Below are 112,419 nucleotides of genomic sequence, written 5' to 3'. Positions count from 1 at the left end.
AGATTTAATGCAATTCCTATCAAAACATCAATAGCATCTTTTACAAAACTAGAACAAAAATTCTAAAATTTGTATGGAACCACAAAAGACCCCGAATAGCCAAAGCAATCTTGAAAAAGAAAAACAAAACTGGAAGTATCACAATTCCAGACTTCAAGTTATATTACAAACCTCAAGTAATCCAAAGTGTATGGTACCGGCATACAAATAGACACATAGACCAATGGAACAGAATAGAAAACACAGAAATAAACCCACCATTGTATGGTCAATTAATCTTTGACAAAGGAGGAATGAATATACAATGGGAAAAAGACAATCTCTTCAACAAATGGTATTGGAAAAACTGGATGGCGACATGGAAAAGAATGAAATTGGACCACTTTCTTTCACCATACACAAAAATAAACTCAAAATGGATTAAGGACCTAAATGTGAGACTGAACCTGTAAAAATCCTCGAAGAGAGAACAATAATTTTTCTGACATTGGCCACAGCAACATTTTTCAAGATAGGTCTCCTGAGGCAAGGGAAATAAAAGCAAAAATAAACTATTGGGACTACATCGAAATAAAAAGTGTCTGCACTGCAAAGGAAACAATCAACAAAACCAACAGGCAACCTACTGAATGGGAGAAGGTATTTGCAAATGACATATCCAATAAAGGGTTAGTGTCCAAAATATATAAAGAACTGATACAGCTCAACACCCAAAAAACAAATAACCCAATTAAAAAATGGACAGAAGAGGGGCGTCTGGATGGCTCAGTTGGTTAAGCGTCTGGTTCTTGACTTCGGCTCAGGTCGTGATCTCATGGTTCATGGTTCAAGCCCCGCATTGGGCTCTGTGCTGGCAGTGTAGAGCCTGTTTGGGATTCTCTCTTTGCCCCTTCCTCGCTTGTGTGCTCTGTCTCTCTCTCTCTAAATAAATAAGTGAACCTAAAAAAAAATACTTTAAAAAAAATGGACAGAAGACATGAACAGACATTTCTCCAAAGAAAACATGCAGATGGCCAACAAGACACAGGAAAAGATGCTCAACATCACTCATTATTGGGGAAATGCAAATGAAAACTACAATGAGATATCACCTCACACTTGTTAGAATGGCTAAAATAAAAAAACACAATGGGAATGCGAGCTGGTGTAGCCACTCTGGAAAACAGTATGGAGGTTCCTCAAAAAACTAAAAATAGAACTACCCTACGACCCAGCAATTGCACTACTAGGCATTTATCCATGGGATACAGGTGTGCTGTTTCAAAGGGACACATGCATCCCAATGTTTACAGCAGCACTATCAACAATAGCCAAAGTATGGAAAGAGCCTAAATGTCCATCGATGGATGAATGGTTAAAGAAGATATGGTATATATATACAACGGAGTATTACTTGGCAGTCAAAAAGAATGAAATCTTGCCATTTGCAACTATGTGGATGGAACTGGAGGGTATTATGCTAAGTGAAATGAGTCAGAGAAAGACAAATGTCCTATGGCTTCACTCATATGAAGACTTTAAGAGACAAAACAGATGAACATAAGGTAAGGGAAACAAAAATAATCTAAAAACAGGGAGGGGGACAAAACAGCAGAGACTCATAAATGTGGAGAAGAAACAGAGGGTTGCTGGAGGGGTTGTGGGAGGGGGGATGGGCTAAATGGGTCAGGGGCACTAAGGAATCTACTCCTGAACTCATTGTTGCACTATAGGCTCACTAACTTGGATGTAACTTAAAAAATAAAAACAAAAATAAATATTAACAATTAACAATTCTAATTTAAGAGTTCTAATTTCTCCACATCCTCATCACAACTTGTCATAGCTGTCGTGTTGATTGTAGCCATCCTCATGGATGTGAAATGGTATCTTGTTATGGTTTTGATTTGCAATTTTCTGATCGCTAATGATGTTGAGCATCTTTTCATATTGGCTATTTGTATATCTTCTTTGGAGAAATGTCTTTTCAGATCCTTTCTTTGCACATTAAAAAAATTGTTTTAGGGGTACCTGGGTGACTCAGTCGGTGGCGTGTCCGACTTCGGCTCAAGTCACAGTCTTGCAGTTCGTGAGTTCAAGCCCCACATTAGGTTCTGTGCTGACAGCTTGGAGCCTGGAGACTGTTTTAGACTCTGTGTCTCCCTCTCTCTCTGCCCCTTCACCCCCCCAAAAAATATTTTATTTATTTATTTTTTAAAGAAGCCTTTATTTTTTTCTTCAATTTTTTTTAATGTTTATTTATTTTTGAGACAGAGAGACAGAGCATGAGCAGGGGAGGGTCAGAGAGAGAGGGAGACACAGAATCCGAAACAGGTTCGGGCTCCGAGCTGTCAGCACAGAGCCCGACGCGGGGCTCAAACTCACAGACCTCGAGATCATGACCTGAGCTGAAGTTGGACGTTCAACCGACTGAGCCACCCAGGCGCCCCCCCCCAAAAAAATATTTAAAACATTTTTTAAAACTTGTTTGCCTTTTTATTACCGAGCTGTAAGAGTTCTTTACATATTTTAGATGTAAGTCCTTTATGAAATATATGATTTGCAAATATTATCTCCTGTGATGGTCTTTTCACTTTCTCAGTAGTGTCCTCTGAAAAGTTTCTAATTTTGATAAGGTCCAATTAATCTGTTTTTTCTTTCCTGGCACCTTTTGGTGTCCTATCTAAGAAGGCTTTGCCTAATCCAAGGTTACAAAGATTCACTGTTGTACTTTCTTCTAAGAGTTTCATAGTTTTAGCTCCTTCATGGAAGTCTGAGATCCATTTTTAGTTTTGTATGTAGTGGAAGGTAGGGGTCCACCTTCATTTTTTCACATGTGGAGGTCTAGTTGTCCCATTTGTTGAAGAGGCTATTCTTTTTCCCATTCTATTATCTTGGCACTCTTGTTGAAAATTAATTGACCATAAATGTGAGGGTTTATTTCTGAACAGCATGAACTCTTTTTTTTTTAAATTTATTTTTTTATGTTTATTTCTTTTTAAGAGGGAGAAAGAGTGTGAGCAGGGGAGGGGCAGAGAGAGAGAGGGAGACACAGAATCCAAAGCAGGCTCCAGACTCTGAGCTGTCAGCACAGAGCCTGACGCGCGGCTGGAACTCATAGAATGTGAGATCATGACCTGAGCCGAAGTCGGGTGCTTAACTGACTGAGCCACCCAGGCGCCCCTCACACCATATTTCCATCCTTAAGTTGCTCCCTATGACATCACCCTGTTTATTTCTTCTATAAAGTCTGTGCTTTTTGTGTTTATTTATTCATGTGTGTTATTGTCTGTCACCTCCACTAGAATGTGCTGTCCATGAGGCAGGAACCTGATCCATCCAGTTAGACTTTGAATCCCTCTGTCTTAAATGATACTTTTGCACACAGTAGGTGCTCAAAACATGTTGAATGAGTGTATGGGTAACTTAAGCTATCTTCTAACAATTAATGAGCAGAATCTGCAAGTTGGGGAGTTTCAGAACTGTTTAGTGGTGTGTGTACCCTGGATTTGCAGATGTTGGCTTGCAATGGGACTATGTATTTATTTATTTATTTATTTTACGTTAGGACTTTTTATTTTTTATTTTTTTATGAGAGAGCGCAAGCAGGGAAGGGGCGGGGGGGGGGGGGTGGACAGAGGATCCGAAGCAGGCTCTGTGCTGACAGGCTGACAGCAGCAAGCCCGATGTGGGGCTCGAACTCACGAACTGCAAGATCACGAACTGAGCCAAAGTTGGACGCTCAACTGGCTTAGCCACCCAGGTGCCCCTTACGTTAGGACTTTTTAGACTGCAAGTTTGGGACACCAAAATTCAAAATGGTTCAAGAAAAAAAAAATGTATCTATTCAAATGCCCATCAGCCACAAAATAGATGAATTGTGGTATATTCACACAACAAAACATTATACAGCAATGGGGATATACAAGCTATAATTACATGCAGTGATATGAACAAGACACTTGCTGTTGAGTGAAAGAAGGCAGACACAAGACTCATGAGTCTGTGCTGTTAGAAGTCAGGGAAGTGGTCACACTTGCAGTGGGGGGCAGGGTTAGTGACTGGAAGTGATGAAGTTTTGGGGTGATGGGGGGCTTGTGGGGGTCTGGAGCCCATGGCCAAGAAACAATTCTTGAAGACGTCTTCGGTGCAAAAAGGTGATTTTATTAAAGCATAGAGACAGGACCCATGGGCAGGAAGTGCTGCCCCGGGGACCATGAGAAACTTGTTATATACTTGGGAGTTGGGAGAGGTAAAGTCAAGGGGAACTTTTCAAAGAGATTTTCATATGCTAAAGAAGAGTCACAGGATACTGGAGGCTGAGTTATTGTCAAGCTAAGGTTGTTTAACCCTCCAGCAAAGCATTAACATTAAGACAGTAGGGAGCTCAAGTATTTGTTAATGGGCTGCAGGTTATAGGGAAATTTCATTTTTATCTGCCATTTCCTTCTTTGTTTCCCATATCACCCCACACTGAGCTCTGCACTGGGTGTGAGGCCTGCTTGAGATTCTCTCTCTCCCTCTCTCTCTACCCAAATCTTGCCCTCTCTCTAAAAAAGATAAAATAACATAAAAATACATGGAAGGACATACACCCCATCTCCTCACAGGAGGAATGTTGTGGACACATCGTAGGAAGAACGTATAAGGTGTATACGTATAAGATGTTGCCTTGGCCATCTTTGGAAAATAAACTCTGTCACCATGGGCACCTGAGCACCACTAGAAAAATCATGTAACAGAAAAATTCATCAATTCATGATTCCAACGTCAGCTGCATCCTTGACACCACCTGGCAATTCTGCGTGACTTCTCTGTTCAACTTGCTTCAATTTGCAACGGTTATTTCAAATCTTCTCTGCCGTAGCAGGCACTATATGCAGGTTTCACCCAACACCCGTTGCCAAAACCTTTTTCTCCTGCCCATGTCCTTTAAAGAGGTGAGGAAAACTAAACACTCACTTTCCTAGCCTTGGGGGCGTCTGCGTGGCACAGTTCTGGCCAGCGAGATGTAATCAGAAACCCGCCGCAGGACTTCTGGGCAAGCTCTTGCCTCGAACAAGAAAACGAGGCATGGCGTGGAGGCGGCCAGCCATGTTGTGACTCTCAGGGAAAGGCCAAAAGATTTACAGAAATACAGGCCCCGGGATCACTGAGTCACTGAACAGATGCGGCTGTCTACCTCCAGGCTTCCTATCCTGGGAGAAAAATAGACCTTTCTTTGCTTACGTCGCTGACAGCCAGGTTTTGTGTAGCCCATACACCCACTCTTCTCAACCCCCTGCTCCTCCAGAGATGACCTTCCCTCCCCCAGAGAGAAAAGTCTCCAGCCGGTCATTGACTTTCTCGCCAGCCAACCTACCTACTTACCTGCCTCCGCAGCCATCCTGCTTCCTCCTTCCCTCCTGTTATAATAGAAGAGGGCTCCCTACTCCATGGATAGGGAAGAGGCGGGTGGTAAGCAGGGAGGTGCCGCTCATGCACCCGTTTTGGTTTTCTGGAAGCCTCATGTTCTGGGCCTCTATCCACTCATCAGCTAGGTGGCCCGAAACAGGCCATGACAGGAGAAAATACTTCGTGGGGTGGAGTCTAAGCCGTGCCCGATATTGTCAGGTGTAGGAAGGAGACAGACCAAGTAGAGGGAACGCTTTACAAGGCAGAGGAATGGAGCCTTGGAGGAACTGAAAATCCCAACGTGGCTGGGAGGGCAGAGCGCAGGAAGGGGTCAGGGGTCAGGGGTCAGAGTAAGCCCGGTTCTATAGACTAGGCAGGGTTATGATTTTGGTTTTAACCCTCAATCATTAGCACAAGAAGTGGGTTAAGCTCTCTGGGCCTCAATATCTGCTTCGTAGAACACATTTTAGAACTCTCTGCTTAGTTGTCAGTCGCCTATACCGAGCTGAGAGTTCTTATGGGCCAAGAAAGACCTATCTTTTTACGCATTTTTTGTATCCACCTGGAGGGCGCTTCACAAATGCCTGCCGGATGAATGAGATTGTGGAGTCCGCCACAGACTTCAGCTATTAACTCCCTCAGTTGGTGCATTTTTGATTCTCCTCGCTCCTTTCCTTCTCTCTCCTTTTCTCGCCCTGCCTCCTCCCTCCCTCTCCCCCAGCCCTTCCAATCCTCTCCCAGCTGCCCGCCTCCCTCTTCCCGGCCCGCCCCTTCGCCGCGTCGCGACGGCCGAGAGGGCCAGGCGGGCTTTACGGCAGCCGCGTTGCGGCGGGGCGGGGCGCCGGGCGGCTGGCGCGCTTGGCGGCAGCGGTGGGAGGCAGGCCGGCAGGCAGGCAGACGGAGTCGCAGGCGGGTGGCGGCGGCCGTGCTTGGTAGTGAGGGCGGGAGGGAGTGAGTCACTGAGCGTGTGTGAGGGAGGGAAGGAGCAAGCGGGCGAGCGAGCAGCCCGCGCCGTCCGCCCGCAGCACCAGCCAGGCCCCGCCGCCGCCCCGCAGCCCAGCGCCGAGGCCGGGCCGAGCCGAGCTGGGTCGGGCCCGGGCCATGCTGCTCACCGTGTACTGTGTGCGGAGGGACCTCTCCGAGGTGACCTTTTCCCTCCAGGTCGACGCCGACTTCGAGCTGCACAACTTCCGCGCGCTGTGCGAGCTCGAGTCCGGCATCCCCGCAGCCGAGAGCCAGGTACGCCGGGCAGCGAGCGGGGTCTCTCTCCAGGGCTGACCCTCCTGCCTTGGGGTCTCACGCCCTCCCTTTGCTGCTGGTGGGGAATTGGGGGTGGGGGAGCAGGATGGCCTCTCCCAGCTCGCCCCCGCGTCCGGGAGGGAGCTGGGATCGGTAGCTGCCCCCACACACTCCGAGCGTGGGGTGGGGTGCCATGGGAGGGAGCGGAGAACCTGACCGCAGACGCACCCACTGCAGCCCGAGGGGCGCGTGGACTGTTGGGCGGCCCTTCCCACCTTCTGGCTCTTTGGCCCCTTCTCCCCTAATAATCCCGAGTTGGGGGTGTTGTGGACCTAAGAAGCAGCTCCAGGTCTGCAAGAGTTCATACATTCTACTTCCCCAACCAGAAATACCAGTTTGGATCGCTGGGGTAGGTTGGTGTTCGTCTGGTGTTCTGGACAGAGCTCCTGCTTAAGCAGCCGTAATTTACCTTTAAATGTAGAGATCTGCACTCCTAGTGAAGGAAAAAGTTTGAGACTTGCATTACCTTGTTTTGAGGCATTTGGAAATGCCGTGTACCTTTTTCCCTACCGCATGGCATTTCTGATTAAATTCTCTAAAAAAAAAAAAAAAAAAAGGTAGTTATTCGTTCATTTCAAGCTGTTTGTTTCTCTGGTTTCTTCGCTGGTAGTAGGCCAGAATCCTTCTTTATTTCAGGCCACAATTGAGAGTTTGGGTGGGTTCAAAGTTCAGAGCTTTATGAGGATATTTTCGTAAAAATGGCCTGGTATCTTCTCAGTGTGATTTGCTTGCTTGTTTCATTTCCCTACCATGCTGGAAGGAAATTCAGCTGCTCTTACATTTATTTGAAACGAGCAACATAATTTATTCTCAGAATGCCCTGAGCTGCCACCAAACAGAATCGGTGACGATAACTCTGGCCTTTACAGGAAAACATTTAAATCTCAACTTGATAAGTGGACCGTGGAGGACATGGTCTAAACGTTGAGAAAATTATAGAAGTCCTCCAGGGCCCCAGAATGTAAACCCTGATTTTCTACTGCAGTTATGAAATACTTCCAAAAACTATTGCCCAACTGCAGCGTGTTCTGCCCTTTATTGTGATAAACAGATGCATCAATATTTTGTTCAGAAGTGAGTATGATTCCTTTACACGATGTGAACTTGAGAACCTTGGCATAAAGCTGAATATCAAGAAAGAATAGGTTTCAGGATGCAAAGTGTCACATACGCAGACTGAAGCTGCAGAAGGTACAAAGAAATCGGTAAAAGGAATTTTTTGCAAATGTTTTCTAAAAACTGAGGAGCCAGTTCCTGCCCATGAATCCCTCACGTGAAAAACTAGGGAAGGACAGTTTAAGTAGGGAAGTAAACACAATTCTGAAATTTTTGAAGGTGGCATTTTCAGTTGCTCGCTACCCTCCGGTTCTGTTACCCTGGTTATAATCACCAGCTGGCGGGGGGAATACAAAATGAAAATGTAAGTTGGTCTCATCGTTATTTGGGCTTGGGAGAAGATGAAAAGTGGCATTGCCTCTCTTCCTGCCCTTTTTGAGACGGGCTGTAACAAATTTAAAGGAAGAGACCGATGGAAAAGACCGTTCGTTGTATGGTCCAGGCAGGCACAGTCCTCTGTTTGCTCAGGATGTTAGGAGTACCTCGCTAATTGGACAGTTAGGCTAACTCCACAAATTCTTTCTTATTCATTAGGTCACCATTTGGGCATTTACTTCCTCCCAAGCCAAATTAGCATATGGAAGCCTGGGCTCCAACTTCTGTGAAGCCTGCATTACCCAGCTGTAAACAGCTCCCCTGTTTCAAGTTTGTTCCGTTGGCTCCATTGTAACCTAACACAGTATCTATTTTAAGATGTCTGGTGGTCGGTTGTCTTTTCAGTTGCTTGCCTTGCCCATGAGGCAGGAACAGGATCCACCCTAGACACACACTTGAGTCATTTCCGTTTGCCAGATCATAACGGTAAACATCATTATAGTTTTACCTACAAATACATCGCTTACTTGAGGCCCCCAGTCCCAGGGCTTCACCGCCCAGGTTCTCCCGTGTTACTCCTCTTCCCCTTCTAGTCCTCCTGCTTGCTCTGCTCATTCTTGTTTACCTTCTCTGTCCTCGTTCCTTCACCTCCATTTCTAAAGGGAGTTTCTTCTTTTTCTTTTCTTCTTTCCTTTTTCTTTCTTTCTTTCTTTCTTTCTTTCTTTCTTTTTTTTTTTTTTTTTAAAGGTTCCTGGCTGTTCCTTCCTGTCACGGTGTGTCCAAACCACGGATCTCCAAACTTTTTCAGTCAGGTTTCCCTTTGCGTACAGTGTTTTGGAACATACATCTTTGCGATACATATAATAAATTATAAACATGAACTAATGTTATATGCATCGTATATATGCGCACATATGTATAGAATAACCGTAAACATCAATGAGTGAAGTAATAACCTTATGTCCATTATAAACAACCATAGGATAGCGTTTAAGGAAGGATGAACTAAAATAAATGGAAATGAAAATTCTAATATTTTTCTGTTCCCACATCTTTAAAGAACTGTTTCGCATGCCTGCCCCACATTGGGGATCACTGGTTTAGAATTCACACTTTCACATCAGCATCAGTCGTGCATAAGTATGCACTTGGAAAAGACGTTACTTTTTAACAGCTCTAGTCTGATTATAGTAGCTATAATGTGATGATAACAAATTTAGAATAGAAACTATCTCTACTTGTACATGTGATTAAAGCTGGGCATGTTCCATCTCTTAATACAAGTGTGGGCTTGGAAGCCGGTCATGGCTCTGTTTGATGCTTTGATGCAGAACTTGGCTGGGCAGACTTCAAAGAATTATCAGAACTTAGCTTCACTTTAAATTAATGTCTTTGTATTTTTGAAACATCATTATAATTTACCCCTGTAGGTGGCATGTGGTAAAAACGTGTGCAGAATGTGTAAGGACTCTCAAAAAGCGTGTGTAAATGCCAAGTAATAGCAGTAACTGTATGATCCTGGGAAAGCAGCTCTGTACACAGCGTGATTTGTCGTTTGTAAAACACTATTTTAAAGCAGTGGAAACTGAAATTTTCTATTGTAGCTGGTTTTGACATACTTATTTTTGCAGGTAATTTTCGTGAATTTTTTTTCTGTTAAATACTGCATATTCATTTTAGAGAATTTGTACCTTATAGGAAAAGGTAGAGAGAAAAAGTTATTATCATATCACCCCGGAAACAACTGCAGTTTACTTCTTAGTGTATCTTTTTTCCTAAGCTTTCTTCCTTTTCTTTGGTTACAATGTAACTTTTAAACCTGATGCCCTGAACTGTACCAACAGTTTCAACTTTCTTTGTTCAGTCAAAGCTACATTGTCAGCATTTTTCCCTGACATTTCAAGTTCTTCAAATTTATAATTTTAATGGGCATGTAATACAGATGTACCGCAGTTTATTTAAAAATTTGCCTATTGCTGGGCATTTGAATTGGGGGAATCGGAAGCAGTTATTAGTAACATTTCCATGGATATCTGTATTTAAGGCTTCGTCCTCATTTCTGATTGTTTTCTCAGGATGTATTCTTAGCTATGGAATTGCCAGGTCTTTTGAAAGGCTTTTAGTAACTGTTGCCATATTGTTTTCCAGAAGGGTTGGAAAAGTCAAGCTGTGGCATGAGATGTATATGTAGATCACTTGGCACATAGTAGGTTTTCAATTAATGATAGATAGTATTAGGGAGTCATTCAGATGTGAGTCCAAATATTCTGTGGCCAGTTGATGGTCCTTACTGCTAGAAACGTATTGTTATGATTTCTGTTGATTGAAGACTAGAAGGCATTTGACCTCATGCTTAGTGATGGAGTTGTTGGTCTTGGAGTTGTTTTAGTCTATTGTTAAATGTCAATTAAGCTTAGAATTTGGTCTCTAGGGTGCTGCCTCTGGAGTAAGTGCTAGCAGTGTGCCAGTTTCGCAGCTTGAGACTTGTAGATGTGTAAATTGTCCTGTTGTGTGTCCTCATAACTGGCAAAACCAGAATTTTTAGCTTTGTGGCCTTTGAGTTGGATATTATGGTGGAAAGCATCACCAATGCCTTACCGAAACTCTTTGTTTTGACTGGTGGAAATGTGAAACCATTGGTCTGATGGTACACTCTTGTTGAGCTGGAAACTCATTCAGATTTCTTATAGGACTTTAGCTATACAATAATCGTCTTTCTTAGACTCTTAAGCCTGTTTTAACAAAAAGAAGTCGGTTCTTTGTGGCAGTTATAATTTCAGCTAAGCTTTTGTTTATTTCATTTGCGTCCTTGGACTAAAATGGAATACGCCTGCTTCTTTGTCAGAGTGAAGAATGTTTTGCTCCTCACCCACATTCTTCAGTCTAGTATTTTTAGGAAATGGGACAAGATAGCAGTGTTCCACATGCCATGTATGTGTTTGGTGGTAGTTATTACCAGGATCTTAAACTTTTATTGTTAGATCAGGCTGTCTTTATTTTAAAAAGTTTTTTTTTTTTAATGTTTATTTATTTTGGGGGGAGAGAGAGAGAGAGACAGAACACGAGCAGAGGAGGGGCAGAGAGAGAGAGAGAAACAGAATCCGAAGCAGGCTCCAGTCTGGGCGGTCAGCACAGAGCCTGACGTGGGGGCTCGAACTTACCAACCCCGAGATCATGACCGGAGCCGAAGTTGGACACTTAACTGACTGAGCCACTCAGGAGCCCCCAGGCTGTCTTTATTTAAAGAAAAAAAAAAAAAATTTACAGCGTCTGCTGAGGAAAGACTATGTCCACTGAACATCGTGGAGTTTTTACGTGGAAGTCCTGAGTGAGGAGCCGCCAGTGGTCCTTCCTCCTGTTCAGGGCACATTGATACGCTGAGTGGTGCACAGGGTTTTGGTTCCCCTGGTGAGCATAGGCCCTCAGTGGTGACAGATGGCTTAATAGCTCTTGTTCAGGTCACCAGCTAATTGAGCTGGCCGCATTGGACTTCGGTTTGGGGAAGTTGTATGTGGTCCTTAGGGAAGATCTCCCGCTCTTGGAGTCAGGCAGGTGTTCCAATCCTAGTTCTATTCTTTTTCCTTTTTTTATTTTCTTATTTTTTTTCTTTCTTTATTTTTTGGTACAAAATAGGTGGTTTTATCAAAGCACAGGGCTCGGACCTGGGGGCAGAAAGAGCTGCCCTAGTTCTCTTCTTAAAAGCTGTGTAGTCTCAGGTCACCGCACTCTGTTTCCCTGTCTGCAACATGGGACGAATAATGCCCACCTAGAAATGAGAGGGCGTAGGATGAGGCGGGAGACCGTGGGAACCCGTTCCGATACAAGTGCAAAAGCCGTGGTTGTGTCTGCTGTGTCTTCATATGGCCCCTCCAGGTAGCATTGCCAGCTTGAAGACAAGTCTGCTGCCGGATAGGAGCATTTTGATGCTCTGCGTTTGATTCCCTGTTGTAGATAAATGTGCTTCTGTAAGTACAGTTAAAATGTGTCAACCGATTGTATCTCTGCACGTACTGATGGTTGAGTTTCTGAACCTGGAAAATTAAGGAGCGGGCCGTGGACCACCCAGTACCTTTGTTGTAAGGCGGCTGCGCTGTGTTGAGGCCACCTTGTGAGAGCCGCCTGCGTGGCATTTCTGTTGCCATGCCTCCTCTTGCTGGGTGCACACCTCAGCTGGGACACTTGTCCCTTCAGATTTATGGTAGTTTTCGCAACAATTCCACAAGTTACCATACGGCTCGCGGGTTGTATTGCAAACAGTCTGTGTTGATTCTGTTGTACTTTCGCCACGCGATATGTGGTTACATGAGGGAGAATAGCAGAGTGTGAGTGGATTGATGCAGTGACAGTCCAGTGGAGTGCTGGAACATGTTTTAACTTTGCAGGTTGAGGGTAAGAACCAACGATACGTTTTCTAATACTGTATAGAACTTAGGAAGTGTAATCGGCCCTATGAGCTCTGAGTCCATTTTTTTGTGCACCCCCAGAAGTATTTGGCTTTGGAAATTCGGTTTCCTGTTGGTTCTATTTCTCATGTCAGTGGAGATTCTGAGAGCAGATATGACAGATCATTTTTCCCAGCAGAAATCTGTATTTTTCAGGTTGCGTGTCAGGCAGTCTTCCTGCAAGAGCTGTGAGGACATGTGAGGAAGCACTGTAAAATGGTAGTGTAGCAGACCGACGTGGAAGGGACAGCTGTAGCGATTATCTAGCCCCAACTGCTTGCTTGACAAACGGAAATGTGAAGCCAGGACCAGCGGAGGGACGCGGCCACTGTCAGAGCCAGGACGGGACTCAGGTTCCTCAGCTTGCACGTGGCCTGGTGCACAGCAAATCTTTTGAAAGAAAACCTTTCAAAGCCTGAGTTTATTCTGAATACCCCTCTGCAGTATGTAATGGTGCAGGATAGGTTTTATGTTCCCTTGTGGTTAAACTATAGTATGCCCTTTCTCCGTTTTTTTCCTACAGCACAGTGTTTCACCTGCTCTTATGCTCTCAGATTTTTTCAGTGTTTGATTGCACATCAAAAAATGTTTTTATTAGTAGTACATCCCTGATCCAGTAGAAGAGAAGGAAGAATGCAGAACAGGCAGTATTTGGAAAACTTTTAGACTTGCCAGCGTGCAAGATCATTGAAAAATGGATACATTGGGATGTCATATACAGCTTGGTGTCTGTAATTGACAAGACTGTATCCCATACTGGAAAGTTGCTAAGAGAGTAAATGTTAAAAGTTCTTGTCACAAGAAAAAAAAAAGACATTTGAGCTACGCAAACAAAACAAATTCCTGTCCTCAGGTAGCTTCCATTTTAGTGGAACAGAAAGACAATAAAGAAACAGATATTTAAGGAGCTCCTGGGTGGCTCAGTCGGTTAAGCGTCCAACTTTGGCTCAGGTCATGATCTCATGGCTTGTGAGTTCAAGCCCCGTGTGGGGCTGTGTGCTGACAGCTCAGAGCCTGGAGCCTGCTTCAAATTCTGTGTCTCTGTCTCCCTCCCTCCCTTCCTCCCTCCCTCCCTCCCTCCCTTCCCCTGTCTCTCTCTTTCTCTCTTTCTCCCTCCCCCCCCCCCTTGCTCTGTTTCTCAAAAATAAACAGTAAAAAGAAATAGATACTTAATATGAGAGGGTTTTTAAATAGGGTGATTAGTGAAGGGCTCTGGAAAGGTTATATTTGATCAGAGACCTTAATAAAGAGTGGCTGGGAGGACGTCTGGCTGGCTCAGTTGGTAGAGCACGTAATTCTTGATCCTGAGTTCAGGCCCCATGTTAGGCATAGAGCTTACTTAAAAAAGAAATAGCTGGCGAAAGAACATTCTTCAGGTAGAGAGAAGAGCAAGTGAAACAGTCCCAAGGGGGAAATTGATCCCATTATTTAGGGAGCAGCAATTACGGTATGAAATGAAGTCAGAGGGGGAGCCAGGGACCAAATTGTTGGACCTAGCAGGTAACGGGAAGGATTTAGGCTTTTATTCCAGGTGTGATGGGAAACCATTGGAGGGTTTTGAGCAGGCTGGGACTGACATCTGGTGAAAAGGGACACTGTACGTAGTCTTCCTGCTTTGTTCCATGTTATTTCTCAGTGCTTCATATGGTGAACTCTTTTCTGGTTGTAGATCGTCTATGCTGAAAGACCCCTCACAGACAACCACAGATCGCTGGCTTCCTACGGCTTGAAAGATGGGGATGTCGTGATTTTACGACAGAAGGAGAATGCAGACCCTCGACCTCCAGTGCAGTTCCCAAGTAAGACATCCCTGACACAGGCATCAGGAGACAGCATAATGCAGTGGGTCAGAGCTGTGGACTAGCTTCGGGTTCAGACTCCGGGGTACAGACTCTGCCCCTTGGTTGCTCTGTATCCTTGGCTGGGTTGACTTCCCTATGGCCGTTTTCTTAGCTGTGAGAATAGCGCAGCCTTCAGCATGCCCTCGATAAATGTTCGCTTCTGTTGTGATCGATGAGAACTGTATCCTGGGGAAGGACTTAAGAGGCCATCTATGCCTGTGATTCCTGACTGACTTTTGCTGCTTCGTGTCTGGCCCTCAGCTAGCAGGCCTGTGTGGAACATTTTACAGTCAGCCAGGCACTTGCATGCACATTGCACAGGATCACGGTTGTAGGGGAGGAGATTCCTCTTTATAATGTGTTATCCTTATTAGACAAAGCTCCAGTTTTAAGTAACGTCTTCAGTGTTACATAGCTAATAAGTGAAGGCATGGGAACTAAAACGTGGTACTTTTCCCATTGTACTGAGCTTTATGAACATTAAGCAGCCGGACCACCAGATTCTGCTCCTTGCCCACCAGCTGTGTTAATCATGTGAAAGGAAGCTTACCTGTCTCGGTGTTCTATCAGGAATAGGGGTTTATAGTCTGGAATCTGTGCTTTGGGATCTAGAACGTTTCTGTGTCCCTGAAATAAATACTCACAGTTGCATGGCTGAGAGCATGTGTGCATTTGATAGGGAGAGGGTTAGTAGCTTTCTTTGGATACTCAGAGGGGTTCACGATCTACAAAAAGTGGCCAGGGTTCTGATGTGGAACCCTTAAATGAAATGTAATAGTGTTTTCCATTCCCTGCTGTCTTCAGGTAGATTTCTTAAATACTGTTTAGTCTCTAGGTCAGTGGGTTTAAAGTTTGTGGTTCCAGCTGATGAGTGTCTGGGTGATGATGACACATGCCAGCTTAGAACACAGTGCATCCATTCAGCCCGAAACTGGGGCTGTAAGAGACCATCAAGCACTGTTCCTCCCAGATAGGGATTACATTAGTCCCTTGGGTCTACTGTTAAACTTTAGAAAGAGTTGTGACTTGAACATGTCAGTCAAAAAAAAACCAAAACAAATCTTCCTTTGGTTAATTTGGTGAAATTGTTAGTTCTGGAGAATTGCTGGTTGTTTTTTTTTTTTTTTTTTTCCTGTACTGTCGCATGTGGACAAGAGAGCCAGTCTGTGGGGGAAGGGAGCAGATCTAGTCGTTCAGGTAAACAAGTTTTTCAGAATTACTCTGAAGCGAATGGACTCTCAAGATAAGTGTTACCATGGTTAAAGATAAAAATTACTTACCCTGCAGAGAAGGTCCACCCATATATGTGTTGCTGGTTGGTATGGATTAACTCCCTCATGCGCATGTGTGTATACACACACACACACACACACAAGCTGCCAGCTGAGGTTTGTTGGAAGGAAGTGGCTAGTTGAACCCATGCTAAAGAGGCAGAATGATACTTGAGTTTAAGGATTCCCTTCTTCTAGGGGCGCCTGGGTGGCTCAGTCGGTTAAGCAACCGGCTTCAGCTCAGGTCATGATCTCACAGGTCATGGGTTCGAGCCCTGCATCGGGCTCTGTGCTGATAGCTCAGAGCCTGGCACCTGCTTCAGATTCTGTGTCTCCCTCTCTGCCCCTCTCCCGCTTGTGCACGCGCTCTCTCTCTCTCTTTCTCTCTCTCTCTCTCTCTCTCTTTCTCAAAAGTAAATAAGCATTAAGGAAAAAAAAAAAGGATTCCCTTCTAGTTGATTTCCCAACAGCTTCAGGATAGCCTCAACTTGAAACAGGAGTGACCATCAGGCACATTTTTGGGATTGAGGAGATACACATTTGCTCAGTTCTAGCCCCTAATTCTGTCTCTGCTCTACCTTTTTTTTTTTTTAAGGTAAAGCTCCTTTTCTAAGTAACCATTTTGTTGAGATATCATTCGTATACCATACAATTCACTCATGTAAGGGGTGCAGTTCATTTTTAGTCTGTTCCCAGTTGTGCAGCCATCACTACAATCAATCGTAGCACATTTTTATCACCTTCTAAAGAAACTGGACCTATTAGCAGTCATTCCCCATCTGCCTCCAAGCCTTCTAGCCCTAGGCAACCGTCAGTCTACTTTCTGTGTCTGTATTTTCCTATTCTGGACATTTCATAGAAATGGAATCCTATAATACGTGGGTCCTTTGTGTAAGGCTCCCTTTTATTTTCCTTTCATTTTAATAAGGTCAGCTCAGCCTGGATTATAGAACCCAGGAGTTGTAGCCTCTAAATCTGTTCTATCTTTTGGTGACCTCAGCACCGAAAACCTGAGCAAGTTCCTTTTCTTCTGTTGGTCTCTCCTGTGAAACGATTACACCTGCTAGCTCCCCGGGGGTGTGAGAGGCGTTAGCCGTGGTGCCAGATGAAAGTGTAAGTTCCAAGAACGAGTATGTTTAGCAGAGACTTGTAGAATTTTACATCTAAAATTTATGCAGTTCACTTGGTTTGTATAGTATTCTTTACCCCAGGTGTCTGGGCCCTTTGAGAAATGTCAAAACAAACTAGGATTTTTCTCAAGAATCACATCCAGATTTATGTGGTTATGTTTATTAAGACTAGCTTTAATTTTTTTTTTTTAATTTTTTTTTCAGCGTTTATTTATTTTTGGGACAGAGAGAGACAGAGCATGAACGGGGGAGGGGCAGAGAGAGAGGGAGACACAGAATCGGAAACAGGCTCCAGGCTCCGAGCCATCAGCCCAGAGCCCGACGTGGGGCTCGAACTCATGGACCGCGAGATCGTGACCTGAGCCGAAGTCGGACGCTTCACTGACTGCGCCACCCAGGCGCCCCTAAATTTTAAAAAATACAAATAAGTAGGGGCTCCTGGGTGGCTCAGTCGGTGAAGCGTTCGACTTCAGCCCAGGTCATGGTCTCGCAGTTCGTGGGTTCGAGCCCCGCGTTGGGCTCGGCTGACGGCCCGGAGCCTGGAGCCTGCTTCGGATTCTGTGTCTCCCTCTCTGCCCCTCCTCCGCTCACGCTCTGTCTCTCTCTCTCAAAAATAAATACACGTTAAAACAAATACAAGTAAGTAAAAGCTTGTTATGTCTTCTGGGATATTGTAGAAGCCAAAAATCCAGGGTCATTACCATTGACTGCACCCCTTTTCTGTTCTTGGTTGTGGGTTCACTCAGACGGCAGTGTTTGTATTCAGTCAGCGTGAGAGAGCGCGGAGGAACGGTCAGCCGTCTGCAATTACCATTTACCGTATACCGTTCAGCAGCAAGTGTTCCGCTGTGCCCTTCTTGTGTGTCACTGGAAGTAAACTCTGAACCGATTTTCCCCGACAGACCTGCCCCGCATAGACTTCCGTAGCATAGCCGTGCCTGGCACGTCAGGCTCCCGGCAGCGCCGGCCACCAGGAGCACAGCAGTCCCACTCATCTCCCGGAGACACAGCTTCATCTCCTCAGGGCTTGGACAATCCAGCCTTGCTCCGAGACATGTTGCTGGCCAACCCGCACGAGCTGTCCTTGCTGAAGGAGCGCAATCCACCCCTGGCGGACGCTCTGCTCAGTGGAGACCTTGGTAAGCTTATCGACGCGGAAGACTGGCGAGCGGACGTGAGGGGAAGTAGCGGTGTCGCGGCAGATTTGGAGAAACTCCAGCAACGGGGGTGTTCAGCCCGCCAGGTCACGTGATCTCTCGAGCAGCCCAGTTGCTCTCCGAGAGGTAAAGTGATGCTGATGCCAGAGGCGGAGTTGAGTGGCGGTCGGGATCCAATTTTGCAACAGCGCAGAGTTCTGAAATCCAGCTTGAGCAGCCTCCTCCACTGACGGTTTTTTGTTCCCCCAAATTACTCTCACGGCGCATAACCTAGGGACTGGTATTCTAACCTGTTCGGTGGGAGCCTCAGTTGAAGAGAGCACCAGTAAGCCAGCTGAGGCCGGGTGAAATGCTCTTAGGGACAGAAAACCTGTCCGGTGCCATCAGCCCGTATGGCAAAACGGAGCCCTCTGACTCTCACCCACCCCAAGATTAACGATAGTCGGTTGTCGCCAATAGCTTGTTGCTGTGTTTGAGCCATTCTTGAGTTAAACAGAATGTTTGTTTTTAGTCAGCTCGATGAATCAAGTTTTTCTCTGTAAATTTCTCCAGTTTTACTCCTGGGTTTATGCAACTGTGCTGATTACATTTTAAAGCGTAACAGATGCTCAATAGCTCATTGTTCAGCTGACCCTTTTTTAAACTGAGGTAATGATTACCTAACAGAAATGCGCAGGTTTTAAGTATACAGTTCATTGAGTTTTGGCAAAGTCCTGGAGCCGCCACCCTAGTCAAGATGATAGAATATTTTTCTCGCTCCCGAATTCCAGTATGTCCTCTGCTGGTCAGTTTCCGCCCCTTATGGGCTACTGCCGTTCTGATAACCGTGTTTTCAGTCTCCGGGTTAATGGAATCACACAGTATGTCCCTTCTCATGTCGGGCTTCTTTTGTCAGCTTAATGTGGTTTAGATTCCTTCATGTTGTGTGTATTGATAGCTCATACGACCGTTATCTTGGTGTCTTTAATTTCTTCCGCAATATATCTAATCGCCAAAGACCGTGATGGTGGCACGTAGAACTTGATACATTTAAATACACCCTCATTTAAGAAACAGCGAGACTAAGGTGGTTCTTGTGACCTACATTTTATAGCAAGCGGTATTTTCTCTTTGCTCATTTTCCTGCCTGTTACTCACGAGGTCCTGTAGGTGGACTGACGGTAGTTTGCATGTAACGTCCCTGGTCTAAGGCAGGGGGTATTCTCAAGGGAGTGGCAGGAAAAGCGGGGCTGTAGTGCCCTGTGGGTCTTGTCGTCTCTCATCGAAGCGTAGCTGACACGCGGTGTTGGCGGTAGAGTCGCGGGGGCACAACACGGTGATTCGTCATGCCCACGCCTTGTGCTGTGCCGCTGCAGGTGTGGCTGCCCTCTGTCCCCACGCAGGGCTGCGACGGCACCACCGACTCCATGCCCTGTGGTCGCGCTCTGTTTTAGTTCTGCGTAATAGGTTAATGGGGGCAGCGGGGAGGAGAGGAGTGGGGTCACTCATCTGCCACACAGATGGCTGTTTCTGCTGATTTAAATTGAAATGCTGTTACCTCTGAGTAGAAACAGTGTGACGGATAATTTCTTACCGGAATAGATGACTTTTGAAAATACTTTATTTCTTGACACTGAATTTAGGGGACGTAGTCTTGCCTCAGAAATAGCAAGTAAGTGTAATTGCCCATTTAAAATATTTCTTAGGCATCCTTTCTGCATCTTTTATAGTTGTATTTTGAGAAACGATTTGATCTGGGAAAGTACTAACAGAGAATGGAAATAGCGTGGTACTCAAGATGTCCCCCTTGTTGTTTTTGTAGAGAAATTTTCTAGGGTCCTGGAGGGACAGCAACAGGACCGAGCCCGGAGAGAGCAAGAAAGGATTCGTCTCTTTTCTGCCGACCCTTTTGATCTTGAAGCTCAGGCAAAAATAGAGGAAGATATAAGGTAATGACCCTTTACCTAAAGAGCAAGCTTTAGAGAATCCAGATTTCCCAAATGTGACAGGTGACCTGGTATCAGTCGGGCATCTACTTTGAGGCAGCGTCCTTGTTTTGTATGTGAGATCGTAATTTCAGCCTTTTAGGTCACTCTCCTCTTCCGTTCTCATGTGTGCATTTAACATTACAAAGTACGGGTACCTACCTTGGGGACTTTAATGAAGACTCCCGGACTAGCCTGCGGTGCATCATTAGAGCAAGCCCATCAACCTGGGGTCGATGACCCCAGGACTGCGCACAAGCTCCAGTTCGGTGAGACTGTTAGGCTGTCTGTACAGGCTGATTGGAATCTCAGTCCTTACACATAATACACGAGCCCTAATTAAACCCAGGCTTGAGCATGATTGGATTAGAGAGCCCTGTACGGATGGGCCCTTGTAGTCCTGGGTCTGTTTTCCTTCTGCAGTTCTTGAGCTGGCCTCCGTGGATAAACAGACTGCCAGACACATTTCCAGCTCCAGTTTCCCTAATGCTGTGGCTCGCCCCTGGGGCTAACGTAGCATCACATAGGAAGCTTTAAAAATGCAGATGGCTTGTGCTCTGTTCCCCAGTCAGCCAGATGGATCAGCATCATAAGAGGCGGGGCCAGAGCAGGTATAATGATGCTAATGCCAGCCTCAGTCACATCGTGAGTCACAAGAACGATGCTGGTCAGTGGTCAGTCCGTTAGAATGAAAGCACAGCTGCCCCCCACCCCCATGTCGTGTTTGTTGCGAACGGTGAAGGCTTTGGCACAGTAGTCCCTCACCTTACCCGTGGTTAATTGCAGTCCAGGAGCAGGTACATCAGAAGGTCAGTAGTAGCCCAACAGTGTCACAAGGCCTGTGTCATTCGCCTCAGCTCATCTTACTACGTGGGCATTTTAGCATCTCCCATCATCACAAGAAGGGTGAGTACAGTACAGTAAGGTATTTTGAGAGAGACCACGTTCACATAACATTTGCCACAGAGTATTGTTCTGTTTTATTACTGTTGCTTATCTCTTACTGGGCCTCACTGATAAATTAAGCTTTATCATAGGTGTGTATATATAGAAGAAAACATAGTATGTATAGGGTTCAGTACTGTCTGTGTTTTCAGGCATCTGCTGGGGGTCATGGAATGTATCCCTTGCAGATAAGGGGGAACCACTGCATAGCTAAGAAGAACTGTGTTCTTTGTCATAATCTTTGGTTACTTGAATGAAGCCTGACTTGGTCATTACATTATACTGTCAGCTTAGAAGTCAGATAATGGTTATTTTATCTTTTATTTCTCTGACTACATTTGAAATCAGGGACATTTAAATTGTATGCCGGAATCAGTTGCTAGCCCTTAGCCATTCACTTGTGTTCTTGTTGATTAAGTGTCCCCATTAATTGCGTCAGTATATTAGTATATGAATATTTTGGGGGGGAAAAAAAAAACCCAAAAACATCTCACTAAGTAAATCTACCCAGAGAAATAGGAAGAAATTTGTGTTCTCTGAACTTGACCACATTGCAGTTGTAAGGGAACCTGACATAATTCTCAAGAATAGATGTGTTCAGGGGCTCACTCAGTTGAATGTCCGACTCTTGATTTCAGCTCAGGTCATGATCCCAGGGTCATGGGATTGAGCCCTGTGTCAGTCTCCATGCTGAGCACAGAGCCTGCTTGGGACAGTCTGTGTCTCTCTCTCTCTCTCTCTCTCTCTCTCTTTCTCTCTTTCTCTCTTTCTTCTCTCCTTCATCTCTCCTTCTTCTCTCCTTCTCCCACCCTCCCTCTCTCCCTGCCCCTACTTTGCCCTCCCCCCTGTGGCCACACTTTCTCTGTCTCTCTCTTTCTCAAGTGAAGGATTATGGACCAGAAATGTCTCAAGTAAGAGATGTAAAGTCTCTCCCGTAGAGTGATGAGAGAGAAGTGAGAATCCACACGTGGTGCGTGTGGTCTTGCGTGCTCGCTCGCTCTCTAAAAAAAAAAAACCAAAATAGATGTGTTCCATCCAGAAGCAGGAGTGGTGGGTGGGAGGGAGGGTATCGTAGCCGAACTCTGACCCTGCACTGTTGGCAGAGTAGCCATGAGATGAGGCATATTTGTGTAGCTCGAGGGGAGCCCGGGGAGGTTAAGGAAATGGGATAACGCGTACAGTCTTTTCAAGAAGACCTTGTGCCTCTGAAGAGACTCTACATACGTACGGAGCCCAGAATAGCCAAAACGACTGGTATTATCTCAGAAGATTTTTTGCTGAAATTTATCTTGGTTGGAGTCAACGCAAGGTCAGGAATACACAACTAATTTTAGTTCATCTCTAAATTTAATAATGTGACAAAAGAGAAACGCTGTGTAGTTCTGTCAAGTGCCTTTTGAAGTTTTATTTGGTATGTTGCACCGGCGATTCCTCAGCGTATGTATACGTTGGAGTATAATAGCTCGCATGTTTCCCCAACTAAATTAAATGAGGGTGCCTTGGACTTTCTGAGAAGTTTCATGCATTTTACAGAATGACTCCTAAAGCCAGCAGTTCATTTGAGGTGGAGTATTACCGCGAAAAGGACAGGCACTGCAGTTTAGAACAGGGCTCCGCCAACTTCGTCCACAGAGAGCCGGACCGTGAAGATCGTAGGGTTTGCAGGCCGTGCTGTCTCTGCCACCAGCACTCCCGTCCGCCAGCGCCGTATCAGAGCGACCATAGATGACCCCACAGGATGGAACTGAGTGGTGTGGCTGCACTCCCGTAGAAGTTCGCAGGTGGCGGCCTGTAATGTGCTAGCCCCTCGCCTGCGGTTATAATTTCTCCCCAATCTTGGGCCCTGTTCTGTTAGTATCTCAGTCTTCGGGTACGTTGCCCAGCGCCTGCCCTCGTTTCCATTAATGTTGGTAGTGTTTGGTGATGTTTTTAAAAGGAGGTTGGGAACGGAGACAGGACATGTAGAAGTAAGCTGGAACTCCCTTTTACATCCCTTTCTCGTTTAAGAATTAGAATCTGTCTAATGTTTGAAGAAATGGTTTGCTGGACCAAGTGAACTGTGGGGTGGGTGGGTGTGTGTGTGTGTGTGTGTGTGTGTGTGTGTGTGTGGTTTTCCAAGTGATAGACAGGTAGCTAAAGAGGTGTGTGCATTTTCCCAGCATCTGCTCTTTTGTTAACATTGTGTCGTAGATGCCGTATCCCTCTTAGCAGTCCTGGAGTAGGAGTCCACCCCCTCGTTTACAGGTAGAAAACCCAGTCTTGGAGGTGAAGCAGTGTTTGCAGCAGGACAGTTGAAACCTCTGTGTTTTACGTTTGCCAACCGTCTTTAACGCACTGGACATAGGACGCATACCCAGACACCCAGTAAATCCCCGTGAAAACGGAAGCATTCACGAGATTCTGACATTCTCCAGAATTAAAAGATTTTGACTCTTACTCTCTCGAGATTCAGTTTCCCGCATCTGAGCTTGTAAAGGGTGCAGAACTGTTTGACGTGAAAGTAATTTGTGTGCCTTTAGATTTTCTGCCAGCTGTATCTCACTACCTCACCTGCTGCAGGGGAGAGTGCCAATGTCCACTTCCAGGGCTCAGCTGCTATAATAGGGGCAAAAGATACGGACACATCTGGTGTGTGGTTTCTTTTTTTCAGTCAGTGAAAGGGAGACTTTATTGAGGCACACAGGCTCTGGGGTTCGGGCAGGGGGCCGTCCCGCAGGCAAAGAGCCGCTGGAAGGGCCTTATCTGACCTTCCTCTTGGGGGTGCAGGTCCTTGCTGTGACCACACTTCTTGTGGCAGTTGGCAGCGCAGGGGTGCAGGCGAGCAGAGCTCTCACGGCAGGTATCTTGTTGCAGTTGTATTTCTGGGCCGGCTGGCGGAGGGAAGGCTGGAGGGTGCCACCCCCGGCCAAGCACCAAGCACCGGGCGGACTCTTCCTGGGTATTGTAGCCATCCTCCAGCTGTTTGCCCACAGAAATCAGAAGCTGCTGCTCAGGCGAGATGCCCTCCTGGTCTCGGATTGTAGCCTAGACATTCTCACTGGTGTCACTGGGCTCAACCTCAAGGGTGGCGGTCTCGCCCATCAGGGTCTTCACAAAGATCTGTGTCTCTGCGTCTGCCACACTCATGGAAGAGAAAGCCCCGTCTGTGTTTAATACTGTGACTTCTGAAACAGATGATGATTTCGCTCTACTTGGTTTGTTGCAGGCAACAGAACATCGAGGAAAACATGACAATAGCTATGGAAGAGGCTCCTGAAAGTTTTGGCCAAGTAGTGATGCTTTATATTAACTGCAAAGTCAATGGACATCCTGTGAAAGCCTTTGTTGACTCAGGTGACGTCTCTGTCTTTCTCTATCTGTCCGACATTCTGACCTGACACAGGGAGAAGGGGACACTCTGCTTTAACCCTGGTAAAGATGGCAGTAGTCCTCCAGGCTGCCACCTGACCAGCCCGGGGGTTACGTCACTTGCCAAGCTTTGTGTGTGTCTGTTGTCACAGGTTTATTTTTGTAATCTCTCTTTTTTTTTTTTTTTTTTTTTAATTTTTTTTTTCAACGTTTATTTATTTTCGGGACAGAGAGAGACAGAGCATGAATGGGGGAGGGGCAGAGAGAGAGGGAGACACAGAATCGGAAACAGGCTCCAGGCTCCGAGCCATCAGCCCAGAGCCCGACGCGGGGCTCGAACTCCCGGACCGCGAGATCGTGACCTGGCTGAAGTCGGACGCTTAACCGACTGCGCCACCCAGGCGCCCCATTTTTTTTTTTTTTTTTTAAGTAAGTAAACTATGCCCCAAAACGTGGCACTTGAACTCACAACCCTGAGATCAAGGGTCGCACGCTTTACTGATTGAGCCAGCCAGGCACCCGTAATCATTTCTTAACTGGTTTTGTCTTTCGCAGGATCTCCTTTAACTTCCTACCTCCCCTTATTTGGCATCCTGAGTTTTTCGGATATCTCTGTGGGAAATTTGGGAGTAAATGGGTTCAGCAGAAGGAGCTGTAAGAAGCGGCTGCATGGAGTGTAGGTCAGACATATTTGAGCACGGTCTGTGCACCAGCGCTTTGCCAGGACGACGAGGAGGGGGAGCGTGTGTGTCGGAGCTCTCGGCCTTAAAGAACTTAACAGCCAGGTCAGGAGACAGGGAGTTTCCCACTTGAGGATTCAGATAATCCCCGTACCAGCTGGCACCTTTTCTCACCGTAATAGCTCTGTTTCTCAGTAAGATCGCGCAGAGCACCGTGCGGGTGTGGCTGAGTGGTCTTATGTGTCTTCATTCTGTGCAGTTCCCTCAGGCTGTAAGATAGGATGAGTTCCTAGAGTAGCAGAAGCCTCTGCTCAAGTGATACTTTCCTCCGTTTGTCCATCCACAATTATTTGAGCACATGCTAGGTTTCAGTTGTCATTAAGAGTTTGTATCTTGAGGGGGCACCTGGGTGGCTCAGTCGGTTAAATGTCCAGCTCTTGACGTCAGCTCAGGGTTTGATCTCAGGGTCGTGAGTTCAAGCCAGACATTGGGCTCCACACTGGACATGATGCCTACTTTAAAAAAAAAAGTTTGTACCTTGAGATGCATACATTCTTGGGAGAAGCAAATTTGCCGATTATTCGGTTTAAAAATGTCTGTTGAATGCTGTAGGCAGGGCACTTGTGCTGAGTGGGAGGGAGTTAAGACTCACTAACTGTAGCCTAATGGGGCTCCTGTGAGTGAGAGAGACAAATACCCAAGAGACTCTAATATTACCACACTCAACATTTATTGAGCCTCTATTGTATGCCAGGCAACATATTAGGTGCTTAATATAAATCATCTTAATTTCAGTTAGTCCTCAGGAAATCCCTGTGAGCTGTGTTTGACTATTAACCCTATTTTGTAGGTAGGGGGGCTTAGACGTTGAGAGGTGGTGTCCCTCTTCAGGTAGACAGGGTCACGAGGAGCAGGCTGTGGGTCCAGCCCCAGATCTGTTTGATGGCAGATTCCACAACAGCAAGAATCCGATGCGTGTTGGGTACACATCGAGACCACATTCGCACCACGACTGGGGTGCTCAGGCATGGCTTTGAACTGAGCTGTCTCCATGAGCAAGAGGATGGGGCTTCAAGCCGAGGCTTGAGAGAAGGCAGGGGAGCGGTGAAAGGGACCCTTCTCGTGTCCGGCTTGCTTACTTTACATCAGTAAATAGCTTCTGTGGGGTAGAGTGAGGAGAGGGGAAGAAAAGAGGAAAGTTGCCTTCTCCAGTTTTCTCTTCCTTCACTTTTGCTGGGCCTTCTTTTTTTTTTTTTTTTTTTTTTTTTTTTTTTTTTTTTCCAGCGTTTATTTATTTTTGGGACAGAGAGAGACAGAGCATGAACGGGCGAGGGGCAGAGAGAGAGAGGACACAGAATCAGAAACAGGCTCCAGGCTCTGAGCCATCAGCCCAGAGCCCGACGCGGGGCTCGAACTCCCGGACCGCGAGATCGTGACCTGGCTGAAGTCGGACGCTTAACCGACTGCGCCACCCAGGCGCCCCTGCTGGGCCTTCTTGAATCTAACTTTCCTCTAGTGCCAAGAGCTTTCAGTGTCCATGAAGTGTAAGGTGGCTAATGAGTAATGCGAACAGGGAGTGTTGGAACTGAAGGAGAGGAAAACTCACTGGGTAAGGACAGTTTTGAGCTTGGTCTTAAAGTGTAAGTGGAAATCAGAGAAAGTGAAGGCAGGGGGCGCTCTGCAGGAGGGTCAGCGCGAGTAAGAGGCAAAGGGAACAATTTCCTCCTGTCAAATTGGAGGGATTTGAACAGTCAGAGTAGAAGTCTGATATTTGAGTCTGTTTGGGCTACTATAAAAATACTGTCAACTGGGGGGCTTATAAACAACACAGATTTATTTCTCGTAGTTCTGGAGGCTGGGAAATCCACCGTGAAGATGCAGGCAGGTCCAGCGTCTGCTGACCTGCTTCCTCGTTCACAGATGTTCTCTTCTGGCTGTGCTCTCACGTGGCAGGAAGGGGGAGGGAGCTGTCCGAGGTCTCCTGTGCAGGGGCACTCAGCCCATTCCTGAGACTTTCACCTTCGTGACCTAATCACCTCCCAAAGACCCCACCTCCTAATCCCATCATGTTGAGGGTCAGGTTTTAACATAGGAACTTTGCAGGGACACAGATGCTCAGTCTGTTGCAGCAGGAAGTAGTTTGGCCAGGATGAGGTAGGTTGTGAAGCTGTGACAGTGTAGCTGGAGGCTAATCTTATTAAAGAGTAGAAGCCATGGAGGATTTGTGAGCAGAGGAATAAGTGGTCTGAAGAAGACGATTATTTGAGGAAGACCAAAGATAGTTACAGATCTGGAGAATTCCGTACCGCTCAGGGGCAGGACTATTTCCTTGCTTTATAAAAATTATGCATCCACAGAGTGGTTTGGAAACCAGAGAAGTTGTCCATTAGCAAGGGGAATAGGGTGTGAGCTAGGCCGATTGCTATAGTTAGAAGAAGGAAGGTCAGAAATAGAAATTGCATAAAACTTACTCACAGGGTTGGAGCAGAGTTTGAGAATGGGGAGAAGGCTGAGGCGCCTGGGTGGCTCAGTCGGCTGAGCGCCCGACTTTAGCTCGGGTCATGATCTCATGGCTCGTGGGTTCGAGCCCCGTGTCAGGCTCTGCGCTGACAGCGCAGAGCCTGGAGCCTGCTTCCGATTCTGTGTCTCCCCCTCTCTCTGCCCCTCCCCTGCTCATGCTCACTCTCTCTCAAAAACAAAGTAAACATTAAAAGAAAAAAATTAAAAAAGAGGAGTCACGGGGCGCCTGGGTGGCTCAGTCAGTTAAGCGTCCGACTTCGGCTCAGGTCACGATCTCGTGGTCCGTGAGTTCGAGCCCCACATCGGGCTCTGGGCGGACGGCTCGGAGCCTGGAGCCTGTTTCCGATTCTGTGTCTCCCTCTCTCTCTGGCCCTCCCCCATTCATGCTGTGTCTCTCTCTGTCTCAAAAATAAATAAACGTTAAAAAAAAATTTTTTTTTAAAAAGAGGAGTCACAAGTGAACAGTGTTAAGTTTTATGTTGTAAGAAAGTAATTCCCTTGGTAAAGAGAGAAATCCAAAGTGAGAGTTACTGGGGGAGAAAAGAGCTTTATAGCCCTGTTGGCTTTGAGATGGAAATGTTGAGCACACGGGCATGTAGACCAGAATCTGTGAGAGAGATTAGGGCTGTAGGTGAAAACAGAGATGTGTCTGTGTCCTGTGCGGGCCTGCTCCAGCTGTGTGGGTGAATACACGTAACCAGGAGAGAAAAGACCCTAAATGCCTTCTTCCTGAAAGGAAACAGAGTGTGATTGTTGGAGCAGAGATGGGGAGTTCAGATTTATTTATTTGTTTATTTATTTATTTATTTATTTATTTATTTATTTATTTATTTGAGAGATGGTGGATTTTACATGGTAAATTATAAAGTCCCAACATTGGAATAAAAATAATCTGATAAGATGTTTAGAGATACTTGATGAAGATTGACCTGAGTGTATAGGAGTGCTTAACTAAGCACTTAACACATTTCCATCTGTAGATGTGGTTTGACTTTTTGGAAGTCCTCTCCGGGTAGTTTTGCTTTCTGTTGGTAACGTTTTAAAACATCATCACATGAAACAAATTTAACGAGACATTCAAACAAAATATTCTTTCCGTCACTATCAGGTTTCTACGCTGTGTTTCAGATACCAGCGTGGACTGGCTGAGGGCTAGACTAACCCAGGTGTGAATAATCGTACACAGACAAAAGCCTGGGGGACTACTTGCTTTCTGCCTTGTCCTCAGGCTGCAGTTTTTAATCTGCCCACAAACGTGGATTTCATTTTTATTATCTGATGTTTCCCTCTGCTTCCAGGTGCCCAGATGACTATTATGAGCCAAGCTTGTGCAGAAAGGTGTAATATAATGAGGCTGGTGGACCGTCGGTGGGCAGGGATTGCCAAAGGAGTGGGCACCCAGAAGATTATTGGAAGGGTACATCTAGGTGAGTAAAAGGCACTGTGGGAGTCTTTTCAGGGTAGTGGGTGTTTCAAAATTTGTTTTGTGTAGGCATACCTGATCCGGCAAGCCTGATCCCCAGAAGTGTTAAATCCTGTGTTCTGTCAGAGTTACACATGTACGTGTTTTAATTTGTTACAAGAAATCAGTCCCCATGTACTTCTATTTTCCTGCTCCTTCGAGACCGCTTTCAACTATGTTAGCTCATTTCTTGTGGTACTCCCCTCCATATTTCAAAATAACATGTTTGTCGTGCTGTCACTGACACGTAAATACTGTGGAGAGCTGAGCCACCTAATTGAAGATGATTGCTTTTCTCTTTGTGTTGTTTGTCTTACAATTAGTAATTGTCTTCTTTTGGTCATCTGGTATTCTAAGTGTTCCTCAGTCCCCAAACACTTACCTAGTTGTGTAAATCTCCTTTATACAGTTCATCCTGTTGCAGTTTCTTCTAGAGACTGGACCAGTGCTGTAGAGCTGCTTCACAGCTGTTGTTTTAGGATCTCTCTTGACTGGGTCCCAAAGGCTGCTTTCCTCTTGCTTTTAGATGGGATTATGTGAATCCTCTGTCTTGCTCTTTGTAATTTTGCTCCTCAGTTTATTGGAGGGTAGCTTCCAGAGAAAGAATATAAGGGAGGAAACTGAGTCCTTAAATATCAGAATTTGTCATTGTTGTTGTTTTCCTATATTCTACCAGTCTGGCTAAGTGGGAAGTCACTTTGTTTTCCACAGTTTTTGTCAGTGTTGCTGCGGAGAAGCTGGCTGCTGTCTCAGTTCTTGATCCTGTATTTGAAAGGTTTCTTTTCCATTTCTGAAGCTTATAGAATCTTCTTTGACCTCAGTGTTGTGGAATTTCAAATTCACAGTGATGCACTTGGGTGTAGATCTGTCTTCATCCACCGCAAGGGGTACCTTTCACTTCCTCTCCCCCGCCCCCAGGATGTTTGTTACTCGGTGGGATAACGTCCTATCCCAGACTTGTCCTGTAGTTTCCTTTCTATCCTGTTTCTTTCTTTCTTTCATGTGTCCTGGGTGTGGTGGGTGTTTGTGGGATTTCCTCAACATTGCCTTCCAGCCTTTCTGTTATATTTTGTATTTGTTTGATGGTTTTCTCAGATATCTGGTGATCCTTGGCATCTGCTCATGGTGAAGACTGGGACACCAAAAGGCTGTTTGGAACATTACTTGGGTAGGCAGCCTTGGCGATATTTGGTGATCTGGAAGTTGGAAGGGGGGAAAGGGCTAGAGGCTCAGTAAACTTAAACTTAATCCCCCTGGGATTCAGTCAGGTTCTTGTGTCTTTGTCTTTCTCCATGTGCACCTCTGTTTCACTCTCTTGAGAAAATAAACCTCTAGTCTATTGTTGGGGGGAAAGGAGATAGTCACCTGGCTGAGCAGAGGTCAAGAGGGAACCCCAAGGTCTAACTGTGCCTCCTACATAGACCTTCACCCAGTCTTGCGACTTTGGACTCAACCTCTACCCCTGCCTGCAGAGGTACTTGTTCATGAAACACTTGGGGGTTCTGTGATGTTAATTGGCTTGCTTCCCAGTTTTCCTCACTGTCCTCTGCTTTCTGTTCCAAAATTACGTTTCAGTTGTCTCTTCTGTGTGTGTTTTTTAAATTATTCATTTATTTATTTATTTATATTTATTTTTTGCCCTTAGTGATTTGTACCTTAAAAAAGATAAACTTTTCTTGTAATTTTTCAGGAGTAAATGGAGATAAATACATGTGCTCAGTCCTTCCTTTGTAACCAAAATTTTTTTTTCTTAATTCCTTAAATCCCTTTGAGACTCAAGCACCAAGTAATCTCCTTCTGACCCTTTTCCCTTGCATTTTATTCTTGTAAAAGGTGGTCGTATAATGTATAGAATTGCATACTCTGTTTTAAAAAAAAAAAACACGTTCTCAGTGTTACTATAATTTTCATAAGCACCATGCAGATGCATGGGATTCTCTTATATGGGTTTAGAATGGTCAACTTTTAGGATAAATTTTTCCCCCAATATTTTGTTACTGTAATATGGCAGTAGATTTTTGTGGGGTTTTTTGGGTGCACGTTTTAATTTTTTTTTCCTTACTAAAGATTCCTGTCAATGAAACTACTGAGTCAAAGGTTATGAACACCTAAAGCCTCTTGATGTATTTCTAACTTGCACCAAAATGGCTTTTCTAGCACTTCGTCAGTATTCATCTTAATGTCCTTCGACAATCAAGTATTACTAATTTTTAGTCCCTTAATTTACAGATTTAAAAAGTGTGGTTTTTTTTTTATTGTAAGTTGCTCTTCTCTCATCGCAAGTGATCATTTCTACCCATTTTTCTCTTTTTTGTTTTGTAATATAGTTGTCTGTTTATTAGAGTCTTTTGTTTCTTTTATCGATTTATATAGAATTAGGGTAGTTTAAATACGTTACTGCCATGTACTTTCCTACACACAGTAGGACTGTAATACCACAGCCTGGTTTGCTTCAGAGTCTGGGTTTGATTTTTCCATGGTTTTAGGTAGGAAGATCCTAGGATGAGGCAAAGTAAGTCTCAGTCCCTCGCGTCCTTCCTTGTGGATGGACAGGTCGTAGCATTTTGCAGCTTGGCTACGACAGCAGGCCGAAAACCTATGATCATAAGGGAAATCTGAATAAAGGAGAGCTGTGTCATGGGTAGGAAGACTCAGTGTGTCAAAGGTGAGGATTCTCCCACATTCATCAGCAGCAGTCATTGTGGTACCATCAAGATCTCAGTAGGTTTTTTGTGAGACCTGATGTGCTCATTTAAAATCAGCCCTTTATTGTAGGAATAGGCAAGATAACTCTGGAATGGCTTCCCCTTCTAGATGTCAGGACCAAAGGACTAAAACAGAAACAGACCTGTGCTTACGTGAACCTTGATAAATGACAGAGGACATCTTACAGAGCGGAGGGAAGGTTTCAGGAAATGATGCGAGGCCAGCTGGGTGTCCCTGTGGAAAAAATGAATTGGAAAACGGACCCTGCCTCCCATCACACACAAATGGCAGTTCGGCGTGGGTTACAGACCTAGATGTTAAAAGCAGTATCAGAGCTCTTAGAAGAAAATATAGGAGAGTATCTCGCATGCAGAAAAAGAGTTCTTCAAAGTTAAGAAGGAGATTATTTGGTAGATTGGGCCACATTACGATTAAGAATTTTTTATCAAAAGACATCATAAAGGATGTGAACAAATGCAAACTAGGAAAGAGTTTTTATAACAGTGACCAATAAAGGATTCGTTTTCAGAATATATACAGTGTGTGTGTATGCATGTGTCCGTCCTTCAATTCAGTGTGATGCTATAAAAAAACTACAGGAGCGATGCACTTGGGTGGCTAGGTTGAGTGTCCGACTTCGGCTCAGGTCATGATCTCGGGGGATTGTGGATTCGAGCTCCACGTCTGGCTCTGAGCTGTCAGCATGGAGCCTGGAGCCTGCTTCGGATTCTGTGTGTGTCTCTCTCTCTGCTCTTCCCCTGCTCATACTCTGCGTATGTCTCTCTCTCAAAAATAAATAAACATTAAAAAATTTTAAAAAATTACAGGGGTACCTGAGTGGCCCAGTGTCCAACTTGGGTTCAGGTCATGATCTCATGGTTCATGAGTTTGAGCCCTACTGACAGCTCAGAGCCTGGAGCCTGCTTTGGATTCTGTGTCTCCCTCTTTCTCTGCCCCCCTTCTCGAATTATGCTCTGTCTCTCTCTGTCTCTCTCTCTCTCTCTCTCTCTCTCTCTCTCTCTCTCTCTCTGTCTCAAAAATAAACATTAATTATAAAAAAAAAAATTATAGGGGCACCAGTGGCTCAGTTGGTTGAGGGTCCAACTTCAGCTTGAGTCATGATCTCAAAGTTTGTGGATTTGAGCCCCGCCTCGGGCACTGGGCTGACAGCTCAGATCCTGGAGCCTGCTTCAGATTATGTGTCTCCCCCTCCTCTTCTCTCTCTCTCTCTCTCTCTCTGCCCCTCCCTTGCTTGTGCGCGCGCTCTCTCTCTCTCTCTCTCTCTCTCAAAAATAAATAGACATTTTTTAAAAATTACAGCAGTGGGGGGCACCGGATAGCTCAGTCAGTTAAGCGTTTGACTGCAGCTCAGGTCATGATCTCATGCTCCATGAGTTCAAGCCCCACATTGGGCTCTGTGCTGACAGCTCAGAGCCTGGAGCCTGCTTCAGATTCTGTGTCTCCTCTCTCTGTCCCTCCCCTACTCACACTGTGTCTGTCTCTCAAAAAAATGAATAAATGTTAAAAAAAAATTACAGAAGCAATAGAACAGGCACTATTGAATAGGAAACCCAAATGGTTAAGAAATACATGAAAAGTTACTCATTATTAGTCAGGGAAATTTAGTAAGGTTTTCAATCTAGTAATACTAATTGTTGGTGAGAATGTGGAGCAGTAGGAACTCTGATACACTGCTAGAAACATTTTGGAAAATAATTCAACATCCCCCTAAAGTTGAACCTAATATTCCCTAGAACCCTGTAATTCTGTTTTCTGTGGTATATATACCATTAGAGAAACTGAATACACACCAGGAGAATACTCGGGGCAGCATTGCTTATGACCACAGAAATTGGAAGTGACCCAGAAAGTCCCAGAGCAGTAGAATAAATCAGTTGTGGTATATTAGACATTACAGTACACTAGGGATTTTTTTTTTTTAAGTTTTATTTATCTATTTTGAGAGAGAGAGCATAAGCAGGGGAGGGGGAGAGGGAGAGAGTAGAGCCTGATTCGGGGCTCAAATCCATGAACTGTGAGATCATGACCTGAGTAGAAACCAAGAGTCAGATGGTTAACCGACTGAGCCACCCAGGCACCCCTAAGTTTGTTTTTGAGAGAGAAAGACAGAGAATCCCAAGCAGGCCCACCCCAGTTACCACAGAGCCCCGATGCGGGGCTCAAACTCGTGAACAGCGAGATGATAACCTGAGCCAAAGTCCAGAGTCAGACGCTTAACCAGCTTATCCACCCAGGTGCCCTAAAGGATAATTAAAAATGAAAGAAATAGTTACATGTGCAGGGATCGATCTCAAAATACTTCTATTTTTTATTTTTTTAATTAACTTTTTTTAATGTTTATTTTTGAGGGGGGGAAAGGGGCAGAGAGAGACAGGGAGACCCAGAATCTGAAGCAGGCTCCTGGTTCTGAGCTGTCAGCACAGAGCCTGATGTGGGGCTCGAACTCAGGAAACTCAAGATCATGACCTGAGCCGATGTCGGACGCTTAACCAACTAAGTTACCCAGGCACCCCTCAAAATACTTGAGTAAAAGATTAGTGAGTGGTAATTCAAAAACACAAAACTAAATAGTATGTCACTTAGAAATCATACAAGACTGGGGGCACCTGTGGCTCTGTCGGTTAAGTGTCTTACTTTGGCTCAGGTCATGATCTCGTAGTTCATGAGTTCAAGCCCCACATAGGGCTCTGTGCTGACAGCTCGGAGCCTGAAGCCTGCTTTGGATTCTGTGTCTCCGGCTCTCTCTGCCCTTCCCCCGCTCATGCTCTGTCTCTCTCTCAAAAATAAACATTAAAAATTTTTTTTTAAAAATCGTACAGGACTCAGGGCGCCTGGGTGACTCAGTTGGTTAAGCGTCCGACTTCAGCTGAGGTCATGATCTCACAGTCCATGAGTTCGAGCCCCGTGTCGGGCACTGTGCTGACAGCTCGGAGCCTGAAGCCTGCTTTGGATTCTGTGTCTCTGGCTCTCTCTGCCCTTCCCCCCACTCATGCTCTGTCTCTCTCTCAAAAATAAACATTAAGAAGATTTTTTTAAAAATCATACAAGACTCGGAGCACCTGGGTGACTCAGTTGGTTAAGGTCCAACTTCAGCTCAGGTCACAATCTCGCAGTCCATGAGTTCAAGCCCCATGTTGGGCTCTGTGCTGACAGCTCAGAGCCTGGAGCCTGCTTCAGATTCTGTGTCTCCCTCTCTCTCTGCCCTTCCCCCACTGATGTTCTGTCTCTCTCACTCTCAAAAATGAATAAATGTTAAAGAAAAATTAAAAAAAAATCATACAAGACTCGTAAGAATCATTTAAAAAGCTAAGAATGATTGATACAAAAGCCAGGATAGTCGGGGGGTTGGAGAAGACACGAAGCTATGAGCAGTAGAACATAAGGAACCTCTGAGTTTTGTGTTTCCTAACCAGGGAAATAAATGCATAGGTGTTTGTTTTATTCTGCTTTATTTATTTTTTATTTTTCTTACATTTATTCACTTATTTTTGAGAGACAGAGCACAAGTGGGGGAGAGGCAGAGAGAGAGAGAGAGAGAGAGAGACAGAGACAGACACAGAATGTGAAACAGGCTCCAGGTTCTAAGCTGTCAGCACAGAGCCCGACGTGGGGCTCGAACCCATGAACTAGGAGATTGTGACCTGAGCTGATGCCGGACACTCAACCGACTGAGCCACCCAGGTGCCCCCTTCATTGACTTTTAAACTGGTCATTGGGTTCACTGGATTTTCATACTTAACTCACTTGTTTCATGCTTTGCCTTGGCTTTGACTGATTGCAAGAAGCAAGGCACAGAATGCAATCTTTCCAAAGATTGCATGAGGCTTTTGAAGCAAAAATCCGCAATCCCTTCTCTTAATATGCTTTAGCTCAGGTTCAAATTGAAGGAGATTTCCTGGCGTGCTCTTTCTCTATCCTTGAGGAACAGCCTATGGACATGCTTCTGGGACTGGACATGCTGAAACGGCATCAGGTAATCAAGTGCTTCACTATCTTTCTGCACTGACGTTTTGTATGTTACGTGGGTATGATTGCATCATTTCTCTTGGTTATATATGCTAGAAAACTGAGAAAACATGGCTTTTGAGACTTGGAAAGGTCCCTAATTAAGGATGTCATCATACATGGTTTGAAACGATTTATCAGTGGGGCGCCTGGGTGGCGCAGTCGGTTAAGCGTCCGACTTCAGCCATGTCACGATCTCGCGGTCCGTGAGTTCGAGCCCCGCGTCAGGCTCAGGGCTGATGGCTCAGAGCCTGGAGCCTGTTTCTGATCCTGTGTCTCCCTCTCTCTCTCTGCCCCTCCCCCGTTCATGCTCTGTCTCTCTCTGTCCCAAAAATAAATAAACGTTGAAAAAAAAATTAAAAAAAAAAAAAAAGAAACGATTTATCAGTAGAAATAGAATCTCTTCTTGTGAAATCTCTCTGAATCTGTTAAATCCCGCCATCTGTTTGAGAGTATAATGGGCAACTTGGTTCTCTTGTGTTACTTTTAGTTTCTGATTAGAACTCAGGTAAGTTTTGATGGGTTTGTAGCGGGATCTAGAAAACACATGATGATTTTATTGCTAGTATAAGTTTAGTAAATCCTTCACAGCTTGTCAGTGCTTAAAGAAGAAGGTGTAGATAAGATGCGGACAGCGGAAATGTTTGCTTAGTATGGGGAGAATGAGTTGTAACTATGTTCATTTACAATATTTGTATTTCCACTCTGAAATCTAATAATTTGTTTAAAGATAAACTCTTCTGATTGAAGAAGCAATTAGTGTCCACTGGGTGATAAAATTTTCCCAGCAAGGTTTTGTATCTAGGCAATATTTAAAAAAAAATTTTTTTTTAACATTTATTCATTTTTTGATAGAGACAGAGCATGAGTGGGGGAGGGACAGAGAGAGAAGGAAACACAGAATCTGAAGCAGGCTCCAGGCTCTGAGCTGTCAGCACAGAGCCCGACACGGGCCTTGAACACACGGACCGTGAGATCATGACCTGAGCCGAAGTCGGGCGCCCAACCGACTGAGCCACCCAGGAACCCCCATATCTAGACAATATTTTTATGTCACTAATACTGTTTTTTTTTTTTTTTTAATGTTTATTTATTTTGAGAGAGAAAGAGAGCAGGAGCGGGAAAGGGCAGAGAGGGAGAGAGAATCCTAAGTAGGCTCCACACTGTCAGTGCAGAGCACAACTCAGGGCTTCATCTCATGAACCATGAGATCATGACCTGAACTGAAATCAAGAATCGGGCGTTTAACGGACTGAGCCACCCAGGCGCCCCCATGTTATCAATACTCGTTCTAATACTGAAATCCTATAAAACATATATTGCATTAATATTCTAATCAAGGTGCAGAATTTTAAGTAGAAGGGGTGAGTGAATGCATGTATTAATAAAACCTAATTTAATAACTTGTCACTCTCTCCCCATTTTTTAGTCATGATATCGACCAGTAGTCTTCAGCTTTACAGATAGAAAACATATACGTGTGTACTGTCCTATGTTAAATAATTAGAAAAATACACAGAAAAGGAGGGTAGTTATAAGTACGAAATAAAGATTGCCTTGGGGTGCCTGCGTGGCTCCGTTGGTTGGTTAAGCGTCCAACTTCAGCTCAGGTTGTGATCTCACAGTTCGTGCGTTCTGTGCTGACGGCTCAGAGCCTGGAGCTTTCTTCAGAGTTGGTGTCTCTGTCTCTCTGTATTAAAAAAAATAAGAAGAAAAAAAAATAAAGATTGCCTTGCCCATATACCACTTTTGAGATGATTGGTACTTTGTGCAGTAAGCACAATGTAAATAGTAATGTGAGTGTATAAGTGGTATGTCTCATTTTTTTAAGAAAAAATCATCTCTGTATTTCTAAAAAGTGGGGCTGCTGCTGATTATGCTTGGCATTTTCCCCAATTTTGTCCAGTGGATGTGTATTACATTTAAATTCAGAAATGAACAGAGGTTGGGTTGGACAAATATGTATAAAACTACATCATATAAAGATGATTCTCCTGTAAGCTTTTTTTTTTTTTTATTCTGCTATAAACTTTAAATGTTTTAAAAAATACTTAAATATTAGGGGCACCTGTGTGGCTCAGTCTTTTGAGCTTCTGACCCGACTTCAGCTCAGGTCATGATCTCCTGGTTTGTGAGTTTGAGCCCTGCATCAAGCTCTGTGCCGACAGCTCAGAACCTGGAGCCTGTTTCGGATTCTGTCTGTCTCTCTCTGTCTCTCTCTGCCCCTCTCCTTCTCACTTGCTCACTCTCTTTCTCTTTAAAAAATAAACGAACATTAAAAAAAAATACTTAAATAAAACTTAAACATTTAAATTCAGGATAACTTTTCTGCATGGTGTTTTATCCGCTATCATCCGTCTTTGGTTTCTTCCTTCTAAGTGTTCCATCGACCTCAAGAAAAATGTGCTCGTGATCGGCACGACAGGCTCACAGACCACCTTCCTGCCTGAGGGAGAGTTACCAGAGTGTGCCCGATTGGCGTATGGGGCGGGGCGAGAGGATGTGCGGCCAGAAGAGATTGCAGACCAAGAATTAGCAGAAGCTCTTCAGAAATCCGTAGAGGATGCAGGTATTTGCAGTGGCCATGCTCTGGGATAACTTGCTCATTGTTGTCAGTGAGCCGGGGAGGTTGGAGCTTGAGAGGGTTTGGGGACCTTTTCAGTTCTTAACCCATGTCATCGTGCTGTCACGGATGTGTTCCCTGTCCTCTCTCAATACGGTAAAGAAAAACTCGGTGTTTCAACAGATCCATTGCTGTGTGCTAGGTACCTTGGGCAGTTATTTGCTTAAGCGCATTTTGGTAGGCTTCCTAAAAAATCTTGTTTCCTTTTTCCTAACACAAATTCTTGCAGTAAGCAGACATTTCCTTTTAGTTCTGCGGTTTCCCTGAACATTTATTTTCCTTTTCTTAGGCCCGCTTCCTTTGAAGGATAGCACTGTCGTCCTGACTAAGCAGTCCTGACCTTTTTAATTAATATCTACTGAAAGCGCTGCTACCAGAGACAGAGGAACCAACAATGAGGAGCATAATTGAACACTAATCAGAATACAGGGTTTATGCTATTAATGAGATTGCATAGTGTGTTCTTGGGCCAAATTAGAACCGTCTGCAAACCCCTGACACGGGGATTCCTCATTCACTTCTTTGTGAGTCTCAGTTGTCTTGGTTTAAGTCTAAAGACCCAGCCAAGTTTTCTTGGGTAAGATGGAAGGACACATTCTCGATGAGATCCTACCCCCATGTGATCGTTTTCCCCATCTGTTCTAAAACCGTGACTGTGGGATGCATTTTCTAGAAACTGAAGAGAATTAACTTTTAAGTTGGGGTTATTTTCAAGTCTTGAGCTGTATTCATCAGTGACTAATACCACATGTTGTGTTTTCTGATACAGTAAAATGTATTAGAGCTACAAGTTCAGGGAATAGCTTTCTCCTAAAGACATAAAAGATAGGAGCTTATTAAAAAAAAGAAAAAGGCAGCCAGATTTTGCCAGTGTTTTTATGGAGAGCACCCAAGGGGGAGCCCTGAGCCTCTTTAAGTTAAAATGGGCGTGGGTAGCGGATAGCCTTTTCCAAGCTGGCTGTGTTCATAGTCTGCTCCTTGACACCTTTTGGCACCTTTGAGTTTTACGTACAAAATACAGCCTTGGTTGTCGGAAGGGGAATATTCTGAACAGCCGTGGAATTAATAGTTTTAAGCTTCCCTGCAAGGCAAGCTTGACTGAGTTTGACATACCCACTTAGAAGGTTTTACCTGTTTTTAGTAACTTGTCAGTTGAGTCATTATTCTGGGTATTAATGAAATGAGGATGTATTACCATCTTGTGAAATGTCTATTTTCCCCCTACAATGTGGTGTTTTTATTTGAGAAGCACTGGCTGATGATAGCAATGCTTTCTAACCTACTAACAGTAACCCTCTTCGGGTAATTACCTTCTCGTAATAAAAAGTTAAGGAGATGAAAATAGAAACCACAGGTGTTTTCAGGCATAGTGAACAGAACGTGGCAATTCAAACGATTACAAGGAGGGGCTCCTGGGTGGCTTAGTTCGCAGAGCGTGCAGCTCCTAATCTCGGGGTCCAGAGTCTAGCCCTTCGTTGGGCGTAGAGATTACTTTAAAAACATAAAAAAATAAGATAAAAAAATAAAAATAGTTTTCAGAAAAGGATTAAAAGGAAGTGGGTTTTTTGCCCAGAGGATGATATTTTTTTAGTGACGATACATGGCTTGTGCTAATTTTTCCAATATTTAAATAGTGAATGAATTCGACATCAGGTCTGTCTTGTTTGGAACGCTGACTTCCCAGTATCTTCAAAATCAAAACTCTGGACATAGTAGGTGAAAGTATTTTTGCCAAAAACTGTTCCTTTGGTGGACACCTTATACCATAGTATCTTTTATCTTTTCTATCAGCAGAAAAATAAGTCAGGACAGGAGCTATATCTGATACGTTTTCTAAACACTGACTAGAAGAGAAGTTAAGCCAGGACGATCCAGTTTCATTTGTTTTTCTCCCAAAAATAAATGTCAACTGAGAAAGAAATTGGGAAAGTGACTGTCACAAGTGTTGGCTCACCTTGAAGATTGCCATAGCTTGTAATCCCATCCATGGGTCTGCTGTTTCCACCTGTCTCACACGTCTGCCCATGAGTTCCATGTGTGTGGGTGTGTGAGATGAATTCCTTTCCAAGTTCTATTGAAGATCTGTTGAAGTTGACACGTTGTTCTATGTATTGTGAGAGAATTAAACCAACCAGACTACAGAAGCGTTCCCCAACTTTGACTCGACCAGCTCCTGATTATAAAGACGGCAGAGGAATGGAGACAATAACCCTGCATGCTGTGTGGTTTGCGTTGTTAACCCAAGTTTGCTTGTCTGTTTCCTAATTCAAACAGAGCGTCAGAAGCCATGATGCATGTAGTGTGTGTGTGCTGCAGCTGGAGTGGGCCCCAGACCAGGTATTTATAGACGCCACGTTCAGCCTTCCATCCGGTTATCGTCTGTGCTCTGAAAGTCTCTGTGTCCGCCGCAGTTTTGGAACTTAGCTTCTGCCATCCATGTCACCTCGTCTGATCTGGTTACAACCAGCCTGTATATACATCCGTACGTTGGCACGCATACACATCGAAGTATAGTTTCCTATTCATACTTTCATCAACTGTTGTGGAACAGTCCAAGGAGGGGAGGGAGATCCCAGGAAAAGCCAGGTCCATCTGGCCATTGTGAATAGAGCAAATCAAGAATATCAGCCCCACAGCATGTTGTTGTTGAAGGTAACTACACCGTTAGGGGTCTCATGAGCCTGTTTCTTCTGGAAAACTGGAAGTTCCTTTTTCATATCCCTGCACACAACTGCCTAGAGTGGTAGGAGGGCACTTCTACCCGAAAGAAATTTTCATTCCGCTGAAGACGAAATCGAGGCTTCGGCCAGGTAAACTTGTCTGGGGGCACAGGTTCAATAACGTGGGCAGCGCTGAGGTTTAATTCTCCCTGAAACAGGAGTTAAGACTTGACTCTTCTCTCCCTGGCCTCGCAGAGTCTCCCCGGGAGACACTCTGTTCCCATCTCCCTGGAGTGTAAATTTGGGAGACGGCAGCCTGAGTTTACTGGCTGATTTATCAAGAGGAAAAAAGGCAACTCCCAGCCTCGGGCTTCATACGGGGTTGCAGGCTGGTTGTGATTAGATACCTAGCACTTAATTTCTTTGTTTTTTTCTTTTTCCTTAGAAAGATGGGGTAAAAGTAGGCACAGTTTAATTATTCTTAATATCCATTGTTCTCATCCCCTTCTCCTCTCCTGTAGTGCTGAGCCTGTCCCCTACGGTCAGCACTTAGGCCAGTGAAGTCTCAGCCCTTGGAGGACTGTGTGCTGCTTTCTTAGCACAAAACACACACTGAGGCCACGTTCTCCTTGACCTGACACAGTGATTGTAACTGGCGTGCCAGTGCCTGAAGGCCATCATCACATGCCCCGTGCTACTTAACTTGGATATTTCACTGTGATGCATCTTTTCTGTTCTCATTAACTCACAACTGAACCTCTTTCAGAGTCGGCCTTAGAGATTGATAAATAAAACTAATAACTGTGTTTCTAGACACTAATGGATATAATTTACACTGAAGCAAATGCTGTTTTCCTGTTGACCTCTAAACTATATTGTTTCACCAGAAGTCAGTAACTTCCCAACAGAGTCAGTGCTTTATCTCATCGTGCTGTTAACCGGTGTTGGATTAGAATGATTTAGAGCCATTTGAATCTGGATTGCTTCCTGACTTAAGATCAAGCCCCCACAATGGATGGCAGTCAACACGAAGCATTTGAGTCTGAGAAGCATCTGCCCTGAGAGATTGTATCGTGAAGTAGTTTTTGCTGCCACCCGTTGGCGTTTAATTAACAATCTTCTAGTCACTGCATAGAGGTCAGTGTTCGTATCGGTGGCAAAAGGAGAGTTGGAATTGACGTTTAATGGCTTCGTGAGGTGGTGTTTGAGCCTGCCACCCTTGAGTGCCCAGTCAGTTGTATTGAGTCTAAATGGTCGTTGCCTGTCTGAAAACTGTTACGAACCATCCGCCTTTGCTGCCAGGACCCTACCCCCTTTCCCTGCCCTAAAAGACTTCAGTGTCCTCACTTAGTTGTACTATGTTAATGTGATAAAGTAACTGATAAACCTTTCTAAGGTTGCCGCATTTGGATCTAATCTGTTTGCTCTTTACCTTTATTTTTGTGCTTTGAGTCCTTGCTCAGACAGCTATCTCATGATTTGGATCATGGGAGTTTGGATAGAAATGAATTAAATAGAATATTTGTTTCTCTGTCTCCTAGAGAATCCCGAGCATATTCTCCTTTCTCTTTATAATTCCCACTCTGTTCCAGATATAACTGGTTTTAGTCTTGTCGTTTGAAACGCTAAAAGTGCATTGATGTGAGAATCGCTCTAGTGCAGAGATCCTCAAAATCTGTAACATGCTTCAGAACCACCTGAGGAGCTTTTTGAAAGTGCAGACCCATGGGTTTACTCCCAGCGATGGTGCCCCAGAGTGTGCATGCTTAGCAAACAGGATTTCAGGGCAAGTGATAGAACACACTCGGAGAAACTCTTCTAAGAGGGTCGGACCCACGGAGAATAAAGATACATGAATGTCCTTCAGTCTTGAGCACTAACGCAGCCATTATGTGGATGTTTATTAATGGTACTTAAAGAAAAATACTGAATTACAGTGTACATGTTTTGTTAAGAACGTGCCTATCTCTTATTCTGATGCTGTGATGTTGAATTGTCTACCCCAGCGAGAATGGTTCTCGTATAAGTATCAGTTTAAGACAAACCCAAGTTTAAGGACCTGATTTTGTTCTGTCCTGTTGAGATGTGTATCATCTGAGAAGCGATTGGCCTTTGTAACCTGCCAATTAATCTCTTTGCCTTTCCCTTTTGTTCCATGTAGAGAAAAGTGGTAAAGAAACTACCTCACTGGGAATGTCATCCTTACCAACTTCAGATGGATTTAACCATCCAGCCCATCCTTCAGGACAGAGTCCTGAGATTGGTAATCCTATGAGTCTTGCTCACTCTGTCTCTGCTTCAGGCTGCCCTATCGAGCCCAGTGACCCTGACAGCATTGAACCTAAAGCTCTAAAGGCTTTGAAGGCTTCCGCTGAATTCCAGATAACCTCTGAAAAGAAAGAACATCTTCCTCCACAGGATCTTTCTGATTGTGCTTCTTCAGCAGACAGCGCTCCAGCCATGCCTCTGCAGAATTCATCCGAAGAAGCCATTGTTGCAGAGAATATGGCGAAATCTGCTGAAAGAAGCACCCAGGGCCTCAGATCTCCTCTCCACACAAGACAGCAAGCTAGTTTATCTGTCACGACTACTAGTGTGCAAGAACCACCGGGGTTTCTAGGTGAAAAGGGTTGGCATCCAGAAAGTCAGAACCCGAGTCAAGGGAATGGCCTTCAGCAGCACAAAGAACCAGGGAATGAACAGCATGAGGTTGTACAACAGAATGCTCTATGTGACCAAGAACAGGAACATCTCTGTAACACAGAGGACTTTGAACTTCTTGGAGAAAGGCAACAGAATCCACAAAGAAGTGTTGATTTAGAAGCTACAGTGAAAGAAGACAGGCTACAGCAGAATGTGGACCTTCCAGGTACAGAGGAAAATATTCTACCTTCAGGATGCTTTGGCTGCCCCCATTCAGAAACACTCATGGAAGTGGATACAGTTGAAGAGTCCCTAGTGGCTGTGCCTAACTCAGCGGATGGTCAGAATGCCAATGTCAAGAACATCGGTGCACCCGATCTCACCTTAGATAATCCCCTGATGGAAGTAGAAACATCAAAATGTAACCCTTCATCCGAAATTTTGAGTAATTCAATTTGCACTCAGGATTTACAACTCCCAGACAATAACGTTGAAATGTCTGGAACAAATAAAGAAGATGGGGATTGCTCCCCGTCTTTAAGTCTCTGTGGCAGTTGTCAGCCTTCTGTGGAGTCAGCAGAGGAATCCTGCTCATCTCTAACAGCAGCCTTGAAGGAACTCCATGAACTTTTGGTCATTAGTAGTAAACCAGCTTCAGAAAATACATCTGAAGAAGTTCTCTGTCAATCGGAAATGGTAACTGAGGGCCAAACAGGTGTGAAGGACCTTTCTGAAAGATGGACCCAAAGTGAGCATGTTCTAGTTACCCAGAACGAAGAGCGTTCACAAGTCTCCTTTCATCAGACCATAAGTGTATCGGTGAGGGCAGAAAAGTTAACAGACACTTCAAATGGTGCTGGAGTAGAAGATGTAGAAAATATTAATGTCAGGGATCCAGGTGATGGCCTAGTAACTGATAAGGAAAGTGTCCCCGAGTCTAGGGAATCCGAGAACAAGAGCAGTTCTGACGCTCTAGCCTCAGCAAAAACGTCTAATCAATTACACTGCACCTTAGGTGTAGAAATCTCACCCAAACTTTCAGCAGGTGAGGAGGATGGTGTCAGTCCCACTTCTGAGCAAACAAAGTCCTGGTCCAATTTCACGTTGGTTGAAGATCTGGGTCAGGGCGCACAGAATCCGGTGACAGACAGGCCTGAGACACGACAGGATGTCTGTCCTGAAGCTGCAGGGCCACTTGTTGACTTTGAACCGCCCACCAGCCACCCATCATCAAGTCCCTCCATTCTTCCACCACTGATTTTTCCTGCTGCAGACATTGACCGGATTCTCCGTGCCGGCTTCACTTTGCAGGAAGCTCTTGGGGCTTTGCATCGAGTTGGTGGAAATGCAGACCTTGCACTTCTTGTCTTGCTCGCAAAGAACATTGTAGTTCCTACATAACCAAGGAAAAGTGGGCTAAACCATCCTCCATTCCCTTAAAAAAAAAAAAAAAAGCTATAGACACACAACACGCACACACACACACACTCTCTCTCTCTCTCTCTCTCTGTCTCTCTCTCTCTTTCACTCACCACGTACACAGTATATGTAGAAACCTGCAAGCAGAATGTTGAGCCAGATTTTTTTTAAAGATTTTTTTCGGCCAAAGTAACTTATCTCTTGTCTGATGAATTTGTCTATTCTATTTGTTAAAATTTGGGCCTTTTAAATGTATTGGCAGTATGTGCATACAAAAGCTTTTTATTATCAAGATGATGTATTCTGGAATAAAATTGATGGTTTTGTGTATAGCATACCATTTTAGAATGAGAGTGAGTGCTTTAAAAAGCAGAAGCCGTGAGAAACCCTGCCCCCCATGCAGCTGAAAGCAGGTCACCTTCCCACTTTGGCTGTGTCTGCGCTGTAGGCAGGGTATGGCTTGTTGGCTCAATGGTCCATTTACAAACTTGATCACGTGGTGTGGCGTCTGGAATTACACTTAGTGCTCTGCGTATTGGTGGTGCATCAGTTATAAGAGGAAGTTGAAGAATGATTGAGTGATCTCTCCCAGAGTGGTATGTTTTTATTTGTGTGGTTAGGGTTTGGCAGTTTTATGGGGCGAGTTGGGAGGGTTTAAAACTTGGGCTGCTCTGTGCGCGACAGGCTGCTGCATGGATTGCCAAGTATTTTGGGGTGGGGGGGAATCAACATCAGAATGGGACGTGGTGCTACCCAGATAGAAAAGGGAAAAGCGTGTAGTTCTGTTTGCAAATGTTTGGTGATGTTTCAAGGACCGGGAGTGAAAAATAATGGCCTAAACGCTGGAATTTACTAGAGAGTGGGTTTGCGAGCATCTTACTGATCTCACCTCAACCCTTAGTGACCAACAATGAACTTCTGCTAAGGGGTTGATTTGCCTGCAGTTCATTTCCTTTCTAAGCTCATCTACTGGGAAGTGCTTCCAATGCTCAGTGTGAGCTGCGATCGGAGTGAGATATCGTGAAGTGTGATAACCTTGTCGCTGGTTCATCTTGGTGCTTGGAATGGTCAGCCTGTTTGGTGAGTGGCCTTTACGGCAATGGAAATAGTAATGGCAGTTTCTGACTCAAGTGGCCTTGGTAGAGATTTCCATCCCTTTCTTTCCTCAGGAGTTTCTTTTTTAAAGCAGGCGGCGTCACATTTGTGTTTACCGTGTCAAGGTAGAGTGGGGCATAGTATATAGATGTATTTATTGTGGCCTTTTTTTATATGAGGACTAGCCCTTGGAAATCATTGTCCTGTGGGCCCCACTGTGCAATAATCCTACTGGATAGATTTTAGGTAGTTTTTCCCAGAAAATAAATTATCTTATGTACCCAGCAGGAATCTGAAATCTTGGTTTTATTGAAAAGAATTTTGAGAATGACTCCTGATTCCAAGCTAGAGTTTGCAATGTGTTTGAAACAGATGCTTCGAAAGGGTGATTCGTGAACTTAGCGTTAAATGATTTTGTGTGAAGTCTTACTCTCTTTGCAAGCTTATTCTTTCTTTCAAAATTCAAGTCATTGAGCACAATCAAAACGGAGGCTCATCTCTCAGGAGTTTTTGACATTTTCATTTGGGGGCACTTAGAGACCTTTCTCTTCTGTCCTATTCCGTCGTCTTTTCTTTTTGCTGTGACGTTTGTATGTATGTTGTGAGTCTTCAGTGATGTGGCGGAAAGTCACATAGATTCATCATGATCCTCCGAAGTTGGGAGATGGTTGGCAGAAGGAGTTGGGGTTTACCGTTTTCACGAGGGCGCTCCGAACAGCAGGTCAGCCAGGTTGTCTTTAAGATGTTCTTTGAGACAATCACATGCTGCAGACCCTTTTGCCTGCCCCACACCAAAGACGTAAGATGCACTAGGAAACTGCGTGTAGGATTTCTGTCAACCGACTCTTAGAGCTGCGACCATAATTAAGTAGTTGGTGCTATGAGGGAAGCAAAACCCAGTAGCAATGCAGTGGCCCCCGTATTTGCTTTACGGGTGGTAACTGGGAATTTATTCTAAGCTAATAAATCTTTAGGGTTATAAAGTGGGGTGGGTGTGAGGTGGGGGAAGTTATCAGTGACAACAGACTCCTCCCAAGAGGCCTTCTGGGTGAAGACGGGCCTCCTAGTCTTTCTGAGCAGTGGCGCACTGCTCAGCGGCTTGGCCACTGAATTTTCACAGTGCGGAGATCTGGGCATCCATCCTAGGTAGAATACAGAATATCAGTGTGGAAAAGGTTTGATCACAATAGCTTTTTACGTATGTATATTTATTTTTAGGAGAAAATCGAATAGGCCTGTAGTTGTACATGTATTCTCCTTAGGAGTACCTTGAATGAATGAGCTGAACCCTCTTGCCAGATAGCCTTGTCCTCTTTCATCATTTATTTTTCAGTGTATAATTGCTTTGGATCTTTAAAACTTTATTTTCCTGTCCCATCATTCGTATGAACGTAAAGTCGCTGACATTATTAGGATTTTGAATAATCTTAAATCACGCAGTTCTTAAAACACAAAGGGAATTAAGGAACACGACACTAGTGAATTTTGTCAGTTTTACTAAAAGTGCAGAGACTCGAGATTAACTTCTCTAAAAATGAGGTAAAATCATTGTGAACTCCTCTGGTTGCCAACAGAACTGATCCTGGCCAGCCATCAACAGTAACGGGCCACCTTACTGGATAGCTTCTTTGCCGTAACCGGTAACGGACGGTTCTGTGGTCAGTGCTCCCCTCCAAGGGTGGTCTCTGTTTACTCACCAGAGAGAGGAGAAGGTTGTCCTTCCTGGAGGACTTCTGCGGTTTACCTTCAGTTGATTTCCATGGGTAGGAATGTGCTTGGTGACCAGACAGCTGTGCCTAACACAGCTGTAGATTTTGCCCACTGAAGCTGGGAAGAAGGATTTCCACTTGTACCTGTGTAGGCCCCCCGGGCCCCAGCCGGCAGCCTTCATCCCTCAGTTTGGGCTTTAGGCATTAACATCTAAAGATTACCAGTGGCTTGGCAAAGAGAATGGGATAGATGGTGGGTGGGTGTTAAAACTGGTCTGCCTTGGAGCCTGTGAAACCTCCCAGCGTTCCTTGTCTCCATATGTACTAAAGGAAGACACAGCCCGTGTGGTTTTTTTTTTTTTTTTTTTTTTTTTTTGTCCAAAGCATTTCTTTAGCAAGAGGGTTGCATAAAAATGGAAAGACACATGAGACTTTGTGTCACCAATTTTGATAACCAGTTAAAACTGGAATCTGCCTGTTCTTCCCTTAGCACAGCTTTCTCTCTCTAGTAAAAGCCATAAAAACTTCATTGGTTTAACCATCAGCTCATATGTATATATACATGTGTGATTGACAAATAGCCTACAGTTAATTTTACATAGAATGAAAAGCAAGCAATTTTTCTATTTACAGATATATCCTCCACATACGGTGGCTTTTATCCCACCATGTATATAAAAACAGCCTTGCCGGTAACCAGCCAGGAAAGTTGCAGTGCGTCTGATTTCCTTTTCCTACCTGTTTGCCACCTGCAGTGAGAGCAGGCAGCATAATTGAACTGCTGTGTATTTCAAACTTGTTATCACCGGTAACATATCCTAAGAGAAGCTAACTAGATTATGCATTCTTCCGATCTCTAGCACAAATACCAAAAAGCCAAATTTCTCCTTTGAATTTGGTTACTTAGTATAGTCTGTGGCTGAGTCAGAAAGAAACCGTTATCAAGAGTTTCCCTTCCTAGAAGATGAATGTTAACATTTTAGGAGTTCCATAAAATAGCTTTTTTCCTGGAAGAATTAAAAACGCCAATTCCTCAAAGACCAAGTAAATTTAAAGCGTGTCCTTAAGAACTGTGGAAATGAAAGTTCATGGCTCAAGCTCCCTCAGTGCTTTAGAGGTCCCTCAGTGTTAGTGAGGTGTTCCTAGGAGTTCATTGAGTTAAGATTTTAGGGGTAAACCTTTGAAGTACTTGATTTTCTCTTGTGCCTTAGTTTCTCCAAGTAGCAGAGGCATCACATTTTGGTGGGGAGTGAAAGTGGAAATATCAGGGAGAAAGTTTGAAAATGGCCTTCCTAGAAATAGAGGGCGTGCATGGAGTGGTCCTAAGACTCACCTTCGATTCAGAATTATCCTGCACCAAAATCATTAGATTTCCCTAGACGGAAAAATTCCAATAGGGCTTTTTTGCATTGGGAGTACCAGAAAATGGTTTCCAGATGTTTATTAGATTTTTCTTCATTGCACTATCAGTATTGTGGTGGTTAAGACACAGAAAAAGTTTGAGAAAATCTGGTACTCTTGAGGGCTATACAGTATGAGTCTTTGATTAAGAATTCATTGATTCATGGGGCACCTAACTGATTCAGTCGGTGGGGCAATGTGACTCTTGATCTCGGGGTCGTGAGTTCCAGCCCCATGTTGGGGTAGAGTTTACTTTAAAAAAAAAATCGATTGATTCAAACATTAAGTGCCTGTGTGCCGGGTACTGGTGAGTACTGAGAACACAGGGGTGACTAAATCAGATTAGAAGCCTGTCCTCATGAAGCTTTGTCTAGTAAGGAGACATGAAGCAAATTTTAGCTTTAGGAGAAGGATCTGCTTTTGCCTATTAGCATGGTTTTATTTTAAAAGTCATACTAGGGGGCGCCTGGGTGGCGCAGTCGGTTAAGCGTCCGACTTCGGCCAGGTCACGATCTCGCGGTCCGTGAGTTCGAGCCCCGCGTCAGGCTCTGGGCTGATGGCTCAGAGCCTGGAGCCTGTTTCCGATTCTGTGTCTCCCTCTCTCTCTCTCTGCCCCTCCCCCGTTCATGCTCTGTCTCTCTCTGTCCCAAAAATAAATAAACGTTGAAAAAAATAAATAAATAAAAAATAAAAGTCATACTAGAATGATTTGGTTCAAATTCAGAGAGTGGGAAAATAAGGCTCAAAATGGAATTCGATGCTTATTTAGAGCTTAAAACTGCTCTAAAATGTTTTTTTTTTTAATTTTTTTTTTTTATGGAATCAGAAACCAACAAAAAATGTTCAAGTATTTATAGGAATACTTGAAGAAATCAGTATAAATTATTTGCAAGTAATTTATGCTGCTGGGGTGGGGTGGGCAGGGTAGAAGTCCAAGTAAACGGGAGAGATCCCAAATATGTAGCCGTGACCGTGAGCTTTCCCTCCCATCAGGGCATCCTTCCACGCAGGGTACAAATGTGGAGTGTGCCGGGGTATCCTCTCCCTGCCCACCCCCCACCTTGAGCATGGTTGCTCTGGAATACTGACCATCTGGTCCCACGGGACCTAGAGGATTCTGTGGCATTTGCTGCTTTAAAACAGCTGAGTGCAAAATGTGGAAATGAGAACCTAGAGCAGAAAATGTAGCAAGCGATAGTTCTGGGACTGGGTGGTGGGCAGAATTACTCACAAGAGGATTCGAGGCTCTACCAAATCTCTCAGCAGGATCGCTCCATCGAAAGAAAATTCTTTAACCCATTCTTTAAAATGTCACCACGTATGTTGTAGTCCCGAGGCATACAGCCTGACTGCTAGTGACTTCTGAGGCTTACAATTAGAAAACTCCCAAGTTCATCGGATATTTATTGGTGATTGGTAATTTAGATCCTCTGGGGGGCTGTAAAAGGTGAGGGGGATGTAGCTGGTAAGTTTCAGGGCACAATGTTAAGGAACAAACTCTACAGAGAAAATGGCTCAAGGGTGTAGGAGTTAGAGAATGTTTCTTTTACCTTAAAAAGTTAGGCAGATTATCGAAGACGTGGGGTGGGGGTGTAGAATACAAAATTAGAATTTTTACAGAACTATATTTCTCTAAATATGTACCATACGAAGGTTCTCATTAGCCGACTTGGGGAAGGGGCATGCTGGCTTATTTTTCCCTGGGAAAATCCGTGTCTGGTGGGAAATGATTTTGTTTACCAGGAGTTTGCTCTATATGCAACGTTGACTGAGTGCGTCTGTGGTTTAGAGGAAGGTAGACCTCTCCTAATCTCCTACCAGAGGCAGTCAGATGAGCCATTTGGCTTCCAGATTCCTTCAGCCTGAGATGACCTGATGCTGACCAGACAGTTTTCTTTCCCTGCAGGCCCCACAGCTTTCTGAGTTTATGCCCCCTATCTGGGACCTTTCTCTCTGAAGGATTATATCCCATTCTCTGTTCTCTCCGTCACCCTTTTCAGATAGTTCTGGTGATGCACTCAGAGCAGTTCAACATACTGGTCATACTTGCTTTTCTCACCGTGCACGTGCAGCGAAAATTGATTATGCTCATTGTTACTCAGAGTCCCGTCTTCATGGCAAGTTGAGCTAATGGCCTTTGCTCTCAAGGAAGCTTTGTTTACCAGTTTTGTAGCCACACTTGGCAAATCTTAGCAAATAGAAACCCTTCTCTAACCCTTTTATTTGTTCTTGCAATTGCTCACGTATTGCTTTTCTGACTTTTCTTTAAGCTTTGAGACTACTGCATCTTTAAAAAGCTAGGCAGATTGGCAAAATAGGCTTGCCAATAGCTTAGTCACTCCACAGCGCTTTGGTTTTGAGAGTTGGGAAACTCAGAACTTAAGGGAACCAAACTCAGGAATCCCACAGTTGGCTGCACTGTGCCCTTGGTTTCGGGGCTGGACATAGGACCTGTCTGCAGCTGAGTGAACTAGATGCATTTGGGTTTGAGTTTTTGTCACATACTGAAATGTTAAGTCAGCCCTGAATAATCAAAACACTTTATTTTTCTTTTTTTAATAGGAACTTTCTGAAGAAAAAGTGATGTGTAAAACATTTGATATTTAATAAGACAATAAAGTTTTTATCATAAGACTCTTGTTTGATCAGTTTCTTTTAAGTTGAGATGGTTACTGGAGTCCTGATCTGTCTCCCTGCCCCTTTGAACAACTTGTACCCGGGCACCGTGATTTGTGAGCCAGCTGCCTGTACCTCAGAAGAAATGGGTTATGCCCAAGCCATTAAAGTTAACTTCCAGATGACCACTACAGGGGCACGGCTATCTGCGCATGTCAGAGACCGTGCATTTGTGCCTGTGTGGGCAGCTGATGCACTGGAACAGACATAACGCTGTGGTAGGGTGTCGTGGTTAGATTAGCCTCTAGAGCCAGGCTGCTCTGGCACTTACTGGCTATGTGACTTCCGGTAAGTTTCCTAACCTTTCTGTGCCTCTGTTTCCTCATCTGTAAAATGGGGACCTTCTGGGTGGTTGTCGGGATTAAATGAGTTAATACTTTTCAGAACAGTACCTGGCACCTACTAAGTGCTCATTAGGTATTAGCTAGTATTATTCATTGTGTCACGTAAGGAATTTGAGAATGCGAAATGCAGTTACCAGAAATTGGGCGGTTCCAAGAGCCAGATGTGGCTCTGCCCCATGCAATCCGTCATTCAGGGTCCTAGGCTGCCAGGGTTCTGACCTCTTCAACATGTGACTTCCAAGATTACCTTGGATATCAGCATCCACTGACGGGAGAAGAGAATGAGGGTTGTTCGTGGAAGTTTTTCTTCCAGGCCTGGAAGTGGTGCAATCACTCCTGTATCCGTTCCCCTGGCTTGGTGTCCAGACGGCCATACCAAAGCGCAAGGGAGGCTGTGAAATACAATCTACTTACGTGCCCAACGCGACGAGTACAGTTAGGGTCATCTAGCAGTGTTTCAACCACTACCTAACACCCCCCAAGGAGATGGCTCCATATACTATCCAGGTACTCAACTGACTTCAGTCCAGAATCCCCTGTGATCCCCTGCCCTCCTTCAGGTCTTGATTGTGGCTTTTTATTGTTTAGCAAACTGAACTTGAGATAAGTTATCTTGCTCCTGCACCTTGGGGTGCAGGGACAGAATAAACCGCATTAGCAAATCCCTTAACAGAACAGAGAACAGGAAGTGCAACCCTTGTGAAGGGGTTGGGGAAACTCCTCTGCTTAAAACTCCAAGGAACTCCCGTATCCATTGTCCATGGTCCCATCGGAAGCAGGTGCTAGGTCTCTACCTTCCTTGGGAGCTACACAGCTCTCTTAGCTTACTGTTGGCAAAAGTCTAGAGCACTGGGGGTTGGTCTGAAGGCTTGGAAGAGAGGCTGTGGCTTTTGAACTCTGGATTTGTGGTTTCTTTGGCAAAACAATGTCCTCTGTCACGGTGGCCTTCTGATTATCTGCTCCAGTCAATCCTCCGTTACCAGTAACCACACTCAAGAGTTCTTTCGTGTACACAGTCCTCAAGCATGACTTCATTTCCTTATACAACCCTGCATTCAAGGCCCCAAAGTTCTTAGCTCTATTCCTTTCCAGTTCGGCTTGCGACAAGCCAGTTCTTTCCGAAACTTTGGTCTTTCTCATAGTGTAAAAATCAACACACAAACATGAGTTTTCAACCCTTCCTCGTAGACCTGAACTTCGGGCTATGTAGTTAATGTAGTCACCCATCCAAGCTGCCACAGGAGAGTTTCAGTAGATGTTTTGCCACTGAATTTTAAAGGTCTCCTATTTTTCTAGCCTCCCTAGATCAGTTTGCTTCCTGACCACCAAGACAGGGTCTTTTGGGTTTTTATGGTGACCATCCCATTTCAGTACCAATTTCTGTATCAGGATAGGCTAACCGCTGTAACATAACCCAAATGTAAGTAGCTTAACACAATAGAACCTTGTTTCTCCTTAACCAACATCCAAGTCAGTGGAGGCAGGAGGGCTCTTCACACTGTCATTCAGGAAACAGGCTTTCAGCATCTCTGCCATTTTCGCCCTGCTTCCAAGGTTGCCCTGGTCTACATTCAATTGGAAGATGATAGAAGAGAGGAGAGAGTCGAGCTCAAGTGGTTTTTACAGGCCAGACCTGGAAATGGTACCTGTCCCTCCCTACACACAATCGGTGAAAAGCACGTAACTGGCCACACCTAGCTGAAAGAGACGGAAACCTAGACTAGCTCTGTGCGCGATAAGAGATTAACTAGCCCAGTTTTTGTCTCGGAAAGAATATCCACCTTCTAATGTCTGCTCAGGGGACAGAGTCTCACCTTGACTCCCAATTACATATTCACAAATTGAGACCCCTCATTCTGAACTACTGAGAGTCAATTACTTGTTGAGGGTTGCAGGACGATCTCTTTTCTATCCTAAAGCTTGTAAATGCCGTGTGTTTAATTTTTTACAAAAAATGTTAAAGTAACATAAGATTAATGATTTTGAGATTAGTGAGTAACTTGGAAACACCTTTGAGGGGTTGGCCAATGTGGAGTCATTGCTTTGTCTATGGTTTGTATTGTGGGGTCTTGAGAAGATTTCAATGGACCTGGACCAGCTGGTATGTATAGGGAGGAGCTTAGACAAATCCCCTCCCTTATCCTGTGACCATCCCTTGCCTGTCTAATAAGAATGATGACAGCAAAGGCTACTTCTAGTTGGAGGTAAGAATTATGTTGCCATTCTTCAGATCTCAATCTTTTGATAACCATTTGAAAATGGTTATAGAGTGATACAAAATGTGAGACATAATTAGTTACTAGCAGAAAGAATTATGGGTCCTTGGCACAGAGAAAGGGGAATTCACTACATCTTTATGAAAACAAAAAACGGGGTAGCTGGGTGGCTCGGTCGGTTGGGTGTCCGACTTCAGCTCAGGTCATGATCTCACAGTTGGTGAGTTCGAGCCCCGCATCGGGGTCTGTGCTGACAGCTCGGAGCCTGGAGCCTGCTTCTGATTCTGTGTCTCCCTCTCTCTCTGCCCCTCACCCACTCACACTCTGTCTCTGTCTCAAAAATAAAGAAAACATTTTTTAAAAATTAAAAAGAGAGAGAGCTAGAGTGGTTTGGTTCCTCCTAGGGAGTTACTAAAAGCCGACATTTTCCCTTTTAGACTCCAGGTATCTGAAATCACAGAGCCCTGCGCTGGAAATACTCCACCCACACCCCACACCTGCTCCTCTCCGTTTTCCCCGAGAAGTCAATGGCAACATCATCCTTCCGGTTGCTCACTCCAAAACCTTGGCTCTTCTTTCTCAACCTACATCCAATCCATCCGAAAGCCTGTTGGCTTCACTTCAAAACATATTCAAAACCCCATCATTTCTAGAACCCCGGTCCCAGGACCCCTCACCTCTCGCCTGGGTTACCCCAGTGGGTCTTCCTGTCCACCTGCATTCTGTTCTTCCTTAACACAACAGCCAGCCCGCACCTCTCCTTAAAACCCTTCAGTGGGGCCCCTTCCCACTCGGATAAAAGCTGAAAGTCCTTACGATGTCTCCAAGGCCCCCTACCCACCTCTCCGCCTTCCTCTCCTGCCTCCTTCCCCTCCTCACTCGTCTTCTGAGCCACCCTGACCTCCGTATTCCTTGAGCTCTTTCTCGCCCTCGAGCCTTTGGATTTGCTGTCTCCTTAGTCTGGAATGCTCTTTCCTCCGACACCTTCGTGGCTTTTTCTCTCACTTCCTTCAGGTCTTTCCGCAACTCTCACCTCCGCAAAGGCCTTCTCCGAGGCACTAACCACTGCCTAACATCCTTGAATTTCGCTTCTTGTCTACTTCCTTTCTCTCCGTCAGAAAGAAACTGCGGGAGGGTAGGGATGGATGCCTGTCCTTCTCACCGCTGTATCCCCAGTGCCTAGAGCGGTGCCTGATGCAGAGCGGATAGTAAGTCCGTGGGCGCCATCATGCTGCTGCGATTTCTCATCTCAAAGGCCCCGAGGGGCTGTCCCGGAAGTGGAGTGACATAGCAGAACTGGGCCTGAAACCGGGCCAGGCCACCGAGGTCAGTTTGCAGGCTTAGGAATTCTAGCCTAGGATGACTGCAGAGTTTGAGTTTAGCACAGATTTTGAAAGAGGACTTTTTTTTTTTTTTTTTAAAGTAATCTCTACACCCAATGTGGGGCTTGAACTCATGATCCCGAGATCAAGAATCGAATGCTTTTCAGACTGGGCCGGCCAGATGCCCTGAAGCAGTACTTTTTATCATACCCACATAGACAACTAATCTGGGACGTAGGCAAACAGCACCCCTCAGCTGATGGTTGTGTAGGCTTTGACTATACTGTCCCATCCTTTACCTTCCTAGAATGGAAAAGCCCAAATCAGGTGTAAAGAGAAGTGACTTTATGTTGGGTCCCACTTCTCTTCCATCCTTTTATTCCTACGGCCAGCTACAAACGTTTTTTGCATCCCTATTGGATTAAAAATTAAGCAGAAGGTGGGGCGCCTGGGTGGCTCAGTCAGTTAAGCATCTGGCTTTGGCTCGGGTCACGATCTCGCGGTTCGTGAGGTTGAGCCCCGCGTTGGGTGAGCTTAAGCCCGGATTCTCTCTCTCCCTTTCTCTCTCTGCCCCTCACTCACTCGTGCTCAATCTCTGTCACAATAAAATAAATAACTTTAAAAAATTAAGCAGAAGACATTAATTCAACAAACATTGAGTATCATGTGCCAGACACAGAGTTGATGCTGTGAATACATCATCGCATGAACTGAGCAAAGACATAGAGTCCCAGGGAGCTTATACCATAGCAGTGTCTTTGAGGAGTGACGCCAATAAGAACATGACAGGTAGTAATAAACCCTACAACAAAAATTGAGTAGATTTCTATGTTGGAAGGGACTAGAGACTCCTTAGTGTTGAATAATCAAGGAGAAAGGTCTTCTGAGAAGCTAACATTTATTATATGTAAAAAAAAAAAAATTTAGGGGCGCCTGGGTGGCTCATTTGGTTGAGCATCCAACTTCGGCTCGGGTCATGATCTCTCGGCTCATGGGTTCGAGCCCCGCGTCGGGCTCTGTGCTGACGGCTCAGAGCCTGGAACCCGCTTCGGATCCTGTGTCTCCCTCTCTCTCTGCCCCTCCCTGACTTGCGCTCTGACTGTATCAAAAATAAATGAACTGTAAAAAAAATTTTTTTATTAAAAAAATTATTTTTATTTTTTTTTAAATTATTTTTAATGTTTACTCATTTTTGACACAGAGAGAGAGACAGAGCATGAGCAGGGGAGGGGCAGAGAGAGAGGGAGACACAGGATCCGAAGCGGGCTCCAGGCCCTGAGCTGTCAGTCCAGAGCCCGACGCGGGGCTCTAACCCACGAACCGCGAGGTCATGACCCGAGCCGAAGTCGGACTCTTAACCGACTGAACCACCCAGGCACCCCGGAACCATGCTCTTTACATCTCATAAGTGTGACCTCCTCTGTGCTTCATCTTACCTGGTGGAAGAAGAAACAGCACGGAGAAGGAGTACTCCTTGCTCAGAAGCCCAGCCGAGAAGTCGATCGCTTTATTTCTATTCATGTTCCATTAGAGAGAACTTGATGGGATAGCTGTGCCCACTACAGAGGAGGACGTAATCTGGCCCTGGGCCTGGCTACGACGCTGTCACTGTGGAGAGAGCGGATTTTGGCGAATAGCTGGGCGGCCTCTGCCACACTGGGGAAGAGCATCCCTGCACAGGTCCTCAGGTGTGAACGCACTAGGACGGCACAAGGGCTGGCACAGGTCCCGGCGCGCACCAGCCGAGGGCTTGGGAGATGAGTCAGGGAGAGAGGCTGGACCAATCAGCTGTGACCTTGGAGGCCAGAGAAGAGTCCGGATGTCCTTCCAGATGCCGTGACATGAAGATATGGAGGCGTTGAAGTTGGGAATTTGGGGCGGCCGGGTGACTCAGCTGGTTAAGCGTCCAATTGTTGATTTCGGCTCACGTCACGATCTCAAGATTCGGGAGATCAAGCCCCACATGGGGCTCTGCACCATCAGGGATCCTCTCTCTTCCCCTCTCTCTGCCCCTCCCCTTCTCTCTCTCTCTCTCTCTCTCTCTCTCTCTCTCTCTCTCAAAAATAAACAAACTTAAAAAAAAATAAACTAGGAGGTGGAATGACTTCCCAATTTTCACCAAACTGTCTTGCTGACTGGACAGTGATGAGGAAGGAACTGGATGTTCAACATTTTTTAAAATTTTTTAATTAAAAAAATTTATTTTAGAGAGAGAGGGTAAGTAGGGGAGTAGGGCTGAAGGAGCAAGAGAATCTCAGGCAGGCTCCCTGCTCAGCATAGAGTCCGACACAGGGTTCAAGCCCACGCCCCTGGGACCATGACCTGAGCCGAAATTGAGAGTTGGTCACTCAACCGACTGAGCCACCCAGGTGCCCCTCGACATTTAAAAAAAAATAGATTATTATTATTTTTAGCAATCTCCACACCCAACATGGAGCTCAAACACACAGCCTCCAAATCAAGAGTCAACACGCTCTCACAACTGAGCCAGCCAGGTCCCCTGGATGTTCAACATTTTCAAATAAAATCACCTGGGCACACCTGGCTGGCTCAGTTGGTGGGACCTGCAACTCTTGATCTTAGGGTTGTGAATTTGAGCCCCACATGGATGTGGAAATGACTTAAAAATGAAATCTTTAGGGGCACCTGGGGGTGAGCATCCAACTCTTTATTTTGGCTCGGGTCATGATTTCATGGTTTGTGAAACTGAGTCCCACTTCAGGCTCTGCACTGACAGCTTGGAGCCTGCTTGGAATTCTCTCTTTCCCTCTCTCTCTGCCCCTCCCCTGCTTTTTTACCCAGTCCTAGATCTCTAGATCGTCTGCACTTGTGGGTGCCAGAGTTAAAGCATAGGAACCTGAGGCTTGCTGTGATGTACCCCCAGCCCCTCCTATCTCCCCTCTCAGGGACTCAGCTTCACAAGCCTGATGACCAAGGAAATATTTACTCCCTCCTCTGGAAACACGAATATATTTGCCTTGAGTTGAGGAGCCAGGGAGGAAATAGTCACTTAAACCACCCTCCATCTTCCCCCCCACCAAGTTTTTATCTAAATTCCACTTAGTTTGGGGGCTCCTGGGTGGTTCTGTCGGCTTAGCGTCCAGCTTTGGCTCAGGTCATGATCTCATGGTTCGTGAGTTCGAGCCCCACCTCGGGCTCTGGGCTGACAGCTCGGAGCCTGGAGTCTGCTTTGGATTCTGTGTCTCCCTCTCTCTCTGCCCCTCCCCTGCTCACGCTCTGGCTCTCTCTCTCTCTCTCTCGCTCTCTCTCTCAATAAATAAATAAATAAATAAATAAATAAATAAATAAAACACATTCCAGTTAGTTCACATTCCAGTGTAATATTTATTTCAGGTGTAGAGTTTGATGATTCAGCGCTTCCAAACAACACCCAGTGTTCATCACAAATGCCCTCCTTAATACCCATCACCCATTTAACCCATCCATCCCCCTGCCCACCCCTGCTTTAAAAAAAAAAAAAATTCTTAGAGAGAGCAAGCAGGGGAGGGGCAGAGAGAGAGGGAGACAGAATACCTAGCAGGCTCCGTGTTGTCAGCCCAGAGCCTGAGGCGGGGTTCCAGGGCATGAACTGTGAGATCTTGACCTGAGCTGAAATCAAAGTTAGACACTTAACTGAGCCACCCACGTGTCCCTGTTTGTTTGTTTTAAATGAGCCAGTCCAATGGGGCACCTGGGTGGCTCTGTTGGTTAAGCTTCTGACTTCAGCTCGGGTGATGATCTCGTGGTGTGGTCCGTGAGTTTGAGCCCCGTGTTGGGCTCTGTGCTGACAGCTCAGAGCCTGGAGCCTGCTTCGGATTCTGTGTCCCTCTCTCTCTCTCTGCCCCAACCCCCCTCACGCTCTCTGTCTCTCAAAAATAAATAAACATTAAAAAAAAAACCTTTTGTAAATGATCCAGTCCAATGACCTTTCAAGGATGTGGCAGGATAAAGCTGCCAGACTTTTTTCCTATCTTTTTCCTCTCTGAGGCAGCGCACATCTTTGGAAAGAAGAGTAAAGACGAGCTGGTGGCCAAGTCTGTGGGCTTTCTGTGATGTGCCTTCTTTCCCAACTTCATCCCTCGCCCGATGGATTGTGCAGTTGGGAGGTCAGGACGATATTTAAAAGAAGAAGAAGAAGAAAGTCATCTTTCCTGTGACACTGATTTGGAAACTAAGACGGAGTGATTTGCCCGAGGCCTTAGCATGAGTCAACTGAGCGTCTCAACTCCTCATGCCTCAGAGTCTCATGCACTTTCCACATGATCAGCAGTCTTGTGCAATAAATGAAGGAGCTTCAATGACTCCCTATAACAAGATTGATAGGCATCCTGGGGTATTTAATTTTTTTTTTCTGAGTTTTTTTTTTTTTAATGTTTAGTTCTTTTTTAGAGAGGTAGTGAGGGGTAGGGGAGGGGAAGAGAGAGAGAGGGAGACAGAGGATCCCAAATGGGCTCCGTGCTGACAGCAGAGAGCCTGAGCTGGGGCTCGAACTCACGAACCACAAGATCATCACCTGAGCTGAAGTCAGATGCTTAACCAACTGAGCCACCCAGGCGCTCCTGGTTTTTTCTTTAGATAATCTCTACACCCAACAGGGGGCTCGAACTCACAACCTCAAAATCAAGAGTCACATGCTGTACCTTTTGAGCAAGCCAGGTGCCCCCTGAGTTGCCTTGTTGTTGTTTTTTTTTTAATTTTTTTTAATGTTTATTTATTTTTGAGACAGAGAGGGGGAGGGGCAGAGAGAGAGGGAGATACAGAATCCGAAACAGGCTCCAGGCTCCGAGCAGTCAGCCCAGAGCCCGATGCGGGGCTCGAACCCACGAACCGTGAGATCATGACCTGAGCCGAAGTCGGACGCTTAACCGACTGAGCCACCCAGGCGCCCCTGAGTTGCCTTGTTTTTGACAGGCAAGGGTGAATTCCATATTCGAGTTCTGGGCCTGGGGCAATTATCTGCGCGTGAACACGCCCTCGGCCCCTTCCTGTTCCTGCAAGAAGTCTTGTAAGACTGAAATGTGCCTCTCTTCTCCCACCCGCTTACCCATGCAGACCTTCGGTAAGTTTCTAACGAATGTTGTAAGAAGTTGAATGTGACCATCCCCCAATGTATGAAGATGTAAACAACACGGCAGAAATGCCATCACAGGTATATAGCCAAGCAATAAACACATCCGTGGAAGCCATCACGCAGCCATGCCCAAGCTGCGAGTAGCCATTTATAGGAAGGTGGCGTCCAGCAAGAGATGCTGCCCAGAAGACGTCTTATTATTTAACAGCAGGGGAGAATCACAAAGTTAACTGGTTCCACTCTGGGCTCAGTGGATTCTCATGAGCCAGAGTTGGATCTGACAGGTCGGGAGCTCACCAAGGTTATTAGCCTGGTCATTCAAGCAGTTTCCCTCCTACTTGCCACCAACACATTTGGACACATGACTATTTCTTTCTTCATTCAAAGTAATGAGTCCTCTGTTCTCAGCCTTTTCTCTACCTGCCCAGCAACTGTAACGTCTTCTCCACCTGACATTCTATCTCAGCTCAGCTCCACGGAGACTGTTCTCGCCTGTTTTTCTGAGCTCAGGGCTAATAAGAAATGCCTTCAGCTGAGAGATTGACTTCTTTTCCTAAAGGGGTAGACCAAGCCCCTACAGGACCACCTGCTGATCATTCCACAACATACAAATATCAAATCATTATGTTGTAGACCTGACGAAGAAATGTAAAGGGCACTTTGACTCAGGATGCGAACGGTTCCCATCATCTGTACAGGGGTTGTTGTGTGAGAATACAGGAGACGAATGTAGGTAAAGCACTTAGTTCAGCGCATGGCACGTAGTCAGTACTCATTACTCATCGTCATCATCGTCATTAGTATGAAGAACTCTTGACCTAGATCCTGAAGTGGTAATAGAATGCAGTTTCTCAAGTAGTTCTCTTTCATTTTCTTGACATGTAATTTTGTCCCCTTATTCAGTGACAGAAAAATCAATGGGCTCCTGGCTGGCTAGGTTGGTGGACCATGAGACTGTTGATCTTGGGGTTGTAAGTTCAAGCACCACGTTGGGGGTAGAGATGACTTAAAAATAAAACATTAAAGGGGTGCCTGGGTGGCTCAGTCGGTTAGGTGACTGGCTATGGCTCGGGTCATGATCTCACAGTTCGTGAGCTCGAGCCCCGTGTCGGGTTCTGTGCTGATAGCGTAGAACCTGGAGCCTGCTTCAGATTCTGTGTCTCCCTCTCTCTGTCCCTCCCCTGCTCGTTCTCTGTCTCTGTCTCTCAAAAATAAATAAAAATGTTAAAAAATGGAAAAAGAATGAAATATTAAAACAAAAAACAAAAAGGCAACAACAAAAACATAACTACCACCATCTTGGATCTCTCCTGGGGAAACTGAGGGATGGAGAGGGAACTTTTGGTTGTGTATGGGGAGGGGTCCATTTAGGATAAGCTGTAGAATCAGTGTTTTGCATCTGTGCTGGGGAGACCAGGTTTGGGAGGCTGAGAAAGGTATGCCCGGACAAAGAGGGAAAATATAGGGAGCTGAAGTTGAGAATTGGGGTGTCTTCAAATAAAGAGGGTGCTGATCATTCCACAACATACAAATATCAAATCATTATGTTGTAGACCTGAAACTAATGTTATTTGTCAATTATATCTCAGTTTCATAAAGTGAGACAAAAAAGGATATAGATTGACTTTTTTTGTTTGAGAGAAAGAGAGAGAGCGAGCGAGCACAAGCAGGGAAGAGGGGCAGAGGGAGAGGAAGACAGACAATCCTAAGCAGGCTGCAAGCTCAGCATGGAGCCGGACACCGGGCATGATCCACGAGCCTGGGATCGTGACCCGAGCGGAAATCAAGAGTGGAACGTCAACCAGGTGCCCCAATATATTGACTTAAAAAAAAAAGAAATGAAAAGAATGAAAAGGCGGGACTAATGGATGCATCAGGGTATGTTTATTTGGAGACCAAATGAGCTAAGTGAGCCAGGTAGGAGACTGAGAACTCTAAGTGTGGGTGGCTTTAAGAGATGGGGAATTGGGGGGATGAGGGGAATTGTTAGGGTGGGTTTCAGGGCGGAGGCAGTTGGGGCCCCCAGGGTATGTGACCCCACCGAAGGAGAGCTGGGATATGGGTAGCAATCAATGGGCTGTGGGTAAGAATCAGAGTGGGTGTTGGGACAGAAGGGGAAGTGCGGAGGGTGTGTTTTGTTGGTGGGGAGGAGCACCCGGGACCTGAAATGGCCTTAAAATTTAGGACTGGGCGTGAGGGTGGGGAACTGAGGAGACGGACTGGCTTCTAGGGGCGGGTGAGGGCCAGGGCAGCCAGAGAGGGCCAGAGGGTGGGTGGGGGGGGATCTCTGGGTAGGTCGAGGTGGGGGTGCCCGGGTCTCCAGGCTGCCGGAAGCCAGGGGCCCTGGGTCTCTGGAGTGAGGGGGGGCGAGGGGGGGTGTCTCACGACCCCGGGCATGGCAGGGGCCTCTGGGCCGAGGAAAGGGAAGGTCCAGGTGGGGTCTGTGGGCTGAGGGATGTCGCTGGCCGGCGGGGGCGGCTTGTCCGGATCCCCGAGATCTGTGGGGGGCTCCGCGGGCCCCGGCCGGAGGGGGTGGAGGGGCTCGGGGTCGCTGGGGAGGGCCGGGAGACCTGGGTCCGTGGGCCGGCAAGGGCAGGGCGGGGGGCCCAAGGTCTGCGGGGACCCGGGGGTCCCCGGGGTTAAGGGGCTCCCGCGGACCCTGGCCCGAGGGGCTGTGAGCCGACAAGGGCCGGGGCGCGGGGGCCCGGGGTCTGCGGGGGTCCCGGGCGACCCCGGCCGGAGGGGCTGCGGGCCCGGGGACGCGGACGCGGGGTCCGGCGGGTCTCCGGGCGCGGGCGCCCCAGCCCGACCGCCGGCCTTGGCGCCGCCCCGCCTGACATCAGTTCCTGCCGCCGCCGCCGCCGTCGCCGCCGCCGCCGCCGCCGCCGCGCACAGCCCGCGGCCTCTTCCCCGCCGGCCGCGCTCCGGAGCCGCCTGGCCGCGGCGGAGCGAGGGGCCGGGCGAGGCGAGGGCCGGGCGGCGGGCGCCGGGCCCCGCGGCCGGCACGACGGAGCCCCCGCACGGCCGGCGGCAGCGGTTGGCGGCGGCCCCGGGCCCCCGGCGCGGGAAGCGGCGGCGGCGGGGCGGCGGCGGCGGCGGCGGGGGCGGCGGCGCCATGGAGCCGCGGGAGGTGAAGGACCGGATCCTGGAGAACATCTCGCTGTCGGTGAAGAAGGTGAGCGCGGCCCGCTCCCCGCGGCCCGGCCGACCCCCCGCCGCCACCCCCAGCCCCACGTCCCGACCCCACCCGGCGCCCCCTGCTCCCCTCCCCCCTCCGCGGGGCCGGGGGGGGGGGGGTCCGTCCGTCCTGTCCCCGGGGGCTCGGGGACACCGCCCTGCCCCCTGTGCGACCCCGGGAGCCGCCGGGAGCCCCGGGCGGGTGCCGGGGAAGCGGGGGCCGCTCACGTGAGCGCCGCGGCCTCCCAGCTATTTTTAAAGAACAAAGTTGAGGTCAGCATCCCCCAGAGCTGCCACCGGCCGAGGGGGCCCTCCCTGCGTCACTCCGCGGGGCCGCGACACGCCGGTCCCCCTCCTCCCCCACCCCCCCACGCCGCCCCGCAGCGCAGGTCTGCGGGGCCTCCCGGGGCTGGCACCTCGGGGCGCGGCGGCCGGGCATAAGCAGCCTCCCCTCCTCCCGGTTCTGGGTTCAGGGCGACGTTGCCTCCGGTCCTGGGAAGTTCCTTGCCTCGTCTTGCTCAAGGATGGCAGTGCGAAGAGGCTCGTTTCAGGGTTGGGCCCGAGGACCCCAAGTGCCAGGGGATTGCGGTTTGGAGGGTGACCCGCGGAACTTGGTGGCACGCACGGGCACCCTGCTGCGTGGGGGCTCCGTGCGGTAGACATCGCTGCCCAGGCTGCCCGTAGGAAAAAATACTACTTAGGAAGCCTATGTCACTGCCTGTGTGAGGACGTCAGCAGGGTCCTGTCCTCTTAACACCAAACCTGAATTGACAGTCGTCATTCGAAGAAGGTGGTTGGATTTTTCCCCCCCTAATTTGAGTTCCTGGCTCACCTGATAGTCTCCGAAATGAGGAATGATTTGGGGGGTTGGGGGGAGGAAAGGTTCGTTCATCAGATTATTTTAGTTCAACAAACCAAAATGAAGACAATTGATGAAATCAACGATTGTATTTAAATAGCCCCTCCCCCCCCCCATTACAGGACACTTAAATTCCTCAAAAGTAACATAGGTAAGCAATTTTACCTTTCATGGAGATCGATGTGGCTTAAAAGAAAAGTGAATTCAAAGTGCTCTCCCTGAAATGTTCCTCTAAAAGCACAACTGAAAGGAACATTGCAGACATCCAACAGGAGTTATATTTACTTTGCCCGAGCTTTGCTAATGCAGTCGGGGTATAGTTTTCGCTTACTCAAAGAGTGCGGGGTAAGCAAATACTTTATTAAAAAGCGATAGATCTTTCGTCACGGAAGACAAAGGAAGACCTTTGGGGTTTCTTTCTTTTTTTTATTTATTTTTTATTTTTTTTTAATGTTTATTTATTTGAGAGACAGAGCATGAACAGGGGAAGGTCAGAGAGAGAGGGTGATACAGAATCCAAAGCAGGCTCCAGGCTCCAAGCTGTCAGCACAGAGCCCCGACACGGGGCTCCGACTCACAGACCGGGAGATCGTGACCTGAGCGGAAGCCGGAAGCTCAACCAACTGGGCCACCCGGCGCCCCGACCTTTGGGGTTTCTAACCTAATCTGGGCCTCTGTGGCTTCTGGTGGGCCAAGCGCTCGGTCTCTGGATTTCCAACAAACGAATGGGGAAGTCCTGGGTAGAAAGGGGGCCGGCATGGACCCTGTCATGTGTGTGGCATGGAGATTCACTCTGTGAATCAGGCTGCCGTCCATGAAGGAGGTGGGTGCACTTGTTGAGATTCTTGTTCCTGTACGCGTTGGACAAGAGCATTTTATTGAGCCTCGACACATGCCCGAAGGTGGAAGACCCACACTAGAAACTGGAAAGCCAACCAAAGGCGTGACTAGCATCACAGTTAAGAACGTGGGTTCTGGAGTGGGGCTGTCTGGGTTGAACCCCTGGCCTGCCTATGAGTAACCGTCTAACCTTAGGTACGTTCCTTGACCTCTCCATGCCTCATTTTTCTCATCTATAAAGCAGGGATAAAGTTAGGGTTGTTGTGAAGAGAATATCTATAGAATGAGAGCGTATCTACAGAGTGGTTAGCAGGGCGCTCAAGCCAGTCTTAGTAAGCTGTCTTAGCCTGTTTGGGCTGCCATAGCAAATTACCATAGACTGGGTGGCTTATAAACGACAGAAATTTCTTTGTCACAGTTCCGGATGCTGGAAGCCTGAAAACGTGGCTGCGTTCTGGTGAGGGCCCCCTTCCGATTGCGGGGTGCTCACTTCTCCCTGTGTCCCCACGTGGGGGAAGCCGAAGGGAGCTGGGTCTCTGTTATTAGGGCATTAATCCCCTGCGTGAGGGCTCGTGACCTCAGCACCTCCCAAAGGTCCCGCAAAATGGGCTTGCTGATCCTTTTATAAGGATGTTGCATGAAGCAAATGAGATGTATATTTCTGCAAAAAAGATCCGTTGTGTATTATTATGTTTGCAGAGGGCATTGTAGAACTTTTTATCAAAATAGAGCATAGCTACAGAAAATAGCATATACTTACACTCCTAAGGGTGCAGCTGAATGAGTTCTCGCAACATGAACATATCCACATATGCAGCACCTAGATCGAGAAACAGAGCATAACCATCATCCAGAAGACCCCCCCCCCCCCCGCCCTTGTTCCTCTCCCAGAAACTACACCTCCAGGTGTAGCCACTGTCCCCAAGCGGTGTTGTTGAGCTCAGTTCTTCTGACACCTAGGTTTCGTGGTCAAGAATATGCACTGTCATACTGACAGTGACATAGCTGTTATCCCGCCTGGATCCAGGCGAACCTGTGTTTTGATATGAAGGCAGGGTTTCTGGGGGTTAGAGAGAATTCCAGAGTTTAACGGCGCAGTTAAAGGAAAATAGTAACAATGAAAAGCAAGCTCCACGTGTTCTGGAAAGGGAGAGAAGGCAGAAACATCCCCGGTGCAGATAATAAAGCCTGCAGTTGCTGATTCGTTAATGGAGAGATGTCCGAGTCAAAGACAGAGTTGGCATTTTGAATTGGCATGTGGTTCTACTAGATAGCATCTACTCCAGGGGAGGGAAGGCAGTGGTTTCCATGAGAGTTTTTTGTTTTTGAGAAGCCTGAGTGTCTGATGCGTACATGTGCAGCGTGAGTAAGAAGCAGCCTCTGTCCCCCAACAGTCTGTGCGTTGGTTGGTCTGGGTTTGAGTTCTGGCTTTGGCACTGACCTCCTTGACCCTGGCAAATTATCAGACCTCCAGGAGCCTCAGCAGTCAGGACTCCCCCAGAGTGTTGTCGTGAGAATTGAATCACAGGAGATAATACACTTCAGTCACTAAGCACAATACGTGGCTCATGACAAGGCCTCCCTAAAATACTAGCTACCCTTACCACTAGCAGGTGTCTATGTGAACGCTACAGTTCGCTCCCGTGGGATTTGCAGTCAGTGTCTCGGACTACACTTCTCTGTTTCTTCCCGCCCGGGGTGTGTCAAACTTTTTCATAAAATGCCAGGTAGTAAATATTTTCAGCCCACGTGGTCTTTGTTGCAACTACTCAGCGCTGCCCTTGTAGCTCAAGAGCAACCACAGACAATCTGTCCGTATATGAGAGTAACTCGATAAACCTTTATTTGCCAAAGCAGGCTGTGTGCGTGCGCACGTAGAAAGCCTTCCTCAGGGTAGGCTAGGGGTTGCTTTTGGAGAAATCGGTGGGACCGGTCCTACAGTTAATCAAATCTCGATTATAACTGTGTTTCTGTGTGTTACACCAGGCCCGTGGAATCAGTATGGACATTCGTAGATCCCAACATGTGTCCATGTATTTGGTTTTTCAAAAATATTTACTGGGTGTCCCCCAGAAGTCCCCAGGGTCCCAGGCCCTAGGAGGGTAGCAGGGAGCAAGGCAGATAAGATCCATGGAGTGGATACTTCTGGGAGAGAGGCAAGTTGATGGTTCAATAGACAAACCATTGCAAAGAGGATTCCAGGTCGTGATTAGTGGTCTGAAGGCATTAGGCAGGATACAGAATTGGCAGTGGAATTTACCATAGAGGAGGTGACCGGAGAAGACTGACCTAAGGAGGTGATGTCGCATCCAATAAGGGACACTGACTAGGGTTAGAGAATGAGAGAGCATTCTAAGAAAATGAACAGTTGTTTTTTTTTAATTTTTTTTCAACGTTTTTTATTTATTTTTGGGACAGAGAGAGACAGAGCATGAACGGGGGAGGGGCAGAGAGAGAGGGAGACACAGAATCGGAAACAGGCTCCAGGCTCCGAGCCATCAGCCCAGAGCCCGACGCGGGGCTCGAACTCCCGGACCGCGAGACCGTGACCTGGCTGAAGTCGGACGCCTAACCGACTGCGCCACCCAGGCGCCCCGAACAGTTGTTTTTAATAAGCACAAAAAGAGGGATCCCTGGGTGGCTCAGTTGGTTAAGCATCTGGATTTCCGCTCAGGTCATGATCTTAACGGTTCGTGGGATCGAGCCCCATGTGGGGCCCTGCACTGAGAGCACAGAGCCTGCTTGGGATTCTCTCGCTCTCTCTGCCCTTCCCCTGCTTGCACTCTCTCTCAAACTAAATAAACTTTTAAAACACACAAAGAGCTCAGAAATATGTAAAATAAAAAGTAAGTGCCCCCCGTTCTCTGTCTCCTCAGCCTCAATTCTGCTTTCCTTAAACAGGGTGAATAAATGGACTTTAATAAAGTAACCTTCCAGGGAATGAACACTCCTGGGTCATCCCAACTTTCCCTCATCTGGGACAACATAGGTCTCCCGCCCACCTCAGTTTGGGCACACACGCTGTCCCTCCGGTTTAGGTCCCAAGTGAGGTTGTGTTTCTGGCCAGGCACCGCGAGCAGGGGTCTCCCAGCCCGGGGCCTAGCCCGGGTGCAGCTGAAAGGCTGGCGAGGGTGGTGGGCTTTTTCTCCCCAGTTTCCCCACCCTTCAAATGGGTTAGATGTGCCAGCACGTTAAAAATTAGCTAGGGCAGCTGATTTCTAGAGAGGTCCTTGTATGTAGATACATGTGGGAGGTATACTGACCATTGGGTTTCAATCAATAGTTTTGTTCTCTCAGGCTTCGTGGAAAAACTCTTAAGAGTTTAAAAATCTGAAGCGTTCTGGGGCGCCTGGGTGGCGCAGTCGGTTGAGCATCCGACTTCAGCCAGGTCACGGTCTCGCGGTCCGGGAGTTCGAGCCCCGCGTCAGGCTCTGGGCTGATGGCTCAGAGCCTGGAGCCTGTTTCCGATTCTGTGTCTCCCTCTCTCTCTGCCCCACCCCCGTTCATGCTCTGTCTCTCTCTGTCCCAAAAATAAATAAATGTTGAAAAAAAAAATTAAAAAAAAAAAAATCTGAAGCGTTCTGAAAATCCCCAGTGACCCGAGTCGCTGGGGCAGAGATCCAAATAAAATAGCATCCACACACACATTTTATAAACTCAAGTGCTCGGGGTCGGGCTGCTTCTCCTGCCTCTTCCCCTGCGTGTGTCCTGATGTTGGCAGTAGCTGTTCTGGGCTCCTTTCCTCTCTGCCAGGACGGAGGCTATCCGGGGAGGGACCCGCAGGCCCCCAAGCAGGAACCACAGAAGCATGCTCCCGACCCTTTGAGTGACCCCACCCACACCCAGCACTAGATGCTGGGACGGCCTTTTCTGAGCCCTGCCCATCCAGTGTTTTTTATTTTTTTTTTATTTGAGTAATCTCTACACCCAACACGGGGCTCGAACTCACCACCCCAAGATCAAGAGTTGCATGGTCTTTTGACTGAGCCAGCCAGGCGCCCCCTTGCCCCTTTCTTTTAATTGTTTTTTTTGTCTTTTCAGTTTTAAGATACGGTTTTCCTTCTACAAAATGCGTCTCTAAGATTAGGTTTCTGTTTGAAGTCTTGTGACATTGTGGGTCTCTCCATCCCATCAAAGAACACCCCGGGCCCTCTCTTTCTCCGTGGCTTTTGGCTCTTGGCTCTTGGCTCTTGGCTCTAGCGTGAGGCCCATCCAGACTGAAAGCCCCGTTGGATGATTGGAGGCCGGGCAGAAACTCACCTGCACCCGGGGTTGGACAGAAGCCAGGTGGCCATGTGGCAGCAGCCGGCCCCCTGTTGAGTTGGGGGCTACAGCAGTGGCTGTGTTGTCACTCTGTGGTACGGCTAACACTCTGGAGTTCAGCTGGAGGGGTGGTGACTCCTGCGGGTCCCCCTCGGAGCTCATCCAGCTGGAGCCCAGTGTGACGAGAAATTGCCAGCAAAACTGAAAATCTGCTGCTAGCCAGCAGAAACGTTTGGTCTGAAAACCAACGTGGAGCGGTCAAGACAGGTTTGAACGTGGAAGGCAAGGGGCAGTATTTGGAGCATGGATGCCGCAGGAAAAAGGCTGCCACTTGTAGGTACCGTGGGGCTCTGGGGTGGGTCGATCTCCCCCTCGAGTCCTTGGTGCTCACCTCGAGCATCAGGATTCACCACCATGGCAGGAGGATGATGCCACTGAAGCTGGCGGTGCTCTTAGGTCCAAGGAAAGCAATGGGGCTCTTCTCCGGGGTGGTGTGGGGGGGCTTGCTGAGAAACCACGAAGCAGGTGTCTGAGGTTGGGACCTGGAAGTACCTAGCAGTGTAGAGCAGCCGTGTCCGGGCCCCTGGCTCTCCTCCGTGGGAGTCTGAACGAGGCAGCGGGGCCGGTTGGTTTGGGGGAACTTTCCTTTCCAGCCCTGTAGCTTACTGCTGCGCGCTTAAGGTGTGAACATCCTAGAACTTCCCCTGGAGGCAGGAGGACAAGGACCATTTGTGGGAGAGTCCCTTTGTCTGGAGCTCAGTCCCCTGTCTGAAAGCTCATGTCGTTGGTCTATTGGTTATTGTGGTTATCCAGGGTCCCGAGGATGCCCGCTCTGTCTTGCTAGCAGAGCAGCTGGCCCTGACACGTACCCATTCTTCCCTATTTTGTGTGTTTGTAATGTATCTTTCCCCCCTTTTCTTGAATGCTTTACAAGCATTATAGAAATACATAAGGTGGGGTGCCTGAGTGGCTCAGTCGGTTGAGCGTCTGACTTCAGCTCAGGTCATGACCTCACGGTTTGTGAGTTTGAGCCCCGCGTCGGGCTCTGTGCTGACAGCTCAGAACCTGGAGCCTGCTTCAGATTCTGTGTCTCCCTCTCTCTCTGTCCCTCTCCCCCTCATGCTCTGTCTCTTTCTCTCAAAAATAAATGTTAAAAAAAAAATTAAAAAAAAAAACATAAGGAAGTATTAGTTTCCTAGAAACACTTCTCTCCCATGATTTGCTGTCTTAAAGAGTTGGGACTCACAGATTCTGAGAAACCTGGTAACCTATGAGAACGAGAAAGGGACTAACGTAGACTTGAAATCCACAAAAATCTCCATACTTAAGTAAGTAGTCAACTTCTGTTGACGCTTTCTCCCCGGGTTCTTTATTTTGGGTGTCACAGACTGCCGAGGCACGAAATGCCCAAGTGTATAGGAGGCAGCGGGGTAATGATCCCAGAGGAGTCCCTCCATTGAGTTTCTTCAGCACCTGCCCATTACACGCATTTCCTCAGTCAGGCTGACGACAAACTTGCAGGATAGGCCACGGGCCCTATCTCATACCTGTGGGAGATGAGGTGTAGAGAAGGAACTTGCCAGGCTTGTGAGGCTCATAAAGAGCAGAGCTGGGTTCGAACCATGTTTCTGGCTGTTGCTCTTTTCGTTTCTCTGGGCCTTTTCCATCCCCATGATGTCTGTCTTGAAACTATAACAGATGATCAAGCCACCCTCTCAGTCCTCCTTAAGAGCACGTGTCCGTTGAACAAATAATTGCTGAGTGACCGTGACGTGCTGGGTGCTCTTCCAGTCACTAGGATCCGGCAGTGACGAGAACCCACCAAGCCCCTGCTCCCTGGGGCTGCCACTGTAGAAGAGAAGACAGCCAGTCAACAAATCACAATGGCTGCCCTTTAATAGTCATTACAGATTTGTCGTCCATGGAGTTGTTGTCATCCCTCTTGACCCTGTATTGACGTTTCCAGCCCCTCGTCTCTGACTGTATTGCACGGACCATGGGATGGAGGCACGGGTCCCCCCAGTGTCCTCAAAACCTCGTGTTTTGATTTCGACAGTGACTTGGTGCCATTTTCCGTAGCCACAAAATGGTTGTCGGGTGAGGGACGCGTTCGTGAGGTCGTGTTGCAGGTACAGCAGAGGAAAGGGGAAGTGAAAGATGAATGCAGGACCAGGGGGCGCTCCCAGGCTTTGAAAGACTAACTGAACGGAGGCTTTGAGAAACTCCCTTCTTCCTGCCAGTGTGCCACACGTCAGTGCCCTGACGACCCTGGCCCGACTGTGGAGCCCTGAGAACACAGGTCCCCGGCTCCATCCCAGTGGTCAAAGTGTGTGCCATGTGATCTTTCTGGCCATTGGTTGGCTTCTAGTGGTGTTTGCCTAGCGACCTCTTAGCAGAGACTCCTCCCATTTCGGTCCCTACTTTGAAAGGAGTCCTCAGTCCCACCCGCCACAAGCAGTCGAGCCCGGTGCGGTGTTGAGAGGCAGAACAATTATAGTACCTGGGGGCTCGGACACTCCTCCCCTAGGAAAGAGAAGCATTTACCTTCTTTTGGAAACCATATTTCATCAAATTACCCAAAAGATCTGTGCCTAACAAGGCCAGTCGCCTTCTGTTCACTGTTTCAACACCCCAAAGAAAGCAGTAAAAAAAAAAAAAAAAAAAAAAAAAGGAATCCGCAGAATTCAAGTACCTGCTTTTTTTAGCTTTTCCCCCCTGCATATCTTTCCATGAGCTGCCAATAAAGCAGAGGGCTCGCCAACTCTCCAGCAAAGGGGCTAATGAGCAGCGACTTGGGTAGTGGGAAAGGAAGTGGTATAATTGGGCGTATTTAGTGGCAAATAAATGGTTAAGAAGCATTGATTTCACTCATCTTGCTCAAGAAACGGTGCACGCTCGCGGCAAACAAACAGCACACCCTTCGTGGTGACCCTCCGTGTGGGGCCAGTCAGTCCTAGGATGGCACCCAGCCCGGGCACAAGCTCTTCCTGGGCAGGGGCATTGGCAGAAGGACAGTGTTTTTCATGCCCCCCAAGAAATCAGGCTGATCATTTCTGAACTGCAGGATCTCTGGCTCCTTACGTAGCATTTGCCGGTTCTCTGGTTCTATAATCTAATTGTAATTGACAGTCATTGGGAATGAAGTAGTTTTCAGGCTAAGGTGGGGTGGGATCTCAGGTTAGGGATTTTCAAATCAGGAGAGTGAATCAGAAGCTCTGCGGTTGCCTGGGGTTGGTGGAGTGTTCAACACGCGGAGGGCCAGAGCCTCTGTTCACACACTCATGTTGTCTAGGAGGGAGGCACTTAAGACCTTCCTGACGTTGTCCCCAGACCCCTAACTCCCATTCTGCAGAGCCCTGGGAGTGGCCCCGGGCCCCTTACTGCCCTGCCTTCCTCAGTAGGACATTGGGATGAGCGCTTCCAGACGGTTAGGGCAGGTACCCCCGAGAGTCGCTTTATCCTCAGGTGGGAGGGAAGCAGAAGGGGCTCCAGGAACAGCTACTAGCGGGATGTCTGAGCTCACCTGGCCTGGAGGGGCAGGAAGTGCCTTCGCCTCCCTGGGCCCCGATCTCCCTGCCGACAGAATGAGGATTCTGGCTGAGAGACGATTCTTCTGATCTTCCGCGTGTATGGTAGTCAAACTTTGATTCACTGACAGCCTCCCTCGGACCAGCACCGCCCCCCCCCCCAACCATGGAAGCCCCCAGGAAACTCTGCCGTGTAACCAGGTGATTTCCACGGGTGCTTGCACCCTTGGGTTCCAAAATTCTTCAGCCTGGCCAGGACCAGCCTTGCCTTAGACTCCAGTGGAGATTCCGCACAGAAAAGCTGTCGGCCCTGGCCTTCCATTCCTTGGATCGGGCATTATTATTCTTAAGAAGTTTTGCTGAGACTTACAAGACTCCAGTTTGCCTGCCTTGTTTGCGTGTTTGCTGGTTTATTTTTGAGGGAATGCAGGATGAGCCTTCTCTTCAAATCCATGAGTCTGTGCCTGCAGCCAGTGCAAAATGCTCATGCGAGACCAGCGTGGGACTCCCCGGGGGGGCAATGGGTGGTTCTAACCCCACCACCTCTTCTTCAGTGGTCTCTGCTGGGGATGAACCCTCGTGGGGTCCCTCTCCCGGGGGAGTTCAGGCATCAAGGCTTAGGGGCACCCCAACACCAAAGGTGGGTAATAAGCGGTAGCACATGGCTTGACCTCGGCCTTTCCTCTGAGTTTCTGCCTTGGAAAGAAGAGCCGGTGTCTGAGAGGGCCACAGGGCCACTTTGACCCGGCAGTGGTCACACTGTAAATAGAATTCCAAAGGCGAGGCAGGCAGTGCCCTCTTGTTTTCCTTAAGACTTGTCCCTCGCCCAAAGCGCACCCGCAGCAGCATCAGGTGAGAGGCAGCTCGGGGATCAGGTGGCCCTGCAGCTCAGGGGGCTCAGAGTTTGAGTCGAGCTCATGTAACCAGGGCCGTCATGGATTTCATTTATAAAAGAGGTGAGTTGAAGTCAGGTATCCGTCCACGCTTCGCTCCGTGGGATTTTCCTGCTTTTGGATCTCCACCTCCTGGACTGCCGAGGCTGTTCTAAACATTCTGTGGTCTAAATATACCTGGTCTCCATGGAGCCCACAGGGCGGCTGCTGTTGCCTGGGGAGCAGAGGAACCAGATTCTCCTGTGCTCTGTGTGCTAAGCAGGGAGGGAGCAGGCCCGGCAGGGAGCCCCGCATGGTCAGGCAGTTCCCAAAGACACGTTCACAGCCCTGTGTCTGTCCCACCTTGTGGACTCTCCTACCCTTGTTGGGGCAGGGATTCTTATCCAGCTCTGTAAATAGGGGATGGGGGACCCTCCCCCAGCCCTCCCGCTGCCCTGCCCCGTACAGCCTGTGAGTAGGTAGCAGTTAGATTCCAGACCTCCCATCTGTTTGCTCCGGGGCATCTCGGCCACCTTGGTGCGGACTGACAGAGAGAGAAAGGCACCTGTAACCGTCTTATTTTCCTTTGGTCATTTGTAGTCTTTCATGGCTACCTTTGAGTTAACCTATTAGGAACCAGTTCTGGAAGGGTTTCTTGGTGCCAACCACAGAACTAGAAATTGTTTCTCAGTTGTGTGTCTATAAGAGAGCGAGGAGACAAAGAAAGCCGGCTGCCACGCAGAGCAGGGAGTGGGACTAACCCGAATTAAAATGCCCCGAGTCAGGCATTTCTCGGCCTGCTGGAGTGTGCCACCCACATTTCCCAGCAGCCACGGGGTCTGGCACGGTCTCGTGATGGCCGGTCTTCCCAGGGTGCTCCGCAGGGAGCACCGTCGTCCTGGCTTTGAGAGAGTGGCTGGGCTGAGCCCAGCGCTCCCCGGGCCTGCGCACACCCCCAGAATCAGAAGCAGGGAATCCAGGGCGTGGTCTGGGAACATGCCTGACTTAAAGGACTTTAGGGAGACCGTGGCTTTAAAAAAATTACTTTAAATCTTAGTCCCTCTCTTCGTTCTCAGCTGACCTTGCTTAGTTTTGATGTTTCCCTTTGATGGGAACGGTTGGTCCTGCCACCTTCAAGCACACCTGCCCACTGCGTCTGGCTTCCCATCAGCACCACCCTCCCCTGGGGTGGTGGGTGCCATCCTGTCTTTCCTGTTCAAGGCCTCGACTCCTTTACTCCACCTCCATTTCTTTGCCACTCTTTCGGCAAAACCGGTCAAAGGAGTTTTCTGTATTATTGTCTCCTCTCCTCCCTCCCTTCCTCCTTTCTCTTCCCCTCTCTCTTTCTTCGAACCCAGACTAGGCAGTATGGTATACTGAAGTCCATGGAAAGCGCTTACCATCCCATGGGCTATTTTGTGACAGCGTACTCCTCTGTTATTTTTGTTTATTTTTATTTACTTTGAGAGAGAGCACGCGACGAGCAGAGGAGGGGCAGAGAGAGAGAATCCCACGCAGGCTCCGCACTCTCAGTGCAAAGCCCGGCGTGGGGCTCGATCTCACGAACGGTGAGATCATGACCTGAGCCAAAGCCGAGAGTCAGACACTCAACTTACTGAGCCACCCAGGCGCCCTGCCTGATCCAGACATCCGTAAATTTTTCAGTAAACATTGCTCAAAGGTAAGGATTCTTTTCTCACATAACCTGATACCGCTATCACACCTTAAAAGTTTTAATAATTTTTCCATAATATCATCAAATAACTATGAAGTTTTTAAGCTCTAATTGCCTCATCAATGTCATTTTAAAAATGCCTCCTTTGCCGGAAACGGGATCCAAGTAAACTTGACCTCTCCTGGACGACTTCTCTCGGGCTTTTGTCCCCATCCCTTCTCTCATATTGCCTTCGCTGGGTTTCCCAGCACCTCCCTTTTTGTGGGACCATGACCCTGATGAAGGGATCATTCCCTCCTTTTGGAAACTTTCTTTGCTTGGCTTCTGGAGCGCACACTGTCCAGATTTTCGACCTGCCTCATTGGCTGTACCTTCTCAGTCTAAAGCAGTGCCCCTCAGCCCGGGCTGGGCATTAGAATAACCTGGGGAGCGTTTTAAAAATACTGGTTCCTGGGCTCCACCTCCAGAGTTTCTGCTTTAATTGATCTGGGAAGGCGCCTGGACATTAGGATTCACCTGCCTTCCCCTAGTGGTTTTGTTGTGCAGGTTGGGCGAGAACCCCTGGTCTCCCATTGGAGGGCCCGGGCTCAGTGCTCAGTGCTGGTCCTCCTGCACTCCCAGGGTGACCTCGTCCATCCCACGGCTTGAAATACCACTCCCTGAGCTCCAGACCCATTTATACACCTGTCTCCTTGACATCACCACCTAGATATCTGATAGGTGCTTCGAGCTTACCATGTCCACAGCACTGTTCCACCTGACCTGGAAACGGCGTCGCCATTCAGTTGCTCAGACCAAAACCCTTAGAATCATCCTGGCACCTTCCTTTCTCTCATACCCCGTATCTAATCCATCAGTAAATCCTTGGGGCACCGCCTTCACAATAGATCTCGAACCCGACCCTTTCTCACTTCCACCCGGGGCAACGGTGGCGGGTTAGCCAAATGATACACTTCCTCACTCCTGGGGAGATGCCGGTGTGGGGCAAAATGATGGCGAGAAGAATAGGCAAGATTTCTTCTTAAACATGCTGCCCTGCCTTTTCTCCGTGGTTCATCTTCCAAGAAGAATTGCTTTTTAGTTCTGTGGCTTTTTAGTTCTGTGGCTTGAAAACGAGAGACCGCGTTTCTCTTTCTTGCATTCTCCTGCAGCATATTAGATCAGAGCATAACATTTTATATACATTATTCATTCAGGGATCTTGAGCCCAGGGTAGATGGAAAGACCTGGATCGAGAGTCTGGCTCTGCCACTTACTAGCTCTGTGACCTACTTTATGGAGCCGCTGTAATGACTAAATTAAATAGTGTTTGTAAAGTATGTCATCGTCACTTTGATAAAGACAGCGTCCATATTATCTAAACCCCTACAGCAACCTATAGGGAGGATTACTAAGTCCATTTCACAGATGAGGACACTGAGTTTTTAATTTGAAAAAAAAATTTATTTGTTCAATTTACATCCAAATTAGTTCGCATATAGTGCAACAGTGATTTCAGGAGTAGATTCCTTAGTGCCCCTTCCCCATTTAGCCCATCCCCCCTCCCACAAGCCCTCCAGGAACCCTCTGTTTGTTCTCCGTATTTATGAGTCTCTTCTGTTTTGTCCCCCTCCCTGTTTTTGGATTATTTTTGCTTCCCTTATGTTCATCTGCTCTGGAGGACACTGAGTTTTAGAGAGGGGAGGTCACTTGCCCAAGGTCACACAGTGAGTGAGTAGCAGAACCCACATTCCAATCCCAGTTGTCTGCCCCTGGACATCCACCCCCTCCCCTTCCTAGTGCACGTAATAAGCACGCTCAGTAAACGGTGGCTCTGAACAGAGCCGCATCAGTCCCAGCAGCAGGTGAATTGCATGGAACCGAAGAGTAGTTTGGAACACAGTTGGTGACTGTGCTTCCAGGCTGACTTGTGTTCCTTATCCTCATTCCCTAAATTCTGTTGCCCTAGCGCCCTCGTTTGTGTGATGTTTGCTCCCCTCCCACTCCCCAGCTCTTCCAGAGCCTGCTGATGTTACCGGCGTGGTGAGCGGCTACCGGCTGCGACCTCTCCACGGTGAAGGGAGAACACCTCCGCCGTTTACCTTCGCGTCGTGCTTTGCTGACCAACTCCCAAAGCATGAGGTCAAGCTGTGGGCACAGCTCCTAAAGTCCTCCCGTCACTGGCTCATAGACTCTCCCTTTCTTCCTGCTCCTCTCAGGAACCATGCTGGGCTGCAGCGTCGATTCGAGAACACCTTGTCCCCTGAGATCACGGGACATCTTTATTAACCTGCTGCAAAAGATGCTGTGAAAAGAGCGGTTAAGGGACACCTGGGTGGCTCAGTCGGTTGAGTGTCCGACTTCGGCTCAGGTCACGATCTCGCGGTTCGTTGAGTCCGAGCCCCACGTCGGGCTCGCGGCTATCAGCGCGGAGCCCTCTTTGGACCCTCCGTCTCCATCTCTCTCTGCCCCTCCCCACCTTGTGCCCTCTCGCTCAAAAATAAATAAAACGTTAAAAAGACAAGAACAAAAAGAGTGGTTAAAGGGTAGGCTTCGGAACCCCCTGCTGGTGAACCAGTGAAGGAAATGGTAGTTCTGGAGCGCAGAGCGCTTCATTGTGTCTCATTTGTACCTGCTGTTAGGTTTAGCTGAGCGGTTTGTTACGGGTTTAAGAATACGGGTTCATTGCTCTTAATAAGAGTGGCTCATGTTTACCGAGCAGTTGCTACTTACCAGGATCTGTGGATGGTAAGCCCTTTGCATGCTTTGTGTCATTCAATCCTCCAAACTAGCACCGTCCGATGGAACTTTTGCAAGGAGGCAAATGTTCTGTACCTGCACTGTCAGTAACCCCTGACCGCGCGCACGGGCTGTTGAGCGTGTGAAATGTGGCCAGTGTCACTGAAGAACTGAATTGTTACTTGTGTCTAATTTTAACTAATTCAATGTAGTCCCATGGAGCTAGCAGCTGCTATACGGAACAGCTCAGCTCTCTCCCATTTTACAGATGAGAAAAAGAGAGTTTAAAAAAAATTTTTTTAACGTTTATTTTTGAGAGAGAGAGAGAGAGAGAGAGAGAGCACGAGCGGGGGAGGAGCAGAGAGAGGGGGAGACCCAGAATCCGAGGGAGGCTCCAGGCTCCGGGCTGTCAGCATAGAGCCTGAGGCGGGGCTCGAACCCACGAGCGGTGAGATCATGACCTGAGCCGAAGTCGGACGCTTAACCCACTGAGCCACCCAGAGGAAAAAAATGAGAGTTTAGACGGTTGAGCAGTTTGCCAAGCAGTTTGCCGCTCCATAGCAGCAGAGCCAAGCTTCGGACCCCTGCTTCCTGCCCAGAGCGCCCACCCTTCAGCGCCGCGTTATGCGCCCTTTCTGTTGTACTTCCTGTAGAAGTTGTTTCCCGGTTGGCAGAATGTTGCCTAACTCATAATATATGTGTATATGTGTAACCCACTTGGCAGTAAATGTGCGAGACTCACCTAACCAAAGCTCTGACACTTACCAGAGGATGTAGGAGGAGACCTGCATGACTGGGGGAAAGTTCCACGGCCCCAGATGGCAAGACTTAGTGTCGCAAAGATACCGTCTCCCCCCCCGCCCCCCGCGATAATCCCAAGATTCAGTATAATTCTACTCCAAGCCCCAAAGGTAGCTGAGTTGAAATTTGAATCTAAACGAATGTGCCAGAATAGTCAAAACAGTTTTGGAAAAGAATAGTCGGGGGCTGGGGTGGATTTGTTCTGCCCATATCAAAATGACAAACAAAGTGAAAATAATTAAAAATCAGAGACTGGGGGTGCCTGAGTGGCTGGTTAAGCGTCCGAGTCTGGATTTCGGCTCAGGTCACGATCTCACAGTTTGTGAGTTCAAGCCCCGCTTTGGGCTTTGCACTGACAGTGCAGAGCCCGCTTGGGATTCTCTCTCTCCCTGGCTCTCTGTCCCTCCCTTACTCTCTTTCTCCCTCAAAATAAATAAACTGAAATCGGAGACTGGCCCAGGGGCAGGCAATGGCCCAGTTAAAATAATCTAGAAAGGTGGCATATGAAAGCCCAAATCAGGATGGGACCACTAATAATGTGGAAAATGAGTTTTCCATCCAGAAAGTAATAAGGCTCAGTTCTTACCTCATGCCACATATAAAGTAAAGGTTTAAACATTAAAAAAATAATAATAAAAAGAAAAGAAAAGAAAGAAGAAGAAGAAACCAAAACTATAAAAGGATAAAAATACTTTTGTAATACTAGACTGGGAAAAACGGGAGACCGTCAAGAAAAAGATTGACCGAGTTGGCTCCGTAAAATATAAAAGTTTCTCAATAGGATAAAAAAACCCACCATAAGCAAAATTTAAAGGTCATTTGACCCTGGGCAAAAATAATAATTCAAAGCAACACACAGGACTAAATCCTTCACCAGCAGAGAACTGCGACAGACCAGCAGGAAAAAGAGAAGCAGACAAGATTGAGCAGCGGTTCAAATAGGTGGCTCAAATAGGAGAAGAAATGCGGATGGGGAACGGCTAATAAGGGTGGTCAGCTGCACTAGTGTGGGAAGAAATCCAATTTAGAGCAAGCAGGTACCCGGGCGGCTGGCCGGCTCAGTCGGAGGAGTGCACGACTCTTGACCTCGGGCTTGTGAATTCCAGCCCCACGTTGGGCATAGAGATTGCTTAAAAAAAAACTTCAAAAAAAAAAAAAAAAACCCAAAACAACAATTAGGTACTGTCTTTCAGCAGTTGGACTGGCAAGAATTAGACTAATTGTATCCAGGGTTAGCCCGCATGGTGAGAGCACACATCAGTCGAGCGTTTTATTTTTTTTAATTTTTTTTTTTTAACGTTTATTTTTGAGACAGAGAGAGACAGAGCATGAACGGGGGAGGGTCAGAGAGAGGGAGACACAGAATCTGAAACAGGCTCCAGGCTCTGAGCTGTCAGCACAGAGCCCGACGCGGGGCTCGAACTCACAGACTGTGAGATTATGACCTGAGCTGAAGTCGGCAGCTTAACTGACTGAGCCACCCAGGTGCCCCCAGTCGAGCGTTTTAAAAGGTCTGCAGTTCGGCTGTGAGCACACACCGCACAGAAATAGCCACACAGAGATCCACGGGTGCTCACATGCACGGATCCAGGGATCCACAGATGCACGTCACATGTGGCATCAGAGAATGGGAGACAGCAGCCATTTAGCTAACAGCGTCCTCTTTCAGAATGCAGGGTGGCTCTGGAAAAATGCAGCCGCTCTATATGGAATGGTGCGCAGATAGATGCTTCGTACATTGTTGAGAAAAAGCACGTTTCGGAACAATGAGTGTAGCATGACCCTCTTTCGCTCTCTTAATTTTCAAGTCTGTGTATGCACGCGGCATGCTGGGAGGACACACGCGCAAGCTGTTGACAGTGGGGAACGGGGGCCCAGGTGGTCTTTATACTTCATACACACTCCGTGTTGCTGGGATTTTTATGGTGAGCCAGTGTTGTTTTCGGAATAATTGTTTCAAAAGTCTCTTGACCTGAAAAGGGAGTCTGCGTTCCAGCTCTGGCTCCCTCCCTTAGCTAAAAATCACAGTGAGGGTCTTAACCTCCGCTGGTTTCAACCACCTTCTCTGTTTAAAAATAAACAAAACAGGGACGCCTGGGTGGCTCAGTCGGTTAAGCATCCGACTTCGGCCCAGGTCATGATCTCACGGTTGGTGAGTTCGAGCCCCTCGTCAGGCTCTGTGCTGACATCTCGGAGCCTGGAGCCTGCTTCGGATTCTGTGTCTCCCTCTCTCTCTGCCCCAACCCCTCTCACGCTCTGTCTGTCTCTCTCAAAAATAAATAAAACATTAAAAATAAATAAAGAGATAAAAATAAACAAAAAATGTTAAAGCTTTTCCACGTCTCTTGAGTGTTATGGTAGGTGTGGCTACTTTTCTTTTTTTAGTTTTTTTTTTTTTTAATGTTTATTTATTTTTGAGACGGAGGAGACAGCACAAGGAAGAGAGGAGCAGAGAGAGAGGGAGACAGAATCTGAAGCAAGCTCTGGGATCTGAGCTGTCAGCACAGAGCCTGACGCCGGGCTCGACCTTATGAACCATAAGATCATGACCTGAGCCGAAGTCGGATGCTCAACCCACTAAGCCACCCAGGCGCCCCAGTGTGGCTACTCTTATAATCAAGAAAATGAATAAACGTTCATTTTGCGTCCTCAGTAAGGGAGTTCACTAGATCTCGAAAGATCCTGCCAGCTCTAACATCTGTCAAAGACTCTCTGATCTCAGATTTGCTCGGGTGTTGAAAAAAAGAAAGAAAAAGGAAAGTCTGGAGTCCGGTACGGTTCCCTGTCCTGAAGTGAGCAAGGCAAGCCCCAGCCGTTGCTGGGAGGGAACTGGGCAGCTTGCACAAGCTCACCGCCCTTTTCCGTTCAGTTCTGGAAACCTTCCTCCCGGGACTGTGGTGCCTGTCTCTCAGGAGAGAGGGTGGCCCCACAGGACTGGGGTCTATCCCGGGCCAGCAGGGCCGCTGGACTCACGCTGGGCCACAGGAAAGAGAGGCTATTTTTGTTGTGGGTGCTGAATGGTTGGCCTCTCGCCAAGAGCGCGTGCTCCTTGGTGTGGTTGATGTCTCTTGCTGCTGCTGCTGCTGTCTCTACCACTGCGTCCAGAAAACACTTGAGAACACGTTTGTCCAGTGCCAAGGGCCCAAACCTGAGATGAGTGTTCTTTTTGTGTGTCTGCACCCCCACCCCCCGCCCCCCCGTCTGGCCATCAGTATGTTCTATGGCTAGAACAAAGTTGGTGGAAAGACCTGTCTCCTAGGGCTTTCCTTGCCTCCTCACGGTGGTTTCAGAGGATCCAGTTCAAGGATCGGGGCTTTCTTGGCCGAGAGAGCCTCCCTCCCCTTCGTTGGCCTTTGGTTACTGCTGCGGTTCGTCTCCCCGCCTGCCCCCACCCGCCAGCCCGGAAACAGGTGTCCTTCTTGGAGCAGGGCTTGACATGATACCCCGACCCGTATCCAACCTAGTCTGTCTCCTCGGGCAAATCTGTGTCCCAGGTCAGCCTCCAGCAAGGAGGCCACCAGAGAAGGGCCACCGTGTCACACAACTCCGGGAGTGGGTGGCGTTTATATAGATAAGGCTGCACATAGGGCCCCTGGAGTAGTGTGGCGCTGTGGCCCTGACTCGAAGCCTGGTACCACGTGAGACCTACACCCAGGCTGTGGACCCCTCCCAGCATCCAGCTGGCATTGTGCAAAGCACTAGCTGAGGACCTCTTGGGACTGGGCCCCGAGGATACAGCCTTTGCCCTCTGGATGCTGGGTAAGCAGCCGGTGCAGGCGGTTCGAGGTAGACTTGTCTCTTGGTCACCACGGATACATCACTGGACTTGTTTTTTTCTTTTGTTATTTTTTAAAAATATTTATCTTGCGAGAGAGAGAGTGAGCGTGAGTCGGGGAGGGGCAGAGAGAGACAGAATCAGCACAGAGCCCACTCAGGGCTCGAGCTCACAAACCCGGAGATCAGGACCTGAGCCGAAATCAAGAGTCGGACGCTCAACCGACTGAGCCACCCAGGCGCCCCTCTTTTAAGATTTTAGTTTTAAGTGGTCTGCAAACCCAACGTGGGGCTTGAACCCACAACGCCGAGATCACGCATCGCTCGCTCTACCCACCGAGCCAGCCAGGTGCCCTGGGACTGGTTCCCTTTGCCCTCTGCTACAGCCCCCCTCTTTATCTGTTTCTCACTCCGGGCCGCTCTGTTCACCTGTCAGTTGCAGAGCTACTTTGCCGCCTGCGAGGACGAGACGCCTGCCATCCGGAACCACGACAAGGTCCTGCAGCGCCTGTGCGAGCACTTGGACCACGCCCTGCTGTATGGGTGAGCTGGGGGTCCTTTCCGGAGGAGACCGACCGCAGGGCACCTGGGAGCCTCCAGAGAGAAGTCCTTCCCCTCCTCTGCCCTTTATTTCTTCCCTCTCTTGGCAGAAAGAGATTTGCCTCAGGCCGCAGGCTGTCTGTAATTGCCCCCGTAAATCACCTCCTTGCGGGCGTGAATGGTTGTGGAAAGAATTAGCAGCAAATGAGACCCTGCGTGAAGGCGTGGTGGTTGCCCTGGGCCCCCGCTGGGAGCCGGGAGCCGGGAACCGGGAGCCGGGAGCCGGGACCCTGTTGCTTTCGGCCCCCAGCTCATTCGGGTCATGGCAGCTCCTGTCCTGTTTTCTCAGACTGCAAGACCTCTCATCTGGCTACTGGGTGCTCGTGGTGCATTTCACCCGGAGAGAGGCCATCAAACAGATCGAGGTGCTGCAGCACGTGGCCACCAACCTGGGGCGCAGTGAGTAGGCCCAGGGGGATGCTGGGAAGGGCCCACCGCCCGTCCTCCCCGTGGTGGGTGGCCCGGGGCGAAGGTGTGGCCTCAGGGTCAGCCCCGGGAGGCTGATTCCCCCGTGGCGCCCAGGGGCAGAGGGGCGTTCCGCTGCTGGCGCCCTGCGTGCGACAGTTAGTTGGGGGCGTCACGGACTGGGGGGAAGGACAGTGAGGTGCTGAGGACAACCGGACTCCTCTGGAGCCCCAGCCCGGAACGGGGAGCCTCGCTTCTCTCCCTGAGCTGGTGTTAGCCGCCAGGGCTGGTGCACAGTGCTGATACTTCTCAACCCGTCTGGACCGTGTGACCTGCGCTCTTTCTCAGGTCTCCCTGCCCCGCCGCCAGCTAGGGTCTGACCAGGAGCCGGCCCGTGTCAGGGGTCACGGCCCTGCAGCAAGACAGGAGGCTCTCTGAGTGCTGGGTGCCCTCAGCTACTCTTCCTTTCCTTCCCTCCCGCCCTGGGCCAGAAGAGCCAGCACCCTGACAGACCTTCCTTCTGGTTACTCCTGCCGTGTGTTTGCAGGCAGGGCCTGGCTGTACCTGGCGCTCAACGAGAACTCTCTGGAGAGCTACCTGCGGCTGTTCCAGGAGAACCTGGGTCTGCTGCACAAATACTACGTCAAGTGAGTGTCCGGAACAGTCTGTCTCCCGTGGCCCCGGAGCTCCCCTTGAACCTTGTCCCAAAGACTCGTGTCACACGCAGACACCATGGCGTGCCACGTCAGAGGCCTAGCCTGGCATTGCGTGCTGGGGCCACGTCAACGGTGGCCGAAGAGGCCTCAGCGCTTTGCCTGTGATGCCTTTGCCGGGAGTCTGGGCGGGCGTCCCCCCCCGGGCTCCTGTGTAGCAATGTGGTGCTCTGCCTCTGCCCGATCCTCCACCCCGGCCTCAGACCTTACTAGAATGCTTAACCACATAGAGCAGCTGCAGAGAGCTAGAGGAGCCGTGTGCCGCAGGCCCCATAGCTGAAGACACTGGCAGGAAAGTGCTGTGTGGCTCTAAACCCAGTAGGAGAATATGCTGGAAAGGGGCGGGTGAAGGCTGCCCCAAGCTGGGTGCCCTCCAGGGATTGGGGATGTCACATGTCAAATTTCAACACAGCCGGCTTGCCGGGGAGATACGGCCAAGCTGGTAACCATCGTCCCTCCTCGTGTCTCACAGGAATGCCCTGGTCTGCAGCCACGATCACCTGACTCTCTTCCTGACCTTGGTGTCTGGGCTGGAGTTCATTCGATTCGACTTGGATCTGGTGAGACCCCTTGGCTCTTGCTGCCTGTGGGGGCAGCGGGGTGGGCAGGGTGGGCATACCGTTTTGCTTTTCTGGTTTCCTCTCAGGGGACCTGTGGGGTGTGACTGAGCCTGAGCCACATGTTTGGTGTTCAGGGACGGGAGGGTTCAGGGTCAGAACAGTGGAACCGAGTAAGTGATTCTATCTTGGCTTATCTAAGCCAGAACTCCTCGTTCAGGTGACCCCTTCCTGCCTGTCTGTCCCCACATCGCCTGGAGTATTTAGTGCTAAAATACCCTCTGTCATGTTTACAGTGTGTTTGAGAAAGACCAGGCACGTTCACCCCTGTGCCTCTTGGGATCCTAGAAGGGTCCTCGGCTCCTTGCTTCCCAGCCTCCCTCACGGTCACCCACTGGAGAAACAGGACGCTGGCCCAGGAGGGGCTGAGGAGGGCCCAAAGCGGCTCTGGACTTGGCTCATCAGCGGGCAGCTGCCCTGTCCCAGTCCAGTCACCCCGCCAGGCCCCCGCACCAGCAGCACAGGCTGCCTACTGAAAAGTAGGCTAAACTGGAGGAAACGGGAGCGACTCTCATGGTCGCAGAGGTCAAGGAGGGGTCGACAGGCAGAGTAGGGTTCTGTCATCTCCGTTGGCCTCGAGTCCATCGCTGTATGAGCCACAGCCATTCACATCGCTCCTTTTAGCGGCTAATTTCTGAATTTAGAGCCTTAGGCCCACTGCTCTCCCAAAGGGAAACCAGCAGCGGAGGCCTGGCGGGGGCAGGTCTGCGCACGGCCGCCCAAGGCCTCCCGCAGCCAAGCCTGCCCTCTGCACTCTCGTCTCAGGACGCCCCTTACTTGGACCTGGCCCCCTACATGCCTGACTACTACAAACCTCAGTACCTGCTGGACTTCGAAGACCGCCTCCCCAGCTCCGTGCAAGGTTCGGACAGCCTGTCCCTCAACTCCTTCAACTCCGTCACCTCCACCAACCTGGAGTGGGATGACAGCGCCATTGCCCCATCCAGCGAGGGTAAGCGCCCCGGGCGGCCGGGAGCCACGCCTCTGCGGTGACACTGCTGGTGCCTGGCTGGCTGGCGTCTTTCCGGGCTCCTTGCGGTCCGATGGGGGAGATTTGAAGTTCGACAGGGCCCACCATTTCCCAGATCTTCGTTTTCTCAGTGTCTCCGCGGCGGCTAAAACACTGATTGTGGGCACAAAAAGCCAGCGTGAGATCATGGGAATGTCAGACTCTTTTCCAGAAGGCCAGTGCCACACGCCTGGGGCGGTTTTCTACGTGAGGAGGGATTAGCTGCGTGACCCGGAAACTCTCCCTGCCATTGCAGGGGCGAGGGCCGCCTGCCTGGGGAGGTCGCGCTGCCCTGGTTCTAGGCAGACAGAGGCGGAGCAACCCCTGGATGGAGACGAGAGAGCCAGACGGGTCCGAAGTTCAGGGAAACTTGACCCCCGTTTCTCAGGAGCCCCTCCCGCACTTGCTAGCATGTTAGGGCTGATGGCCCCCACTGCACCCGAGACTGGAAAAGACTGTCGTCACGTCTGTAGGTTGCTTTGTTTTCTTGATCCAACAACTTACTGGAACAGCCCACTTTCTTTCAAACCTCAGACCCCCTGTGTTCGTTTGTAAAACTGGCCGTTCCTCCCACCTTCGTCCTGTGTGGGAAACCAGAGCTCTTCCTTGGCTGCACCTGCCTCAGCTCCAGGGAAGGGGACCCCGAGCACAAGTTCAGCCCCTAGAACTGCATTAGCATTGAGGTCCTGGCCCTCTTCCTCCGTGTCTGCTTGTGCAATGAGCCGAGGGCCCATGAGGGCAATACTTTCAGACTTGTCGTCAGCACGACTCCTTGTACAAGCGGAAGGCCGCAGCGCAGTGTCCTTGGGTTGCGCTCACGGGCTGTCTCGGAGAAGCCAGGGGCCAGGCCCCGAGGGAGCAGCTGGGCCGTCCACGGCGGACGCGTCCCCTCGAGCCCACCTGCCACCCGCTGCTCGGTTCAGAGGGAAGAAAGGCAGGGGATAGAAAAGAAGGTTAGGTACGGGGGAGCCCACGTCCCAGAACCAGGTGCTGGGGTTGGAAAGGATTGTCCCCAGAGGTCTTTCTAGCTGCTCAGAGCTTCTGGGCCAGTGTCCGAGCTGAGAAGCATGAGAGTTCCCCAAAGCTGTTCGATGAAAGGTAGAAAGTGTAGCTTTTTCCTCTCTCGTTTTCTCCCCGTGTCGCCCGCCCCGTTGCCCCTGCCCTCCCTGTCCTGCCACTGCCCGTTTCTAATCTTCGGTTTTGTCCCTCGTTTTTATAGATTATGATTTTGGAGATGTGTTTCCAGCAGTGCCGTCTGTACCCAGCACAGACTGGGAAGGTGGGACAGAGTCCGCTGTCACCCTCTTTTCCCGTTTCGCTACGTTTCCATGCCAAGCTTGCTGCATGATTCGAAATCAGCTCATTATTTGTAATAATGTCAGTGATCATAATAAAGCCAAGTTTGGTCTTCTGATAGATGGAATTCTGCAGGAGGAGAACTTGACCTAGGCAAATCCCATCTCCTAGCGCAGGACTCCCGCCTTCACGCGGTGGCCGCGTGGGGTCGCCAAGCGATCTCCCGTCCCGATTCCCTTGCCGGTCGAAGCGCCGGATGTGCGCAGGGGACTGCCACCTCGCGGGGGTGCCAGTGGCCCGACCCAGCGCGCGGGGACTTGTTCTGGAAAGCGTGGGTTGAACCTGTGGACCGTAAGCTCCTTCAGGTCAGATGTGCTCCTGGGTCAGAAGCATCGAGCAGGAAAGGCAGAGGACTCGGTTCCTCCAGTCCGTTCTTGACGGCCTCCTCTCTGGCATGGTGGAAAGAGACTGAGGACCGAATGAGCGAAATTGCCCAGGCACTGCCGAAACTTCCCACAGGGAGATTCTCTCTGAAGTTTTAAGGCAGGTTAAGAGAGAATGTGCCCGCCCTCCCACCTGTCCACTAAGCGGCAACGACACTTGGGCGTTCTCCTGCCCGTGACTCGGAAGCTTTCTGGGCTTCCGAAAGTCCATAGAGCTCCACCCCACGTTCTCACGATTACTCAAGGCACGTTTCTGAGAGGGTTAATGCTTCCTCTAGATCTGAGGCCATAGCTACCCCCGCTCCCTCCTTGTTAAAGAACCACTCACCCTGTGGGCCCCTTCCGCCAGGGGCTGGCCTGGGCGGGGGTGTTGACTGCTCATCCTGGGCAGGAGGCAGAGATGTGCGTCTCTCTCCGCTGCTCCAGAGCCGGCCCCTTTGCTATTAGTGCCGTGATCTCTGAGTAACCCATGACGGATGATCTTTTCCCAAGTAACGTGAGCATGAAATAGCTTAGTTTGAGGGAAATAAGACACGGCATGAGGGAAAATTAATTAGGTCATCTGGCTGTGAGTGTAGCACTGAAGAGTGCCACGGGGTAGTTAGTTAAGATCAGCCCGAAATCCAGAATTCCATCGTAACATCATTTACCCTCTCAACCTCTCTTCTTGCAGTGCACATGCTGGGCATTGGTTTTTGTTTTTTTTTTTTTCTCTCTCCCTCTGATTCTAACCACTAACCCCCTCCCGACCCAGCTCCTCGCTGCCTGTTGCAGTCACTTGACAAGCAGGGCCTGACCTTCCTCCGCAGCCCTGGAGAGCTCCCTGTGGCCTGAGAGCTAACAGCCCCGGTGGCACTGCTTGCTCGGGCGGGGCCGGGCTGGGCTCGGGGGGCCGGGTGACCTTAATCCACCCCCCACCCCACCCCGTGACCTCCTGAGTTGCCGAGGCTCCTCTGGTAGCTCACCTGGGAAGCTTTGCCTCCTTCCACGTGGAGGGGAGCAGGATTCGGGGGCGGCTCCAAACTCTGGGCCCTGGAGTGGGGGGTGGGGCGGCCTTCCATGGTCCTCAGCTCACTTCCAGAACTGGTGGGCCCCCCCAGCGTCCAGCCTTGACACCCAGCACGTCCCGTGGCCTGCTCACTCGCCCCTCAGCTGCTCCCACAGACAGCCGCAGGTCTCTGGGGGCTGGAGCAAGAATGTCTGGCCTTGCGGGATCCTTCTTTGAGACCAAAGGGCCAGGTTTGCTGCACCTGAGAACGAAGGCTCTGGGGTCCCGGGACGTGAGCAGCAAATCTCGTGTGTTGCTAGTGTTTTCCTGGCAGGGCTGGCGATTGCTTTCGGCCCCGCTTTTGTCCTCCCATGAAGAGACGCTGTACTTTTTAAAAAACTGGCTGATGTGCTGCATCAGCAGACAGCTGCCCAGTGGTTTCCAAGACCCACTAGGCAGCCGACAGCAGGTCGGGCCCTTCCAGATGAGGCTGAGGACGGGAAGCGTGTTTACTGTGTCTCTTCCGGACAGATAATGGCCAACGAGACGTGTGTAAGCTGGCAAATGGGGCGTGAACGTCCCCTGTCCCGTGCCATTAGCTGTCACCCAGGCTCTTCCGCCAGTAGGGCCTCAGTCCTCTGCTGGGGCAGCTCCCATCTCACACCAGATAAGTGCCCCGTGTGCTTTAGGCACGCCCGTTCCAGTACCTGGGGTGGATGGTTGGGGGCAGGGGGAGCCGTTAAACCAGCCCCTCTCTGGAGAGTCAGCCTCCCTCCCCTCCCCGCCTTCTCCCCAGGGTGGAGCCAAGGGTCAGGGTGACCCACCCAGAAAGGACCAGTAGGCAAGCTGAGTGAAACTGAGTTCCCAGCTCTCACCTTCAAGGGGCGCCTGGTCCTGCCCCCCCTTCCCCTCACCCCCCGCTCCAGGAGTGAGCAGATAGGATGCCAGGGAGAGAAGCGGCCACCGAAGAGCCCATGAGGCAGCTCTTGGGGGGCAGCCACTCGGCACACCTTTCTTCTCCCCTTGGCATCTCCTCGTCGCCCTGATCTGGCCTCTCGTCCTGCCTCCTGTGCTCTGGGTCCGTCTTCTGCCCTTCCCCCACGCTCCTCACTCTCTGGGCTCCCTGTCCTGCCCTCAGCCCCTGCCCCCACTCTGCACCCCTCATTTTCTCTGATTCCCAGTCTCTCCCTCTATTCTCTCTGCCACTGTTGCGTTTTATCTGCCTCCGGGGTGGGCACCCTTCAGAGGACTTTGGGTATCTCAGCCCTGCCGGTGGCGTTTGGTGCTGGAGGGGCTCCCCAGTGCCCCTCTGGCACTCTCCGTCGGAAGGCTCTGAGGTTAACCTGAGAGGTCTGTGGCTCATTTCCTCTTGAGGCATCGAGGTCACTGTCCTAAGGGGCTTCAGCCTGGAGGCTGTTTAACCTCGGGGCTCTTAACTCGCACTCGGCCAGATTGCTACGAGCTCTTGAGGGTTCCCAGTGCAGGTGGTGGTGGTGTCCCTCCAAGTCGCTCTTCAAGCCCAGATCCCTGGTCCTGTTGCTCTGGGGCTTCAAATCTTAAAGCAGGGCCACCCCGGTCAGATTTCCCTGGGAGGAACTCACCCACCTCCCTCATGGGATAAGGCATGCCTTGGGGGCCCGGGGGCCCCAGATGCTGTCTGACGGGCTGTCTCCTGTTCCCCGTTCTCCCAGACGGAGACCTCACAGACACTGTCAGCGGGCCCCGCTCTACCGCTTCGGACCCGACCAGCAGCAAAGCCTCCACCAAGAGTCCCACCCAGCGCCACAACCCTTTCAGTGAGGACCAGGCAGAGACCGTGTCCTCCTCCGACACCACCCCCGTGCACACCACGTCCCAGGAGAAGGGGGAGCCCCGCACTCTTGACCTGCCAGACGCCTGCACGGAGCTGGAGGTCATCAGGTCGGTGGGGAGGGGCCCCGAGAGCAGTTGGATGAGCATATCCTGACGTCCATCCTGTGCACTCCTAGTGTCACGTCCGTGCAGACTGGGACCACACGCACCCCCTGGGGGGGCACATGGGCATCTGCCTGGAGACTGAGTGGTTCTCCCGCAGTTCTGTGAGCAAGAAGAAACAGAGGGCCCGAGCCGGAAGACAGTGTGGCACAGGCCATGACCGTGGCTGGCACCTGGGGCCACGCCTGGGTGGGGGGCATTTGTCAGGTTCATCCAGGGCCACAAAGTCCCTTCAGACTGGAATTCTTCCCCAGGGGGTCCTTGGGTGTCGCTGTACAGTTTCTGAGGTCTGTACCGATTGTAGTTCAGCATGGCTCCTTGAAAGAAAAGGGTCTCCATCCATCGCCAGGGGCCTACCTAGAAGGGAGGAAGTGCTGACGGATTGGGCTCCCGACTGCCCCTGGCTCCCGCCCTGAGGCTCTCAGCCCTGGGTGAGAAGATGTGCGTGTCCTACCCCCGGGGCTTGCCGGCCTTGCTCCCCAGTGACTGGAGTCAGGGGTCCCCCTCTGCAGGGTGGTTCGAGTCCTGACTGGCTTCATGGGTTCAGACCTGGGGTCGCCTTGCCACGCCCGTCCCAGCCAATTTGCAACCAAGGGGTTTGAGCCCAAAAGACTTTAAGTCCACTTTTGGTTGAATTATCCACAGTGACACCTAATGGGAAGTGAGGTCCGTCCAGGGTCCACCGGCCACATCCTAAGGGGAGGGCTGAAGGGAGGCGCCATCGCTCTGACCGACCGTGGCCTGTTTTGTCCCCCCAGAACACAGCTAGCTCATTTGTGTCATCGGCTAGAATTCGTGGGACCTGCCCAGGGGTTCCTCTGGTCCCTGTCTCTGCCAACAGCAGGGCGTCCCTCAGGGCCTGAGCTGCTCTGTGCCCCTGGCCTAGGGCCTCCCAGCCAGCACTGCCCAGGACCATGGAAGCTTGGCGGTGCCCTCAGAGGTCACACGCCCAGAATCACCTCTTTTGACCCAGCCCACCTAATTCCCCAGCTCAGTGGCGCCCAGATGGTAAATCTCTCCCCATCGCTACCGTCCCAGGGTCACCAAGAAGAAGAAAACCGGCAAGAAGAAGAAGACCAGATCGGATGAGGAAGCTAGTCCGCTTCACCCCTCCTCCAGCCAGGACAGCTGTGCCAGGCGGGGCGATGGTGACAGCCTCGTCAGCAGCCCAGGCCTTGGGCGGGCCTCACCGGACGCTACCTTCACTTCCCCCCAGGGGGAGGGAGAGGGGCCCAGCGGCACAGCCGAGAGCAGCGAGCTCCCGGAGCCGGGCCAGATGGGTCTGCTCATCCCCGAAATGAAGGACACCTCCATGGAGCGCTTGGGGCAGCCCCTGAGTAAGGTCATTGACCAGCTCAACGGGCAGCTGGACCCCAGCGCCTGGCGCTCCCACGTCCGGTCCCCAGACCAGTCCTTTCGGACCGGCTCTCCCGGGGATGCCCCGGAGAAGCCGCCATTTTGCGACTTTAGTGAGGGGCTTCCAGCCCCAATGGACTTCTACCGCTTTACCGTCGAGAGTCCAAGCGCTCTTACATCAAGTGGCAGCAACCATGACCCTGCAGGGCCTGGCCAACCGCTGCATGTTCCTGGTGGCCCTGCGACTGCTGGCCAAGAAGAGGGAGGAGGAAGAAGAGAGGGACAGGCACCTGGGCCCCTAGAGGACACCCCGGGGGAGGCCCGGGAGCCAGAGACCCGGGGACTGGAGACGCAGTTGCCCCCTGCGGGTGACGGACCTGTGCCCGAAGCAGAGCCCGGGACCCACGAGGCTCTCTGCCAGCTCAAGCGAGACCGGCCCAGCCCGTGTCTGAGCAGCGCTGAGGACTCGGGGGTGGATGAGGGGCAGGGGAGCCCTTCTGAGATGACCCACTCGGCAGAGTTCAGGTGAGCAAGGCTCTCGGCGCGGCTGCTGTGAGACGCCCCTGGACTGCAAAGCAGGGGACAGTGGGCGTCGTCCTCCCAATGAACCAAGCAGAACCCCCGGAGGAACTAGCCTGGGCTGGGGGCTGGGACGGGGCGCACGTCTCCCCTCCCTCGCTCTGGCTCTTGGTCAGGAGCAGAGCCGCGATAACGGTGCCGCCGCGTGCCTGTGTCTCCCTCCCACCCCCCCTCCTGGCCTTCACCCTCCCCACGCTTGTCCCTCTCACAGGGTAGACAACAATCACTTACTCCTGCTGATGATCCACGTGTTTCGAGAAAACGAAGAGCAGCTCTTCAAAGTAAGTCCCGGGAGCTCAGGGGCCAGGGGCAAAAGCGCGCTGGCCCGGGCCGGGGGCGGGAGCCGGGGTGCCTGACCGTCCCCTGTCTCGGCCCCTCAGATGATCCGGATGAGCACCGGGCACATGGAGGGCACCCTGCAGCTGCTGTACGTGCTGCTCACAGACTGCTATGTCTACCTGCTCCGGAAAGGTGCCCGCCGTCCCCGGGCTAGGCCAGGGCAGCTGCTGAGAGCGGGTCGAGGACGACACTGACCACCCTCCCTCCCTCTGTGCCCCCCGCCCCTGGCTCTCGGCTGCCTGGCGTGTGGTGGCGAAAACACTCCACTCCGCCCCAAGACGAGCCCGGGGGCCTGCCCGCCACGAGCACCCCGTGTCACTGTCCTACTCTGTCATCTCAGGTCGCAGGACAAGGACGGGTCCTTGCTGAGAGAGGGGCCAGTCTTAGAAAAGGGGGCAGGGGGAGGGAAAAGAGGCCACTGAGAGTTACAGGCATTGGGGTCTCCTCTCTCAGGGGCCGCGGAGAAGCCATACCTGGTGGAAGAGGCCGTTTCTTACAATGAACTTGACTATGTGTCGGTGAGTGTGGGATCTGCAGTTGGCGTAGGCCAACTGCATAGGACGGGGCTCCTCTGGCCACCCACCTCGGGAGCTCAGAGCGAGGCACGTCCCTGCCTCGACCCCTCCGCCCCCAGGGCTGGGCGTCAGCTCCTCTCCCGGGGGCTTCACCACATGATGCTGGGGATGAGAACCGAGTCTGAGGACGCCTCTTTGTCCACCGTATTTCTGACCATCCCTCCCCTCCCTGACTCACGCCCTGGGTCCCAGGCCTCTGGGGCTTTACCTTGTGGCGATGCCAGGGTCTGCCTCCTCCCTCCCCAGCCGGCCCTCTGTCTGGCCGTGGCTGCCTCTTCCGCCAGGCAGCAGCCAAGCCCCTTGTGCATGTGAAGGTATCGTTTCTGGCAGGTGGGCCTCGACCAGCAGACGGTGAAGCTGGTGTGCACCAACCGCAGGAAGCAGTTTCTGCTGGACACGGCTGACGTGGCCCTGGCTGAGTGAGTGACGCTCCCCCCCCCCCCCCGGCCAATCCCCCACCTCCCCGTTCCTGCAGGACTGGAGGTCCTGGCCTGGTCTCCCCACCCTTGGGGCAGGAGGGGGAGAAGTGGGACACAAACCAGTGCGGAGCAGATGTGTTCCCTCCGGCACCTGCAGGGAAAGGTACACACACTGACTGGCTCCGTCGTCAGTTCAGGTGACCTCAGACCCTGCGTGGCCTGCGGAGAGGAAGGGGGCTGGTGTGAGTCACCCACCAGGAAGGACACCCGAGCCCCACTGCTGGCCCTTGTGCTTTCATACAGAAAGTACACATGATAAGATCGGATAGTGACGGGCACCCGGGTCCCACCCGTTCTGCAGCATCCCTTCATCTGGTCCTGCCTCACCGTCAGACCCCAGGCACCTCGGCCACGGGGAACGGTTCGGCCTCTTCCAGGTCACAGCTGATGGCAACCGACCAGTGCATCATCGCCCCACCTGCTGCCCTGAGCTCTGCTTCCGGCCGGGTCCCTCCCCAAAGTTCCTGGGACCCCTCCAGGCCAGGATCCCGTCCAGTTGAAGGGTGGAGGTGCCCCAGGCCTCTGACAGCAAACCCCACTCCCTTGTATAGGTTCTTCTTGGCTTCTTTGAAGTCCGCCATGATCAAAGGCTGCCGGGAGCCACCTTACCCCAGCATCCTGACTGATGCCACCATGGAGAAGCTGGCACTGGCCAAATTCGTGGCCCAGGAATCTAAGTGTGAGGTAGAGCCGGGAGTGCAGGGGAGGTATTGTGGTGTTAGGGGCCAGGCGACGCAAAAGGACGTCTTTAGGACCTCTCCATCACCCACCTGGGAGGGGCTCTCCTACCCTCGGGTCCTGTCCCCCACCCCACTTGGGGCACGGCTTTGCTTTCTCAGCCGCCATTCCTGGTGCTGGGCCGCTGGTGAGCCCGACCCAGACCTCACCACTCTGTCTGCTGCCCCCTCCCCCCACGCAGGCCACCGCTGTCACCGTGCGCTTCTACGGGCTTGTGCACTGGGAGGACCCCCTGGATGAGTCCCTGGGTCCAGTGCCCTGCCACTGCTCACCCCCTGAGGGCGCCATCACCAAAGAAGGCATGCTGCATTACAAGGCGGGCACCTCCTACTTGGGCAAAGAGCACTGGAAGACTTGCTTCGTGGTCCTCAGGTGGGGGCTCCCACAGCTCTGGCCCCGGGCTCGACCTGGGGCTTGTTGGGCCCTCAGCAGGGGTCTCCCTTGGGCCGGCCACTGGGGAGAGAAGCCCACGGGGGCCTCTTTCCACCCCCACAAGGGTTTTGGAGCAGACCCCCTCCGGGCTGCGAGAGCTTCTGTGTAAAGCGGCCGTCTCTGGGGCCCGAGGATCCTGGGGCACATCAGGTGGGGGTCCGGGCAGGGCTGCTGCCAAGGTTTTCGCCATCCCCAGGTCTGCTGAGGGGACAGCACGCCCTCCCGAGCCTCTGCAGTTCTCTCTTCACCTTCCCTTCCGCAGAGGGCAGGCCCCTTGGCCTCTGGGGCTTAAGGCCCCAGTTGCAGGCCCCCCCGGGATCTGGGCCCCACCTGGCCTTCGGTTCTTGGGACGGGCCTCACCCCTGCCATGTTGTGCCCCTGCAGCAACGGGATCCTCTACCAGTATCCCGACCGCACAGATGTCACCCCTCTGCTCTCTGTGAACATGGGGTGAGTGTCCTAGCGATGGGGGGCTGGGCAGGCGTGAGGCCTGGCGGTGCTGCCCGCAGGTGGCGGCTCTGGCCGAGCCTGGGACCCCGGGGCTCCTGTTCTCCCTGGCTCGAGCTGACACCCCACCCCCTTGTGTCAATCAGTTCGGCCTGCCCCCACTCAGCCCCACCCCATCCAGCAGCCCTGACCGCTGCCCTGGGGTCTGCTGAGCCCTGAGGCTATAGGACCCCAAGCAAGGGGAGGCTGGGCATCGTCCTGTCAGGGGAGCAAGAGGAACTCCTTGCCAGGAGGGTCTGTCCGGGCAGGGGAGGCGGTCCCTCTCCCGGGAAGCTCCTGACCTGATGGAAGATGGACACACAGGTGCTTGGAGAAAACCTGGGGCCCACAGAGGCAACGGGAATGAATGTGCCCTGATGCCAAGAGGGCCAGAGCTAAGAGCGGATTCTCACCCCTTGCCTGGCCAGGTTGAGATATCTAGAAGGATCTTGGCAATTCTGGCAGTTCCCCTTGCAGAAGTTGTCACTCGGAAAGGGCCGGGCCCGCCTGGCAGCTTTAAGTCTCTCCTGAGAGCCGAAGGGGTCCATAGCACCTTCCGGTGGCCTCCAGCCCCCGGGACCGTGGGTGCAGGCGCACCCGTGTCCGACGCCACCCCTGCCTCCTTGCTCCCCTTTCACCCCTCCTCCTCTGGCCCAGCGGGGAGCAGTGCGGTGGCTGTCGGAGAGCCAACACCACGGATCGGCCCCACGCCTTCCAGGTCATCCTCGCCGACCGGCCCTGCCTGGAGCTGAGCGCGGACAGCGAGGCCGAGATGGCCGGCTGGATGCAGCAGCTCTGCCAGGCCGTGTCCAAAGGGGTGAGCGCCTCCGGCCTGCGCCGCTCGTCTGGCCTCCCGACCCCGTCCAGCCCCCTCCGGTGTCCCTTCCCCAGACCCACACGCACTCACAGAGAGGCCCATGAGGACGAAGACGGGGACCTCCAGGGGACAGCCCGGGAGCGGGTCCTCGGGCTCAGGGCCGCCTGTGGGCCGGACGCTCCCACTGTCACCCCTGTCCTCACCTCCACTTCCGACTTGGGTGGAACCCGCCTGACCTCTGGCGCAGGGGGAGCCCAAGGGCTGGCTGGGCCCCTGGAGGGGGCAGGTCTGGTGCCACCGACCCCCGGAGAGCTCCAGCTTGCCTCTCCCCTCTGCCGATGCCCTTCAGGTCATCCCCCAGGGGGTGACCCCCAGCCCCTGCATCCCCTGCTGTCTGGTGATTACCGATGACCGCCTCTTCACCTGCCACGAGGACTGCCAGACCAGCTTCTTCCGCTCCCTGGGCACAGCCAGGCTGGCCGACATCAGTGCCGTCTCCACGGAACCCGGCAAGGAGTACTGTGTCCTGGTGAGCTGGGCCCGGGGGCAGTGGAGGCAGGCCCTGCGGAAGGAGGGCCGCTTCTGCTCACCTGGGGACCCGCCCTCCCCAGGAGTTTTCCCAGGACAGCCAGCAGGCTCTGCCCCCCTGGGTCATCTACTTGAGCTGCACATCTGAACTGGACCGATTCCTGTCTGCGCTGAGCTCCGGGTGGAAAACCATCTACCAGGTACCGAGCCACCCGGGGCCCCGAGGAGTGGAGCCGCTGCCCCGGGGAGAGGAGTCCTTCCTGTGTGGCACAGAGGCAGGAGGCAGGGGCCCGGGGACGGCGCTGTACCAGCAGCTCTGGGACAGCCCGGAACATTTAGGACCAAAAGGGCAAGACTCCGCCCTCCAGCGCATCCGAGGCCACAGCCAGAAGCAGAACCTGGGACACGCTGCCCCTTCTTGGTCCCGTGGTGCCGAGGGTCTCCAGGGCTCCCGTGGAGCCCCAGGAGAGCGGGGTCCTGGGCCGAAGCCCTCACAGACCCCCTCTCTGCCCCTGCACAGGTGGACCTCCCCCACAAGGCCACCCAGGAAGCCTCCAGCAAGAAGTTCGAGGATGCCCTGAGCCTCATCCACAGCGCCTGGCAGCGGAGCGACAGCCTGTGCCGGGGCAGAGCCTCCCGGGACCCCTGGTGCTGAGGCGGAGCTGGCCGGCCCCCCCACCCCCACCCCCCGCGGGCCAAGAAAGGCGAGCGGAGCAGCACACGCAGTGGCCCGCTGGGGCATCATGCCGCTTGGGGCCTGGCTTCCACCCCTGTTCCACAGCCCACTCCCACCCTGGGGGACAGAACCACCGACCGGGGCCTGAGACGGGGTCTCTCCCCTCCCAGGGATCCAGAATGGGTGCTCCGCACACCCCTGGGCATCCTGCCTGGCCAGTGGTGCCCGGAGAGTGCTGCTGGGGCAGAGGGTCTGAGCCCTATGGGCTCTGTGTACGTGGCACATCCGGATGTATCTGCGTCTCTTCAGGACGGCAGTGAGAATAGTATCAGCTTTGAGGGGAGCAGAAGGACCGAGAAGGCAGCAGTCCCCTCTTCCTCTCCCGAGTGAGAGGTCTGGGCAGAAACCCGGCCATCCTTGTTCATTTTTGAACGTTCAGCCGGCTGTGCAGGGAGGCCGGGCACTAAGGTCTCAGTGCATGTTTCCTCCTCGCTATCTCTGGCCCCCGGCACACTGCTGCCTGCCTCGCCAGGGCCCACAGCGGGGGGCAGGGGCCGGGCCGGCCCTCCCTGGTTGCCCAGCGGCCCCGCATGTCCACGGCCCCCTGCCCCTGTCTCTCCCCAAACCGCAGCGGCCGGAGGACCCGGGAGGACCCGGGAGGACCCAGGAGGACCCAGGAGGCAGGCTGTTTCCATTTGCAGGGAGCAAAGGGGAGGGAGGAGGGCTCCGAGAGGAATGGAGCCCACCAGCCTGGCGTCCCCGTGGGTGCCTCCTGACCATCCCCTGCTTGGCTGGATCCGGGCCCTTCTGGAGAGTTTTATCAAGGGCCCGCCGGGGGAAGGGGTCAGATGGTCTGGGTTTTGTTTGTTGTTTCTTTTCTTTTCTTTTTTTTTTTTTTTAAATAAAATAGACACGTTATATTCGCCAAGACTTGTCACTGGCCCTTTATGACCAGGATGGAGGAGGGGCATCTCCAGCCCCCCTCTGAAGCCCCTTGGCCATTCATTCTTCATTCATTCCATAATTCTCTGCCATCAGCTGCTCTGTGCTGACACCGAGAACCCAGTCGCCCCCTGCCCCCCCATGGAGCTCTCTGGAGCTTAGGCCCTGAGGGTTTCTTGGCCTGACCTTTGCTCTCTGTTGTATTTCCTGCAGTGGCCAGGGGAGCGGCAGCTACCCCTCCAGTCCCGGGACTTGTCTCTGCGGCCAGCCTTCCCAGCCTCCCCAGCTCTGGGGGCGAGTGCCGGCCATATGGGATAAACCCGAGAGTGTCCAAGCTGTCCCCAGACCGCTTGGCGCAGGCCAGAGGGTGCCAAGCCTGCCAGGCCCAGGCTGGGGGTTGGGGGGAAGTGATCTGGGGCCCCAAAGCCCTCAGCGCTGCCTCTTCCAGGGCTTCGTACCTGGGGGGAAAGGAGCGGCAGCTGGGAAAGGTGGGCGTGGAGGCCTAGAGGTGGGCTTGCAGGCAGGGTGGCTCGGCCTCTGGTTCTGTTTGGAACTTGGCTGATGTGGGGTGGCCGTGGCGGGAGAGAACTGCCCGGGGGCAGAGGCCAAGGTGGAGGCCAGACCGAGCAACCTAGCGCCTGACAGCCATTCCCAGGGGTGTGAAGTCCCTTCTCACAAAGGGCCACGTATGGGCGCCCGGGTGGCTCAGTCAGTTAAGCAGCCGACTCTTGATTTCAGCTCAGGTCACGATCTCAAGGTACAGTAGTGGGCTAGGCGTGGAGCCTGCCTAAGATTCATTCTCTCTCTCTTTCTCTCTCTCTGAAAAAAAGCAAAAAAAACCCAAAAAACAAAGACAAAGGGCCATTTCTATACCAGGGCCTCTCCAGAAACCTATAGTCCAGAAGAGGTTCCCACCAGGAGGAGGGACAGGACTAGGGGGCAAGTCTTCATAGGGTGAATGACCGAAGCCACAGGCCACTCCTTGAGACACAGCGGCCCCAGGGCCCTGGAATCTTGGGAGGCAAAGGATGGGGAGGAAGGAGCCAGAGCGGGGGACGGGGCAGTGGGGGGGGGGGGGGGGTGTGCATCTTCTGGGTGGAGCCCTGTGCCAGGCATGTTCTCCACACACCTCTGAAGTAGGTGCTGATATCCCCGTTTTAGAAACAGACCGTCGCTAAGAGAAAGAAAGTGACTTGCCCAGAGTCACACATGGTAGCAGAGCCCGGGGTTCAAAAATAGTTCCACAGGGTTCGAGAAGCCCTTCTCCACCTCTGCTCTCAGTGGGACCATAGACTGTGGGAACCAGACTGGAAGACTGAGGCCGGGAACGGAGAAGCCACAAGGACGGTGGCAGGGTGGTTGTGGGCAGTCAGTGCGTTGCCTGGGCACGGTTTCAGGAGCCTCCCCGGGGCAGTTGCTCTATGCCCAGGGCTCCGAGCTGCAGCAGGACTGGCTAAACCAGAGGCGGGGCAGGGGCACCAGCCCTTCGCCCCAGCGCCACAGGGAGGGCAGGAGGGTAAGAAAAACAGGAGGAGGTGTCTCAGCTGATTGACACCTTCTCCCCGCCCCCAATCTCCCTCCTGCCCCAGGTGACCTTTTCCCCAGATCCCAGGGTCCAGGCCCACCCCTGCCGGGAGGTGTGGAGAACAGAGACAGCTGGGATTGGTCAGAGCCAGCAGGGGCGTGTCCCGGGCTCCAACAGCCCTAGCGGCCCAGCAGAGCAGGTGGACTCCCAGGATAGACCAGGGGCCACCGGGCCTGTCTGACCTGGACGTCTGCCCTCCAGACATGGCCCCAGACCCCCTTGATCCCCAGCGGGGAGGCCCTGCGGGGGTGCAGACAGCGTAAGCTCCGCCACCCCAGGGCCTGTGCCCATGTCCCTGCCCGGGGCGCAACGGGCCTCAGGAACAGAGGCCAGGGAGACGGTTGCCCCCGCTGTGGACCTGGTGCTAGGCGCCTCGGCCTGTTGCCTGGCCTGTGTCTTCACTAACCCCCTAGAGGTGGTGAAGACGCGGCTGCAGCTGCAGGGGGAGCTGCGGGCCCGGGGCACCTACCCGCGGCCCTACAGGGGCTTTTTTGCCTCGGTGGCGGCGGTGATCCGTGCAGATGGGCTGTGTGGCCTGCAGAAGGGGCTGGCCGCCGGCCTCCTTTACCAGGGCCTCATGAATGGCGTCCGCTTCTACTGCTACAGCCTGGCGTGCCAGGCTGGCCTCACCCAGCAGCCTGGTGGCACCGTGGTCGCAGGCGCCGTGGCTGGGGCACTGGGAGCCTTCGTGGGGAGCCCTGCTTACTTGGTGAGTGCCTTTTCTCCATCCTCCATCACCCCGTGACCCAGCTCGCCCGGGGACTCTGGAGCCTCCCAGGCTGGCCCCGCGGGACCGACCTGGACGGCCGGGTGGGGCCTGCTGGGCGGGGAACATCCCTGCCTGGGATTGGAATCTGCCCCTTGGCTCAAAGCCCCAGAGCCTGGTCCTGATCCTCATCCTCCTGGGGTCCCTGCCCCACCAGGCCTGAGCCAGAGGAGGGGGCAGAGGGTGGCAGGACGTGTGCTGGCTCCACCCCGGTGTGGCCACCCATCTTCCCGTGCAGCCTGTGCGAGTGAAAAATAAGCGAGGCCCCCGCGTCCCCGGCTGGATGTTGTACCGTCGTCTTCCGCTTAGTCCTCAGAACAGCTTGTCAGGCGTGAGTGGAGGGGGTTAAGTAACTTGCTCCGGTCACACCAGGATGCAAACCCAGGCTAACTTCAGAGCCTCGCCCCCGACCCTATCCCACACGCCCCCTCAGCTGTGGGGGTGGGCTCGTGGCGCTCTGGATGTCGGGGCGCGCTCGTCCAGGCTCTCTCTCACGTCTGCTGTCACAGGTCAAAACACAGCTGCAGGCCCAGACGGTGGCCGCGATGGCTGTGGGGCACCAGCACCATCACCAGGTAGGAACCGTCACTCCCCAGAGCTCCCTGGGCCGGATGGGCTCCTGGGCCGGCAGGGGCTGCCCATGATGTGGCGTCTTCTCCCCGCAGAGTGTTCTGGGGGCCTTGGAGACCATCTGGCGGCAGCAAGGCCTGGCAGGACTATGGCGGGGCGTGGGTGGGGCCGTGCCCAGGGTCATGGTCGGCTCCGCGGCCCAGCTGGCCACCTTTGCCTCTGCCAAGGCCTGGGTGCAGAAACAACAGGTGAGGAGCCAGGGACACCTGTGCCCACCCACAGACACCCCAAAGTAAGGGCTGCCTGCCTCCTTTCTCCCCCTCTGGGCCCTCATCACTCCCTAACATCTCCAGCTGGACCCCCACCTAGGGAAGCCAACGGGGAGGTGACAGACAGGGCCCCTGAAGACAGCTGAGGACCCTGGCTCTGCCCTTAGGGTCATGTCCCGGCCCTTGTGCCCAGCAGGAGTGGGGGCCAGCAGTGAGCCCTGTAGCTGTGACGGAGCTGGGGTGGGAGGTGGCTGGAGGCACCCGGTCTGTTCCCCTTCCCCTAGGTCTCCCAGCGCCCACACGCTGGGAGGGGAGGGTGGGTACCCTGCGGGTGGGGGGAGGGCACCTGCAGGCGTCAGAACCTGTACCACCCCACAGTGGCTCCCGGAGGACAGCTGGCTGGTGGCTTTGGCTGGAGGCATGATCAGTAGCGTCGCCGTGGCCGCAGTCATGACCCCCTTCGACGTGGTCAGCACGCGGCTATACAATCAGCCCGTGGACGGAACTGGCAAAGTGAGCAGGGGCTGGTGCGGGGGGGTGGGGGGCCAGTGGGAAGCTGGAGAGCACCCTCCAACACACACACACACACACAGCCAGAGACACGCAGACACGTGACATGCATGAAGACGCATCAATTTGCCTTGTTTGCTGAGCACCTATGTCCCAGGCATGGGCTAAGCATTTTCACCTCTGGGTTTTATTCCATCCTCACAATCACCTCCATCTTCCTGATGAGGAAACTGACGCTCAGAGAGATCTGATGACTTGTGTGTGCGGTCGCCCGGCTGATACGTGGAGGAGCCCGAATCAGAATCCAGGCCTGACCCCACGGCCTCACGCACACGGGCCCTCGCATACACCGGTGCAGGCTGCGCTCAGCACAGAGGTGCCCTCCACAGGCCGCTGAAATCCACCTGTGTGCCATTAGCCAAAGTTCAGCCCCCAGGCATGGGGCTGTGGCTGCCTGGACGAAGAGGCTTCTTACATTTCACAGCCTACAGGGCCACCTTTCTAGAATTTGCCCAGCTTGGGGAGAGTCTCTCTACTGATGTGCCACAGTAGCCCCTACACACAGACACCCCTGGTTGTGCCAGCCAGGGCGCCACGTTCCCTGTGGTGACATCTGCCCCGTGTTTGTCTCCAGGGCCAGCTGTATGGTGGCCTCGCCGACTGCCTGGTGAAGATCTGGCGGCAGGAGGGCCCCCTGGCACTCTACAAGGGTCTGGGCCCAGCCTACCTGCGCCTGGGCCCCCACACAATCCTCAGCATGCTCTTCTGGGATGAGCTCCGGAAACTGGCTGGGCGGGGCCTGCACCAGGGCACCTAGGGGGCACCCCTCACCCCCATTTCCCGACACAGCCTGGCGCTCGGCAGGAAGCAATGGCCCGCTCCAGCTGGGAATGGCCGGCTCAGAGCAGACCACTGGCCTAGACCCTGCCACAGGTCGGAAGAGAGTGTGGACAGCGCTGGTCCCCCCCAGACCCACGGCCCCCCTCAGGCCAGAGCATTTGTTCTGGATGGCCAGCCACTTTGTTCTCCAGCAAATTCTCTTCCCCCTCTGTACTGGGTTACCTTATCCCAGAGCCTTACTCATTATGATAATCGCTGCTCCGGGGCATGGCAATCACCTTGAGCTGGGTCGCTTACATGCATCAGCTTGCTTAGTCCTCAAACAGCGTGAGACGGTAAAACCCTCTTTTACCAAGAGGAAGCTGAGAACTCAGAAAAGGGAAGTGCTTTGACCAAAGCCACACAGCTCTGAAGTGGCAGAAAGAGGACTGGAAGTTACGACACAGGCTGGTGTCCCTGGCAAGAGCCAGGACCATGAGGGCTGGAGGGCCCCCGACAGTCACTGTGAGGCACCACGAGGCCATAGTGGACCTCCGACAAGATGGTTTAAACAACAGATATTGTCTCACAGCTTGGAGGCTGGAAGTCAGACATCCAGGCATCAGCGGGGTTGGTTTCTTCTGAGGCCTCTCTCTCTCTCTCTCTCTCCCCTCTCTCTCTCCCCCCTGGCATGTGGACGGCCATCTTCCCCCGGGTCCTCACATGGTCTTCCTTCTGTGTCTGTGTCCTAATCTCTTCTTATAAGGCCCCCAGTCGTGTTGGATTAGCACCGACCCTAATGTCCTCATTTTAACTTAATTACCTCTTTAGAGACCCCATCTCCAATTAGTCACATATAGGGGGTTAGAACTTCAATATATGAATGTGGGTGGGGGGGACATAATGCAGCCTATAACACCAACTAGAAGCTTTTACTGAGGGCTTCCTAGGTGCCCGGCACTGTGGGCGTCCAGACAAATCCTCATGACCGTTCTGAAAGGGGTCTCTGGACATGCCCATTCTTCAGATGAGGAGGCTAAGGCCCAGGGCGGGGAGGGGACTGGCTCGACGTGAGTAGCAGAGCTAGGTGTCCTCACCCTGGGCCCTTTCCCCAGGCTGCAGCCACACTCCTCCCAGTGTGTGTGTTCCTAAGGCCCACGCTGACCTTTGTGCTTCAGAGAATGACACCGAGTCCCTGGAAGGGATAGGACTGGCCCCAGCCCAAGCAGAGCCTAAACCACCTACCCTGCCATCCCCCATGTCTGCTGTTCCCCGGGGGTACCCCACCACACACTCCAAACCAATAAAGTTTTCTATTTTGTTTACTTCCACGACTCTCTTCTGCTGAAGCCTCGGTCTCCCCCACCCGTGACACCACCCCCCACCCCTTGGCTCCCTCCTCGGTCTGGGGAAGGAGGATCCGGATTTGCCGCACCCTCGGCAGCTTCCAACCCAACTGAGGCCTGCCACCTAGTGGACACGGGGAGGATCGTCGAGGCAGGCTGCCCAGTGGCGGAAGGAGAAGGGGGGCCCAGAACTGTATCTCAACCTCAGGTTGTGGGGGTACGGACCACCTTCCAGAACTGGGGCTGAGGGGGCAGAGCCCAGATGCAAAGCTATGGGGGGCAACATATAAGGCCTGGGGCTTCAGGAAGGCCCTCTGGGGCAAGGCCTAAGGTAGGGTGAGAAAAACGGGCACCCACCTTGAGCAGAGACAGAGGCCAGAGATCAGTGCTGGTTTCATGCCGCCCAAAGGCGGAGCCCCTGGACAGCAGTAGGCTCCCGAGGCCAGTAACCCTGGGGCCCTGAAGGTATCCCTGCCTCCCCTCCCCTCCCCTTCCCTCCCTTGAGCTTCTGATCCCTCCCTGCCCCTCCCCTCCCTCCACTGACACCTTTGCCCCGTGACTTTGGTCTCTCTGGAGCAGACCTGGCCAGAGGCGGGGGCTGATCCCGGCAGCGGCCATGTTCTCCCTGCCCTCCTGGCTCCCCGGCCTCCCCTCCCTCCAGTGGGGCTCCAGCCTCCTAGACTCTGTCCTGCAAGGTGAGCACCACCTCCCTGTCCCGTGCAGCCCCGCCCCCTCCGGCAGCTCTGGGCAGCTGCAGGGTGGACCCCCCCCCCGCCCCCACCCCCCACCACGTGGGTCTCCCACCACCTCTAACCCTCCAAACCGCCTGCCCTCCCTCCTGCCCCTCAGGCCTCATCGGGGCCAGCGGAGTCTCCGTCCTGAACAGCCTCCTGAAGGTCTACTTCTTTGTGAACTGTGCCAAGTGAGTGCCTGCCGACCCAGCCCACTCCTGGGCCCCCCCCCCCCCCCCCCACCGAGCTGTCTCCGGCCTGTGAGGGCAGGGCCGGAGGGAAGGGAACCCTATCCCCAGTGAGCACGTCTGGGGGCACGGGGACCACTGCCCAGGCCGAGGCTGGTGGTTCTGGCCCTGCCCACGTCCATTCTGCCCCACAGCAACCCTGAGCGGCGGCTGGAAAAGCACCAGCTGCAGGCCCCGTGGGCCTCGCTGGAGACCGTGCACCTGGCAGGGCTGGCCCTGATCCTGACCGTCGTGGGGGCCCGTGTGGCCGCCCTGGTGGTGCTTGAGTTCTCCCTCCGGGCTATCTCCACACTGCTCTCCCTGGGCAAGGTAAGGCTCCCTGAGGTGGGGGGGGGGGGGTGTCATTACCCGAACCCGGGCCCTGATTTTCACCCCAGACCCCCCTGTCTCCTCACCACCTCCTTTCTGTAAGACCGAGACCGGAGGGTGCAGATTGCCCCCTGGGGTTGTGATCGCCAGTGCAGTCCCTGCTCCTAGCGAGCTCCTGGACACCGAGCTCCCCGTGTGCCAGGCCCCGTGCCGGATCCTCTGAGTGCGTATCATCTCACGTATCCACACAGTCAGAGGCGGGTAGAGCTTCGCTGTGATCTCCATTTCACGGATGGGGAAACTAAGGCTCAGAGAGGGTAACTGGCTTGTCGCAGGTCAACAACCAGCAAGAAGCGGAGTCAGGCTCTGAACCCAGGTCTTCAAGGCTCTGAGCCACAAACCTTCAGCAAGCACATGGGGCCCAAGGAACAATCATGACTGAAATTAAGCAGCAAGAAATGATCCCAGTAGGTAGGGCTTGACCTTGAAGGCAATATCCCTGCTTTTTTTTTTTAAGTTTATTTATTTATTTTGAGAGAGAGAGAGGAGAGAGAGGAGAGAGAGAGAGAGAGAGAGAGAGAGAGAGAATCCCAAGCAGGCTCCATGCTGTCAGCGCAGATCCCAATGCGGGCCTCAATCTCACGAACCATGAGATCATGACAGCCAAAATCAAGAGTCAGACGCTTAACTGACGGAGCCACCCGGGCACCCCAGGGAATATTCCTTCTTTGGGAATGATCCCCAAGGTTCCTTCTGGCTCCAGATTCCTACAGAATGGAGCCTCTGCACCTTCACAGCCCCTTGGCCCCCCCCACCTCAGGTGAGAGGCAGCCTGAGCCCCCAGCATCGCGGCCCCCTTTCTCCCCCCCCCTCCCCCGCCCAGGGCTCCCAGGGCACCGAGAGGCTGCGGCTGCACCTGCTGTGCCAGTACGCGCTGGGCTGCGGGCTGACCTGCGGCCTGAGCTTCCTACAGGAGGACGCCCCGCACCGCACCCTGAACCTGCTGCTGGGCCTCTGGCTGGCCATGCTGCTTCGCACGGGCGCCAGGCGCCTCTGCCGCCACATCTACCAGCTCTACGAGCTGCACAGCAGCCAGCAGTACTGCGGGGTCTGCCTGGGCCTGCTGGCCGGCGCTCATGCCCTCCCCCGGCTGCTGGCCCGCGCCCTGGCCGTGGCCTTTGCCGTGGGTGACCTGGCAGCCGTGGCCCTTATCAACCGGGACTTCCTGACCACGTCAGACGCCGTGCGTTTCTGGACGCCGCTCGTCATCTGCTACACGCTGCTCGTCATCTACATGCAGGGTAAGGGCCACAGGCGGGGTCCTGGGCGGCCGCTGATTCACTGGGCGTTCGCGTCCCACTGTCCGACCGGGGCACAGCATTGTGCTAGGCCCCGGGGAGGCCGACAACAGTTAGACCACACCCCTGCCATCCCAGGGCGCCCAGTCTAGTGACAGAAGCCATATGGGGCGGCTCACCGATGGGTGTGGCATGCGCTGGGAGCCCCAAGGAGATGGAGCTTGAACTGGGTTCTGAAGGATAGTAGGAGGGTTCGGGTGGGGAAGGGGGGCGGGGAAGAGATCCTGGCAGAGGGAACCCCGCAGGCCGAAGCCCAGAGGTGAGAGAAGGTGGGGCCTGTGGAACGACTGAAAAAGTGGAGTATGGCTGTCACCCCAAGGGAATGGGGAGGGGTTGAGACTGGCCAGGCTGATGGGGGGGCCTGATGGAGAGCCCTCATCAACCCAGTGCAGGCGGTCTGATGAGAAGCCCCTGCACGGCTTTCAGCAGGGGAGAGCGACCTGGCCAGATGTGGGCTATGGCGAGAACCGCCTGGCTGCAGGGCGGAGACGGGGTCGAGGTGGCGGGACAGGGAAGGGCAGTCAGGCAGAGAGCAGCGGGTGCAAAGGCCCTGAGGTGGGAGTGAGTCTGGCATGCTGGGGAGTAGTAAGAAACGAGGACACGGCTCAGATCAGGCAGGACGTCCCGTTCCTGTGTTTAGAAGGTCACTAGCTGCCGAGTGGACATGGAGTAGACGCTTGACCCACAAGGTCAAGAACAGAAGCCGGGAGCTGGGACTGGGTGGGGCAGTGGGAGTGGGGAGGTGGGTTCGGGTGGGGCTCTACTTAGCAGAAAGAGTCCCCGGGGCTTCCCGACCGATTAGAGGTGGCAGTGGAGGCAGGACGGCGCCTGCAGCTTGGAGCTGGCGTGCCCCCCCTCCCTCCCCTGACTGCAGGCAGAGCGCAGCAGCGGGCAGGCTCGGGGGTAGACAGCGAGGCCTGGTTAGGAAGAAGTGCCTGGTGCCAGCCAGGTGCTCAGAGAGTGGGGGTGAGGGAGGAGGGAGGCAGGGGGTTGCAAGGGGAGGGGAAGGCTCACACTGAGGAAGGTCGGGGGCAGCCGGGAGTCCAGGCCCCGTCCCAGGCCGGACCTCAGGTAGGGCGGGCAGGTGGTGACAGGTGCCCTGCCCCCCCAGAGGAGCAGCGGCAGAACCCCGGCCTGCAGAGCCACGTCCAGACGGTGCTGGTGCGCATGGGCGGCCTCTTCGTGCTGCTGCTGACCGTGGGCAGCTGGCTGGACCTCCTGGGTGTCCTTATGTCCCTGCTGGGCGAGCTCTGGTGCCTGACGAGCGTCCGTACCCTGCTGGACCTTTGCCAGATACAGGTGGGCGCTTCACCGCGTGGGTCCCCCAGACACGGAAGCGCCGCTCCAGACAGCCCGAGGAGCCTCCACAGGCCCGAGTTCAAGAAGGGCTGGGGTGACCTCTCTCGGGGTGGGGGCAGAAGGAGCTGAAATCCCCTTTTTCACCTGGTATTAGCTTTGACCCCTGCGTGGGAAGCAGGGCCTGAAGCTCCCCCACCAGAGGATGGGGGAGCTGAGTTGTGTCCTTCTTTTCCTCCCCACCTTCCCCCAGGAGTTTCCATCCCAGAGGCCTTCAGTGTCAGCTCCAAGGCAGCCCCCGCCCCAGCCCTCAGCACCTGGCAAGCCCCAGGGGACAGCCCCCTCCTGACCTGCCTTAGCAAGGACTTGGGAGTCTGTCTCGGGCCCACCCAGGCTCATCTGGAGGTCTTGACCCCAGGACTGCCAGCCCTGCCCCCCACTTGGAGTTCAAGGTGGGCACTGGGGCTCTTGGGAGGAAGAAGAGGGCTCGGGGCTAGAGCTCTCAGAAGGGGGCACTTGGAGGCCACTGAGCGAACCCCTATTTTTCTCAGGACAGAGAACGGATGCAGCGCCCTCAAACCTGCCTTCCCGGTGGGGGGGTTGGGGGAATGGGGGAGAATTGCGTTCTCAGAATGGCTTCTCCTTTACTGGCCTCCCTCGCCCTCTCCACGAACAACAATAAAGATGATTTTCTCAACCTGCGTTAGAATCATGAACACACAGGGGCACCTGGGTGGCTCAGTCGGTTAAGCGGCCGACTTCAGCTCAGGTCACGATCTCGCGGTCCGTGAGTTCGAGCCCCGCGTCGGGCTCTGGGCTGATGGCTCGGAGCCTGGAGCCTGCTTCCGATTCTGTGTCTCCCTCTCTCTTTACCCCTCCCCCGTTCATGCTCTGTCTCTCTCTGTCTCAAAAATAAATAAAACGTTAAAAAAAAAAATTAAAGAATCATGAACACACAGAGAGGGAAAGAGGCTTTTCTGAGGCCACACAGCTCCTCTGGCTGGGGCGGGCCCCAGGGATACATGCCGGCTGGGTCCCCTGGTGTTGGGGAGTTCAGTACTGAGGTGGCTGAGGAAGCCATGGGGATGTGGTCTAGCCTGGACGCGTGGTCAAGCACCCACCTGCGGTCACGGGTGGATGGTGCCCACCTTCCGTCCCATCCTAGGCTGAGAACCAGCTAAAGGGAGGCTCGGCTAAGACCGTGACGATCCTTGACATTTCAGCTTCGTTCAGCCTCGTATTCCCTGCAGGGCCCAGCCCGGGGAGGCAACAGACTATCTGGGAAAAGGTTGGGTACCAGCTCCTCTGCTTACTTGCTGTGTGTCCTTGGGGGCTTCGCTGCCACTCTCTGAGCCCGTCAGAAGAAAAATTGCCACGTGTGGGGTGCTGACCATGTGCCAAGCACTATGCCAAGCACTTTTATGATCTCGTTGGGTTCTGACATCAGCCTCAAGAGGCAGGTGCTGTTATCCCTTTTTACAGATTCAGAAACAGGCTCAGAGAGGTTATGTAACTTGCTCAAGGTCACTGAGCTAGTTGGTGGCTAAGTCAGGATTTGAATCCAGGTGGCCTGACTCCCAGAGCTCAAGTGCTTTGCATGCCTCCTGCTACCCCCCTCTTGTTGGAAGAACTGGGGCCATGGAAACCAACCGAGGTGCACATAAAATATGGCAGCTCCATTCCTGGAAGGTTCTGGAATATGGTTGCAGCCACCTTGTGAGCAGGGTAATCTGATGCTCCATCACAGCCATGTTACCCTGGCCCGAGCATCCAGCCCACAGGGCAGTTTCCACAGGGACTGAAGGCCCAGCTCAGGGCCCTTTCCCAGGAGGGGCCCCACAGGGCAAAGGAGACTCCCAGCTTCCAGGCCTCCTGGGGGTTGTGAGGGTCAGATTGTCTAGGAGGGGTGGAGGAGACGTCAGGGAGGAGGTGAGGGGAGAAGATTCTTGGAGGATTCTAGGTTCTGGCAAGCCCTGCTTCTCAGCAAAGGCCACCATGGTCACCCAAAGGCTACTGCCTCAGGACAGAGTCTGGCGTAGGATTCTCCGCTCCCCACCCTGGGACACACCTGGGACATGGGGCAGGCTGGCCCCAAGCCTGGACAGGGTGGTTTCAGCTCATTCCTCCAGAAATGGCCACCCAACTGACAGTCCAAGCCTAATCCCTGACCCTTTGCTCTCTGCCACCTTACCCCCAGATGGGCCTCTCAGCCCCAAAGTAGCTGAGGTGGGGGAAATGCTGCTGGCTGCCCCTCCCCCAATCCAGGACCCAGCCCCCCTCTGCCTGGGAGTGCGTTCAGTTCCCTCTGGGCAGGAAACTTGTCCCAGTCTGGGAGGAAATGGCTCAGTTAGTTGGGCACCCAGCCAGCCCTTGCCAGACCCAGAATGGGCACCAGGTTCCAACTCGGGCCTGATGTTTTTGCTGGAAGGTTCTCTGGCCTCTTGGCCCCTAGCACAGCCTGGGACCCGGTGGGGACAGGGCTGGGAGGGGATTGGATTTGGCAGTCCTTTCCTTTTTATGGACACAGGGACCATTTCCAAACAAAAAAAATGGGCCACGTGGGTTGGACTAGGATTCTTTTCTTATCTATTAAATTATTTTTATGAAAAAGTCTGACAAGGGTATAAAAATTAGATCACTCCAAGTGAGGCGTTTAGCAAATCTCCATCCCAAACAAAGGAAAAGATGCCTGAAGTCCAAAGAGCAGAGGAAATCCAGAAGGTATGGTCTGGAATGGGGTATGAAGCTGGGACTTCTCTCCGAGACCATGAGAGTTCGAATCCTGGGCTCCGACCAGCATCCTTCCGAAGAGGAGGGAGACCGGGACCCCCAGTCTCTGCTAGAAGGGGGTAGTAGCCTCCAGAGCCGCTTGGATTGGGGTGAACCGGCCTCCCCCCTCCTGAACTCCCACTTTGCCCCTTCTGAGCTGTGGCATTGTCCCTTTGGGCATCCTGCATGCCTTACCCTAGTCACTCATTCACAAGTAATTATTGAACATCTGCATGGGGCCAGGCTCTGGCCTGTAGTACCTGTGCCACAAGGAAAAGTACAGCTGGGTAAGTCACTCTGTCGGCGGGAGACTGGGACAAGCGAAGGTGAGTGTATTTGTGATCCACAGCTGTGTTACAAGCGGCCCCAAAAGTTAGCAGCTTAAAACAATAGACACTCACTGTCTCGCGCTTTTTTGTGGGTTGGGTCCCACAGGCTGGCTGGGGCCTCTGGCTCAGGGTCTCCTCACAGACCGCAGTCAAGACGTGGGCCGAGGCTCCGGTGACATCGTGAGGCTTGACCGGGGTAGGGTCCACTTCCAAGCCCACTCACGTGGCTGTTGACAGGATTC

At 50.9% G+C, this 112,419-nt stretch overlaps 4 protein-coding genes across 11 annotated transcripts; all 4 read left to right on the top strand.

The window, feature by feature from the left end:
- The first annotated feature begins 6,253 nt into the window (after window positions 1-6,253).
- On the top strand, window positions 6,254-49,420 carry DDI2 (DNA damage inducible 1 homolog 2). Of its 6 annotated transcripts, XM_047870309.1 has the most exons (10): window positions 6,254-6,612; window positions 14,215-14,344; window positions 17,690-17,926; window positions 19,746-19,872; window positions 24,059-24,186; window positions 28,700-28,828; window positions 35,460-35,563; window positions 37,975-38,164; window positions 40,493-40,555; window positions 43,040-43,176. In XM_047870309.1, the coding sequence occupies exons 1-9, from the start codon at window positions 6,475-6,477 to the stop codon at window positions 40,507-40,509; spliced, it is 1,200 nt and encodes a 399-aa protein (XP_047726265.1). In that variant the 5' UTR covers window positions 6,254-6,474; the 3' UTR covers window positions 40,510-40,555; window positions 43,040-43,176. The 6 variants fall into 6 exon arrangements, with proteins under 6 accessions (XP_047726265.1, XP_047726260.1, XP_047726264.1 ...); XM_047870304.1 differs by lacking the exon at window positions 40,493-40,555 and having other exon boundaries at window positions 43,040-49,420; XM_047870308.1 differs by having other exon boundaries at window positions 40,493-43,070.
- A 13,809-nt stretch (window positions 49,421-63,229) lies between these two features.
- On the top strand, window positions 63,230-99,258 carry PLEKHM2 (pleckstrin homology and RUN domain containing M2). Its single transcript, XM_047871134.1, has 20 exons — window positions 63,230-63,949; window positions 83,717-83,823; window positions 84,170-84,279; window positions 84,833-84,932; window positions 85,471-85,558; window positions 86,381-86,567; window positions 87,844-87,903; window positions 91,043-91,271; window positions 92,364-93,206; window positions 93,472-93,541; window positions 93,641-93,731; window positions 94,053-94,117; window positions 94,505-94,593; window positions 95,205-95,337; window positions 95,573-95,763; window positions 96,208-96,273; window positions 96,967-97,126; window positions 97,476-97,655; window positions 97,738-97,854; window positions 98,175-99,258. Exons 1-20 carry the CDS (start codon window positions 63,230-63,232, stop codon window positions 98,307-98,309), a joined length of 3,741 nt encoding a protein of 1,246 aa, XP_047727090.1. The 3' UTR covers window positions 98,310-99,258.
- A 1,631-nt stretch (window positions 99,259-100,889) lies between these two features.
- SLC25A34 (solute carrier family 25 member 34) lies at window positions 100,890-105,116 on the top strand. The gene is made up of 5 exons (XM_047871243.1): window positions 100,890-101,566; window positions 102,133-102,198; window positions 102,289-102,441; window positions 102,841-102,975; window positions 103,607-105,116. Exons 1-5 carry the CDS (start codon window positions 101,147-101,149, stop codon window positions 103,787-103,789), a joined length of 957 nt encoding a protein of 318 aa, XP_047727199.1. The 5' UTR covers window positions 100,890-101,146; the 3' UTR covers window positions 103,790-105,116.
- A 136-nt stretch (window positions 105,117-105,252) lies between these two features.
- On the top strand, window positions 105,253-109,864 carry TMEM82 (transmembrane protein 82). 3 transcript variants are annotated; one of them, XR_007154895.1, is made up of 8 exons: window positions 105,425-105,602; window positions 105,717-105,832; window positions 105,987-106,059; window positions 106,251-106,425; window positions 107,309-107,726; window positions 108,895-109,082; window positions 109,333-109,531; window positions 109,631-109,767. XR_007154895.1 is itself a non-coding variant. In XM_047871780.1 (7 exons), the coding sequence occupies exons 2-7, from the start codon at window positions 105,754-105,756 to the stop codon at window positions 109,827-109,829; spliced, it is 1,428 nt and encodes a 475-aa protein (XP_047727736.1). In that variant the 5' UTR covers window positions 105,253-105,345; window positions 105,717-105,753; the 3' UTR covers window positions 109,830-109,864. The 3 variants fall into 3 exon arrangements, 2 of the variants coding, with proteins under 2 accessions (XP_047727736.1, XP_047727737.1); XM_047871780.1 differs by lacking the exon at window positions 105,425-105,602 and adding an exon at window positions 105,253-105,345 and having other exon boundaries at window positions 108,897-109,082; window positions 109,333-109,864; XM_047871781.1 differs by lacking the exon at window positions 109,631-109,767 and having other exon boundaries at window positions 109,333-109,570.
- The last annotated feature ends 2,555 nt before the right edge of the window (window positions 109,865-112,419 follow it).

Source organism: Prionailurus viverrinus, chromosome C1, assembly GCF_022837055.1.
Source record: "Prionailurus viverrinus isolate Anna chromosome C1, UM_Priviv_1.0, whole genome shotgun sequence".
NCBI classification, from domain to species: Eukaryota; Metazoa; Chordata; class Mammalia; order Carnivora; family Felidae; genus Prionailurus; species Prionailurus viverrinus.
This window is presented reverse-complemented; position numbering and strand designations above follow the sequence as displayed.

Coding starts and splice junctions, on each gene's coding strand:
- PLEKHM2 (XM_047871134.1), top strand. CDS start 63,230: ATGTCGCTGGCCGGCGGGGGCGGCTTGTCCGGATCCCCGAGATCTGTG. Junction 93,207..93,471: donor ACCCACTCGGCAGAGTTCAG/GTGAGCAAGGCT, acceptor TCCCTCTCACAG/GGTAGACAACAATCACTTAC. Junction 97,656..97,737: donor GCAAGGAGTACTGTGTCCTG/GTGAGCTGGGCC, acceptor CGCCCTCCCCAG/GAGTTTTCCCAGGACAGCCA.
- DDI2 (XM_047870304.1), top strand. CDS start 6,475: ATGCTGCTCACCGTGTACTGTGTGCGGAGGGACCTCTCCGAGGTGACC. Junction 6,613..14,214: donor TCCCCGCAGCCGAGAGCCAG/GTACGCCGGGCA, acceptor TTCTGGTTGTAG/ATCGTCTATGCTGAAAGACC. Junction 38,165..43,039: donor GAAATCCGTAGAGGATGCAG/GTATTTGCAGTG, acceptor TGTTCCATGTAG/AGAAAAGTGGTAAAGAAACT.
- TMEM82 (XM_047871780.1), top strand. CDS start 105,754: ATGTTCTCCCTGCCCTCCTGGCTCCCCGGCCTCCCCTCCCTCCAGTGG. Junction 105,833..105,986: donor CCTAGACTCTGTCCTGCAAG/GTGAGCACCACC, acceptor CCTGCCCCTCAG/GCCTCATCGGGGCCAGCGGA. Junction 109,083..109,332: donor TGGACCTTTGCCAGATACAG/GTGGGCGCTTCA, acceptor ACCTTCCCCCAG/GAGTTTCCATCCCAGAGGCC.
- SLC25A34 (XM_047871243.1), top strand. CDS start 101,147: ATGTCCCTGCCCGGGGCGCAACGGGCCTCAGGAACAGAGGCCAGGGAG. Junction 101,567..102,132: donor TGGGGAGCCCTGCTTACTTG/GTGAGTGCCTTT, acceptor CTGCTGTCACAG/GTCAAAACACAGCTGCAGGC. Junction 102,976..103,606: donor CCGTGGACGGAACTGGCAAA/GTGAGCAGGGGC, acceptor GTTTGTCTCCAG/GGCCAGCTGTATGGTGGCCT.